The 116,759-nt window shown below is 43.4% G+C and overlaps 3 protein-coding genes across 5 annotated transcripts in view; 2 read left to right on the top strand and 1 right to left on the bottom strand.

Moving 5' to 3' along the window:
* Positions 1-476: 476 nt before the first annotated feature.
* flad1 (flavin adenine dinucleotide synthetase 1) lies at positions 477-9,376 on the top strand (the record flags this gene model as incomplete). Of its 2 annotated transcripts, XM_084557520.1 has the most annotated exons (11): positions 477-1,018; positions 2,551-2,639; positions 3,065-3,233; positions 3,756-4,133; positions 5,316-5,429; positions 5,514-5,781; positions 6,118-6,265; positions 6,603-6,701; positions 6,795-6,984; positions 8,340-8,413; positions 8,518-9,376. In XM_084557520.1, the coding sequence occupies 10 exons, from the start codon at positions 2,632-2,634 to the stop codon at positions 8,651-8,653; spliced, it is 1,584 nt and encodes a 527-aa protein (XP_084413646.1). In that variant the 3' UTR covers positions 8,654-9,376. The 2 variants fall into 2 exon arrangements, with proteins under 2 accessions (XP_084413646.1, XP_084413645.1); XM_084557519.1 differs by lacking the exons at positions 477-1,018; positions 2,551-2,639 and having other exon boundaries at positions 3,054-3,233.
* Positions 9,377-18,592: 9,216 nt separating this feature from the next.
* On the bottom strand, positions 18,593-51,117 carry efna4 (ephrin A4). Of its 2 annotated transcripts, XM_084556175.1 has the most exons (5): positions 50,815-51,117; positions 31,835-32,133; positions 26,512-26,580; positions 21,168-21,194; positions 18,593-20,570 (listed from the first exon to the last, which is right to left on the bottom strand). In XM_084556175.1, exons 1-5 carry the CDS (start codon positions 50,937-50,939, stop codon positions 20,482-20,484), a joined length of 609 nt encoding a protein of 202 aa, XP_084412301.1. In that variant the 5' UTR covers positions 50,940-51,117; the 3' UTR covers positions 18,593-20,481. The 2 variants fall into 2 exon arrangements, with proteins under 2 accessions (XP_084412301.1, XP_084412302.1); XM_084556176.1 differs by lacking the exon at positions 21,168-21,194.
* A 27,217-nt stretch (positions 51,118-78,334) lies between these two features.
* efna3b (ephrin-A3b) overlaps positions 78,335-116,759 on the top strand; it is a 55,855-nt gene continuing 17,430 nt past the window's right edge. Inside the window, exons 1-2 of the mRNA XM_084557491.1 lie at positions 78,335-78,787; positions 79,064-79,276. Coding sequence (XP_084413617.1) covers positions 79,167-79,276 — 110 coding nt within the window. The 5' untranslated portion in view covers positions 78,335-78,787; positions 79,064-79,166. The remainder of the gene's footprint in view (positions 78,788-79,063; positions 79,277-116,759) is intronic.

The raw sequence follows: 116,759 nt of genomic DNA, 5'->3' as shown, positions 1-116,759 counted from the left end.
GAAGCCTTTTAGTATCCTCCCTAAATAAAAATGCAATGGGCACATATATTTACTAAGATGTCATTTGCATTTTAAACTTTAATTTGAATTCTCCCTTATATAATAATATAATATCTCAAAATTCGTTTTTACCACGGTATATGATATAATATCACTACAAACTTTCTTTCTCCCTGAATGGGTTTTCTATAGCCTACCTTCATCTACAAACCCATACTTCGGAATAAAAATAAAATATGCAAAACAGCTCTTCTCAAAGTGGAAATACTATCTTAACACTTGATTGGTCAATCGTTAAACGCTGTGGAGTGTTAAATCGATGCGTCTCATTTCTAACAGATACCTTCAATCAATAATGCATTATAAATCAATCAAAACCGACAGATATTAGGTAAATATTTAATACATTTGCAGAGCAATGCCAGACTACTGTTGTTGTCATGTCAACATACTCCACCCGCAGGCCAAGAAAGTAATATTACAGTTTAGAGGAGACAGTGTTGCACCATGGACTGTGCTGTGTACTGTATGTACTTGGGTGTATTTAGCTCTTCCAGCCAGCAGGGGCTCACGAGTTACAGCAGCTATTCTTAATCCGGGAAGAAGAAGAAGAAGAAGAAGAAGAAGCCGCAGCAGCAGCAGCAGCAGAAAAAGCAGAAGAAGAAGAGGAAGAAGCGCTTTGGCAGCTGCTAGCTCCCGAGCATGTTTCTGACTAGCAATGTAGCAAAGAGAGACCACGCAGATGCATGAACTGTGGATACGTTTAGACAATATTTATCGTATTTACTAAGCAACACGAATTGATTACCACTAGCTGCACTGATTCGGACAAAACATGGCAGTTTTCCGGTTACTTCCGCATCCATAAAGTCTCCGACCGTGAAGCCTCACATCGGTAAACGCGATTGGCTGCCGCACATCTTGAGGAAACACTGCCTCGTCTGTGATTGGACGGTTAACCACGTGTCGTAAGTGAACGAACGCCAGGATACGTAACGAGGACACAAGCGGCTCGGTAGTAAGTTTCTCTTGGTTTTTGATGAGTTTTGTTATCAGATTGTGACTAGAGTACATAGTGCGTTTCTCCTCATTATGTGACAGTCTAGACAGATCGAAAGTATTGACAATAACGGGCTACGTAAGTGTTCTTCATGAATGTTGCCAGTGCCCCTCACTGTTGTTTCAGTAACCCAGAAAGGAGAGTTAAATGAGAAAGCTAACATTTGTTACACATTAATATATTGCCTCTGTGTGTTATGAAGGTATCGATTTTTGCCCCGTTATCAAACTTACACTGTAGCACAAATTACAATGGGCAGACAGGTGCAACTGTCTACAATTATCTACGCAATCCAAAAAAAAATTAACATAATTAGCATACAGCATCGTGGAAGTATCGTTATGGGGTGTAGATTAAAGTCCCACACTGTGATGGACTTTACCTCTTCAATATTTAACTCTGCTGGCACCTGCCCTTGTGACCTTTGCTCCTTTAATTTACCCACTTTCCACCAGCTCCTCTGACATTTTTTCACTGTTGCTCCTAAACCAGACATTTTGTCTTCATGTTTGGCAGCCTGTTTTAGCATTAGTGATTCTTCCTGGAGCACAGTGTGCTTTAACCTTGAATTAAAGTATCCACTTATCTCCTTCAAAAGCTTGTAAATCACATGCAGTTACATGGCAGCTGGTACAAATGCACTCAGTCTGTCCCAGATTATTTGTTTCCTCTGTTGTCCTGCTGGCTGTTTTGTCGGTAATTTGCCTGGAGGTTGTCTGTGAAGGGTCTCAGGCAGCAGCCATCCCCAGCAGGATGCAGCCTGACACAGACGCACACACAAAAACAGTTTAGGAACAACTCAAAAAACATGGAGAACAACACAAGGTGTTGACCTGGCCTCCAAATTCACTAGATCCCAAACTGATCAAGTATCTGTGGGATGATCCACAGAGGCCACTCCCCTCAAACCCATAGGACCCAAATGCCTCCACTAAAAACATTCAGTTACCAGACACCACAGGACACCTTCAGAAGAGCCATGTCCATTCTCTGATGAGTCACAACTGTTTTGGTAGCCTGACTGGTGTATATCACTGTATATTCCCCAACTGAATGATTTACAGACTCATGAAATGATATGTAACATTAACGACACAGAAAAGATTCCACAAAGACATCCTAAAGCGACAAATATAATCAAGAACATTGCTGAATGCATTGTTTGCGATCATGAAGCCCTGTTGGCTGTGGAAAATCTGATTTTGTGGCTACGTGTATCATTTTGGGAATTTCTTAAATTGCTGTCCCCTGACGATATGAGAAAGTGATGGAACACATTTCATATTCACTAAATGATGCACAGGTGATCAGCTGTCAAGGCTTAGAAATATTAATACAGCCACACAGATTAGGATAATAAATACATATAATTTTAAATGTGTATTGAATCAGTACTCTGTATTAGTCGAAATGCAGAATTCTTTATTGGGAAGGAAAAGACTTGTTTCTTAACATCTCAACCTGAAACTTTTGTCTCTTCTGCTCACCAGATACTCCCTGGTTGGTGAATTATGATGGAGAAGAGGGTCTGAGCTGTACTCAAACATTTGGGATACCCTGTGTATGGATTCATGTTGAAGTAAGACTAATTTCTTGTCCCTGTAGGAACATACACTGATCAGGCATAATATTATGACCACCTTCCTGATATTGTGTAGGTCTCCCTTGTGCCTCCAAAACAGTTCTGGCTCATGTTGTTAGTGGAGGCCTTTGGGTCCTATGGGTTGAGGGGAGCCTGCATTCTGCTGGGGATGGCTACTGGCATCAAGGATTGTTGTTGCTATAGAGTGGGGGTGTCTGGTCTGGTCTAGGTGCGTGGTACATGTCTAAGTAACATCCACACAAATGCTAAATCTAAATGTCTCCCAGCAGAACATTATTGTCACAAGGTGGTCTTTACTTCTCCTGTCCCCTTTCACACATGTATGCAGCTACAAGATATGCACAAAGAGCAAATGTTCAATAAGTAATGTTGAATTATTTTTTTTCTTCTATGGCTCCCAGGTTTTCTTTTCCCAAGCTGAGTAGAGCAGTGGAGCGTGTGAGGAGACTGACGGCTCAACTCTGCAAAGCAACCATGTCCACAAACCACCAGCTCTCCAGTCCATCCTCTGCAGCCAACGGGGTTGCTCCCACTGCAGCCATCCTCATCATTGGAGATGAGATACTCAAGGTGATTTGGAGTTGACAGATGTCTGTGCCTTGTATTTAAGCTCTGTGTGACTGACAGCACCCCACTGAGAATCCTTGGGAGTTTGTGGAACGGGGAAAGTCAAAATAAGCCAGGGTTTCTTGTTTCTCATAAATGTATGGGCTTGAACGCATTTGATTTGATTAACATATACATCCTCATCAGTATGCCTGGACACTCTTCAGACCTCCATCCAGTCTCGCATCCACAGTTCATAACCCCAGGAAAACCCTGTGATGGTTATTTGATGTGGCAGCAGTGCATGGTTTTAAAATGACAAGTTCACCATTATTTCTTGACTTGACATGATCATGATTTAAACATGAAGTCTTTGATTTTGTGTCCAATGTCACGTCTCGCCCTCAAAAGACGCTCATTTTGTGTCCTTGAGTTTCATCAAGCAGGAGCTTAAATTTTTATATTTATATTTTTTGAAGTCCTTGAATGTGTTATCCAAGCGAGGGTGGTGACACTGGACTGAAACTAACTGGGCTTCTCTTTCAGGGTCACACAGTGGACACCAACAGCAGCTTTCTGACACGAGCACTTAGGAGGCTCGGAGTGTCTGTGCAGCGCATAACAGTCATACCAGATATACAGGAGGTCATTGCTAAGGAGGTGGCCCTCCTTTCTCCTCAGTACACACACCTCATCACCTCGGGGGGCATAGGCCCCACTCACGATGACATCACCTTTGAGAGCGTTGCCATGGCGTTCCAAGAAGAGGTTTATCCCCACCCAGAGCTCACACAGGTGATTAAAAAATTCTTTGGGGTGGTGGACAAAGACAGCGCTGCTATGAAGATGGCAATGGTGCCTCGCTCAGCCAAACTCAACTATGGAACTGATCCTCAGACCGGGAAACGGTTCCTCTATCCACTGGTGAGTCAACTTTACACAGAGGTGACTAGCTTACTTCTTTGACATAGTTATAGAATACTAAATGGCATCAAATGATACCCAAGCTAAAAAGAATCTGTGAATTCCATCCACTGAATGACTCAAAAGGAACTTCCCAACTATCTGATGCAGTCTTCTGTGTATTGCCTTAAGTGCTCTTTTTAGGGTAAACAGTAATTTCAGGGTGATGGTCACTCAAATGACATAATAAGCTGTCGGTTCGATCTTGTCGTGGGGTTATTATTGGAGACACTTGGCAATTTTGACAGCTAACCAGACACTGTGGCAGTGAAAAACAACTGCTCACAATGGGCAAAATAATTATATTGAACACTCAGAGACACTAGGAGTGAAAAGAATTCACACAGTCAAATTGCAGTTTGCTGAAATCACCGCACATCGACGTTTTCTCTTTACTTCTTCTTGTAGTACACAGTACGGTTGATGCGTCTGGTGCTTACGTGCTGTGTTAGTCTCAGCCAGAGATGCATATACGCATTTATACGCATATCCTATTCAGAACTAACATCCGTCATTAAATGAATGGCACTTGCACATACTCGGTCCTTATGAGTCTGGACACACACCATTGGGATTTTGTTATAGGGCGCTTTTTAACTGATGCAGAGAAAAAAAAAAAACTGCATGCAACTGAATAGTCGATCGATCAGTCAAAGCCATTTTGTTGTACACAGTTTCTACTCAACAGCACTCAGATGATGTGCATGACTACATCACCGTTACTCTTCTGTCCATCAACCACCCCAATAATTTCACAAAATGTTTTTTAAAGTTAGTCAACAAATAACTGTTACTATCAACGTACATGTAGCAGGGAGCTGTGGGGTCGTGGTTAGAGAAGCAGTTTGAGACTGAAGGTTCGCATCCCCACCGTTTAGTGCCTTGAGGAAGCACCTAACCTCCAAATTGCTCCCCTGACGCTACCCAAGTGGCGGCCACTGCTCTGAGCGTACACACTACTGTGTGAACGAATGCATGGGTCAAATGCAGAGAAAGAATTAGCCCCATGAGGGATCGATAATTCAATACTTCTTCTTCTTCTTCTTCTTCTTCTTCTAGACTAGTTTACAGACATATTGAGCATCACATGCATGTGACCCATATTTGTTCTTACCGTATGATGCGTCCACCTTCTTCTCCCAGGTCAGTGTGCGCAATGTATATATCTTTCCTGGGAGCCCAACTTTCATGGAGAGGGCCTTTACCGGGCTGGAGAACCTCTTTGCTGGATCAGGGACCACTTTTCACACTCGTGAGGTAACGAAATTAACCCCACATATCCGTGACAATCCCACCCGAATACTCCGTTTCAAATAAACTAACCAAAGATTGCTTCGTTAGGTGTTTGTGGACGCCGACGAAACGGACATTGCGCACGTGTTGACTAAACTTCAGGCTGAATGGGGCCGAAGGGTGTCTCTCGGCTCCTACCCTGAAAGTTTGACCAACTATCACAAAGTCAGGCTGGTTCTGGACTCGGACAGCCAGGAGGAGGTGGAGAAAGCCGAAGCGCAGCTGGTTGATGGGCTGCCCAAGGGTACTGTGGTGCCCTTACTCAAAGACCCAGTGTCCATCGCCTCTACTGAAGTGTACACATTGGCCAACAGTGGTGAGTAGAGAGAGAGAGAGAGAGAGAGAGAGAGAGAGGGTGCAGGGAGTAGTGAATGATTGCTAATCCTAATATAAAGTCCCCTTGCACTTTACACAGGGACTGGGACCGACAAAGGAATCAAAAATATTAAAGTAATTATAGCTGTGAAAGCATAGTGGATTGTAAAAAAAAATATATATAACTTATATGAGACTCGGTAGAGAAAAGAGTGAATCATCAATCACTAATATGAAAAGCTGATATCTTTACTCTGAATTCAGTCACCATAATGAGGCATCATTTATATGATTCCTAACAAGTAAATTCACAGTCATTTGTCTTTTCCTCCCGCAGGCACAGCGCTGGGCGAGAAAGTTATGTCTTCTCTTAAAACAATAGAAGCTGCTCTCGATCAGTATTCGACAGAAGAAGTCTGTGTCGGCTTCAACGGAGGCAAGGACTGCACGGCGCTGCTCCATCTCTACTATGCTGCACTGAAACGGTAACAGGAGGGGAAAAGACAGTGAGAACATTTTGAATCGTTTAAACGGGACCAAAAAAAAAATAAATGACCTGAGGGAAAAGGGAACGTTAAATCAAAAACGGGAGGCTACCATTTCAGCACACTGGGTTTTGGCACACTGTATCTCAGCAGTAAGTAAGTCGAAAAAGAAAATCAGTTGTAAATACTGACTACTATTTGGGCTTTTTTCTGACCTGTACTGGATAGATTGTAGGAGATTATGACAAGAAGGATGAACATTTATTTGATCTTTTTCAATGCCGTGTTTTTTTTTTTTTTTAATTCCTTTTTAATGTCTCATTTCTCTCATCCTCAGGCGGTATCCAGATGCAAAAGAAAAGGTGAAATCTCTGTATATTCGTATTGGCTCTCCATTCCCAGAAATGGAACAATTCCTCCATGACACAATAAAAAGGTGATCTCCACCAGTCCACCCGACACTCTCTGGGAAATAAATGTTTCCTTTTAGTAAACACAGTTCAGTTGATCTCCTTCGTGTCTCCCAAAGATATGACTTGGAGCTGATCACTGTGGAGGGCAGCATTCGACAGGCCCTGAACGAGGTGAAGGAGAAGAGGCCGGAGCTGAAAGCCGTCCTGATGGGGACCAGGAGGAGTGACCCCTACTCGCACACACTGACGCCCATGTGTCCCACTGATCCTGGCTGGCCGGACTACATGAGAGTCAACCCATTACTAGTGAGAGTCACACAAAGATTATACAAAGTTGTATCGCGATAGATAGGACTAGTGTCGTCGGCTTTTCAGTTGGTGCCGTGTTGAATCGACGGACAGATGCGGTCAGCTAGGTCATTCTGATTGGCTGATCAGCTTAGCCAGCCACAAGAGAAGTGGAAGGGATGAACGGAAATAAAGCCCCATTTTCCATCTTCATCTAATCTAAACTGTAAGCCGATGATCAGTTAATATCTGAGCCTCTGGTTTCATCATTTGAATACTGAGCAAGACTGCTGCCACTATCTGGTGTGAAGAGCTATTTTCTTTCATACAGATGCACAACATATGTGCCAGCTGTTGGTTGTAGTCTTTGCGGTGTGTTCAAGTGCAGATTTTTGGTGCAGACACAGGCGATGTGAGGAGATGTCACAGTTGGTCCTCTTTGTTGGTAGTTGTGTGTCATTGGTTTGGTGTCTCCAGGCTTTAAAGTGGATAAAAAAACAAAAACACTAAACATCAGAATAACTGATTCTTCTTCTAAGGAGTGTTTTCTTTTTATCTCTTTCCCTCTTTGTCTTTATTTCCAGTCTTTAGATTTCACCTGTCAAAATAAAAGGGAAATACCAAAAAAAAAAAAGAAAGTTAAACTCTAGTAACAGACGTTTGAAAATTGTCGTCCAGTCCAGTGTATATTCATTGCTGCAGGAGAAACAGCTTTTTGTTTACTGGTAATAAAAACAGTTTTTCACTGTCCTAGCTAGGCAAGCTTCCCAAGCTGCACTTAAATTTGTCATCTCGACCAAAGCAGATGTATATAGCGTAATCACAACCCCTGCACGGTAAAATGCAGCTCTGCAGTAGTGCTTCATTTGTCAAGATTTTAATTACACTATTTCATATCTAATGTTTTGTCTCATACGCACACATATAGTGCATTTAATGCAGCTTCAACATAATGGGAATAAGAGTCTCGAAACAAATGCTTAACTTGGAAGTCATCGCGTAAAGTTGTTGCAGGGCTTTTGTGCTGAATTGCATTTTACTGTATTAAGGCCTGCATAATTTATATGTTGTTGCTCTTACTCTAAAGATATACAATGTCACCTACTTTTGTTGTTATTATTTTGTAAATGTATTTAAAAATGTCAGTGGTAGTAGTACTATGACAGCTGTACTGCTAATGAAACACACACACACACACACAAGGAAGCACAGGTACATTTAGCAGTTGACCCCAATTCACGATAATTTATTTAGCCCTTCATCACATGAGTGCCTATAAGCGGACTCCAGAGGATGAGTTATCCTAGATTAAAATAAGTGACTCAGTTGCAAACCTATTACAACCTATTACTGTGTTTTCCAATTCTCCACAGGACTGGACGTATCATGACATCTGGGCGTTCCTGAGGACGTTATACCTGCCCTACTGTATACTCTATGACAAAGGGTGAGCACGCTTTTTTATATCTATCCTTTCTGTTATGTGTCCCTTGTTTATTCAGAGATAAGCAACAAAAGCAGCAGGTGTTAAATTTCTCGGTCAACCTGCAGGTACACTTCACTCAGCAGTATGGACAACACCTGTCGGAACAAGGCCCTGCAGGTGGTGGACGAGAGGGGCGTGACGCGATACAAGCCGGCCTACCTCCTGGAGAATGAAGAAGAGGAGCGTAACTCCCGGGCCTGACGTTCCCCCGTTTTACTGCGTCACCTGTTGCTCATGGAACCGTTTGTTTAGTTTAAACTCCTAACTTAAAGATTGTTTAGTCTTCTTTTGAGCATTTGCTAAAGATGTCATGACATCAGAGTGAGACGGCAGGGAAAGTGTGCGCGCGTGAAAGTGTGTTACGGCCCTTGTTCACTGATGTGACTCTGAAGTAAAGGCTTTCTGTGCTGCTGAATAAAACATGACTGTGTCTTCTTTTTCCTCTATTGTTATGTTATTTTAAGAGCTCTCACGTATGTAGCCTGAGAGGCGTTCACTATAGCTCTCGGCTTATTTTATTTATGGATCCATTTGTCTTAAATCCAAGAACAACAGAACACAGAAAGACCACCACTCCCATCAAAAATGTCTCAGTAAACAATGGAGAAAGGTTTTAGAAACTCTGCGTGCACCAGCATGGACCCTCTTCTGAAGGTCACCCAACAGGCTCACACTTATTAATGTGTCTCTCGCTGAGCGCACAGCCTCTCCCCCCCTGCTCCCTGTAGTTCTGCCTGTGCACCTCACGGGCGCGTTGTTCTCACGTTTTCCATTTAGCGCCCGTGATTACAATAAATTACCTTCTCTGTTTCCAGACATGATTGAATCCAGGCTCATCGATCCGCTCTCTCCCTCTCCCCGCCTGGAGATTAGTCAACGCCGCGCAGCGACGATCGATACCGGCCGATCTAATAAAGCGGGTCGCTTACGAGGCCACCGCGGGGCTGCACACACTGTTACACCAGCAATTACCACTTCTAGGCAGCCCTGCCGCCCCCCCTACCCCCCCCCCCCACATACCTCCTAACTTATCTGTCCGGGCTTCACGGCTTGCTTGATTTATTAATAATAACAGTAATAAAAGAGGCAATGAGCAGAGGCTTCATAATCACTGCAGAAATGTAATGGTGTGTGTTTTGGTCTTGGGGTAAACACACCGGGACATTGTCTGGATTGATATTTGTGTGGAAGAAAATTATGTTATGGCCTTATAACGTGACTGAGAGTAGGGCAAACTATTCTTTTTTTTTTTTTTTTTTTTTTTTTTTTTTTGCAGGTTATATATATGTAGAAAATATGAACATTTCTGGATTTTCTCTGGCTCTAATTTGTGTTTATTGATACGTTCTAGTTTATTTATGTCGTGATCACTGGTGAAAATTGAGTAGAGGAGAGATGGGGCAACTTTTGTATTTATATTTAATTTTTTCTTTTTTTCTTTTTTTCTTTTTTTTTTTTGCATTTTCCCTCATAACTACTTGTAATACACAGGCTGTTTTTTTCTATTATATAAGAAGCATACCCTGATAAATAATCAAGTTGCAAGTTGTCAGCCTTTGGAGGTAATTGTAACACTGAAAATTCAAGTTATATTAACCAGCTGCATCTCAAACAAAAGCACACCTCAAAGTAATCACATTATGGCGGGCATTATGCATTCAAAGCAAAAGCGTATTTTATATTTTTTATTTTTTTGCAGAAGCTGCAGTTGTTCTAATGGTGACAGGAACTGAATGACTTGGATGATAAACACTGATCAGCTGATGAGCCACAAACAGTCTTTAACCAAATACATGCTGGAAGACAGACATATTAACAGGTTATAATAACGATATCATAGGCATTAGATCTGGCAGGCTCAGTGGAATCTTGTAACGGCTATGTTAGCATAGCATGCTCATGTTCATTTGAGTAAAAAGGACTCAAACTTGATGTACGTTACGTTTCAATTCACTGTACCAACTGAAAATTTGTTGAAAATTTGTTCCAAGAATAAATGAAGCTGCCAGAGAGAGAATCCTACTGAGCATGGCAAAACGCCATCGTCCTAGCTTGTTTCCGCTTTGAGGAATTAAGTTTATCGTTTCTAAAAGTTGTGTTTTTTAGTCTATTATGTTTAGGATTCTCTGGCAGCTGTACGTGTGTTAAGATTTTAGATTTTTATTCAACCAACGACACATGAAAATCATAAAATGATCAGTTATTCACACAAAAACATTAAACATGAAAAAAGTAAATAAATAATACACATTTGTGCAAGATATGTTTCACAGTCTCTCAGATTAACTGTCTGACCTCTCTGTTATTTATTCTACAGTATTTAAGTCCTGACACTTTTACTAAGCTATGGGTTCTGTCTCTGCAGTGGCTGCAAGACGCATTTTGACATTTGTATGATATATTTCCAAAACTGATCACCGCCGTCCCTTTTTCTTCCATTGTTTCCAGTTTCCTCTTCATCCGCTTTCAGCTGTCACTCCATCATTCTCACTTAGCTGTGTCATCCTTCACGTTTGTTTTGGCTTCACTTGCCAAAGAGGGAGCAACGCTCGCTGTATCCACTCACTACCTTCAGTCGTCAAGCCGCTTTCTTCCCCTCTGCCTTTCCTGCGTATTATGACTCTGAGTATCCCCTCCCATCGCGCCTATGAATGTTAAAATGATGTTTTGATTTTATGGCGGAAGACTTGAGTCAGAAAAGCATCTGGGGCGAGATAGTGGGAGGATATGATTATTAACTATGAGGGGTCCTTTTTGTGGTCCTCAACGGTATATTTATGAATATATTATTTTTTACACTCCTCTGATCGAAATGGATTTTGTTTGAAATCTATAAAACTATAAATAAAACCTCAAATAAAATTCAGATACAGCAACTCCTGTGCCATATGAGACAGAGTGGATCAAAAAGTGGCTTTTTCTTTCCCCTCCTGTGTGTACTTAAACTTAATTGCTTCTCCAAAAGCAGATTTTTTTGTGACCAGAACTAAAGTGTCGCGAGGATAAGAAGCTAATCCTGCTGCTCTCTGGGTTCACTTCATTGTTTCTCTCCACATCTCCCAGGTGGGACTGAGGTATAACTGAATCCACACAGCTAACAGTGTGTGTGATATGGACTCAGCATGCCTTAAAATCACACTTGGGGTGACTTTGTTCAAAAATATGTGACGAGCTTTGATATCAGAGTGAACCATCCATCTGATGCCTTGGTGACTGTGATGCTTTTCTCTAAAGGAATATATTCTTAATCCAATTCCTCAGCAGTTCCTGCAGTGTAAAACGAGACTTGAAGCACCATGAGACAGCAATTCAGGCAGTGTCCTAGGAGGGATGCTTAACACAGAGGATGAATAGACACTCCGTTGTCAGTAAGCATCAGGAGAGAAGGAGGACCTTTGAGTCTATGCAAATTACCAGCCCATCTGCATGTAAAGCCAACCGACCAGAACACGGGAAATAGGATGTTCAGTATCAAAGTGTCACACATTAAAAGTGGATGAAAGTAAGTGAGAAAGAAAGGAAGGGAGGGACTGGGAGGGAAGAAGAGGCGGGAAGCTGCTTTGCTTGGTGCCACGTGAAGTGTGACTGACTTAGCTCATTTGTAGCTGGTTTTGGTGTGTTCAAATAAAAGCCAGTCTCATAATCCTAAGTTTGTCACAGCTCCCAGTCCGGTACACAGAACCAAGACCCCCTGCTCATATCCACACACATGTGATGCATTCAGAAATGCCTTTCATACGGCAGACTCGCTTTAATCCAAAGGGCCAGGGCCTGTGAAGCTTCAGGCGGCACGCTGAAAACTGATGAGAAAAATCCTGCTCAGCTCAACTCGGCTGGAGCTCATTTGCACTCAACAGCCATAACTTAAATGTGGTGGGGGCTGTCCTGGCCAGTTTCAGTTGAGTCCTGTTTTTATAGATTAGAATTGGATTTTAAACTTTCTAAAAAAAATCCCTCCATCAGTATTATGCTTTTCTGTGTTTACCTGTGTCATAGTGTCAGTGTGTTGCTTTTGTATATGTTTTCAAATGAATGGATGTGACTGGTATCATGTAAGCTGGTCTACAGTCATATGTAAAAAGAACACATCTCACGGAAATGTTTGTAGCAGTGACTATAGATAGTGATGATATACTTTAACACCTGACCTGTCTTGTTTGAACCTGTGACATCTTGGGTCAGGTATTCCCTGTGCTGTTGGAGTAAGTGGTGACCTCAATCTGAGATCTAAGGAGCTCCTTAAGGCCTTTAGAGAAAAAGGTTGTGGTCGCCCGATTCTAGCCAGAGTATGAAATAAGTCATACCATTGAAAGAGTTTGCCAAGGACAGGCCTCTCCAGAAAACCATCTCCAAGAGCAGACCTTCTGATGCCAAAAGAAGTCTTCAAGGACCCAAAAACCAAGCTGTGTACAATCAGATAGAGATTGCACACTTTTGACCTGCAAGAGAGGCCTTCCAGAGAAAGCATTTGCAGCATTAAAGCAAAAGTTTGTCAGTAAACATCCAGACGGAGACGAAGCCTTTTGGAATAACCTGCTCAGGACAGATGAATTAAGCATAGAGCTATGTGGCGATAGTAACAGTAGACATGTTTGCTGCAGTCAGTTTTTCAGAAAGAGAAGGCAATACAATCTCTGAAGCTCGCTGGTGGAAATGTTATGGTCAGGAGTTGCCTCAGGCTGCACAGCTTGCAGTCGCCGATTCTAATATGAATTCTGCATCGTATCAAAGAGTGGCCGAAGATAATTTGAAAGTTCAAGTTGAACGGGAGACGGACACGTGAGCAGGATAATCATGCTAAGCACACTGGCAAATCTACCAAGGACTAACTCAGAAAGAAGAGATGGGCGGTTATGGATCTGAGCAAAGCCCCAATTTTAGTTTCGGGGTTATTTAAAACAAGCTGCACTTGAGAGAAAAACTCTCAAACATCTTGCAAGTGAATGGATTTTTTCAATGAACGCTAAAACTTCAGAAAGTCAATGTCAGAGACTGAAGCACAATCATGCAAAACGCCTACAAGAAGCTATTTTTAACCGGCTTCTGAGGCCAAGGGTGTACTTCATTTTAAGAATCTGACATGTATTCATTAGCTTGTTAAATAAATGACTGGATAGCTGATTTCCCTGTAGCGCCTTTCACATAAAATACATCACCTATATCTGTAAGCACTGGTAAGTGTTTGCTTGTCCAGTTGTATCACACAGCTAACGATTTCCACGGGACAAACCACACTTGACTGGTTGTGTTTGACAAGCGATCTGGTTTTGTCATAATCTGGTCCATTCACGTTTGTCACCATTTCTCTGGCACACTCCTTTATGAGGATACAGCAGAAGCAATTACACTGTTGCTGGCTACCTGACAGGTGTAAGGGATGTGAAAAGGTGCGTGTCATAAGCAGACTTTATTAGAAACAAGCAAACTGCTTTCAAAGAGGAAATAACAGGTCTGACTATTATTCATAACTTGAAAATTAAATAGTGCACAGGTTCATCAAGGCTACGTAAGTATTCAGGGGTAATCCTCGGAGGTGTTTATTGCACAACACAACGTTTCTGTGCCTCCAAAGCAACTATTATTGCAAATAGTGCAGTAAATCAAGTTATACTGTATATACAGTGAATAAAAAAACACAACAGTGCTCAGAAAAGCAGATGGCTCTGGGTGTACTGCTGGGTGGCATCTTCAGTAATGAGCCTGTAAATGCAAATGTGTTATTTCATATCGGACTTATTTATTTCAAATGATGTACTTGCCTGTGATCTGAGGTGACATTTTCAATCTGTAATTTGTAAATGATTAGAGGGACCTTTCGGCTGTTTAGTATCATTCCCACTTTTAAACTAGCGACTGTCAGTGTGCAGTGTGGAGTCTTTATATCATATTAGTTGTGAGCCAAAGTTGTGCCTCATCCAGGTTCTTGTTTCCGTTCTTGATTTGGGAATTTTCAGATCACATTTCAGACGTTTTGATATAGATGACCGCATAATATTAGCATCCATCATTTCAATTTACTGCCCAGGCCTTTGGTGTAAAAGTCCACGGCACTTGCTCCCCAATGCGGCCCTGGCTTATCCAGATGTTATTTAGCAGACTACAGGCATTAACTTTTGTGATGAGGCTGCAGGTAAGGTCGCAATCTCTCACTGCCATTCCTGTGTCAGCTAGAATGCTCCGCAGGACCTTTACAGTCATGTGGGGCTTCTTTGCATTTCTGCCTGGCAGATATACCGTTTTATCAGAAAGATTTTTTGGTCTTTAGACTAAGACTTAGAGAGACTTCATTGATCCACAAGGGAAATTGGTCACAGTAGCTCAGTTGCACATAAAAAAACACTCTTAAAACCAGCAGTAAAAAGGCAAACAGGTGTAAGTAAATAGAAAAAAATTAAATAAAATACATATGAGACAAGATAAAGGATAAATAAGGTGCAATAATATGGATGGAGGAGCATTGGCATGAATAAAACAGAGTTATCTGTCAGAGAAAGGTGTGTTGTTGTACAGCTGGATTGAGAATGAAGTCCTATAGCGTTCACTGTGGCAGCAGGGCTGGATGAGTCTGCTGGAGAAAGAGCTCCGCTGTCAGATCTTGCCCTGACCTCTACAGTTCCCCTTTACTGCCATTTCTAAATGACATTTCAGACAGTGGAAATTGCAAGCTGGAAGCACTTTGAAATCTTTTTATAGCCTCCCCCTGCTTTGCAGGCATCAATTAGTTTAATTTTCCGATGCTCAGTCAGTTCCTCAGCCCATGGTTGTTGAGTGTTGCCACAAGGTTTGAAGAGCAGGCTCACAATTCCTAATGACAGTTCTTGAACTGCCTTACAAGTCCTAATGAGTCAATTAAGGGGTAAATTAGGATCTGGGGCTTTACAAGAAGAGTATTGCTCAAAACAATACTGCAGTTGGTTGTTTTTTTATGTTAATAAAATAAAAATAAAAGTAACATTTGGAATATTTGACTCTCATATCTGTTTGCTTCAGGGGGTTAACTTCTTTTCTCTTCAAAATTAAAAAAATAAATCTACTTTAGGATTAAACAGGGAGCCCAAATGTTTACAGAAAATTGTATTTGAGAAAAAAGTCTGGTGTAGAGTAACTATTGGTCAGCTCTGAGGGCCACTGAGGAAGAAAGTTTCTCTGGAAAAACAAGTTAAGGGAAACTTCACAGAAGGAAAACCTTCTTAACAAAAGAGAAGAGGATATCCTAGAATCAGTTTCTGAAAAATGTAAGTAGAGGGCCTTCTTGTTATAACCCACTTCACAGATTTAAGTTCTTAAGTCTTTTACCCTCCACTGCATGAAGGGTCTGATATTTACTCCGAGAAACACACTGTTGACTGTATCTGATTACGTAGTATTGAAAGCGTCAACGCAATATGTGCAAGAGATGTCAATGGCGTTAAAACAGTCCTCGACTCTGATATCATTATGAACTGTTTTGCATGTCTGTAGTGGAGCACACACAGCTGAGGCATTTCATCCAGGAATAAATAACTTCTTTCTTTCCAGACATGTGCACCCAACAGCAAAAGACTTTCCCCCCTTTCGCGGAGCGTCGTGATTCCTCATCCTAGAAAATCTTCACACGCTGGAAGCTGCAATATTTTACGTCCAAAGATTGAGAGGTCAGGAGATCTCAAACTGTGATTCAGTCCCATTTCCTGAAGGTGATTCTGTTTGGAAGCTGGCAGATGTGGGCAGAGATGACAGCCAAAGATTACCACAGATTGGTGAACTGGAAAAATAGCAGTGGAGCTCTGGCACCCATGAAACCTATAACTGACTCTAGCCATCGACAATATTTATGAACACGTCTCGGGGAAAGCTTCCAAAGCAGGACTTTAATTGCAGAAGTGGTGAAACATCGCTTTTATGGCTCCATCAAAATTAGTTCGGCATCGCATGAAGATCCCTTCCACACATGTTTGAAAATGCCTAAAATAGTCTGCTTTGAATAATAATTTGTGTCTGAAATGTATTTTTTTAGGTAAAAAATTGTTAAATGACCTGATTGAAAACTCTTACACTGACATCTCTGCCTCCTCCCTGATTGAAATATCTTAAATCAAAGCATATTCATTATGCATGCTTCACATTTTTTTTTCTGGATAATGAGAAATGCAGATTTCAAGTTTCCACATCACACCAGTGAATGCTGCCTACTGGACCAGGATTGTTTTGTGATGTCTCAAATCTTCGTTCAGCGAGCGCAGGAGAAACTTTCCACTTTCACCTTCAAGTGAATTTGACAACAGTCTATTAGTGTCAAACTCTGAACATACAGTACGTCATGCTGCAGCGTGAAGGTCAAACATCTGAGGAGAAGCAACACTGACCAAAACCGATTTTTGAGTGGAGATGTACAGAATATAACTGTGTGAAATAACTGACTGAAGGTACATGTTTACTGTCAGCCGCTTTATGCCAAAACCTATAGAGTGAAGGTTGAGTCACTTGGTCCAGATTGGCCTTGTATCACTTCACTTCCCAGAAGAGATAATGGAGTTTTTTTCTTTTCTTTTTAATGAACGCCTTGGTTTGAATAAAATAAAATAAAGTCAAATGAAGCAGAAAATTCTAAATATCTTTTTTTTTTTTCTCAAGGACTATGAGAAATGAGACTCCTGATACCTTCTCCTCTCACCTCGGCTCACCTTGGATCTGAAGTACAGCATGTGAAAAATGCACTGGTCACAGTGTCAAAACTGATAAAGGTGTTGATTACATGCTGAGAGGCTCTTCACTTCGAAAACACATTCATCCAAAATTCAGGAAATGTTTACAAGGCCATTACTGAAAATCTAAGACAGTGGAATCTTCAGAATAATTTTAATCTGCTGTTATATTTTTGTTTTAATATTTAATCTCATTTTACTTTTTAATAATTAATAGCAGTGTCCTCATTGGAGTATTTCAGTGTATTTTAATTGTTGCACATTTGCGAGGAAAATTATCACCGTTTGTTCCTATTAACAGCCATCTGAACGGCGACGGCCTTCAGCATTCAGCCAAGCTGCAATCACACGTAGGCCAACATAATCTGCCGTAATTACAGTGTCATTTGTGGAGATCTGCGCTATGGATATGCAATAAGGAACATGTTCTTCCAGACACATAGTTAAAAAACTGAATTTGTCACCGCAGAAATTGTTTATGATCGCAGTCCTCCGAGGAAACCTCAGAGGAAACTTCAATGTGGGCTTTTCATGATCTTCTAAATGTATATAATATGGAAACATCTGTGTATAATTATGAAGTTTGTTTTGGAGGTTGAATTCAAATCCAGCTTTGGTACATCAACACACAACAGACTCAACAAGTACAAAGAAATATTGAAAATCTATCCGAAGAGTAAATTTGGACTGGTTCCTGTGTGAAATCAAAGATTAACTCAAACTGTGCACGATTTCCTGGAATAAACAGCCGTCCAGTTTACAGCCTCTTTTAAAGTCCCTTTCCTTGTAAATCAGTCTAAAAAGTGTTTGCTGATTTCCGTGGCCTCACTTTTTCACAATGGAAAAGGAATACAAGAAAACATGAGCTTTGGAAACTTATATGTGAAGGTCAAAATCAAAGCCACGTCATAGCAACACGCCTCAACAGTGACAAACGTGTCATCAGAAGAGATCATAAACCATGAAATAGGAGCATTAGCCCTATTATCCAGGAAATTGCCTTCCTGGCTTCACAAGGCGTTCTACATTACAGCCTATATAAATGATAATGCATTTACAGCTTATTTGGATGTTCACTTTTATAGCTAAAACACAAAACAAACAAAAAAATCTTCCTTTGGGCTGTGTCCAGTCTCTGAAAATAACTACTTGAGGGTCGATGAATTGGCTATGATGCTCCTGAGTCTATTAATACCCAGAGTCTATTGGGTATCTGAGTCTTATCAGGCTTTGGCGGCCCATAGATAAAAACTCAGCTCGATATTCCACTAGGTTGCTCACATTACAACGGCCTCTTACACCACAAGGTCATTTCAAGTCCCCAAAGTCTCCTTATCTCCACACTCCTGTGTATTTCACTGAATGTGTGTGTTCCACAAATAAAGCCGTATGCGTTGTCACCGAGACCACGAAATATCAATACGTCCAAACGATAAATAATCACAGACTCAAACCGTTTAAATGCAATCATATTTATTTTATTGTCTCGCCACGTAAAAAAAAAAAGGCTCAGATTGCAGTTGGCTCTTCACAGAAGAAGCTACATTCTTCACTAAAATGTGAAAGCAGAACACGTTAACACACACACACAAACAAAATCCTAGTAGTACATGACCGTAGAAATTCTACCCAACAGATTTATTTAACACATCTTCAAACATTGGTTTCATCACCCATTTTGGAAATAAAAAAAATAAAATAAAAAAACAAGGATAAGACCGGTGTGATTTACAGTATTCTGACACCCAAATATTTCACGAAAAGATATATATTAAGCGCTAACAATGTAGTTTTTAAAGCTAGAATAAACTTTACCATTAATTTATAGATTTTCTGAACACAAGTCACTCATATATTGTGGAGAAATAATTAGCAAACATTATAAATATATAAACTTCATTTAATTTCAAGGAAGAATACACCTAATTACCTCTAATTTCAGTTTAAAAAAATCAATAAAATAATTGTTAATTGATTATGATTTACTTTCTTTCTTTTTTAAATCAGTGTCTGCCATTTTTAACGGCTTCTTGAAAATGGAAAATGACAAAAAATCTAATTCATTCAAATATTTTTAACTTGAGAAACTACACTGTAGCAAAGCATATGGAAAATATACCAGTAAATACAAATATATCCAGAAAATAAATCAGTGTTTCTTTGTTCGTATGAATGGGTAACTTTTGTCCGATTCTGCGGTTACATAAAAGCGATCAGTTCTTGCTAAAACATTGGCTTTATGTAGTTAATATACCTTATTTTTCAGAATATATTAACTATACAGGAAAACCTACAATAAAAAAAAAATAATAATAAAAAAACAAACTCTAGAGCTTGTGTGCATATCTGCACATCTGGTATGCCAACAGGAGAATCCACCAATCAGCTGCTGCCGTGTGTCCAACGGAGCCAGACGAGCTGATGCTCTCCGTTTACCCATAAACCCCTCTGTTCTGCACTTTGTTCTGAAGCACGGAGAATTCGTAGAGGCAGAGCAGCAGGGTGACCAACGAGGGAGGACAAACTCTGTCCCAGGTCCCATTATTTCCATACAGCACCAGAGTCTGGTGTCCAGTATCTGGGTTTATGGACAACCCAGTTCAACTCCAGTACAACCAGTTCAATCCCAGCAGGGGGCGCAGCAGCCCAGGCTCGCTCTTCCAGAATGTTCCCCCCATTTCGTCCTAAAATGATTTCACTTTCAAAATCTAATTAGTTACAAAACACACTTATCTTGCGCAGACGAAAATGAGGCAGTTATTTGTTCCTCCGCACGTACAGCAAAAATAAAAAGTCACCAGCAAACTGACTGAACTCCAACCTGAGCCACTCGGGACAATAATGCGTGTTTATTTGGTCACTTTTCACCTGGAGTCAGCTTCTCAAAAAGACGCGAGGACAACACAATCAGTAGGAAATGAGAAACGAGAAACGAGAAGCGGGAAAAAAAAAAAACTTTGTTGGAAGAGGTCCTGACAGACTCATTGTTCTTCTGGCATCAGAGTGGGATATGACGCTTATGACTAGCCCTAGCTGCATACATAACATTCTGTGCTACTACTTACACAACAAGTGGGAAGAGGAAAAATAACAAGAAATGAATCACTGTGATCCAGCGAGTCAGTCCCTGAGTCACCGTGGCCCCGTTTTGGAGAAGACATCCGATTCTTTCTGGAATTTCACAGGTAAACAGCCATAAGGTAATACGAGTCATTGACAATAGCTTGGCATGTACTGAGTGGTGTCATTTGCTGTCTGAGCGCAGGCTGCATTCTGCACTTGAGCGTCTGACGAGTGATTCCCAGTCCCCTGGAGAACGGGTCGGTGATGATGAGGACGGACGGGTCAGGTGGTCAGCAGGAGGAGGACGAGGAGGAGGAGGAGTGGGGGTGAAGCCGTCCTCAGTGAGGAAACAGAACTTAGAGGTATAGTTTCTGAAACGGAGATGGAAATGCGTGTGAAACATGTAAGTCTGATAAACATCAGGTGGCCTAAAGTATCTGGACAGGAGATCTGGAGTTGTTTTTCAAGATTTGGGATTAGCCGTGCAGATAAAGGAATATCTCAGAGCTTGTTGTTGTTATGTTACTTTAGACGACAAAGGGCCTCCAAATGAACAGCAGCAGTTTTGGTGGGAGGCTCTGTGTTTTCTGAGCTTTAGCAAAGACCAGAACCTAGCTTCCTCTTACACTTTGAGGACAAATTTGAACATCGATCGAGTCCTGCAATTTATCCCTTTACATCTACGCCCCAAATCACTAATGCTCGTGCCTAAATTGGATCAATGAGTCCTCTAAAAACTTTTCAGATGAGTGGAATATGATAAAACGGCACATTGACGTCCACGGACTTGGAACGAGACAACACAACAATCACAATTATGTTTCTGTTAGAGCATGTTTCAAGTTGGAACTTAACTGAAAAAGATGAGAGACAAAGACAGATGACATGTATGAAATAATCAAACATATGTTAGGCCGGCAGGTCAGAAAGTTTCCTAAAAACTAGCAGATTAAGATATTGCATCTCACCTTGTATTTGTTTTGAACCCTCTGACGCTGTAACAGGCAAGCAGGAGGAGAGAGAGAGAGAGAGAGAGAGAGGGAGAGAGAGATGATTTAGATAAAGCTGAGGCAAAGAAACAAGATGCTGATTAGTCATTTTTGCATCCTTAACTTTCTCAATAAAGCTACTGCGTTGTGGAACAAAAGGAGCAAGAAACAGACAAATGACCAGGGGAAGGTATTTACCATTACTCAAAGACTAACGCCATGAAAAATGAGTACTGACTGCCTGTGCAACCCTAAATATGTCCCCTATGCAAATTCTCTTAAAGGTCGGATAAAAAAAGAGCTTGAGAAGCACGGCAACAGGAAAAGATAGTGTTATGTAAATTAGAAAGGAGTAAGAATGATCGAGATTATACAGAGGGGGTACAGGAAATGAAAAAGAAGGGGCGGAAAAAAAAAAACACGAGAAAATTCAAAACGACAGAGCGAAACCAAGAAGTGGACAGAAGATGAAAGAGGGGAGCGAGTGAGAGAGTACGGTGGGAAAAAAAAAAAGAGAGTTGGAAAGATTGAAACAAGGTCAGACAGAGAGAGAGAGAGAGAAGGGAGGGAGAGAAAGAGACGGGATAAGGGGGTGTTTGTGTCTGAGCGTCACTTTCTCAGCAGGAGGGAGACTAAAAGGAAATAATGGAGGGAAGAATGGAGGGATGGTAGGATGGAGGGATAGGGAGGGGTTAAAACGAAAGAGGCAAAAAATACAGGTGGTGGGACTGAAAACTGAAAAAATAAATAAATAAATAAAAAATCCCTCCAAAGAGAGAACAGCCATATAATACCAGGGAGAGAGGACGGGAGGGTCAGGAAACGAGGATGAGACTGCACAACTGCAGGTGTTATTAAATCGATCTACGGCCTTGAGCCCACCTCTGACACTGCAACCCTGAAAACTCATAAGACACACATAAAACACACGGCCGTTCACAGCGCACACACGGGCACGAGGGGTGTATTGATGACGGCAGGAATACGATCACAGATCCCCACGCGCTCGCCCCCTCGGTGTGACTGTACAACATGTCGCTCCGGCAGACATGAGCCAGTAAATTACTCCAAGGTCCTGCACAACCCACGGAGCGTCCAGGGGTTAACGAAGCATTAAATAGCATGCTACGTGTGGGCCTCGCACTGGGCTCGTGTGTGTCTACGCGTTTGCAGAAAAACAATTAGAGAGGACAAGAAATGGTCAGTTTGTAGTTTAAAAAAAAAAATGCTACGGTAGTTGTGTGAAATTAAATTAAGAAAAAAAAAATCATGAAAATTACTTTGGGTTCATTTTCAATTAAAAAGTCAGGCATATCTGATTTCAGTTTAATGAACAATTATTTATTAATTTAGCAAATGCATCATTTAATATTTAAATTGTTGGGGAAAAAAAATAAAAGCTTTATTTTTACACATGCACGTTTCACGGCCGTGTCCAAATTATCACTTATTTATTGTTGTAAAAGTATAAAAAATTAAAGAATATTTTCCGTATTTTTTTTCTTCTCCTTACTCGCCTAATTTTTATTTCCCCGCTCGCTTGACGAGAAACAGTTTCGAACAAAAACAATCGACGTGCACGCAACTCGCCGACAATTTCTGGAAGTTGATTTTCGCTCGCGGTGAATGCCTTGCGTTTACCCGGCTGTGTGTGACACGTGTGTTTTGACCTGGCTTTAATCACATCATTTGTGCAACTGCTTCACACTGAGGACACCCTTTTGTATAAAACGTCGTAATTTTGGTCATGGCGAGCTCTGCCACAAAATGGTGTCCAACGGTGGCGTGAGTGCAGGAACACTGTGTTCTCTGCAGTGCAGTCAGAAACCTGCCGCATGTGTAACCGTACATGCACTACCACCGTTAAGAGTGTGTGTGTGTGCTGGCGCGTGCGTGTGTGTCTTCAGTCGGCAGAACGCCCCACTGCAGAGACAGACATGTTCCACCATCCCACCTCTCCTCTCGTGCCGCCATTTTACACACACGGGAGCTGATGCTAACCAACTCTCCTTGCTAGCAGTTTACGCAGGGCGGAAAAAAAAATGAGGCAGAAATTGCGAAAGGAGGAAAACCGAAGAACTAAAAGAAAAACGTGAATCGATGAAAAAGGTGAAAGTAACATTTTGAGTCTGGAGTTCGGGATCCGAGAGAGCTCGGCCGGGAGAGCGGTCCGTGCATGTCTGTGTTGGAGTTTCGTCCTCGTGTGTGTCAAGTTCAGAGGGTACAAAGGTATTTGGGCAAGAGTGGAGGGGGTTAAGGAGGGCAGTGATGTAAGACATTAAAAAAAACAGCTGGAAAAGGGAAGAATGAAAGTGGGGGAAATGCTGAAGCTCTGCAAACTGAAATGAATGTAATGGACTGCTCACAGCGGGAGAACGACAGGAAAAAAGGGAAGAGAGACGGAGAGAGAAAGGGAATCAATTAGAGAGAAGGGGAAGTTGGTCTGTAATGGTTTCTCACAGTGGGTCGGCTGAAAAGGAGAAAGACAGAGAGGCAGAGCATCAAGGAGAACAAGAGAGATAAACACAACGGGAGGAGTTTTATGGAGAAGTTGCAGTGTTTAAAAAAAAAAAAAAGAAAAAAAAAAGGTAAGTATGGAGTAAGAAGCGAAGCGAGCCAGTGAAAGATGCAATAGAGGGCTGCGGGGCGCCAGAGATTTCACATGACACCAGTCTGCCGATACCGATTCAGAGCTTTGTTTTCTGACGCAACGCAGGCTTAAGCACCTTTCAGAAAAAGAAAAAGAAAAAAAAAAAGCCCTTTCTCTGGCGTGATTCGTGACGGCGTTGTGTTCAAATAAACATCACATCGCCACGCCGAAAGGCATACGGGAAAACTAAATCGCCAAGACACGCTTTAAAAAGGCTCCAAGCCGAAACCAGGATGAGGAGACGAGTCGCACAGCGGCGAGACACGTGTGAGCGGGATGTCATTAGAAGCCTCCCGAGTCAGTGCATCTGTCCCGGCCGGTTTGTCGCGTTCTTTCGGTTAAATTAAGGCGATAAACACACACATTCACACACACCGGGGAGGAGGCGGAGGGACCGGTGAGCGGTGGCTGACCTTGGAGCAATGACAGCGTACCTGATGGACTCTCTCACTGTCACCACTCTCTGTCCTTCAGACCAGTGTGAGGCTATGTGTGTGCCGATAATTAATTCTTGAAACACCACCACAACAGGGCATCCCCACATGGAACTGCCTTTTAATCAGGCTGCTTTCTGGAGACAAAAAAAAAAAAAAGTTTGAGGAGAGAGGAAGAGAGGAGGGAGGCGCACAGTTTGAAGTTTAGATAAGAGATGTAGCTGAAGGACAGGAGCTGCCATCACCCGCGGCCACACACACTCAGAAAGTACACAGACACGGTGCGCCCTGCTACCGTGCTACCTGTCAGATAAAAGGGAACCTGAGCAGGAAGGAACCAGAGACTACGTGAGGTGTTACCACAGGGAAAAACACAACAACAGCTGCGGTAAACCTCCACTAATGGACAGCCAAAGAGAGACCCTCCAACTCTCCTTCATCTCCTCCCTCATAAATCTCGCTCGGCCTTCTCTCTCCGGCCTCATGTATAGTCATCCCCACGCACTCGCTGCACAGCGTGCGCACGACAGAGATGGAGCGAAGCAGGGACGCGCGGGGGGGCGAGGAGGAGGAGGAGGGGGAGGAGAGGGGAGTCGGCAAGTAACTGTATAGCAGATATAGAGATACAACAAAGAGATAGTAAAAACACAGGGAAGGTGGAGGAAGCGGGGTGAGGGTGAGGGGGGGAGGCGGGGCGACGTTTAGGCGGAGGGGAGGAGGATGTGTAAGAGACTGCCATGGATGGTGCCTAGATTAGTTTTGCTCCAGTAGCGAAAGATCATAAAAAATGAGGAAGGGAGGAGAGAGCTGAAGAGACAGAGAGAAGGGGGGGATTAGTGCCACTTCAGGAATGACAGAAGACTGAAGAAAGAAAGAGCGGGAGGTTAGAGTCGAGACGGGGAGGGAGGAGGGGGGAGGACGGAGATCCTGAAATTTAGTCGGGATTAGTTTTGGTTAAGGGATAGGATGAGAGGGAGAGAGAAAACACGACAAAAGGAAACAGTACGGATGTATGTGTCTCTTTGTGGGTAGAGTGAGGGGTTTCTAACGGTAGAGTCAAGTGTGTGTGCGTCTCCCAGCAGGCACAGTTCAGATGGTTTCAAATATTTTGATTATTTTTTGGCTGATCAGGGAATACTGTCAAGAAGGTCAAGACCACATTAGCATTTTCTCACTGTACAGCTATCTGCGGTATTTCTAATTAATGGCAGCAGGATAATTAGCATATAAAAAAAGTCGTCAGCCTTCACTCTGGTAATAACACAGCAAATTACTCTGTGTCTCGCACCGGAACAGCGGTGGCATTTAAGAATTCATTTGAGACAAATGAGGCTCTTTTTGTTCCTTTTTTTTTTTTTTTTTTTTTTTGTATTATTTATCCCTTTACGAAAAACTGAAGAATTTAATTGAGGCTGCAAGTTTGGGAGGCATTTGTTCGAAAACCTTGCAACCAGTGGAAAAAAAGCGTGTTAGATCAGTCTGGGACAGCACAACAAGCCCCCCTGCAGATAACACCGGGATGGGAACTGGGACAGACGTCTCAGACACGCATGTCGGGGCGCACACACACACACACACACACACTCAGACTCAGACTCACTGGTACAAATTAAACCGCCAAAGAACGCACGCAAAGGCCCGCGGACTCATGCAGGAGCGCACAAAAACACAAAGCGCACAGACACAGAAAAATTGTCACACACACAGAAAAATGCTCTCAAACACGCACAGGCCCCGACAACTGTACAGGAATTCCCACAGTGACTGGGCAACATTCCCAACCGGAATGGGCAGCTCACTGGACTGGAAGACTAACATCACTCCAGGCGGGCTCTGGATTAGATCAACTCTGGGAATTTCACACTGGGACAGAGAGATGGAGAGTGGGAGAATGAGAAAGACAAGGGGGTAAAAAAAAAAAAGAGAGAGGAGGGGCGATGTTTAAAAAAAAAAAAAAAAAACTAAATCCAATTAGGTTTAAAAGCCAATGTGGAGCGGAGAGTGGAGTTTATGCAGTTTTTAAAAGGAGTAAAGATGCATTTAGCTTCGCTGATAACAGTAGAGGATCACTGAAAAAGAGAGGAGGAAGCAGAAGGCGCAGTTGTGGGGATAAGTAACAGTCTAAACATCATGCCACCCGGCCTTGATAGTAGAAATGTGAGAGGCAGAGAGAAGAGTCTCTTGGTGTACAAAGGGGAAGCATGAAAGGAAGAACAGATGAAAAGAGGAGTGTACTCACTAGGCTCACAGCACACTGTGACACGCAACTTCATACATGGCAGAGGAGGGCCTTCATCCGTGGGTAGAGCTGGAAAGAAGAAAAGAAACGTGTAAATAAGCGGCTTACTTAATAAACCCAACAAACAGCTGGCATTCAAGATGCTAACGTGTCAAATAAGAAGAAGAAATTTGCATTTGCTGAACAAAATCCTTCTGAAGAACCTGCTCTTTGAGAACTTTCGCGCTCCTTTTGAAGAATTCACATGACATGAAAAGCTAAAAAAAACAAAAGTTGTTTTCCCGTTTCAGCCATATCAATACCTCATGATATCAGCATGAGGAATCGCAGCATTTCCCCCGTGTCCCTACCGCACATCGCTCTCATCTGCACGACCAAATAAAAAGCAGATCCACAATCGTGAGCGCAGCCGTTAAAGAACGCGGCTGCGCCAGTGTCGATACCGATCACGGCCCACGCGGGAGAGCGGGCGGTCATCAGCTGTATTACCTGTCAGTTTAACATTGCTTTCACCAAACAAATGTGTCTGGAAAATGCAGTTAAAGGGCTTTATATCTGAATAATTCACAAACAGCTGCTAACCCAACAGGGACCCGCCGCACAAGCACGAGTGTGGGATCGCTAACAGTTTGTCTCACTTTGTGTCCATAATTTCAACTGATGGGGTACAGCACGGAGAAGCGATGGGGCTGAAGAATTAGGCGATATCTGTGATGGGGGAAATATAACACAATTTAAGTGAGTTCAATGACGGCAGAAATTAAAGAATGATGATTGAACCCGGCCTCTTGTCAACGATGCCTGAAAACGAGATGACGATGTTTACACAAGTCTTAAATCAAGGTCCACTTATTAACACGACATTTCCAAAGTCAAGAACGGGCTTTCACATTTTTTCTGTGTTGCTTTTTCAGGCCAGCCATTTCAACTTGTTATAAACGAAAAAGCTAACACCCTCAATGATGGCTCAGATGCCTTGATTCCCTTAGATTGTCGTGCGAATCCATCTTACGAGAAGTTGAAGGCGTGTTTACCAAAAACACTGCAACGGGAGAAGTTCTACAAAATGAAAGATGCCAAAGCTAGAAATGGCCTATAGACATTTCAAGAGCCTGCAGGAGAAATCATAAACTATGGATTCTATTTAGGTTTTTATAGGTTCTTTTTAAGGCCATGCCTTTAGGGCAGTGACACACCAGGCCGGCAGTCTATCCGTTTCTGGTGTCAGGCTGCTGGTGTGTGTGTCTGCGACCCTAGTTTTTCCGTTGTGTCCAGCACCGTTGGCACTAGTCGTTACCCCGTTAGGTTCCCATCCAGTCGGTGAGATCAGATGGGGAAATACAAAGGACACACAGAGGACTTTTCCAGTTTTACATCTTTATCTAATGCCAACATTTAAATACATTAATATTTTTACAACAACATGATCATCCAGAATAAATGAACCAACTGTAGACCAACTGAGACCAGCATGATTCTGGAAAGGCTAGCTGTCTTCCTAGCTTCCTAGCCTCCCAGCTAACAGTAGCTTTTCTGTTCTCTTCTCAGTAGTGCTATTTCCTTTCACACAGATGTGCCAACTGGCTGTCGGTTGCGATCTGTTCGATGTGTTCAAGGGCAACTTTTAGTTCAGATGTGAGCTACGAGAGTTGGCCTTCGTTGGCAGTAGTTCTTTGAGGTCAATAACTACTGTTTGTGACAGTGGATTTAAAATGATTGTTCATACAAATGAACTAAACAATTGATTTGTGAAATTGTCTAACTCCTCTCTTCTATCTCATCTACACACACAACCCCCTCACAAAACTATCATACTCACATCTAGAAATTCTCGAGGCTCAGCACTTTCCAAACATTTTCTGTAACCTTAATCATGCCTACTGAAGCTGTACTTCCAGGTGTTTGTACGTAGAATTACTTATTACCTACTTCTACACTTCAGACATGTAAGCGACCATACATCGATTTCAAGTTAATGGAGTGAAATATAGTTAGGTCATGAAATATATATATAGGTGGAGCTTAAGATGAGTCTGGCAAAGGTTGTTAAGGCGTTTTGATTTAAGAGCAAGTAAAACTCATCCATTTCTTCTGGAGAGTCAATTTTTCACTCCTTTCCTTTCTTCTGTCTCTGTTCTGTCTCACGCACCAAAACACCGTGGCCTGCTCAGAGAAGCATCTTCCTCAAGCTGTAGCCGCACAAGTCTGAGTTCACGTTCTTCAACTGACTTCTCAGCAACATTAATCATTGATGACGGCAAGTGGAAAGCTGCAGACTTATGAGTGTACATTAGGCATCATTTTAGTGAACGTTTTTAAGTATAGAAACATTTCACGGTGGCGTTTACAACACAGCGCTTTGTGATTTATGTATTAACATAGAGCGCGCGCCCGTCATTCCTTTACAATGTACCCATCCATCTTTTTGTTCAGCACCATGGATGGAAGAGCTAAATGGCGTGCGAGTGCTCTTAAGTGCTGTTATGGGAAATGGGCAGTAGAAGTTTAAGTGTGTTGGTAGAAAACCCTCGTAACATCTGAGATCCATCACGACGAGGAAACCAGTGTTCCAGTGTCCCCGAAAGACGTGACAGTTTCATAGAACGCCAGCGTGTTCAACCGTGACTGTGAACTTGTGCAGCTAATCAGGATTCAGGATGGAATCACTGCTAATGAAAACTAATAGACACAGTAATTTACACTATAGTAAGTAATATTGAGACTTGAGACTTATTAGCATTTTGTGTCACACAGTGCATGTCATACAATAAAGCCCTCGGGAACAGTACTGGACTGTGCAGTGATACTGGTGCAAAGTAAAACGTCTGCATTCATTCGTTGATGCACACTGACTCAAAAAGCATTTTTCCATCACTCTATCACCAGGAAAGAAACGGCAAAAAACTTTTTATAACAAATCCTGAAAAATGACTCTTTTTAATATTTGACCATGGTACATCTGGTCCAATAACATTTGGAAAATCTAGTAGAGCCATATAAATACTTCATTTTATCCCATAACGTGCGAGGAGAGGCAACAGAAAGCTGGAAAACTCAGCCGACTTTAGAAAGGACGGCAATGTTTGTTCTCCTTGGGCCCAAAATGTAGAAATGTGAATAAACCACATGGAAACATGAAAGATGTTTCTGGGCGAATGGTCACACTGAACAGCTTATATATGCAGAGATATGCATGTGCAGTACATGCATATACATACCAAGAGTGTAAAGTGGGTGCCAGCTTCAATTGCTATGTATGCTACATGTCAACCCTTTTTTCATTCCTCCGTGGTTTTTGAAGGCACTGAATAGTGGACAGTAGAAATCTATAGTGGAGTTCAGTCTCCTATATGAAACGTCCTACACCATAAAATAAAAAGGGAATGATTTCTGACAGATTATTTACCGTTTTCCTATTTGAAGTCCTTTACTGTATGTGCTGTCATACTGTGGTATTATTTGGCAGCAACTGCATAGCAGAGAAAGACGTTCTCAAAGTTCCAAAGCCCTGAGCTGTCTTTGCTGATGTTACTGTCCCCTGAAATGTTTCCATATTAAGAGCAGCTGACTATCAGAGGATGTCAAGGTGTTTCCTGTTTGTGGGGATCCAGGCATGGAGGACTAGTGGGAGTGGGTCAGCAGGCTGGACAGTAGGGCAGGGGCTGAGAGACAGTGTCATAGTCTGTGGGAGAGAAGAGCTGAGCCCTGCTCAGACTGAGCCAACTAATACCATTAGTGTTTCTAATACTATTGTACTGTTCTCCCAGGCTAATGCCATTATGCAGTCTCCAGTGCTGCGGGCCCATTCAGTGCACAGACCCCAGAGCCAGACATTTGGACCAACTTTACGCCTTATCTTTGATGTGGACAAAACACACACAATCGCTCTGAGCCCGACGTGGCCCGACCAGAGGGGGGACGACCTATTGTTGCTTCTCTGTGAACTGGCATGAACAACCACAATAGCCCAGAGTGCTTGTGTACATATATGCATGCGTGTTAGTGTGTGTGTGTGTGTGTGTGTGTGTGTGTGTGTGTGTGTGTGAGAGTGTGTGTGAGAGAGAGAGACTACCCTCTCATGGCCTCACAATGCTCCATTGTCCCTCAGACCGCAACAGTAATTTATGTAAAGATTCTTTTTTTCTTCATCTCATCCCTTTTCTCTGTTGCTTTTGTTGTTCTCTCTCTCCAGTGTGGTTCCATCCTCTCTCATCCCTTTCTCCCCCCCACCCCCCTCCCTTTACCATACTGTCAGACTGTGTCCATCTTTTGCTCTTTCTCTCCCTCTGTCACTCTTCCACGCTTCTCTACCTCTGTCTGCTTCTCTGCCTGCCTTTATTCTCCCTCACTGTCGTGCCATATTGATCTCCATTTCTTCCTCCTACACTTTGCCGTCCCTCCATCTCTTTGTTGTCCATCTTCCATACCATGCATTCATTTGACTCTTTCATTCTCTGCCTTGTTTCATGTGTCTTCCCCCTCTTGGACTGACATCAGAAGTTGCAAAAAGTAAGAGAAAAAAATTTGTCAACTGATTTTACTGCCTCTCTTCCTCCCCTTTCTCCCTCCAGTGGTTTGAAATAAATGAGCGAGGGGAGAGAACGCAGGAGGATGCAATGGAGAAACCTTCACTAAAATTTTGTAACAGCCTACAGGTTTATGAAAACATCACATTAATGTCGTTCAGCATGAATTTATGGTAAACATTAATGGCCTCAGCTGCACTTGGCCAACATCTACTGCCTCATAAAAACACAAAGTTGGAACTTTTTATCGGCTAAAACTGCACAGACTGTCTGCCCACCACACTTTCTCTGCAACAGTTGCCGAATTAGATTTCTTAAAAATCCAAAACGTACTAAATCAACATGTTTGAATCAGCCTGAGACAATGACTGATAATTACTATAATTAGTTCCGAATAAATATTTTTGTGCTTAGTTAATTAATCCCATATATATATATATATTGCACTGCTTTCAAAACAAATGTAATTTTATTATTTATTACAGCATTATATTATATTATATTATTAAGTTAGTTACGTTTTAAAGTAAATTTTTCTGCCAAAAATCGGCATCTAGCTGAAACTATTGTATTTTGGAAAATAGAATAAAATTTTAAACCATATTTTGTTTTAATATTTCAGATGATTAATATATTCCTTTAGAAAACAGCGTACGTAATTGGTAATCAATATAATGTGTGGTCCAGCATTTGTCAGGTACCTCCTTATCTCAATCCCAAAATCAAGGAACTAATGCAAACCTTATTTTGTGAAATGAATCCTCACCAAAACTCAGAAACAAACGTCCTATACTCACAGCTGTAGTAGTAGTGTTTCCCTGGCAGAAACTCGAACCCCAGCGAGAAGGGCGTAAACCTTTGGATCTTTTCGGAGAAGCGCACTGGTCCGAACGGAGCGTAGGGGGTGTTACACTCCCACCTTTTGATGGCCCCTCTGGTCTCCACACAACCTTGGAAAGACTCCTCTGCCACCAGGTAGAGGGCCAGCGACTCTGGCTGGCTGGAACCCAGGGTCCCTGTGTTGGAGTAATGGGGACAGTAGATGTCCAGGTAATCATTCAGGTTCATCTGGATGGCCAGATCTCCTGCTGTTAACCTGGAAGGAAGAACGACACTGACGTTAATATTTCACATAATAGTGATTACGGCTGATGTGTGTGGAATGTAGATGTTTCCAAAAGATGGATCATCAACATTATACGTGGCAGTCACATTGGGTGATAAAACCACGCTGTGCAGGTCTTCAGATATGAAATTAAGCTAATTAAGACCACTGAGAGTAAAAGAGACTTGACTCCTTTGCTCTCCCACTACACAACACACACAGACACAGGCGTGTGCAAACTTAAGAGGACGTGCATGTGCATTCATGTCAGTCAAGGTTGACTGGCTTTTGGCATAACAACAACTCTCGACAAGACAGCATCATTAGAACAGAAGAGCTGCATAATGTATGCTCTTTCACACAGATTCTGACTTCCTGTCAGCTAAAGTATAGAGAGTTACCCATGTACAAACTAATAGGAGAAAGGGAGGATGAGAGAGAGACAGAGAGAAGTAGATGTAGGACAAAGTAAGAGATGTAAGTTCAACATGGGAAAAATCACAAGGCTATGAATAACAGCATCAGGAGGAAGGCAAAAATAAGGAGAGAGGTGTGAGACAAATGGAGGGAAGGGACGTGAGTGATGGAGACATAAGACAGGGCACGCAGGACGACAGAGGGAGACTGATGAAAATAAAGTTAGGGGGAGAAAGGTGGAAGCAGAGATGGAACAAAAAAATGAATAAAGAAGACAAAGGAAGAGAAAAGTTGGACGAACAGGTGAAAAAAAAAAAGTGGAGTAAAGAGAAAAGAAAGTAAAGTGTTTTAATTAGCGACCCCAGAGAGTCTGAGTGCAGACACACAGAGACGAGAACAACGGACTGGAGGAAGAGAGGAGACGGACTTTAATTGGTCTCCTCTTCGCATGGAGCGCGGGAGAAAAGAATGAGGGGCAGAATGTGGCTTGGGCACAGGGTTCAGGTCCGTCACTGGGAGTCTTTATAGAGGGGTGACAGAGCGGAGGAGAGAGGAAAGGAGTGCTGGGAGTCAGTGAAGGGGAACATGGGAGGGAAAAGGAGCGTGGAATGGGGAGGGGGTGGTGGTGCACGGCAGAGTGGTCTGGAGTTAAATAGGCAGACAGAGAAGAGACCAAAAGAATAAATAGGTGGAAGAATGAACGCTGAGGAGGAGGAGGAGGAGGAGGAGGAGGAGGAAGGAGGAGTACGAGGAGACAGAGCTGGTGAAAACCCAAATGAAACCGACAGAAGCAGCAGAAGGAGGTTGAGATGGTCCAGAAAATCTGCAGATGGAGCAGCAAGAGGCTGTTGGAGGAAAGGGAGCTTTGAACCTGAATATAAGCATAGGGGGGCGTGTGTGTCTCGGTATTTCTGTATGAGATACTAGAGCAGAAAAGCGGAAAAGTGTGTGTGTGTGTGCGTGTCTTGGGGATGCAGGTGAGACCCTAGAGGTAGGTATCACCAAAGCTGCTTCCTGCTCAGTAGTAACTGTGCAGAATTGGCAATCTATCAACAGGACAGGACACCATCGATCAGGATCCTTTGCTCAGGACACACACACACACACACACACACACACACACACACACACACACACACATCTTCTGATCAATATACCCTCATCGGAATTTGTGTGTCTGTGTGTGTGTGTGCGGCCATGTCCGATAGCTCTATTACCTGTGTGTGCTAATCACAGCCGTACACAGGCACTTGACTGTCTGGTTAAGGGAACACTAAAGGATGTAATCCAGTGTAAGTGCAAACACACAGACACACAAAACAGCTTGTTTGCTCTTCATACTACATGTGGTGCTTCCTAAGGCTCTCTGAGGTTGAAATGCTTACTTAGGTGCATCAGCTGCTGAGGTGTGCGCGCGTATATATATATATATATATATATGTGTGTGTGTGTGTATGCATGTGCATGTAACAACAGACATGTGCTGTGTCAACATGCTGCACCCCCTGCTATACATGCCATTCACCTCAAGCTTCTTCTTCACTGCTCAGGTCTTGTTTCCCCACCCATCCCCGCTCTGCATTCCTTCTCGCCCCTTTCTCCTGCTCCATCTCCTCCCTCGTCTTTCCCCACTTCGGATGACATGCGCTCTTCCTTCGCCTTTTGCTTCCGAGACTGCACTCCCCTGTACTCTGCCCTCCTATTTCTGACTCCTCTCTATCCTATATTATCCCACCCCCTAACCCCCTCCACAAGCCTCCAACCACGGCTGGCACCATATTCATGCCAGCAATTACAGAGTCGGTGCGCTGTACTGATGTCAAACTGTCAGCTCTTTCTCTCCTCTTCCCTTCCTTCCTTCCTCACTTTCCTCCTCTCCGGCCCTGGTAGGCTCGGGTACGCCCTAATTACACTCGGCATCCTCCCCTCCTGCCAGCCACCATGCGGCAGAGTGGTGACAGCACGGGGCATCATGGGAGCACGGAGGAGCGGTGGGTGTCAGAGAACAGAGCGCTGGAGCAGCCTATCAGCGGGGGAATCCTCTGGAAGCAACAGAGAGGATTGGCTGGGTCCGGTGTAGTAGCAGTTGGACAGGGCAAACAGTGCACACACACACACACAAACAGGCACACGCAAACACATGTTCGCACACACCAGCACATGAAAGTACTTCAGGAGAATAAAACATGCTCTATCCCTCATGCCATAGGGTGATCAGTGACACCCTTCTGAGGACGGCTGCAAGCTTGTGGCTGATAAAGAAAAATCTCACCAAGGAGCCAAATCAAAAATAACACGCTGGGCTCTTCAGTGGGAAACTTGAAAAGGCCAACATTTATCCCTTTATAATCACAGGAAATCGCATTCAAAATTCAAAACCTGAACATAGCTGATACCCTACAGATGTGTCCATGTAAGTGTGCGTGTGCACACAGAGGCATACTCGGGGGGTGTGTGTGCAGCTATAATGAAATGCAGGGGGTTGACTGTGGCAAAGACCTTTGATCCTTTAATATGAGAGAATAATTAAAGGAGCAACAATCTTGCTACACGGCTTCAGGAATACAGAACAGATACTTGATCGCGCACAGCAGCTGCATAATACGCATCCTGAATACACTGGGGCGCTTAACGAATGTACTGCACGTAAACAGCGGCGGTAAAAATATTCTACTACAATGAAAATGCTAATAACATGCTCACGCTGTACGCTGCGTCCCAAATGAGTACAGGGAATGTATACGTTCCGTAGTTTTACAGTTTCATGGTGGTGATGGTACGTCAACCAGCGCAGATTAAATGACTACTGGTTTCTTTTAGGAGCGATGGGAGGCCAAAAGGCTTGGTCGAGCCTCAGTTCTTCTGTGGTCAATCGCAGCAGGGTGACCGCTAACTCTGGACACAGTGCTGCCTGGACACAGCATGTTGTGCTCACCCTGCCTTGGCCTCGGCGTAGCATGACAGTTTCAGCCTCTGTGCTGGAACAATGTTGACGTACAAACACACCGACTGCGGGTCAGCACCAGCATTGATGACAAGAAGATTTCAAATTATTTAAAAGACATAAATCTATGCCAACCTTTTGTCTAGACATAAAGTCTGCACCTTTTTCCTGCTGCAAACCGTCTTACTTCTCTTAATCTTTGAAGGATGCAAAAATGAACGGGTCATCTTGAGGCTTTTTTGCATTCAAATGGAAGTCATGTTCTTGTAGCTACTACATGGGAAGTCATGTGCACAAAATGCTTGACATTCAAGTGGTAACGTCATCCTTAAGTGACGAGAACACCACTGCTAGACGGCTGCTGGCAACTAGAAGCCACCAAGGCCATTGAACGGCCATTCAACCAAATGCTGCAAACACATAATGAAAGGATAGAATCTGGTTTTTGGGAATATCAACATATCAGCTTAAACTTAACTACCATTTCTGCAAACGTCAGTAAACCTTATGACCTTAACGAAGGTTTCCACTCACAAGGTCATAAATACCACAAGTTGGGGCTCATGTGACTTTCCTGGAGGACGCGACTCAATTTGAGGGCAGCATTTGCCAAACCATAAAGTTTAATACAACTCTATTCTGCCAGAGTATGAACTGTTCCATTAGCTGCAGTGTTTGAAGTCAGTTGGGACGCTGGAGTCTGTGGTGCGAGTACAAGTACAGTCTTGAACAAACCGCTTTAACTGTAGAGGCTTGCAAGTGCTACCATAATCCTCGTTATTTCACCAGTCACCAGGTTGCCAACTACCCCTGCCCACTACGTGATCAACTCCAGCTGTCTCTGTGCTACTTTCTGCGAACTATTACTTGACACAGGTGGGTTTAGAGGAGGACTGAAGAAAAAAATTTATTGTTAGCACACCAAAACAGGACGTGTAAAGTTGTGCATGTGAATAAATCCAGTCATGGGAAGCCATTTTTTGGGAAGAGCGGGTTTATAAAAACTGATGGAAAGTATGAGAGAAGTCATGACAAAAGGAGCTCAGAGATAGTCCAGGAGGAAAAGAGGGAATGAGGCAGATAAGAGCGAGTCTTTTCTTGTTTTCTACAAAGCTTTACTGACCTCCAACTCCACAGGCTATCCCACTTTCAAAGGAGAAAAGAAAAGAGGAATCATACAACCATGAGATGGAGAGGCAGCGAGAAAGAAGTTCCTCTACTCAATACTTCTTCTAAGAGTTTAAGGCCATTTCCTCTCTCCTTTTCAATCTTTCTCTACATGGATGTAAAACAGAACAGAATGAGGGCAACCCCCTCTTGTTCACCTAGCTGTGGCCCCCTCCACACCCGCACAAAGCCGTGCTGTGCCCAGAACCCAAACACCACTGTTGTGTCTAACCTGGCGCTTACTCCCCTCAACGCGCACAAACAAGGATGTCACCCCCTACCTCTGACCATCTGGGGCCCCCCACTACCCCGCCTGTCCAGCTGGCTGAAAAATCCTTTTACAACACCCCTCCCTCCCACCTTACACCCTCAAGACCCTGCAGACCCCGCCTCTTTAGATTCTCTGTGTCATCAAACTGTGGTCAAAGACGGTGATCAACTGCTCCTCACAGAGAGGGACTTACGGGGAACAAGCTGTCGGCTTATCTACTCTTTCCTGTTTGGTATGTCTATGAGTGGGTGTGTGTGTGTGGGTGTGCGTGTGTGTGTTTGCTTCCTTCAAGGTCAGCAGGAAGTGTATCTCTCCTCAACACCAGAGCTTTTGCTTTCTTTTCTATAACTTCTAATCTCCAAATGTGGATGTATGTGGACTTTCCTGACACATTTTCTCCATCTGTGGATTTTCCTTAGTTAAAAGTTCTGGGCACTCACATTTGTATTAATATGCATTAGGATCTGGATGGCTTACTGCCTCTGCTAAACAATTTTCTTGGGGAACCCCTGGGCCATGAGACAAACCAAATGTTTTGTCCTCCCAAGGATAGAAGGACACACATAGACACACACCATGCAATGCATGGATAACAACTGAGTGCATAAGTGCTGGCCACTACACCGGTGTATGTGTGTGTGTGTGTGTGTGTAACCTAGATGAACTGATTGGTTGCACCTTTCTTGCCCTGCAGGCTCCATTAAATGACCAGAAGGCACAGGGCATCCACTCCACTCCCCATTCAAACTGTGTGGATCAGCAGGCGCCCCCATGGACTCACATTTCCTATCAATTTACAGACACAGATAAAACACACAGATACACACACACACACACACACAAACAAACATGCACACACACCTGCTGCTTCAAGCCTAAAAGATTCTCAGACTCGGATAAAGACAGACCCTATTTTCTGCCTGTTATGGCATAGCTCCTCCTCAGTGGGTGTCTGTTCTGTGGGACTCAGCAGCACAACAAGATGTATAGCCACAGCCAGCAAAGCTGAAGAAAATTGCACAATTCAGGCCCAGAAGATCCATCAGTATGGTAACCAATTCATCGGAACCATTTTGATATGGCTGCAGGTCTGCAGAAACCATCGTCCTCTTCTGTGGCAGCTCTCTCCCTCTCATGCATAGGGACTACTCTCCGTGTGTGGTCTAGAGTGATCCAAAAATAAGCCTTCCAGTGACTTTTTTGGGAGGTTTGAAATTACTGTCCACAACGTAAATGGACAAGAGCGCAGTCTTACACTCCATGGCTCGCTTCACTGTTTGACCAAAATCACTGCATGACAAAATGATGGCTACCTAAGCCCACCAGCACGGCTAAAAATCTGACATGACTCTCTCACCTGCCCCGAGTGGAAATGGCCACTCTTTCAAGATTAGTTTGAAGAGTGGAGGGGGGGGGGGGGGGGGGGGGGGACACATGATGAAGAGTTTCAGCTTTCAGGCAGAGAACGGGCGATGGTGAAAGTGTGTGCGGCAAAAGAAATGTGCATGGGCGAGAGTAGAGAGCGTACGGCGAGGGGTGTGCAAGGGGGTAAATAAGGTCAGACGTGCCGTTGCCAGGACAACGACCAATCCGGAGCTGGGACTTATGCCAGGCCAACGCCCCACCCATCGGTCGTTCACTCCATCCGTCTTTTTCCTGCATCCCCCCGTCGGACAGCCTAAACCTCAGAGTAATGAGTGCTCTCCATGTTTCTGCAGTCTAAATGGAGCTGCAGTGTAAATACAGGGCTGATTTGTACAGGTGCCAGGCTCGGATACATAAACTTGAACATAGCTACAGTACCTCAGCGCTCAGACACTGACAGGCACGAGGCACTGGGGGAGGGAGGGGACGGCGACAACTATGATGGGTGGACGCAAAAAGCCATGATTCAAACTATTTATAAAATCTACCTAAGCATCGCTACAGAGTGGCAGCTGGGCTGGTCCACTGAGTCGACTGCATTCGTCTCTAGTTTATGTACCAATGTTCAGGTTTACTCAGATACAGAAAGAGTGTAGACAAATTAATGCTTTATATAAAAACGTTGCACATATACAGCTCAGGCCAATGGACTGGTGTAATGAAAGGGTACACTGTCTAATTAATCTAGAGAAAGGTACAGAGGAAACAATTAGATGTTCAACAGAAAACATAACTGAATTGACAGATAAAATGTCAAAAATTCTCCATTTTTCGCAGTAAAAATGTGAAGATTTTCTCTGAAAATAAAATAATGAAAAAAATATTAGGCCTTTTAGATACTGAAAGAAACAAGAAACCATTTCCTGGCATTTCACAGCATCTCCACGTTGGTTAGTTTCAACTTGGGATCGCTTATTCTCTCCGTTTGTATCACAGCTTGTTCTACATTTTGAGATTCGCCTCCAGACTACAACTACATTTTCTAGCATGTGGGCAAAGATGGTTTGACCAGTTTCCAGTGATGTTCGCTGCGAAAAATAATTTTTACAGACAAAGCTGCAATTCGAATCAAATACGACCCGCCGTTGCAGCGGCGCCTGCAATTCTGAAACCTGAGAGTCGAGGCGCAATTTCCGTGAGACGTGTACCGTTGGTGTCATCAGCGTTTTTAATTCCTCATCTTCCTTCCAGAGTTTTTTCTTAGTGGTATACACTCTACACAGTCATCTATTATTTAACTATACTTAACCACACTTATCTGTGTCCCAGGTCTTTCAGCCCACCTGTGTAAGTGGGTTAAGGAGGACACGCAGGCAACACCCCTTAAAACGCACGCACACGCAGACACGCGTTTCCTCAGACACACTCACTCCAGCGAAAAGGGCGCACGCAAAGCAAACACACTAAGCCAATAAATCAGACCCGGCTTTGAGAATCCATCATTTACTAAGTGGGTCACACATCTGATGCTGTGGACACTCTTTTCGTTCCCATTCGCGCACTACGTTTGTGTGTGTCTCTCTCTCGCTCCATGATGTGAAGGTCAGTGCTCGATAGGCGGCGAAGACTATTTATCCCAGGTGTCCCTCTCACATTCCCTGCGTCTGATTATTCGGTGGTTGTTAGCTGAGGAATGGCCAGTCAGTCAGTCAGTCAGTCAGTCAGTCAGGTACACTCACACTCACACAGAGTTAAGACATGTCAAGGAAACCTGCCCTAATACAACCAACAGGCCTGAATTATTTAAACAGGAGGGGAGGAGAGGAAAGGAGAAGATACAGAGAGAAAGATTGGAAAGGTATGAGAGTTAAGAAGTAAATAGAGTGAGCAGGCCCCTTTCAGTCCCTCTGACTCCTGGTGAACTTGTTTAAAAACTTCTATACTTGGTTTCACCTCCATCTGCTGTCTTTCACCCCGTCTTCAGCAGGTCTCATTTCCTTCTCCAGTCAGCGTGCCCACACCTTCCTGTCCTCTCTTCCCTCCAATGCTTCTTCCACCACCATTTTACCCACGTTGCCCTCCTTCCCCTCCCTCCCCTCCCTCCCCTCCCTCTGTCTTTCTCTCTGTTTATCTAAGCACTTTCACGGTCACTGCTTTGGAATCCCAGGAGCCTAAACTGCCCCCTTCCCTCTCGCTCCCTCACAGCCGATCCATGCTTCTCTCTCTCTCACCCATCTTTCTCCGTCACAACGGTTAAGATTCATATCGCTCCGTGCATCGGGGGTATGGAAGGTCCCCTTTATTCCCCCTCAAGGCAGCCAGCTTTGTCCTGTTCTAGTCACGCACAGTCGCCCACCCGCCCCTCCCCGCCCTCACACACACACACATTCACACCAGACGTAGGACACTTACACTGATGTCTAATACCGATCAAAAGAGAAGAGAAATCTGTGTTGTCCATTTACTAAGGGTTAAAGAAAGTTATTCAGTGTGTGTCATTTTCTAACTTTACACAATGTATTCATCTGCGATACATTAACTTAAGAGTGTGAAATCAAATTGATGCTTTTGACACCTAATATAACTGGAGGGCTCGGTCGGCCTTGAAGCTGGATGCCAATGAATTTCTTAGAAAGGCAAGTTGAGTTCCACAACACTGATGAAAGGTTCAGACACAATAAGGAGGAAGGAGTGGGGGGGTGGCTTTAGGAGCAGAAAGGAAGGAAGTGGTGAGGGTCAAGAGGAGAGGGGCAGACACCAGTCTAACATGGCGCTAACAACAGCCTGACGTTGGACAGGGATTAACTGATTAATTTGGGATTAGAGATGACTGGTCGCTACTTTAAGTAATGAACCACAATGACCCAAAATTACAAGATTAACACACAGGAGGCGCGGCATGTGCGACCGCGGGTGGCTGTTTTTCTGAGCGGTAACACAAAGTCCACTGTACATGGGATGCAAACCATGCACAAGAGCTAACTGTATTAAGACGGATGAAGAGCAACACAGCTCCGGACAATTTTCTGTTGTGAAAGCAAATGGATGAGGGAAAATGTTGAGAAAAATAAATAAATAAATGTAGTGAGTAAGGGATTTTGGGACCTTCATGACTAGGCATTTGTAACGGAGTGTATTTTAGGAGAACGCACAGATTAATTCCACAATCATAAACACGGAGCGTCTGCTCCAGTGTTTTGAGAAGTGCACTACGTACAAGAACTCCATTTCCAGCTGAATAGGGGAGCAATGAGATTCATGAGTTCTCTTGCTGGAAGGCCATAGCTATGGAGATTTGGGACAAGGCTATTTCCCCTGCTCCATTCAGCACAAAATACAAGCCCTACGCCGAAATGCTCTCAGACTGTAAATTACAACAATCTGATCATTTGTGATGAACTTAACAAAGAGTTCTTGTGTACAGCGACCAATTAGTTCAAAAATGACACTTTACACCAAGTAGTAAATAAACAAACAAATCTAATCAGCTTAGCTTGATATTGTTGAAAAGTACGCTCAGTATTTCACAGCGTGCATGCTGACATGTCAGAAGTCTGCGAGTGGCACGAGCTACTTTAGCATTTTGGAAAACTAACACACGCCTCACAATACAATAAAGAGCCCTTTAGTCTGGTACCACGTTTAAAGCTACACAGTAATTCTGGGGGAAAAAAAGGCTAAATTTCTTGAACTCATTAATAAAAGATGTTGAAAAAACAGTTGAGGAAAGAACAGAAAGCGCACGAAAGAGAACAAGGAAGCGGCGAGAAAAAAAACTAAGTACCAGGAGACAGGAATCGGGCGGCACATTACTGCACACACAAAAAAAATCACGCGGTACTGGTTATTGCGACTAAAATAACACATCTAAATACGCTGGCACGCAGACGTACGCCCATACCAAAACTATAACTCATCATCACCTTATTGTCTGAAAGAATCTGGGCGCTGGCATGCTTCAAAAAAGCACATGATGCCATTTTGGTTCTAACTCAGGTAAAGACAGAATCAGACAGCAGCGTCAGTTCTAAACGGGGTGCGATTCCTATACTCGGGCTCTCCCCAGGGTCCGAGCAGCCATGAGTGTGCGTCTCTCCACAACACCTGTATACAAGCCTGCGTCACAGAGTGTGTGTGTGAGTGAGCCCCTGTGTGCGAGCGCGTTGAGGGAGGGGTGGAGGAAGGGTTCGCTCCTCACGCCTGCCTGTGACAGTGATAGTAATACCTGCTGACATCCTTTCTTCCCTCTCTCCCTCTCTCCTCATCCCTCCATCCCTTGGGGCCTTCCTGAGCTGTTTTGGGAGTTGAAATCTGTTGACTCTTTCTCTACCATCCTCTTAACGCATTCTCCATCCCTCACTCCCCTCCACTGCAGGGTCTAATGTTTTTACCATCTCTGGGGGGCAGATGACGAAAAAAAAACAGGGAAAAAAAGCAGAGAGGCAGCGTGTATATTCATTTCTGGTGTGTGTGGTATGCCGGCGCAAAAAAACGAAACAGAAGCAAACTATGCATTTCACATCTTTTGGGGGGCTGAAAAGCAGACTGTGCCGTCATTCTTCTGGGAGGCAATGCCAAAACAATGTTAGTTTTTGTTCCACCGTGGAAAAGTTTCCCCAAAATCATACGGCAGTCATGCGATCTATCTCTTGAGGAAATCCCAGAGCACATGATAAAAAGGTATTTTTAGGAACCGCAAATAATAATCATGATAACAGGAAAACTGACAGAAAGTGTTAGTTTATGCACTTTTGTTGCAGCTATGAGGAGGCAACGCTGAATATACACCCCATGAATACACACATGTTCACACCCCTTCAGGTATTTGTCGCTTTGTTGCGTCTAGACAAAGAGTAAAGGATATTTACGTGTATATTCCTACAGTGCGTACAGTTCCTTCTGGTGTGAAGACAGCAGCTCCTTGGCGCTTTAGTATGGGCGTCTGATACAGACAAACCCTCTCAAGACACACGATACTGCCATGTGCACAAAAAAATAATATGTGGTAAAAGACAAATAATAATACTAATAAAAAAAAAAAAGTGACGAGTTGGTGGATGAAACAAAAACGGCTTCCATAAGCAAAACAATTTATGCTTTTCTTTGCTTTTTTTACCTTTTAAGCATTTTTCCATTTTCCTTCGGGAAGCGCAGGCTCGTATTAGAATTCATTTTTAATTAAAAAGCAGATTATTTGTATCCTTCATTGTGCCGCTCCGTGGCAGCATGCCAGGTCCCATTATTATTATGATTATTATTATATTTACAGGGCACATCAAGCACCTTTAAAGCTGATTCTGATTCTTTATAACATTTCTTCAAATATTTAATGAACGACAATTAAATCCACCACTTTGTAGATTTTTAAGACATGCATGTGCTTTAAGCAGTTAAGCCCGCCAACGGACTTCTGGTGCCTTCACTTTAATCCAGTGACATACTGCACCGCTTAAAGCGAACACATCTGAATGCTGCACAAACAGAAAAACATCACCATCACCTCCGTGGACATTTACTCTAGGATTTTTTTCTCCCAAACTCGCTGCTTTTCAGCTGTTGACTGGCTACAAGACTACGTCACGTGAGATCAGCTCGAAAACAGATTTTTAAAGATTCACAATAACAATTTAGAGCGTCCGAATGCAGCACCCAATCAGATAAACAAAGCAGGATTAGTTCAGGCACAGCAATCTTGAGTGTCCTCTCCTGCAGGGACCTGACAGTCAGACACTTGCTTTAGTGACCAAAACAAGTAGATCACTACACATTATTCTTTTTAAATCTTCTTCTTTTAAAACAGTATACACATATGGAAACTATTTGTAGTGAACGTTATCCGTGTTACAAGCAATAAAAAAACAAAAACAAAACACATTTCTTGGAGTAACTGTCACTGAGCACATTTGAAGAGTGGAAGCATGATGGGAAACATCTCTCAGCGTCCTCCTGGCAGTGAGGACCTTGTCTAGTACAATAATCCAGGTTCCTGCTACAGCCTTTTGCTCTGCCTGGGTCAATACTAATTCAATTTCAGTCTCAGGGAATTCCCTGGTTGCCTCTTGGCAGGATTTCAGAGCTGAGTGGAAGAGCATTGTGCGAGGTTCAACGTTCACGTGATTGTGTGTGTCTGCCTTCACATGTGTGCGTTTGTGTGAAAACGCACACGCTGGCTAAACATCGAGCGAACGGCTTGGTTTTCGTCGAGATTAGCTTGAACGCGTTTCCCACAGCCTGCATATTCGTAGTTGATTGCTGTTTTGTATGTCAAAGGAATACACGATTCATCTGACACTTACAACAATGACGACCTCATTGTGCACCGCGAATGAATGAATTTCGCTCCCGCTCGGTGCTCACCGCCAGCCCTTAACCACCGTAACCACCCTCTTCATGCGCATACAGCAAGGCAGCCATTTTGTGCCAAAGCCAGCCCGCGCTGTGCCAACTGAGCTGCAGACATCACTGAACCTCATTTCATTCCACAGCTGTTCCATCCCACTTGGAGACATTCATACAATACAACTTATTACGGCTTAATGCAACCTAATATTGATGTATGTGTGTACACAGAGAAACAGGGCAGCGTGGGGAAAGAAATTGGGAAAGGGACAGGTCCATATGCAGTCTAGTGATAATGCGAGGAGCCAGCGATAATATCTGGGTGTTAAATTGGTATCGATTGACTAAATATCCTGACCAGGAGGAGAGAGCGGCCGTCCTTTCATGCTTGTACACCATGTCTGCTCCGGCGGCTCCAAGCTGCACTGTGACTATCTGATCCATTTTAATACAGACGTCCTCACCGCTAGGCCTCTGCCCAAACCTCATTTCCAACACAGTGTGCTCGAGTCTTCCTGTGCATGTGTATCTCAGCCTTCACTTCAATTGCAAAGATTATTTTTGTTGTGCAACGATTACGCCGGTTTCATTCTAAGGTATAATATATCACTAAACGGCGGAATGGAGGATTAGCGATTTCACACAGATGCATGCATGAAAAGTGAAGGCCGCTGTGCCAGTTTGCGGTCACCTACAAATGTCTTTTCTTAAGATTGAAATAGTTCACGGAATGAGGCCATGCGACATTTTATAGCAAGAGACACGGTTGCACAATACTTTATCTGCATGCCCCACCTTCAAAAACCAAGCATCCAAAGGCAATAACACGCCTTTCCCCTCAAACACTTTTGTCACACCTAAAATCAACTAACGAGTGGAAACAAAACAATGACCTATTTAGACGAGAGGCCGGCGCAGTGGTTGGTAAATGTTCCCACAGCCGCACACCGCTGGCCGGAATTAAAGGCTTTTCCAGGCATAGCCCCGCTCAGTACTCGCTGCGAGTGTAAGAGTTTCAAAACTAGTAAAAACATGTGAATCATGAGCGAGATCACAAATGAATCAAAACCTTGAGTGTTTGAATGGGGCCGGGTATCCTGGTACATTTCTGGGTTTTGTTTCTCCAGAACTGAAATTTATCGCACTCCATCTCTTCTCGAGGAAACAAAGACTTCCCTTTCACGCAAACCGGCGGGCCAGTTCCAAAAAAAGCGCGCGCACACACGCACGCACACACACACACACGCCCGCCTGACAGAGCTATTGTTCCTGGTATGAACTTCGGCTGACCAACAATGGCACCGAATGTCAATCCTCAGCCGTACAAATCACTAAAATCACTGCCCCGCATTGTTTTCTGACAGAGATGAAGGAGCTCAAGTGTACACAACGTTAAATCATCCCCCAGTTTACCTCCAGATAATACACTCAATACCACAAACAAACAGACAAAGCACATTTACAAAGACAGATAAGGTACACAATTGCGCTCACAAACACTCAACTCTGATTCTGCACAGGTCACAGCACAGCAGCTGTAAGTGAGACAATAGACAATGACACAGAAAGACACAAAAAAGGAGAGAGACACTGACACAGCTACATGACAGATGAAGACAGAGAGAGGGAGAGATATGGAGAGAGGGAGAGATATGGAGAGAGAGAGAGAGAGAGAGAGAAATTGCTTTGTTAGCAGGACAGGGAATAAAGTGGTAATTACCTCACTGTGGGTTTGTTGATTATAGTTCAGCCAGGTTCTCCATGTTAATCATTTACCAAGGGAAGACGGAGATTAGTACAGAGACAGACACAGAGAGAAGAGATAGCAGACAGTGGGAGAAATAGATTCATTTGCATGCACACGCACTGCATGCACTGCTGAATAGATGCAGACAGACTGCAGGATGGAGACATAATAAAAAAAAGAAAGAAAAGAAATCGGACTGAAAGTGCACTCATCTTCCCGGACAACACACAATTACAAACACGGCCTGCTTTCAATCTACCCAACGTGTGTCGGGCTTACACAATGCCTCAGATCAGATCTGTGTGCATGCGTGTGAAGGTACGGTATGCAGAATGTGATTTACTTTGGTATTTAAACCAGATCATTCACGAGCGCACACAGAGGGAAATGATGCATAAACAGAGCAGAGATTACATGGAGGACTTATGAGGGCTGCTTTCAATAAAGATACAGAGAGCCGATACAAATATTCATCTCCTCATGCACCGTTTAAACATGCTCCACTGGCTCGGAGCTCAACCTCAGTCTTTGTCTGGGGGGGGGGGGGGGGAGGGGGTGAGAGATAGATGCAGAAAGAAAGAAAGAAAAAGAGAGAGAGAGTTCAGAGCGGTCTGGTGTGGGGTTTTAGATGCTTTTAAGCCTGTGTTCAAACTTGCAGAGTGGGTTCAAATGTGAGCGAGCAAGGAAACAGGTAAAGGAAATTGGTTCAAATATGCTTATTGAGATTACGAATGGTAAAATACAGTAATTTCCATTTAAAACCATGCTAATCTGAGTTTCTGCAGGGAAGAAACAAAAAATGTGGGAAGAGGAAAGGAAGCAGCTGAAAACCAGAGACTAAAGCTTAAGCTGTGATCCTGAGGAACTGTTGCAACAAGTTTGCCTCCTCCCATGGCGAATAAGAGAGGAAGCAAAAGTGCAGGTGAGAGCCAAGAACAAGGATAAGTCAGAGGACAAAGGAATGGAGTAGCTGATTTAAGGCGCAGGCATGGGTAACATTTATCATTATTACAGATGTATGAGTAGCACATATACAGATGGGAAAAGCATCTTTCAAGCCATCTCTTGCAAAAAAAAATGTAATCCAATACTTAAAGTATTGCTGCTGTGAGTAAACTTCCTGACAGATCCTGAGCGGATTTATGAGGATGAATGTAGCACAAGAAGCAGACACAGTTGTATCAGCAACTAAGCCAGTCAATGTGTTTGGTCCAACAGGTTTAAAAGCACACCGCGGCACACAGAAAGGGGCTGAATAAGCCAATACACCGCTGCTCAGGGGAGAGCCAAGGGAAATCGTCAGCACACACAAATAGACACACTCAAGCTTTGAGCACTGTGGTGATATTGTTTTTTTTACTAACCTTTAACTGCTCCAGGAAGTAAAGAATAATTTCTCTTCTAATAAGGAAGTATTGCTCTGAGAGAGACACGGTTATAAAATCGGGAACGATCGTAAACTCTGTTCATAAAATCATAAAAGAGGGCAATCGAACCACTTGAGCCCCACAAAGAAAGGGGCTAGGGTGCCTGATTCCGCAATGTTCACCGCTGACCCTGCAGTCAGTCGATCACTTCTATTTCAGAGCTCCATTTTTCAATCTTGAGGGTGCTAAATGTGTGCCAGTTAAAGTGTTTCACTGAGCCTTTGTTACAAGCATATTAGCCGGCGAAGAGCAGAGCAAAGAGGCCCTTCAGTCTCCACTTCACTGCCCCTGCTTCATTAAAACCATAAATCCAGATGTCGTAGGAAAGGTGACGGCCAGAGACTGTCGTCTGTCATCCATATTAAAAAGACCCCGCTTTTCTCGCCAGCTACAATTATATTATGTACAACTTGAGCCTTTGTTGTAACGTCTGTGGCTGCAGCCATCGCTAGCCTTTAGCTGTTACTCCAGTGTCAAAAGCATCAGAAATAATGACGACATGAATAAATGGATCCATGCAATCCTTAGGAACTTTGCTTTTAAAGAATTCTAGTTCACATGTCCATATAAAACCTTTAGTTCCTGTTGCAGTAATATATACTAAAAAAAAGACTAAACCAAAGAAAGCCAGTGCAAGCCCAAATCAACAGCCCTCTCCCAATGCGTTCCGATACATTTAAGATATTTAAAGCCACATTAATTGATTTTTATGAAGACAACGGCAGCATATTAGCTTGCACAGCCGTGGTTTAGGTAAAATATTAGCAAACACGCTTCTACACCCAGCAGATAAGGAAGAACACGAATTTTAAATGTTGTTTCTGGCGATGTGGTGGATCCAAATCTCACTCACCCGCAGTCTCTATAACTTTGTGCCTCTGATTTTCCGTGTTGGCCAGGTCGCACGCAAGGGATTTATCTGAGCTATGAATCAGAACAAGAAAACTTCAAGCTGTTCAACCAAAACCGGGGGCAGAAAGATGCTAAAAGGCGCTGCAGGTTGGTGAGAGAAGGAGAACTGCAAAATCAGATGATGATTCCTTGTGGGTTTCATCGCACTTTTTGTGTTTGTCAGGTTGTGTGGTCCATTAATCATGTTGAAAAGACAGCTTGGAGAAATGAGCTACCTCAGCAGACATCACTACATTCTATATTTAAGAATCATCACTAAATTGTAAACCATTCCAACATTATCGACCAAAAAACAAACGGTAATATGAGGTTATTCTGTGATCTAGGCTTCTATCTGTACCCAGAGCATCAGATGCAGCCCTGGGCCTGGCACTGAAGCACTGAGCCAACAAAAGCACGGCTCTCCGGTCCCTGTGCTCCTCTTCCCTCGTCTGGCTACGTTTACAGGCCTCAGGACAACCTGGTTGTCTGGCTGGCAGCTAATGGAAAATATGGTATGGGAAAATGACTGAAGCTCAACTAATCACACTGCCAATATCCATCACCGGGCAGGAGGGAGTCGTGAGAGATAAAGGGGCGAAGGAAGAGAGGGGGAGTGCAGACAAAAAAAATGAAATGGAGAGCAGGATGTAACAAGGGGGATAATGAAGAGTGAGGAGGAGAGGAGAGGAGAGGAGAGGAGAGGAGAGGAGAGGACTAGCAGTAAACCCGGGGGATTGGGCCTGGGTGCAGCCTCGCGGCTCCACTGATAGCTTTGTGATTGGGTTGTGTTACTGATGAGAGTGATTCTCTACCACAGTGGGCTACCTTCTACCGTGATGCTGATGGCATTGTGATTGTGTGGTGTTGCACCAAACTGTGTGGCCCTGCCACAAGCTGTGACCATTCATCCCTGAACCTCTGGGGAACAAGAAGGTGCTTCCTAATCCCGTCTCTCTTCCTCCCCACCACATTTCTGTTGGATCCCAATTACATGACTGGGTTTTACCCGCCTGGACACACTGGGTATAACCTTGGCTGACTCCAGCTCAGGAGGAGTTCTACAGACCTGACAAAGCTGCCCTCGGGGAAATTAACAGCCCCAGGAGTCATATTTCTGTCGCATATTGTGCTGCTACAAATGTAAAATACAAGACAAAACAGTGACTGACAAAGAGGTCTCGGTGGCAAACAATTATTAAGTAAAAAGGTCATTCATCTAAAAGAGTGTTTGGGGAAACGGGCCCTACAGAGAGAGTCTTTAAATAACTGGCTAAGAGAAGGGTGGATGTTTTTTTTGGGCAGTAACCCTACCGGCCCTGCAGGTCTCCCACCTCAACCCCTCAATTAGTCAGGCTGGAACACCTGGATCAGCAGGTGAGCCTCACTCTGCCCGGCTAATGGCCCCAATCAGCCCATTACACACACTCACAAACACAAACACACACACACACCTTCCCATTACCCAACTACATATTCGCTTATGCACAGCAACACTTAAGGCTTTAATATACACCTGTGTCCTGAGAATGCTATCTAGGGCACAATTCAAAACAAACACTTAAGAAGAAACCCTTACTTCTGGCTTTCTATAAGGAGCATAATCACTAACTCCAAATGGGAGCAGACAGGTGAAAGCCAGGGTTGGCGTGTGGTCATTGTGATAAAGATAACTAGCAGCAGGAAGGAGGTGTGATCATGTAACTGTGTCTCAGATGAAACCAGGGTTCCACTGTGTCCCCAGAGCTCAGGCTTCTTTATTTAAGGCAAATACCACTGTGATAGCTTTAGAGTCCGTGCATGTTCTGCCTGCCCTGAACCTCTCCTTCAATTAAGAACACAAAGACTTGATCTGCAGCATAGCTGAGATTCTTTAAACTCAACTAAAGCCTGAGTCATTTAGCTGGAATCGCTGTGGTTGTTGTGCAAGAGCGTGGCAGCGCAAGTTCAGACCAGCTACGTTTGCTCCATTCACAGTGATTGAACCTAATTTGACTGTTAACATTAAGCACTTATGTGGCCTGCAGATAGAAGAACTAACACGTCTTCTCATTTTTTTTTTATTCTCTGGAGACGAGCCACACTAAGCGCACAGTCTTCTCACCTTGCGTTGGTGGAATTCCAATACACGACGTGTCTTTTGGCTACAACCGCTGAGATTATGTTGAAGAGAAAAACTGTGGCTTTCCAAGCAGGCACAGCCCCCGCTGTCCACATCGGGGAGCCCATCCTGGCCGCCGCGGAAAGTTTCTGCACCGGCAGGGGAGTGGTGCGCAAATCAGGTGACGAGACCCCGACGGAGGTACTCAAGAGAACAACTTTTGCAGATTCACCAGCTCCTGAACAAGCTCAGACTTCTACGGCATCTGCTGCTGCAGTTTCGCATGATGCATGAGGGTAAACTGATTGAAGTCGCTCCATATTAAAAAAAAAAAAAAAAAAGAAAATGGAAAAAAAAAAAAGGAAAAAAATCACAGGCTTCTTAGTGGAAGGTGTGCGCTCCCACAGGGAAAAGTTAGTGAGAGTTTGTCCACATTCCGCATGGTGGTTTAGGCCTGAGATATGTTCACTGTTAAGTATAAGTACAAAAAAAAAATAGTTAAAACCTGAGTTTAAATGTCCAGTACAGTGATAGGTTATGAGTTGAAAGTGCCAGCTGGTTTGGCAGCAACAGTCTGCGGAGCGCTGGAAGGGCGGATGCGTTCAGACGAGGGCGGTGCCGGACAAACTTTGGGCCAATGGGTAGGCAAGGGTGTGGTTATGTGTGTTACTGTAGCAGCGCAAAGTTAAATCCTTGTGAGGTGCGCCCACTGGTGTGAGGAGACAGCCTGTCACTCTTGCTGTTTTCCCGGAAAGCCTGGCACCTTTTTTCTCTCTGCTCTGATCTGGAGCTGAATGGCGAGACTTATAGTACGGTGTGGTAGAACACCCAGCTTGTGTTGTTGGAGCTCACTGGTACTTCAACAGCTAGGTGCTTTTCAGCAGCAGGGTGCATACAGTTCAAACAAACATTCCTTCATTCTCTGGTAAACTTTCTTTCAGCCTGCAAGCACTATTGATAAAATGGTGCGTTCAGGTACCCAACACACAAAATAACAGCAGGGGGCCGCACCAGCATTTTGGCTATTGTCTGAAAGAACCACATTTAGTTCAGCAACACTTGGCTGCATGATGCATCTGTGTGTGTGTGTGTGTGTGTCCTGATGAGTATTAATTCTCTGGTTGTTGTCACCCGGCCCAGGGGAGGGTGTAGCGACAGTAATCACTACGCCTCCACGGACGAAAGCCAGTGGTGGTCCTCTCTAATTATCTGATTCCCTAAATGTGCCTGTGTGTGAGAGTGTGTGAGACGGCTAACCCTGTGCTCCGGCGCTATCACTCATCCAGACAAAGTTACATTGATAGCTTTGTGTTATTAGCCGCAGCAGCTCCACGTCGGGTTATTTCCTTCCTGCCAGGCCCCTCTCCAGTGCTGCCTTCTCTATCTTTTATCCTGTGCATGTGTGTGGCTCATGTGTGCGTGTGTGGCACTGGAACTCATTAGCTCACTTCCTGGAGGTCCTGATCATTAATTTCCCATGATGCCTCCGTGCTCCTGTGTGGCTAATTTGTCCCTGGTGAGCCTGTGCTCCTTCAGCAAACGTGAGGCCGACCACAGAGGAGTAACTCACTCTGCGGGGGTCTCTCCCTCTCATTTTGACTGATCTATGGGACCAGACAGTTCCTAACAAATTTTGTAAGAGTTCCAGGGGTTAATAATGCTTTGTGAAAATTCATTCTGTTCTCCCTTTCCCTGAAAAAAAAAACCAAATCCTGCTAACTTTCAGTTCGGGTTTGTCTTCAGAACGCAACAGTTTAACAGTTTATTCAGTTGCCCTGCAGCGTATGTTACTCACTAAAAATTGACCAGATTTCCCCTTGACTCAGATCAGACTGGGAGCACCAACTGAGCTGCGCACTACATTAAGAGCCATGTTGATTACACAGCTCATGAATTCGGCACACACCAGTGGTAGTTTTAAAAGAACAACTCCGAGGCACTCCCTCGAAAATGTCTCTTCCCTTCTCCCTCCTTTCCTCTTCAATATTTGTTTCATCTCCTGTCTGTCTGCTATTCATCATTATCAGCGCTCTTTCCAAAATCCTCCTCTTCTTTTTCTCTCACTCTCTATCCATCATCCGTCCTCATCTTCACTCTCATTGATCTTCTCATTACTGGTCAAATATGTTATTTTTTCCCCCTCTGTCTCTTGGCACAGCTTATTTCAGCAAACATTTCTGAGTTGTTTTTTTCCCCATATACCTGCGCCCAGAATTACACCCTTGTTTATGTAACTTTCCTAAACCTAATTTACACCTAAAGGAAATACATCTTTAGCTAATTACAGTTTGAACGCTAAAATATTCAGCTCATCTGATTCATCACGACTAATCTGATCCGCCAATAGTTGAGTCAGATATTCCCCAACCTTGATCTGTGCTTAGAAGTAAATGTCATGAAACATTCCCAGAGTTGCCCTGTTAAGACCAGGGAGAAAAACAGGAAAAGATCCTGAAAAACAGGAAAAGACTTTGGCAGAATAGCGTTGTTTTTGTAGACTGCATATCTTATCAGCCACGCCATTAAAACAACCTGCCTAATAATGTGTAGGTCCCCTTCATGCTGCCAAAGCAGCCCTCACCCGTGGAGGTATGAACACCACCAGACCTCTAGCTGCAGATCCGTTAAGTCCTCCAAGATGTGATGCTGGGCCACAGACTCCGTGGATCAGACTTGTCTGTCAGATGCTCGATCAGATTGAGATCTGGGGAATTTGGAGGCCAGGTTAACACTCTGATCTCATTATTGTGTTCCTTCATCCATTCCTGTCGCCATTTTTTGCCAAGTGGCTGGGCACAGTATCCTACTGAAAGAGGCCAGTGCAGTCACACTGGCTGGCTGCTACACACCACCGTATGCAAAAATACTCAAATGCTCTGATGCCCGTCTATTGAACTATAGTAGCTTGTCTGATGGATGAATTTGTCACTGAAATCCTTCCATTTGCTTCTAACATCAACTTTGAGGACAAAATGTTCACTTGGTGCCTAATATATCCCACCCACTGACACCTGCCACGATAAGAAGCTAATCACTTCACCTGTTAGCGGTCATAATGTTATGGCTGGTCATTACAGATCAAGGTCACTTCAGGTCGTTAAAACCAAATCCATCCAAGCTGAAGGAGATTCACAATCACAGCACGCCAAATTCCAGTCCAGACCTTCATTGATTTTCTCCGTTGCCTCAGCTGGGAGTTGGTTTTTGGGGCCATGTCCAATCATTTGTTTGTGTCTTTTTAAGGCTGTTTTTGTCCGGGAATCAAGTGTGGCGCTTTTCCCCCTGGCTGCATGCGCAGATAGGTGAAAAGTTAAAGGAGAAGACCAAGACTGAGAGCAGTTCAGGTTTCAGCTTCCCTTTGTTATAATTCACAGAGTCAATGTGAAACACGAACACCGTCCTACAAGGTATTCATTTCATTTATAAATTAGACTGAGATCTTGTGGCTGTAACCTTTGCCATGAAACATTTCACTGACCTCTTATGCCCTGTGTGAAACGTTTTCTTCTGCACTTTTGTGCATGTTACAGAAATCAGTTTCTTATTATTTTGCTGCCACGTGGCAAAAAGAAATGTTCCTTAAGTGTCTTTTTCCTCCATTTAGATTGTTTTTCCTCGCCATCACTTCCTCTCCTCTCCCCTCTCTCTCTCTCCGTACAGTAGTGTCAGTAGCCTCTTAATCCTGTTATCTCCACATACACAGGCTGACACCACGCCACTCGCCAGAGCTTTAATCAGCTACCCTATACTGTACACACACACACACAGCATGAACACGCTCCTCTTTCTCAATCACTCATTCTGTCTCACACACACACACACACACACACACACACACACACACACACACAGAGCGGGAATGGCCCCGTTCTCTATCTACTCTGCAATCCCGCTATTTCTGGTCTCTTACTATTCTGATCAGCCATATGCCTGCATGTTTTATGCACATCTTAGCCTGTCTATCACTCATAATTTCGAACATCTTTCCGTAATATATTTGCTTGTCATTCTTTCCTCACTTCTGCTCTACATCTACTTCCTCTCCATCCCATTAAATACGCCTTCTCTCTCTCTCCCTCTCCCTCTCTGTCTCTCTCTCTCTTTCTGTGGTTGCTGCAAGAAGACTCGTATCTCTATTTAATCTTCTTTCTCTTTTTGGCTTAATGACCGGGCATAATTGTTACCATCCCTCTTCCACAATGAACAAATGAATATGAACTCCCACACACACACACACGCACAAAAGAAACCCTTTTCAAAACTTTCTTTTTTTCCCTTATGTTTGCCACTTTGTACTTCCCGGTGCTGCTTTTTTTCCACCCCTCGCCTTTCTTCCACACACCCACGACACTTGTTTGCAGCAGTGCCCATTTTATGGGGTCATCACTTTACTTGTGTGTATTTTTTCCATCCTCACCTTTTGCCTTTGTAAAAGTACATTGTGTGCAGCTCCTTTTTTTGTGTGTACCTCCGCTCTTTTCCTCCCCCTCTGTCGCTGCGTCTCAGTTCCGTAATTACAGCCCTGGACTCAAGCAGTGATGGTAAATGCTTTTCTATTCCCCTCTCTCCATCACTCTCCCTCAATCGCCATCGTTCTCTTTCTCTCACCAGGCAAATTACATCTTGGTTACTATAGAGACATGTTTATTGAATGCTTTTTACCGCACTTTCTTACTTCCCCTCAAGACCCTGTCGCTTTCCATCCCCTCTTTTTCCTCAGCTCCACCTGTCTCTCTTTGTGTTTGGTCATTTCTGTCACTCTCGTGTACTGATGGTCATCTGTGTCCTTTATTTCATTTCTCTCTTTTGTTGTCTGGGGAGCCACTTCAACTTCTTCGGTGACTAATAGTTGCCATTTGTGAAGAAAAGAACTGAGCATGTTGGATAGATTTTCAATGCAGCGGTTGCTGCTATTGTTGTTGCCATGTACTACACGTAAGCAGATAAAGAGGCAAGGTGTCTTATTGTACTGATACGACGTGTGCTATCCATTACTATTGACTCAGTAAGTGGCCCCCACTGAATACAACACTCAGATTTGAGCAATCCGATTGTGTCTCCTCTTTCTCCTCATCATCACAGATACGGTGTCCAATCTACTCCTCTTTGTTTCTCGATCGGCTTTTCTCTTCTTTTTTTTTTTTCTGTTTATCCCTGTTTCAAAGCAGCTTCAAAGAGTCTGGTCTCATTATGCTCCGGGGCACAAATCTACACATGCAAAGCTGAACAACAAAAAAATTAACGCATCTGTTATGTCCACGGGTCACGCAGTTACAAGGGACAAACCGTAAACCATATCTGAGATGAGACGAGGTCCTTGAGATGTGGTTTAAAGTTCAGGGAAAAGTCTGAACTTTATCGGGGGGGGGAAAGCATCATTGATTTCCAATCTGGAGATTCATTCTTTTCATTGTGATACAAAGTTTCAGTATAAACATGGTTGCAGCTGAGAACTTCTGTTGATAGTACACACCAAAATACTACTGCATACTCACTTGCCAGTTCATTAGGTACACTAGTGAAAACTAATGTGTTAAACGAGTGTTCTAATACACTGATCAGCCATAACATTATGATCCTAACATCCTAATATTGTTTAGTTCTCTCTTGTGCCTCCAAAACAGTTGTGACTCATCAGAGAATGGAGGTCTGACAACTGAATGTTGTTAGTGGGGGCCTTTGGTCCTATGGGTTGAGGGGAGGGGCCTCTGTGGATCATCATCAGTTTGGGATCTAGTGGATTTGGAGGCCAGGTCAACACCTTGTGCTGTTCTTCATGTTTTTTTGAGTTGTTCCTAAACTGTTTTTTTGTGTGTGCCTGTGTCAGGCTGCATCCTGCTAGGGATTGCTGCTGCCACCAAGGAGTGTCATTGCTCTGGGGTGGGGGTGCCTGGTCGGGTGGTACATGTCTAAGTAACATCCACACCAATGAACGTCAGGTCCAAAAGTTTGCCAGCAGAACATTATTGTCACAAGATGGTCAATATTATTTACTTCTCCTGTCAGTGGTTGTAATGTTGTGGCTAATTGGTGTGCAACAGTCCTGAACTAAATCTTGGCTTCAGGAATAGTTTAAAATAACTGAAATTTATTTGATTCACTTGTGTCTTCATTAAGTATTTCTGTATTCATTCTTATGTATTGCATTGTGTTGTACCACCGTGATTTCCATGGACGTTTTGACTTGTCATAGTAGGGAAAACAGTGTTGCGTTTAAGTGCTCCCGTAAGTCCCGTTAGTGTGATGGTGAGTCAGCAGGCACAATATCAGGACCCGCAGACTGAAACAGCTAGATGAAAGTCATCCGGCATTCCTTTTATTATTTACACCTGAGCTTTTGTTGCTGTGAACTTGTCAAAATGTATTCGGGTAAAACGCCCTAGTGAGATAATACCTGCTATTGCACAGCGACTCATGCAGCAACATAAAATATGATACGGTAAAATGATTAGGTATTGCAGGGTTCTTGTGTGGCTTCGTTTAACATTTTAGCGACTTTAGGTTGGGTAGAAGAACGTCATTATACTTTGTGAAATTATGCATCGTTCTTCTCTTGTACAAAACCTGCTGTCATTCACACCCTGTCTCAATTTTGCTTCCTTCGTTCTCATTTCCTTCTCATGCAGCATTTGTGGATGATTAGCAGAGTCAGATGGAAGCAAGGAGAGGACACATGTCCCCCCTCTGCATATTCATCTGTCCTTCTGTTCCCTCTATTCACCAGTCCCTTCTCCTCTCCTCTCTCCCCTTCTCTTCATCCTCTCTTTGTGCCAGCAATCATCCTCTCCCTCAGCATCTCTGCATTTTCTCCTCTCCCTTCCTTTCTCCTCTCCCTTTCTGTCCCCTACTGTACTTGCCACTCCCCCGTCTATCCCGTATGGATCAAGTGAACCCTCTGTAGTCAAATTAACTTTGAGATGAACGAGACTGTTTGTTTGTGCAATTTGACATCCTGCCAGAGCTGCAGTGAAGGTTATGTCTTGATATATTTCACTGCCAATACACTGTGCTCCTGTGACATCCATGGTTTCTGCTCTGATATCCGAAAACAAACAATTCTCCTCAGTGTCAGAAAGGTATTTCCATTTAAACACAACCGTGGAGGAGACGGCAGAGTAGACAAGTCAGTGTCTCATTAATGTCTTTGAAGCTCTAAAGTGCCTTTGAGGAGGATACAAATCCCTTACCTGCTCAGTCATGTGGCTCTGAACGAAATGAGAGAATAAAATGTAAATGAACATGCGTCTTTTTTTAGCAGCTTCTAAAATTTAGAAGATCTAAAATGGTGACATAGCACCTTGATGTCAGGTCGTAATAGTAGACATTTAAGAGGATCCACGTGTGTAGAGAGGAGCCATACAAACAAACCTGGTTTTAATCTCTGCATATTCACTCATTTACTTGCTGTATAACTGCTGTTCGCAGGGCTTTCTTCATTAAGGCTACACACCAAAATGTTTTCCAGTTGGTGTCCGTAATCTCTGACTGTCAGTGTGTGTTTTTGTGGGCAGTGATCTGATGGGGATTTGGCAGACATGCTTATGTGGTAGGAACTAAAAGCAAGTTAATTGTTCCCCCGAGGAAATGTTCAAACGGGCCGGACCACTTACAATTAGGGGCTGACGATAAAAAAAAAAAATGTAAAAAAAAATGCAGATTTTTATTTTTTTTTGTTCCCTGTCAATGACTTTTTCCTCATCAACGATTTTCCCTGTGAGTTATTACTGCGGAATCAGACACTAGCTCTCTGTGTGTGTGTGTGTGTGTGTGTGAGAGAGAGAGCGAGAATGAGTGTAGATGTGCGGATCATTAAAATGCCTTTTTTTTTTTGTGCTACTCCTCTTACATTATAACATACTGTAGCGTTTGACAGGTTCACAATAAACACCAGCAAACCTTTTAATTAAACGGGAAACGCACACACGTTTTCCGATAATCCCACCTCATGCTTTGTAATTAACTCTACACACACTATAAGTTAATTACTCCTGGAGGAGTGGTGCTGTAAAAGAACAAACAATATGCTCAGCCTATAGCTAAGTCTATAATAACCCCGATCTGTTAGATTTACCTCCGACGCAGACGCGGAAAACTAAATCAAGAACATAAATGCTCTGTTAACAGGTTCTCGTAACTCCTGATCCACTGACTGGAGGTTTGTGATTTGAATTATTAATTGCTGGTTACCGTCTTATTGCTCGAGGATGTGGAGCCTCTGACTGTATATGCCCACCGAGCCGCTCTTCCCCTCATCAGAACATGGGTGAAAGCGATATCTTCTAATGATTGGCCTCTCTCCCCAGCCCACCCCCTTGCAGCCTTTCAGTAAATGAGGGAAAGTGATATGGTTCTCTAATGACCAGTGTGAATAATCACCATCTAAATAAAGGTTCTGTTTGGTGTTAGAAATCTCCCACTTTGTCTCTTGCTATCTATATCTCACTCCCGTTAACCGTCCACTGACCCTGTTCCACCTTTGTCTACCTTTGTTGATTTCTCCAATTCTACATTTTCTTCCCGTGATCATCAGAGTGATGTCCATTCATCGTCATATAGATGTTGTTTTTTGGTGCAAGCTCTCCTAAACCTCACACCAGATGGTCCCTTTTTATCCGGTTGTCAGTTTTCACATCCTCAGTCCATTACAGCGGTTGGGTGTGTGCACGTCTGTGTATTTTTCTCTGCACAGATCAGAGAGGAGCTCAAATTGACATCCATTTCAGCCGCACGTTTAGCTTTTATATCCTCAGCCTCAGAGTGAACGGTGAGAGGAACCGGAAGACATGAAAGAGTAGGAGAGTGCTGTGGAGATAAAAGGAAAGCACTAGAAAAACCTTGCTGTCCGTCTGCACGTTTATTTTGTGCTTACTAAAGTTCTTCTTCTCGCACATTCTCTCTCTCTCTCCCTTCGTTGGGGTGAGGAGGAGCTGAGTTATTAAAACGCCAACCTTTCCAACAAGAGGCAATAAATCAAACTAAATATCCAGGGGAGAGAGAAAGTAGAGAGACAGAGGGGGAGAGAGGGAGACAGAGAGCAAGAGAGAGAGAGAGAGCATGGAAATGAAAAATAGGGAATGTATAAGTTGAGGAGGGGGATTTGATGAGCAGAAGGCTTGGGAAAGAGGGAGAAGAGACGCGATGAGAGAGTGGTATTATAAATTGATGCAGAGGATTGAGAGGAGAAGAAAGTAGCGAGGAAAATAATGAGAGTCTCATCCGGCCGGTGTGATGCCTGCCCTCTCCTCATCCACTTTGATTACAGACAGACAGGCCGGCCAATCAGGGTTAATTCACCATCATGGCAAATCAGTCAGCCAGTGAGCGGCTGATTTTCCAGGCAGCTATAAATGTTTTCCCCCAGTTTGCGGCGAATGTGTTGATAAATGGAAGGATGGATGTTTAGGAGCCAGTCGGAGGTGTCAGGCCTTATTGCTGGATGTTGACGACGAAGCGGGCGATCACCGAAGACCCGGATGTGACACAGCATTGGCACGTCGCTCACGCAATCTGAACCAGACAAATTACAGACGAGGAAAAATAAAGCAGCGTGAACACCTTAAAGACACTTGTGGAAACATGTATACCACAACCTAGAGGAAACAGATGCTCGGTCCCATAGCAACGCACTGGTAGTATATAGTGTAGACTGATTAATCTTTAAGTTATTTTTGTTTTTTGCAGTTACACGGCGAAAATGAGCACTATTTTACACCAACAGAAAGCTGTACAATACTGTATGGATTATTCTGCTGCCTCGCCGCTATCTGCAGCTTGCGTCGTGCCATGGAGCCGTGATCAGCCGCTCCTGTTAATTTGTGTGATACCTTGTAGTAAATCAGCATCATGCCCGTCAACATCTTCCTCAAAGATCCGTCATTTTTGTCACTGTGCATACTCCATAACTAGCTTCTAATCATACAGGATGTATTGAGGACATGAGAATGAGAGGTAGAGGCAAAACAACAACTTTAGCGAAAAAACAAAACAAAAAAAAAGGGTTTGATATGTTTTGAGACCAAAGCTAAATTCACTATTTACTTTAGGAAAGAACCGACCTTGTAATCCGTTAAACATGTCAGAGCCTGACAGAAACAAACATCACTCTCTGCCTCCATTTTTTAAGTATTTCTTTTGTATTTTCTTATATTTTTCGCCGTTTATCATTCTGTCCGACCATTAAAATACGTTTCCAGAGGAAAGACAGACTATCTGAGACCTTTGGAGTTGTCAGCCATTAAACTTTCATAGTGCCGGTAGAAAAAGTCAGCAAACTCTTGGACTCACTGCCTGGTCGTACCTCCATTGGCAGCAGCAGTAGCAGCAGCCTCAAGAAAACACATCCGCTAGTTGTGGATCAGACGTGCACAACATCCAGAAGGAGTTTTGGACTATTCTTCCTCACAGAGTTGTTTAAGCTCATTCACTTGATGTCTGGTCTGAACAGTTCTTTTGTTTGAACTCTTTTTGTTTGAGGCTTGTTGTAACAAAACTGCTACTGATTAAACTGCTACTTATTTTTCCCCTCGATGTCTGGGAGCTGTCCGGGCCTAGAGGCGACAAACAGCCCCAAATCATGATGCTGCTTCCACTATGCTTCAGTGTTGAGAAGATGTTTTATGCTGTAGAGGTTTTTTACTTTAGAGAGAAGCAGTTTCTTCTGTGGCGTCTCGCCACGGACTTGAGTGTGGTCGAATCAACGGCGATGTAAACCATCTCCACAGATTCCTTTTAGCATTTAGCTGTTACTTTGGGGTCTTTTCCACGTCAGTGAGCCTTCTGGTTTTATTTAGCCGGGCATCCATTCAAGGGAGAAAAGCCACACTATTAAAATGTCTCCACTCATAGACAATGTGTCTAACTGGGGCCTTATCAATATTTAAACTCTTTGAGATTACTTTGCCGCCCCTTTACGTTTGTGTAAACAATTCTTGACGGTAACGGTAATGGACGGATAACGGTAGCTTTTTTTTTTTCTTTTTTTTTTGAGGCATTGTTCATTGCTAGAGGAAGTGCCTTTAACACACTACTCCAGTCTTGTTTCCTCGATTGGACTCTTGCTAATGCTTCCAGCAAATGATTTATTAAATACAATAATTATTAATTAGTGTTATTATATTAAATAGCTGTTTTTGTAACATAAACCCTCCCTTCTAACATTCTCGCCGCAAACCAGATGAAACAACATCCTGCTGTTTTGATTTGCGGTTTCTGTCCAAGGTAAAGCTAAAAAGCTACCACACACATAACGGAAATGTGTTTGGGGTCACTGAAAACCCAACCAACATCAGCGCACATGTGGCTGAATAAACCGAAATCACTTTGCTCGGAAATAACTTGCTCATAACTATTAAATACACTTTTGCAACTTTGGCGACTAACAGCTTCTGTTAATTATATGGATTCATGCTCATTTCCACCACAATATGGACAAAATATTAAATTGGATCAACACATAGTACAAATGCAGCCATGACATGTAGTAATTTAAATCTAATTGTCTTTTTCTTTTTTTCTTTTTTAAATTAAATTCTGTATCATTAAACTTGTGTTGGAAATACTGCACTCAATTATACCCCACGCCAATAAAGTAAATGTGAACTGTAATTTAGACGAGGCATTATGGGGGGGAGACAGAGGACGGAGGAGGCGGTTTGAGCTTGACATTGAGAGGGCTTTGAGGTGAAATGGTTAAATGGTTTAGGCCCTCTTAAGTGGCAGGGTTTTTTTTTTGCCTCCTTCATGTCGTGCTCCTTCCCCTACCCCATTCGTCTTTAAATGCCTAATATGAGGAGAAAGACATCAATCATAACTCCACAAACACACTGGAAAGCACGCGCGCGCACACACCCTCACTCATTACTCTCATCTACGCGTACATTACGGCGCGTTCACAGATGGACACTGTGCTTGTGTGTGCATTTCGGAGATTCAGGAGACTTCCATGGTAATAGAGAGATTCAGAAAGCGTGAAAGAGAGATGGAGCAATAAAGAGTAACACTCGTGTTCTCTCTCCTACATCTCTTCCCTCACCGGACCATAAAATGGGCTGTATTCCACTACACACTTTTTTAAAAAAACAGAAAAGCCATTATTATTTGCCAGAGCTGAGAATAATTATGTCATTTTTTTTAACAAGCTTCCTCCAAAGGCCTCACTTTGTAGTTTAAAAGTGTTGAAGTCTTTAGGAATCACCCTGCTGCGATCTAATTTAAGACACAATGATAAAAAATAAAAAATAGACACAAGCTGATCACGACTGCATATAGCAAATAGAAAATAAAGACTGGTAATCTCAGTCATGGGTCTTATCTGAGGACTGCCAGGAGTCATAAATGTGACTTACGTAGCTTTTCTTTCTGTGCGTTTCCTGTAAAAACAAAGCTACGCAAGGAGGCCGGCCCCTTCCCAGTCTGCTCTGATAGGTCAGCTTCAAAGGTGTGAGCGGGCGCCAACCATACACGTTCGAGCCGACAGCCAGAGCTGGGCAGTGTGAAGGACAGAGGCATGGAAATTCAAGAGAGAGAGACTCATTGGTCACAAAAAGCGTACATGCCCTTGAGTTCAGGATGAGTCATCGACATTCTTTAAACCACTCTTCAGTAAATACCATTATGATTACCTACAGGTTTATTTGTCAGCATTCTGCAGACATCGGTTTATGGCTGACATTTAGTGTGAGACACACAAACACTAAGATTTGATGGAACTTTAAAAATTCTGAGAAACTGACTTCACTTGTTATAAAATATTAATGCTTTTGTTTTATTAAGTGAATGTCTGTAGTCAACACTTTTTTCCCCCCCTTTTCTTCAAATACTGAGCAATTAAAAGCGGGATAAACTTTTACTGTTTACACCCTTAGGTTTGATTTCAGTGAACTTATCTTTTTTATTTATTTGCATATGTATACAGTGCAGGTTCTGAGGCAGGAGTTGACCCTAAGAAACACACTTGAAAGACAGTGACACAATCCTACAGCTGTGAGCGTGGAAAACCGCGAGGGCATAAAAACAAGATTATGAATAATGGAAAAGCAAAGAGGGATCATTTGGAGAGAACATTAGCCTGAGACCATTGCTAGACTACTTCTTGTGCTTCTATCAGTTTTTGAGGTAATATTTTCTGTATTCTAAAATCACTTAGTTGGTTTTAGTATTCATGCCATTAGAATTTACATTCCCTAGATGGCCTTTTAGTTTTCATTTTACTGCATGTGTGTCTGCGCTTTCATGTAAATTGTTCTTCATGCTTGAGGATCTGCAATAGATGTGGGAAAGCACCTTATATTAATAAATGGTTTTACATTAATGGATGGACTTAGTTCAGCTCCGTACCGAGAGTACACACACACACACACACACACACACACACAAGGACACACACTACCAAGTCGTACACAGAACGTAGCTGGCACTCTGTGGTGCTGCTAATTGAATCACGTATTACATTTCCTGGAGGATTAGTTTAGCCTGAGATACCGGTGACTGCATGGGCTGGAAGACAGTGGGTGTTTGTGCATCTGTGTGTATTCTGTATATTCATTGGGATGGCGAACCGACATATCAATTATTCATCTTGTGTGCCGCTCAATCAGATACTCAGGAATCCATCTCTCCCTCTTTCTCACCTGCAGGGATTACAGGAGGTGCAGTGATGGGACACACTACGCTGGTTTCACAGTAAATTAGCATGCTGCTGTTGTGCTGGCCAGGAGGAATTATGAATGTGCCACAATGGATATCGATGGAAAAAGGGGCCAGGTGATGCTCACAGTGCTGGTTTTACAGGGCGATTTGATGGCGTAGACCCAGACAGAGACCCAGCTGATTGTTGGGAGCTGAAGGAACTACCATTGAGGGCACATAAATTAAAACGTATATGCAAAGGACACCCAAACGATTTCTGGAAACTCCTCATGCAAGTGTTACTCAGAATTTGACAGTGATCTTAGTAATTAAATACACCTTTAAAGAAATACTTTTGGGTAATATATTTCTTGCTGAGTAAGATGAAAAGATGGATTCTGTGCACGGCACAGGTAACAAAAATCCACCCACCAGGGGAAACAGGGCTACACTGTTTTTTCCCTGTTCGGAGCTGTGCAAAGTTAAACTGACAGCTGCTGGGTCCAGCTGTACAGATGTGCAAATGTTGTCACATAGCTCCAAGAAAGCAAATAAGGTTATTTCCCAAAATGTCAAACTCCTCCTTTAATATCTTGTACCTCATTGTTGTTTATGTATGTTTATTTGTGGAGAAGACCAGCTTCGCACATCTTTCATTTCTTTGTTGTTTTCTGAGCTTGTGTTCTGTTTAATCTAGGAATTTCAATTTGCTCGCCCACAGAACCCCTGGAGTTGCACTTATCCTCTTGCTTGGATGCCGACATTAATATCCCTATTTTGTATAAAAAGTGTAGCTGTCTGTATTACTATGCTGCAGGTGTTCCGGGGTCACCTAGACTTGATGGGCAGGTGGACAGTAGCTTGTTAGTAGGGCCCAGCTGTGAGCACACTGTGACCTGAGTTTGGAGCTTCAAACTGTTGGGAGTCCTCAGCTCTGCCTGATTTTTTTTTTTCTGCCCGTGACCCTGCAGCAAGAAGCCCATACAAAGTTTGGGCTGGGGTCAGAGGTCAGGGAGTAAGAAGTAAATAATAAATATTCACACAGGGAGCCTTGGAATGAGGCTGCCGAAGATTTTCTTTTCACATATTTCAGTTTGATCATGCTATGTTGACATCTATGAACTCACCACCGCCTTTGGTTAAACAGATAATGCTCATTCGCTTAAACCACTGCAATGTTAACTCTCTCATATAAAATCTGCAGATTCTTTGTTTAGACAGTGCCCAGGGCATTTGTGAGTAAAATGCCTCCAACTCAGTCTGTTCACTGGATCATGTTTTCCAACTGCTTTCTGTCCATGTTTAAACAACCATATTAACTGTTTACATGGACACCAAATAAAACCAGCCAGGAAGATACTGTATACATGTTGTATGTACACGCCATAAACAGCAATCTGAGTGTAACCTTATGACAGGGATATAACAGAAATATAACAAAGGAAGATGTTTGTTTCATCAACTTTATTATCAAGATTACATTTAAACCAGAGATAAACAATCAGATCAAGTGTTTTATTAATTAATACTGGCATTTTTTAAAAGTGGTCTTTCTATAAATATCCCAATGCCAATGAAGTTGCAACATTATGTAAAACATGAATGAAAACATAATACAATGATATACATTTTTTTTTTTACTTATATTCAATTAAATACACCACAAAGACAAGATATTTAATGTTCAAACTGCTTCACTTTATTGTTTTTTGCAAACATTCACTCGTGAAAACATAACATAAACCTTAAAAATGTAAAAGTACCGTGAAAATCTTAAAACAAAAAACTGTTTTGTTCAGAGATGATTGTTGTCACTAGAACAGTTCTTGTCTTTGAGTTGTGTTATCTGTTTTAGTGAAGCACGGTTCCCTGCTGGATGCCTCTTGATTGTGAATAGAAACTCTAAGTGTTTTCTTTAGAAGTCAAAGTGGCTTTAACAGACTTCTCCAGTCTTGTTTTCTTGACTGGACTCTTTTGCCAACTTCTGGTTCAAACTAAGTTTTTCTGAGAGAATAGGGATTTACATCGGTTTACAGTCTCCACTGTTTATTAAATACAATAATGTGTGTGGTATTAGTTAGTGTTATTAGAGCAAATAGCTGTTTTTGTAATTCAGACCTTCCTTCCAACATTATTGCTGAGTTGTTTGTCTATCATCTATCATCTGTCATCACTATGGCATTTGACACTTGACGTACAATACAATAACGTACTGACGGGCTCCCAATCTGAGATCTCCCCACACATGTGTGGTCAGTGTGTGACAGCTGCTGCAAAACTCTAGCAAACTAAGTAGTTAGAGGTCCATTTTATATCGACTGAAGAAAGGGCATAAAAATGAGTGGCAGTGCTGGAACAAGTGAGAAGCCAGTGTAGTGCAAGTCATCAGAATAAGGTAAGTGACCATAAAAGTATTGAATTGTATTGTGCCATAAGGGTTCATGCAGTCATGCAAGGTGTGCCAATACGCACATGCACATATATATATTTATATTAGAGGTTGACCAGACGAGTCAGTGTATTGACTTCATGGTGTTTTTATATCGTAAGCATCATGTCGACTAGATCACCTGACAGTAACAACATGAACGCCTCTAAGACAGCTGAGGAGCCCAGTGGGTTGTTGCAGTTGCAGTTCATCGAGATGAAGCTAAAGATGAAGCCCATTCAACAGTGACATGCAGAATATGTAAGTCAGTCCTGAAATACAACAAAAGTACTACTGCAATACGCACTCATCTGAAAAGGCATCCACAAACGCTAGCAGAGGAACGGTCCAAATCCTCTCGACGGCAGTCAATTAACAACTTCACCAAACCCCCTGCGGTAACAGAGAGAAGGAGGCTACAGATCCACAATTTACTGGTGAATTTCACTGTCAAAGTTATTAGACAACTGACCAACTGCAGCAACCCCAGATCATAGCACTGCCCCCACAGGCTTGTACAGTAGGCACTAGGCATGATGGGTGCATCACTTCATCTGCCTCTCTTCTTACCCTGATGCCCCCATTACTCTGGAACAGGGCAAATCTGGACTCATCAGACCACATGACCTTCTTCCATTGCTCCAGAGTCCAATCTTTATGCTCCCTAGCAAACTGAAGCCTTTTTTTCCGGTTAGCCTCACTGATTAGTGGTTTTCTTAAGGCTCTCGTTGTACGTGTGGAGATGTTCTTACTTTCACTATTAAACATCTGAGTTCTACTGTTGTTTTTCTTTGATTTGATTTCACCAACTGTTTAAGTAATCGCTGATCACAATCAATCAGGATTTTTTCCGACCACATTTCTTCCTCGAAGACAATGGTTCCCCACTATTCTTCCAGTTTTTAATAATGCATTGAACAGTTCTTAACCCAATTTTAGTAGTTTCTTCAATCTCCTTAGATGTTTTCTCTGCTTGATGCATGCCAATGATTTGACCCTTCTCAAACAGACTAACATCTTTTCCACAACCACAGGATGTGTCTTTGGACATGGTTGTTTAAGAAATGAGAAGCTACTCATTGCATCAGTTGGGGTTACATAACTTGTTGCCAGATGAAAGATAATCGCCCATGCTGTAGTTTATACTGTAGGTAGATCATTTTGACTTGGTCTTTGTAAAAGAAGTTCTCAAGCCAAAAAAGTGTGAGCTAAATGCTCAGTGTAATAGATGGCTTGTGGCTGGGAAGTTTCATCAGTATGAGCTGACACTTTTTTCAGCCATACTGAAATCATTAAGTGAATACTAGAGCCCACTGCTCTGTGGATGGCAGAAAATCAATGTGAACATATACAGAATCCGAGGAACTGTACAGATAATGGGGTGAAGTCGCAGAATCCTTGATTCAGGTGAGTACATTATTACAAACAGTTGCCTTTAGACTGAGTGCAGATTGCATACAGTGTGATATTATTTCAAGGCCTGCATGCATCGCCACCCTCAGCTCCATCTAGACTTATCCCTCATTACTCCATCCATCCCTGTGATCTCAGGAGGAGAGGGCAACGCAGACAACAACAGTAAGAAGCTGATCTACACCTCAGTTAGAACAAAGATTGACAGATGAGTCCAAGGAGGACAGTGAAATGATGAAGGGGACATTAATAGGGCTGACAATGCGTACAAAAGAAAGTGAAAGGGAAAGAAAACCAGACAGGAATATGTAAGTAGTTTACAGCCGTGTGTACACTGCACGTAGGAGGAGTGCAGCTAGACGAGAGGGGGCATTGACTGGCTTGGCAAGACAATAAAAATAGTGCTGACATGGTACAGTTAATGTGTGTGTGTTTGTCAGCATGGAGCAGGGAAGTGGGAGAGTGGAAATGAAATCCTTCTCGGAGCACTGATGAAAAAAGAAAGAACGATGCGAAAACCAAACGAAAAATAAAAGAAGAAATCAAACTGACAGAAGGTGGAAAGTGCAGGTTTCTTTTATCACAATTCCAGATGCTAAATTGCTCCTATTTAGTTAACTGTCGCCGGGATCGATAGGGAAAGCTGAGAAGGGGAGGGAAGATGCTGGGATGAAAAGTGCGGTTTGAAAAAAGTGGCAGAGGAGGATTGGAGATAGTTGGGAAGGGGGGTGAGAGGTAATACGGTTACCATGCAAAAGCAGTGAAGAACAGAGGTAAAGAAGAAGGAGGGAGGAAAGAGGGATGGAGGGTTGAGATGATGGATGCGCTGCTCTCGTTTCGTGCCCCCTAACGAAGACTCTAATTAGTGTTTGTGTAATTCCACACTGTCTCCGCCGCCTGCTCATCTTAATTAACTACATTCATCTTCCCCTCCCTCCATCCATCCCTTTCTCTCATCCTCCCTCCCTCTGCCCTCCTAAAATAACATACTGACTGCCTGAACCCCACCTGGACCAGACCTGCTTTTACTTACTCACTATGTGTCTTTTCCCTCCCTTCCATTCTGCCACACATTTTTTTGTCCCCCCCGCCATCCTTTTCTTTTGCTGCATGCGTTCTGCAGTCTGTTGTCTTTTTCTCCCACTATTCTCTCCCCAACTCACCTTGAAAAAACTCTGGAGTCCCTTTTTTTTTTTTTTCCCCATGCGATCTCTCTTGAGGCTGTGTTAGTGCTTGGCCCGCCGTAAAAGCCTGCCCACCCCTGCGAGTCTCCAGAGTCGTGTATTGTGACGGCCCATTTAGTCACCCTGGTCATTAATTTCATCAATAGGCTCAAAAAGTAACAGCGGCACCGCCAGAAATGCACGGCCACGCCAAGTGAGTCGTACATAAAAGTCAAGTGACACCCCCCCCGACCTAAACAAGAAGCCAAATTCAGCAGTAACTAACACAAACTGAGGACGACACGAGGGAAACAAAACGAGGAAACAAAAGGGAAAGGAGCCACAGAAATGATTCTGCTGGATCTGGATTGGGTTTAGGGGACAGTTACACAAGTCTGAATGGCAGTCACCGGAGATGGAGGGACGGAAGGGGCAGTGTGAAGTGCATTTACAGATGGAGATGACAGGGCTGTCGATGACTAGTCTGTATTGTGTTATTATGGCTGTCGGTGGATGGATCGGAGTACCTGCCATTATTTAGCCCCACGGTCTGAAATGGTTTTCCTGCTTTCAGCCTCTCAGCAGTCAGTCAGTGTGACAAAGGACTGCTGGGAGTCGGAGCCTCACTTTAACTGTTTTCACTGCACACACGCAAGCACACACGCGTGCCCCCAAAGACACACATACACAGTCGTAAATGTTCTGCACACGCGAGCGCTCGTGCACCCAAACCCAATCAGACAATCAGCAGCAGTGGACCCTCAGCACTCAATGTTGCGCAAATCATGTGCCACACGAGGAAAAAAAAACTTTCACTTGTATTTATGCCTTGTATTCCATATATGTATGTGTGTGTGTGTTTGTGTGTGTTAACATGTTTGTGTATACGGATGGTCCAGACGCAGCAGTAAGCTCCAGCGTGCTGAGACCAGCAGAAATGCTTCTTCATCCTCTTTGGTTTGGACACCAAATTCCCACATACACCCGTAATGCACCGTCACAACCCAGAATGCATTTTCCCCCCTTTTAAATTTACCGGCACCCTGCGCTGGACCAGATAGTCATCATACTTCCCATATGGAGAGAAGACGCACAGAAATGCTCACCACACACACACCCGCACACACACACCAACTGCATTGATAGCAATTACAAGCCAATCAGTCCCACCTCCTGCAAAGGGTCAGAGGTTAATCTACCAGGGTTTCACCTGACAGCACTTTCTCACACGAGCTGAGCAGACGAAAGGGAGGGAGGCCGAGAGCATTGTGAAAACAGTGACAGACTGAAAAAAAGGAGGAAGCCAGGAGCAATAAGGTGACACAGATAGCAATGCAGACAGATATAAGGGGATTGAGATAGAATGACAAAGAGGAAGCTACAGGCAAGGGAGAAAGAAATAGAGTGATAGAGGAAAGAAGAAAAGAGACAGTGAGCGGCGGAGATACAGGCACAGAGGACACCGACTGTCTGCCAATCACGATTGTCCAAATGGGCAAAAATCTCCACACAGTTCTTTCAACTTCATGCACATATACGCATGATGTCACCTTCAGGACTCCCGCCAGCCGACCTTGAGGGTGGAAGGTGCCTTCCAGCATTGATCTCAGATCGGCTTAGCCACTGGAACGCTTAACCTTTAACAATAAAAGGAAAATGCAAATCTGACCTTAGATGACAGTGTATGTTAAACCTCTCCCACTCTGCTAATCTCGGTGCCCACTGGGCTCGGCATCACCTGTGCTGCTGCTGCTGCTGCTGCTGCTGTGGCTGATGAAATGTAGATGTTACAAAGAACGGGTGGCAGCTGGCTTTTTAAATCTGCACCTGTTCCTTTTCCCTATGTGTGCCTGTGTGTCTGTGTCGGGGAGGGGGCTTTCTCATGTATATGGTTGTCTATCTGTGTGTGCGTGCGTGTACCTGCTGTCATCAGGCTTTGTGTGTTGTCTGCGGAAGTACACTCATGGGGAGGATGTACAGTATTGAGCGTTGTGATGTATGAGGCGTCAGGTAACATTTATCTAAATAGCCCCAAACCCAACCATCTCCTATACGTAAGGTCACAGTCGTGTACATACACTAAGTAGCTTGTAAGACACACACGCGCAGACATTACTCTATCTACTCAAGTGGCCTAAGCTTTTTACTTTCTCACCAGGTCTGTAAAATGCAGAAAGAAACTGAGATAAATGAACGGAGAGTGTTGCAAAGGTCCTTCCATACAGGTGTACTGGATGATAAGTAATCTACGTCCTACTATATGACATGGAGAGAACTGCTGAGCAGGCTCAGATGTCCTTGGTTATGGATGAATATAGGAGAAAGCAGAGGATCTAATTGACTTGATTTCAGTGCCCATTCATTTATTTTTGACACTTCAGATATAACTTTTTTTTTGTTTTGGGGCCCAAAATAAAGCTCATTTCACAAGCCTACTCCAAAGCTGTCCAGTTTTTATTGTTAACCGTTATAATTTCTGTTTTTAGTCTAGTCCATCTGTGGAAAACAAATACACACTTGTCCTTGTGTGTCATTTAGTTGATGCAGTCAGCCCGGTTTCGCCGAATTTTCCATCTGGTGCTGTTTTGTTGAGTTCTTTTAAGTCCTGATTTTGATCATATTCTCTTTACAAATCTAAAACCTGCGTCCTCGTGTTTACTTTCTCACTGGTCCATAGTGCACCATATCATCAAAATAAGAAAATATCATTTGGAAGAATGGTGCTCAGAGACCAGGATCAGTGCATACTTTTTTTTACCATAGTGTGTACTACCACACTTTCGCTGTTGCACACATATATACGCTCAGTCGCCGGTTCATTAGGTACACTAATGAAAACAATTGCACTCTGATATAACATGGTTGCAGTCTTGCTGGTGCTATAAGTAGTGCAGAATGTGCATGGCAGTGTGAATAATCTTTGAATAAATATTGTATATAACAATTTACAATTTACCACAGAGGGGGTTTGTACTTCTGCTGATAGTCCGCCTCGACATACTAGTACATACACTCACTTACCAGTTCATTAGGTACACTAGTGAAAATGAATACACTGTAATATAACAGTCCTGCACTGAATCGTAGCTTCATCAAGGTTACGGTATTCAGCTTCTGTTTAAAATAACTGAGAGAGACCTTGATTTAACTGTGTTTTCATTTTGGAGGCTGTGGTTTGTAGCACTGTTGTATAGTAGTATTGTGTTGTATTGACATGTTTCTAATAAATAACACATTTTAGTCAGCAGGCTAAGCTAAATAACAGAAACTACATCCTCCAAAGTGATCATACATTTGAACACCTTTCTGAAGCTGTTTCAACATAAACTAAACATTATAACAGTCGCGGAGGGGGAATTATGGCAGGACTGTACACATTAAAGTCTAAAAATGTCCACACTTTAAACATTAGAATGCATTTGATTTCATGAGTGTATATAATAGACTGGCTACAGTTCACTTTACACTAACATTCAGAAGGTAAGTCATGGGTGTTCATGTTACATGTACAGATATTACTGCACCTTTCTTCCTCTTTTTCTGTCTTCTTCGTCTCCTGTAAGCCCAGCTCTCCCCTCTTTGGTGTACCCTATCTGATTTATGTCAAGATCTTTAGTAAAAATGCAGAGTAAGGGTGTGCGCTTGGGGTAGCGAGAGAGAAGGGGAAAGAGAGATGTGCCATCGTGCATCATTCCATACGAGATGATGCACAGATATCTCTGTGGACGCTGTTGTTAAAATCGCACACCTCTCGGGCTCAGCTCAAGATTAAGATTCCCCCCGCAGGGCCGCACAGCCTGCATTAATTAAAAAAAATACAGTTATTTATCCAAAATGAGGCATAATCTCAGCGCTCAGAGGCAAATTACCGAGGTAGAGAGAGTGTTGACTCATCAGTTGGTGTGTGGAGTTTGAACGTGCGGGTGTGTGAATTCCTACTCATCTAAATGAACTCTTGTGCTTATTTTTCTCAGTAATCTGTCAACGGGAATTTCCTGAATTAAAAATGATGATGTGTAACAGGAAACTCAGCATTTCACTCTTCGTTTTTCGAATCAATGCCGGTCTCTACTCGTTGAAATTTGGGATCCTTCACTCCGAGCTACTGACATTGACTTCTGATGATGGGGAAGTTAAATAAATAAAATAATTTCTCCATGGTAATTTTCGTCAAACCTGCCAAACGCAGTCTAAATATTTGACATGGAAGGAGAGAAGATCAGTGAGAAGTGAGATCAAAGGAAGTGGGGTAGGGAGATGGGGTTGGGTGGGGAGATGCATGCGTGCGAACGTGTGTGAGCGCTGGGTTGGTGCAAGTGGTGATGAAACGCATTCTGCAGTGTGATATTTTCAACACCACCGAATTCCGCTCCGGCTCCTCCACACATGGGAGTAATCTGAACGCAAAGCCACGTGTGTGTGTTGGTCTTCAGCCAGTAGCGACTATTCTTCATATTCCTGTCACCTACTCTTCTTCCCTCTCATCTTCCTCTGTCTCCAAACAACACACACACGCACACACACCCACGCACACACACAAAACGATTGTATTTGTCTTTATCAGTCCCTCCATTTTCTTCGCCTCTTCTTGTGTTCGCTCTCCTTCGTTCAATATTTCATGCTGTTGAGAGCGTATCTATTCTGAGCTCTCTCTCTCTTTCTCTCTCTATATATACGCCCTCTCCTCCTTCTTTCCCTCCATCTATCCCGTCTTCTTAAAAAAAGCCTCTCTCTACACATCACTCTTGCTGTCCTCTCCCTCTTTCTGCACCTCTATAAATCTCTCTCTCCCCCTCACTCTCTATATCTCATTGCACTCCTAATGTTCTGTGCCCCATCTAACTTTTTCTCCCAACCCTGACTTACATTCTTTTCCACCCTTTCATTTCCCTTTTTCTCCCCTCTCTTCTCTCTTCTTCTCTCCTCCCCTCCGTCACCTCTGCTGGATCGGTTTGCGTGACTGTTCAAAAGTATCAGCTCCCCTTCTCCTTCCCTTAACCCCTCACTCCTTCTCTTTCCTCTTTCCCCCTTGGATTCCTCTCCAACCAAAACACAGAGAAAGCCCTGTTCTCTCTTTTTGCACCTCTTTCGCTTCTGCAACCCCCCCACCCCCCATCCAATCTTAGTGGCACCTCTCCTCCTCCTCTCTCTTCTTTCCTCCTCCGATACTCTTCCCTGCTCATCTCCATCTCCACCCTTTGCCCACACCCCGCCACCCCTCCTCCCTCCAGTCTCCCCCTTGCTCTTAGTCTGTACCAGTGTTGTTTTAGGCACAGCAGTGAAAGGTAAACAGAGAAATTGAAAATTCGTGTCAGTCAGTCGGGTGAGAGAGGGACAGGGAGGGAGGGAGAGCAGCAGAGGTGGTGAGGCAGCGAGAGGAGGCGGGGGGAGTGTCAGTACAATTTACTAACACAACAGTGAACAGCGAAGCAGGCCAAGAAACAGAGCGAGCAGGAGGCGGAGTGAGAAAGAGACTCCCAGTTCAAGAATGCTATTACAATGAGACATATTAAACAGTGTACAAAGAAGTGTTTTCGCGTGATGTTCATGCACATGCAAGAGACCTGCTGAAGTCATCTATGTATTGTTTACTTCCTAGGGCCTTGGCAGAGGGATGCGAGCCCTATAGAGGCCTAATATCCAATTATCAGTCCTATGAGAAAGCCCCGATTAGATTTTGAGGTTTCAGAAAGAAGCCCTTGACAGATGTGCTGTTGGCCGTCTCTGGGTTGGAAATGTCATAAGAGCCCCGGTGTCACCGCATGCAGTCAGCCCTGGGGTCGTTTCTCATAATAACCCCAATACAAAAGTAATCCAATAGCAGTGCAGCCCACGCCTGAAAAATCCAACCTTGATGATTAGAATTGACAGGAGTGTTTGCTGAAACCAAACATGTCAGCGTCTGTTTAAAGGAAACCAAATGGAAAAGCGAGAAACTGAATTTTTGTTTTTCAGAAAAGTAACAAAAGCTTCTATGGTTGCTGTATTTTTTTTGTCTGATTTACAGTTCCCTTTAAAATGTGGCCATATGGTATATTCACATCCATCAGCACCATACAGTCAATCATTCATAGTCTGTGTTCATTTAAAAAATATTTTTCACTCACATGCAGCTGCATGTTGCGGCGACACATACTGCAACAACTTTGACTGGTCTAAGATGCATTTCCTCATCCATGTCTCTAAGTTTTCGCAGCCCTCGCTTGGGAGTTTTTGCAGCTTGTTCTCGACACATCAACCGGGCAGAACTTTTTTTTCGTGTGGTGTAAGGCAACTATTCTGTGACTGGTCAAAAACTGGAAGCGTGCACGGTCAAACCGGAAAAGCGGAAATTCTAGCTGCCACTCTAGCTGTGAGCTCTCAGATGCTAATATTCGCAGTGTGACCGGCATACTGTGTGTGTGCACATGCTGAATGAACGGCATGTTCGTCAAAATAAACGGTCAACATCCAAAAATAATAAGAAAAGTCACTCTCGTTGTCCATCTCCCGCAACTCCCACTATGCTTATTGCGTGTGACGTATGGTGCAGTGGGAAGGCCCTATGAGTTTCTCATGAAGTACAAATTACCTGGCCAGAACAAACTTTTTTCTTGTTCTCGCAGGCCTAGGAGCGAGAACAAATTTGATTTAAATGTAACTCCGCTTAGATCAGTTGCAGAAGCATAAACCAACCTTTACTTCTATGAGTAACCGTGCAGATGGTATTTTTCTGGTGGTCCTCACAACATTAAAATATAACATTTAAAACATGCCACCACAAAATATCTTATCAGAAAGTCTGGATGAGCCACAGTGCCAACACAAATATTCTTTTTACTTATTATGGAAATTTCAACCACATCGCTTAGCCACGTACTATTATCAGATGTCATTTATGTATATGAGTTTGGTTGTGTGATAACAAGTGTGGCCAGTAACCTATGCCAAAGACTTGTTATTTGATGACGTCTGAGCAAGTTTCATTTGCTAAATAAGGCAGTGGGAAAAACCCTCAGAAAAGAATAGTAGTCATTGAACCTTGAGCTGGTAATATTTGATCAGATCTGTCTCTGATTAAATATTACCAGCTCAAGGTCACAAAATGAACAAGGAGCTTTATTCAGAAATAAAGCTCCTTGTTCATTGTACGTGTAACACATCAAAGTTTGTTTCTCTCAAGGAATAACACTGGAAACATGCCAATGTTATCTTTTTTACTACGGTATGCGGTCAAAGCAGTTAGCTTAGCATAAAGAGTGGAATGATCTACCTCGGCCCGTTGGTCGTGTTTTGCTTTGGTTTTTGAACAGATAGCCCAGAATCAAGACACGATATATTAATTTGTGAGATTTTAGAGACGCTGGTAGGCTACAATTAAACAGGGCTAAGCTAACAGTTTCCCTTGTTTGTGGCCTTTATGCTAAGACTTAGCTTTAAGAATGGAAATACCTAGCTCACATCTAGGGTGGCGTTTTGCTTTTTTTGTACATATTGTACAAACAAGATGGTGCGTGCACTTTTAGAGGTGCTAGTGCAGTTAGAAACGCCTAAGCTAACAGTGTCCTTATTTCTGGTCTTTATGCTAAGATTAGCTAACCAGTTGCTGACAGTAGCGTGAGAGTGATGTCAATCCTTTTATCTAACTCTCTGCAACAATGAATGTGCCAGGCATTCGCTATGATACTGCACAATTCAGTCTAGTGATGAACAGAGATATAAAGTGGACAGACAGGGGATGAATGATTGACAGGAGGAGAAGAGGAAAAAGGACGAGAGCTCATTAAAAAAATGCATGCCTGTTGTAGCGGAGATGTGGAGAGAAGGAGAGGCAGAGGAGACAGGTGGACAACCAGAAAGACAGCTAATGAAATACAGAGGCAAAATACCAGAGCCAGGTAGCACATGGTGGAGAAAGTTTTCATTTAAAATCAGAGAATAAGGTGAGTAGAGGATGAAGCAGAGAGAGAGAGAGGGAGAGAGATGGAAGAAGGGATTAAATGGACAGCTCATGAGAGGGGTGGAAGGACCGGAGAAGACAGAGGGATTCCCCAATGGCGTCTCATCTCTCTCTCTTTCTTGCTCTCCTTCTCGCTATTTCCCTCCTTTTTTCTCCCAATAAATCATTCTGACTTCTCCTTAACCAACTCATTCCCAGCAGGCAGCGAGAAAACTGTAACAATCTTTCTCCTATCTGCTGTTTCTCTCCTTTCCCCCCTCCTCCTCCTGTCTCTTTCCCTGTCTGGACTCTCTCTCCCTCTCTCTTTTTCTCTCCCCCACATACACATGCACACCTTAGATGCACAGTTTGTACAGTGGAGGTGACAGAGGGGACAAATTACTGAACATTTCGCCATGAATCCGCAGGACAGGTCTGCTGCATTCATCTCGAACTCATCAGGCATGAAGAGAACTCAATACATACTCCAACTTACTGCCTTCAATATAGCTAGTTATGGAAAAATGTGCAAATAAAACTGTAGTTTACTTTCACAAATAACATGCTTTGTTTATAATGTTATACACTGTTTCTACAGATTTTGTAGAGTGGTTTAAAGACTAGAATAGGACGTGAAAGAAATGCAAGGAAGTGAATGTATGAAGGTGAGATTACTGGTGTTTTTTAGGCCTTTGTAATAAAAACGGCAAAAAGTGTGAGTCTACGTGTTTTTCATTAACAGGGGCTGCATTGAAAAATAGTCTGCAGATGGTCGCTGCAGACTCTCTGGAAAAAAAGGGGGGGGGGGGGGGGGGGGGGTTCTACTTTCACACCATCAGTGGAGGTCGAATAGTTGACAGGAATCTTGAAGTCGCAGTGATGCCTGATGTGCTGCAACTCGGCCACGATATTGGAGGAATGCGCTTTTGTCGCTCGCAGGGGGTGGAGTTAGAAAGTGAACGAGTGCTGCCTACCAAACACAGACAGGAGAAGGAGGAGAGAAAGAGAAAGGGGAGAGACGGGTGGGCAGGCTGCTCACCGTAAGCGATGGTTGTCGGAGAGAGTCTTGAAGACCTAATGAAACTGGCTGGTTGAATTGTTTGCAGCGATTAGAGAGATCAGTGAGCGGGCGTGCTTTGCATCTCTCGGATCCTTGGAACGGGGGGAGAAAAAGAAACTGCAGCAGCGCACTGATAACAAGAACAGTTTAAAAAAAAAAAGAAGAAGAAAAAGAAGAAGAGGACTTGCTTAAGATTGGTCGTTTTTCCATGCTCATTTTTTCCTCTGCAAGCCTTTTCACATCGGCAGCTCACAACTCTTCTCCAACGCACCGGACTGTTTTACGCACCGGGGGAACACCGACCTCCCGCTTGGACCCAGTACCGTCCTCCAACACTCATCTGGCGGGCTTGGAAGCAGTAGATCCCGGTGAGCAGAGAGGACCAGGCGAGGCTCAGTTATAGAGGGGACCCGTTCTTACGGACCATAAACCCCCTTGTTTGAAACCCCAGGATTTCTTGGGGAGGGAGGAGGAGGAGGTTCGCAGTGTCTAGTTTACTGGGGAGTTGGGAGGGGGGGTTCAGTCACTTTACACCACAATAGACTTTGAGTTTTACAACACTTATTAACTACATCCAGCATAGTCTTTGAATCGTTTGTATGCATGCATGAAGCTTTTGTTTCCCCCCCTCTTCCGTCTGTTAGGCGTTTGCTGGGATGTTTGAGTCGTGTTGTTTGGTGGGGTGAAGGGACCGAGAGAGTGGCCGGAGAGACCGAAGGGACGGAGGCCGAGAGAGGAGCCGGGAGCATGGCTCTGATAGCGCTGTCTCTCTGGGTGCTAACGAGTCTCACCTGGGTGAACCTGCTCGAGGTGTCAGCCAACAGGCACTCCGTTTACTGGAACAGCTCTAACATACAGTAAGACCCCCTCCTCACTCTTTCTACTTAACACTGTGCGTGTGCTATTTCTCTTGATCCCTCTATTCTCCACCTGTTAAAGGCAGGAAAATGTCCTGGTGTGCACTCTCTGTCAGGTTCATACCTTCACACTTCCCTCTGTGGCTCATTGCTGCTCCAGCCTTGGCTTCCGTTCCTCTCTTTAATGTTTTATCAGCAGACACCTTTCACTATATTTTTCACTTAATGGAAGAAATGATCTAGATCGCCTATAAGCAGGCCTCTCACGTTCCTCTGCACGGTAAAGCTATTTTTGCGCCCCAAACGGCTCTGTCAGACCCCTACTGTGTAGTCAAGGTGCCTCCAAACCATCTTTTAAACACCTTCTGTTGGTCAGACATATTTAGTTTCTCCTCTTTAGTCCTCCACCAATCTCTCCCTGCTTCGACCTGTTTATTCTATTCCCTCATTTCCCTCATCTCTCCTCTGCCCTTAACCACACATGGTGGAGAAACGGAGAAAAAAGAAAGACAGTCACATGTGATTCTCTCTTTCTCTGTGTGTTACGTCTCTCCTCTCTCAGTCTTTCAGGGCCCTTTCTCTCTGTCTTCTCCTCTATCTGGTTCAATTAGGAGCACTTCTTCATCCTGACCCCATTGTGTTGCAGCGGTGTCACTATTCAATCTCTCCTTCTCGCTCCCTCTCCGACTTGCTCTCTTCTTCTATCCACCCCAACCCCCTTTCTTGTTTACACTCAGTCCGTTGGCCTTTTCGTTATCCTCCTAATCCTTTGCTTCTCGCTCCCATCTCCAAGTGAAAAAGCTCTTTTCTCGTCACTCTCTCTTCTTTTCTTGAAAGCTGCCTTTTGATTACTGTCCTCGAGAGTCCAAGGGTCTCTGCTACTGGATTCTTGAGAATGTAGCATCAGCGAGCAGCAGCAGCAGCAGCACACACTAGGATTTTCTCGTTACTATCTTGTACAATTCACAAGTAAATCTTGTATGCCTTACCAACCGTGACCCAATCCGTACATAAAAATCTGTACATTTGTTCAGTTTACGTGCACTTCTTTTGTTCCTAAAACACACACGAAATGTTGTAAGTTTGTCACAGAAACCAGAATTTGAAACGGAACACTAGTCAATTTCAAATATTTAGTAAGCTCTGGATGTACTCCATCCAAATGTTATGTCTCAGAGGTCCACAAAGGCATATGTGACGCATTAACACACACCTCTTCTTCTCTTCATTCTGCATCGTGCGGTGAATCCTGTCTTTGTGTAAAATATGTTTCGGGTGCCAGGCGTCTTTCAGAACATGTGGTATTTACCTCCTCAACTGGATTTACTGGGCTCCTAGGATGAGCAGTCAGATGAATAGCGACTCATTCTCATGACTGAGCTTATTAAAGGCATAAACAATGTGAAAGCTCAGAAAATACACAGTTGTTTTCGCCGGAGGAGGATGAATGAGTCTTCCCTCACACAATAACTCGAGGCCAATGATTGTAGTTTACGGCGTGAAATAAAACTATGAATTCATACCATGACAACAGAATTACTATACTTGAAGTACTGCATAAAGTAATAGAAGCGGGAAAAACGTCAGGTTATTGGTTTGCGGTGCGATGCTGGAAACAATATTAGTTTTCCTGAAAGTGAGAAAATTATTCCCGCACATTTTAGGGGGAAGCAATAATGCGTGCACAGTTTCTGCTAATGCGTTTTAGCCGGTATTTCTCAGCAGATCTCCACGTGGAGGGTGCGCATTTTCAATTTCTATGCTCGGGAATAATTTTAAAATAAATGCAAATTAAATTCCACCTTCGGTTTTCATTTCAGAGAGAGAAGTTGATTTTGGTAAAAATGCGGGTTAAAAACGCTTAAGGCGTGAAGGAAAGGGAAGACGTGAACCCCGGACCTCCGCTGCACAGTCAGCTCAACGTAGTGTGAGCGGTGTTAACCTTGGTAAATCACACGCTTAATTAAGTAATTTTTCAGTTGATTTCTGCTGTACATTCAGGGTGTGCAGTTGTTTTTTTTTTTCAGACAAAGCAGAGGGAGAACCAGAGCAGTCTGGAGCAGCCTAACCTTTAACCTGACTGTCCAGGAGCTGAGTACTGCAGAGCCAAGCAGCCTCTCTTCTCTCTCCCCACACATTCACTGCCAGTACGTTTTTTTTTTTTTTTTTATTCCAGTGGCAGAATAGTCTTAGCCCCTGCAGTGTGAGCCTTAGTGTGTGCGTCTTTTATAAAAGACTGTGGTTAATTAAAGAACTCATTGGATCTCGGTGGACCTGCCTCATCCCTGATCTTCCCATCTCTTACTCTCTGTCTCTTTTTCACTGCACACATACACAATGACGACGCATGAACTGTGAGTGGGGATAACTTTTTCAATTCAGCCTACTTAATGAATTAGAAGACAAAGTGGCCATGGACAGTGGCAACATAAAAGACAAATAAGCTGCAGGATAACCTGTCTAATCTACTCTTTCACACACCTCTGAGCCATATTTTTTTTCCACCAGCACAGATCCTATTTCTTGAATTTATTTTAATCGCCGCGCTCAACAGCACAACATCCAACATTTTGTAGGGTTGGCTGGCGTGTCTCTAGCCGTTGGCGATCGGCCTCCTCGGATTTTCTCGAACTTGCAGTGTAGCGTGGAGGTTTAGAAGGCCAATAATAAGCTGTAGTATAGCTGTCAGTGTGAGTGGTAAACACATTGTAAAGCCTCAGGACCCCGCAGTTTCTCAACCAGCTTCTGACCCCGAGCCACTCATCAACTACAAGAGACAGGCTGGGGCTGTTACCAAGGATTAACTACTTCACACACATACACAGGGACATGCGTGCGTGTATTTGTATACGTTCACATGCTAGCATGCCAACATATATCCATAAACATACGCATATCCCCGCTGTGCGCTGTTTTTAACTTCTAGAGGATGAATCATTTCCCACGTCTGCGTCTTGCACAAAGGCTGTTACCTCTGCCTATCAGTCACTTGTCACCAGTATCTCTGGGCATGAATGTGTGTTTAACTGTGTAAGTTTTTGTTCTGTGTGTGTAGGGGACCTGGTATATGTGTGTGTTTGCCCTGTTACAGATGTCTCTGTTCATTGATGGGTGACCGGAACAAAAACAAATCCATCAGTCCGTTAAATCACACATTATCTTCCACCACCTGGCAATTAACCACCGCTGGGAGATTGAGTGTGTGCGCATGAGTGTTTGCGCGGGTATACATATGTATGTGTGTAATTTAATAACGCAGCAGTTAACAGATTTGCATAATAGATATCTGCTGATATCTCTTAATTTATCCGATGTATATTTTGCGAGTGATTACGCTGCGAACGAACAAACAAACGCATGCAGTGTGTCTGGGCTTGTGTTAATCCACGACTCCTTCACCTTAACGCACGTCACAAGGATGAAGCCGGCTGCCACGAGCGGAATTCGCCCCTCATATAAATGCACATGCATATGTGGTGTAATCGATGCCGAGGTGGAACTTGTTTTATATTCACCCAGCTCGTCAGAGAGCGCAGACACACGTCACGCAAGGAGGGAGAGAAATAATGCAAGGGTATGAGAGGAGAGAGAGAAATGCAGTGAGACTGCTTAGCGGGGAGGGAGAGGAAGTTGCATACAATATATAGATGGATTCTGTTTTGAATTATTATAGAGCAATCGGAGGTGGGTCATCATAATAACGGTAATAACGCCCGGCCAGCGTCCTGATCCACGCGCACACACACACGGCACTGAATGCAACGCAAGCCTGGTTTAAGCTTGTGTGTGTACGTGAGAGGGAGAGATGGAGGGAGGTGGGAACTCAGACGAGAGGATTAAACAGGCCAATCAACAATTCCCCTTGACAGCAACACAAACCTATCTGTCTCCCAGCCCCACTTAGGACAGCAATATTTACATTTATGAATATCTGCACAAAGAGGAGTATTACTCACTCATAATCGCGAGACGCAAGGCCCGCCTGTGTGTGTGCATGTTTATGCAACGCATCCATCATCAGCTATATGTGTCAGCCGGTACTGTTGGGGCACACGTGCAGCAGAAAGCTCACACACAGGCTCAGTGATGATCATAACCGTTATACAGACACAGTGATCAGACTATTCATTAGTGACGAATAATAAGGCCACATAGCGCACGGGTGAATGGATTCTGGTTGGCGGGTGTGAACGCGCATGTGTGTGTGTGTGTGTGTGTGTGTGTGTGTGTGTGTGGTGTGTGCAGACGGTCGCACAGAGACGTCATTAATTAAAAGCAATAGGGAACACCTGTGTGATGGATGACTACTCTTTGCATAATAAGATCCAGGGTCTTCTCTCGTGCTGTTGCTCTCTCTCTCTCAGTCTGTAGGAGTAAATATTTTTCTCTGATTGGACAGGTATTGTCTGCTAGGTGAGAGGAGTAATAAGGGACATGCACAGGAAGGAAGGAAAAGAAGTGAATTATTTTACCCTTCTCTGTCTTTTGTCTTTTTCTCTTCGGGGATGAGCTAGATTTCAGGTGTGCGCTCCCACCTCTCCGTTCCTCCCTCCCTCCTCCAATTGCCTGATGGGAAAGCACTCTCGGGGTGGTGGTATTTTGGGAGCTGTGTGGTTTAATGCGAATCTTGTGAGACTCTTTCTCTGGGAAATTAACTTGGACCAAATCTCGAAAACACGTTGCGTTGCTTTGAGGTCTCCTTTTTTTTTTTTTTTTCTCCCCTCCCCTCACCCACACTTTCTTTTCTTTCATTCTCCGCTCTCTTCTCCCCTCGTGCGCTTTCAGGTTTTGACCAAAGCCACTTCTCATGTATCATTCTCAAAACACGCTTTCGTGCCGATAGCGTGAATTTGCGCTCGCGCATAAAACGCGCATTGATCGTGAGGAAAAGACAAGATGAAAACATCGAGCCCGCCCCGTTTTTCTGCATCTCGATTGGCTCTTTCATTTCCTCAAACGCTGTCCCGCTTACATGATGGACTAATCGGAAGCATTGCTGTGAAAATGGAGTGTTGATGTTAAGCGTTGGTGCTTGTTTGGTCTCGAGTCAAACGCTAACTTGTCAATGTGATGGTCTGGATTCAAAGGAAGCTGGTTCTTAGGGGATCTACAGATGTAATTCTGCTAAGACCAAACTTATATGAGAGTCACCGTGAGTTGTTCTGTTTAGATCAAGCCTGACATAAAGTAAGGGTCTTCTAGGTATAAATGACTAGGCTCGGTATTGGTGACTGGGCCCATGTTGTGACTCAGTGGTTGACGCAGAGTCTTGTAATACTCAGTGTCCTCATGAGAAATCACATCAACATGTTGACTAGAACTGAAAACAACCGGACTCAGAGCAGATTTTATTTATTTCTTAATGTAATCTTACACCAGAGACTGATTCTTGTTTTAGAAAAAAAATATTTCTTGACAATCTGAATTGTGAAAATTACAATACAGTCTACAGGGTTTGCATTCAGATTTCAAATCAATCAAGACCTTGGCCAGATGATACACAGCAGGAAAAAAAATACAATCGAACACAGAAAGTAGTATCAGTGCTTCCAACTCGTTGAGAATTTATTTTTGGTATAGTTGGCCTCGAGGGAGGTGGAGGTGTAGCGTGGTGGGCTGCAGTGAATTCACAAGCTAAGTGAACTACGCATGAATGCTGTGATACTGCAGATTGAGTCAATGCTAAATCCCATCTGCGTTTCCACACAAATGAGAAGAAGTGATAAGTACAGAAAGCAGTTTGTATTGCCACATGATTAAATTTAGTGTAAGGGAGGGATTGTTGACCTTGGTTAAAATAGAAAGCGCTGTTGTCATCGTCACATGCCCAATGCATCAAGGATATGGACATGGATTAACTTGCAATATGTCTTTGTCAGTGCTTGGACCAAAGATTTATGTGATTCACGTTACTGATAAAACCCAGAGAACACACATATATGCAGATATTCTATCAAATCTAGTGTCAAGAACAGTATTGAAGCATGGAAGTTCAGTCAGTGTAATCACTTACACCCATGTAATTTCTGTATTTCTTTTTCTGCAGTTTTTTCACGTGTGAATGGCGTGTCTGGATGGAACATTACATCCCAAACAAAATCAGTAACAGTAAACTGGAATGCTTGAAATCAGCTGATATCTTTCGTTAACTTTAAAGTTGGTATTTGTTGTTTCAAATGAACTGATTTACATTTATGTGTCCATATCGGCTGAAATGTCCATGCAAGACTATCATCGCATTTGCCACCCGCCGAGAAACAACTTAGAGTAGCTCTACAGCTCTGCTAAAATCCTGGAGCTGATTTTCCTCACTCGCAAACACTGATAAAATGTTTTTATCTCTGTTCTTAAAAGGATTACCATTTATGTATCTCTCTGTGACTGTTGGGCCAGTTAGGAGTTTTTTCCTGATTAGATACACCTGATAATATGATTCCAGGTTAGCTTCTTATTGCTTTTTGTATATATATGTGGGTTTTTCTTATTGGTGCTTTAGTTTCCACCTGCTTCCAGCCACATGCCAACAGTGAGACTGGGCAGTCTAAATTACCCAAAGGTGTGACTGAGAGTGTGAGTGATTGCTTTCCTTGCTTTTCTCTGTGTTAAGACCACTGTATACTTTCTCAGAAGTGCTGTCTGGACAGTCTGAAAGTGATTTAAAGCTTCTCTCAGGTGTTCGGACAAGGTGGGCCAATTAATGTAACTTTCCAAGACCCACAATGCGGCAGCCACACCTGGGTTCTGGCCAGGTGTACACAGGTGTAAAAATGAGGCAAGCTTAAAGTGTGCTGCAAATTCTTTCCTTCACATTCCTACTTCCATCACTGTCCACACTTGGTGCTTAGCAGCGCTGACTGCCTGCAAGTGTTCTGGTAACAGTGGAACTGCTGTCACAGAAAGGACAGGTGACAGCTGCTAAAACTGGCACCTGAAAAACATCCAGGGATAGATGGTGTCTTCCTGCACCTGATGTCACAGTATCTCCGCTTTAGTCTTACACACAGGACGCCTCTTAATACGAGATAAAGACAATAACTGTGTTTTCTGTAGGTTATCACTAAATATATTGTTCCAAAGACTACTTCCACATTCCCACCTCCTATGTGGTCGGGCCTCTCTCCCACCTTCATATACTATAAATGTCGAATGTGACATGGTTTATTGGACAGGATCAGATCTTTGTGACTCTCTGGCATTTTAGAAATTGCCAGAGAGGGGAGGGCTGGAGCCTATCCTAGCTTTCATTGGGCGAGAGGCGGGGTACACCCTGGACGGGGCGCCAGTCCATCGCAGGGCTGACACACCTACAGCCAATTTAGAATCACTAATTAACCTAATGACCGTGTCTTTGGACGGTGGGAGAAAGCTGGAGTACCTGGAGAGAACCCACGCAGACACAGGGAGAAGATACATGCCGATGGATTCGAACCCAGCATGTATGTTCTAACTATCACACCACTGTGCCGCCCATGATTTGGTGATACGGACTAAAAATCAAACACTTTGACCCTTCAGGGCATAGGGTGAAACATAATATTTCACAGCACCTTTGTTTCGACCTTTTGGAGTGTGAAGGCTTTAAACACAGCATGGGTCGACACAGTGTCGATGTATGCTTGCAGAGGAAATTATGAGTATGGTGGGCAGGGCTTATACATAGACTAAAAGACAACCTGGGTTGAAAAATGAAGCGTACTGGGAAGCGCTGAAAACAGTTGTAGCTCCTCAAATGTTTATATTAGGTGTGGAGACACCACACTTAGCTTCAAAACCGCTCCACAGAAACCCTATGGGTGATGCTGCAGAAGGTCCGTCCATCTTTATACACGGTAAATGCCGCATACCCAGAGAGAGTGGAGGCGGGGTTGCGCAGAAAGTACGAGAGCGGAGAGACGCAAAACACGGACACGTCTTTAAAGAAAAAACAGAATAAATCGACATAAATGTTACTGTCTTTTCCTCCTTGTTTGAAAATCATTATACCTTAAAAAGTTGATTGCACAATAGCAGAGATATGTTTCATCAGCGCAAGAACAAAGAGCCATTTGAAAATGAACTGATGTGATCTGCGCACATAAAGTACACGCGCTGTCAACACACAGCCTTTGTGTTCGCTGCTGATTTCAGTGTGTTTGTCTGTGGTCTGTGCGCGCTGTTCGGCACAACCTGGAGGTTATCCAAGGACAGCGTCTGCATGAGTAATGTACAGGCATAGGAAGGAAACTAAGTAGTAAACAGTGGCAGTAAACGGACTTTTTGAGTGTGGAATGTAGTCTTCAGTGGATCTTAATGATGTATCCTCAGATTTTATGTCGCAATAACCAAAGGAGCGCTGTCAGAGCCACGCAGTGTTTGCGGCGCTTAAGTTAAATGGTGCCGTCTGAGGCGAATGAGTTTTTTTTCCTGACAGGCAAATTATTGAATGACCGTCTTCTCCCATTATCAGTAGATTTTAGGCAAAGTGTGCGGCGAAACAAGAATTTATCTTTCTCACCCATGTGTTAAATTTGAGCAAATTGTCCAATGAGAACAGATCCTATGGCAATGGACCAGAGGCACAATAACACACACATACACACACTTGCTGTTGCTGATATTAACATTATTCTCTGAGTCGATGCCTAAGCTCCAGCGGTGTAATCAGGTGCTAATAACAAGGCTGTGATGTTTACAAGCTGTTTCAAAGCGCTTTATGTATTGGTGTGTGTACGTGCCTATGTGAGCGATCTCCATGTGAAGTCTACTCTATCCCCCACCAGTGCTCTTGGGGCTTTGGTTGGGGGGTACTAATAATGACTGTCAGTTCTTGCACAGACACACCACATACACGCACACACACACACAAAACAGATGCTCATATTGTGTGTTTGTGGCTAATGATAGCAGCATAGCGGCAGTCTGAAGCCATATGCTGGGCCTGATCACTGCAGAGCAGTGTGGTCTAGCGTTAATAAACTCAACCGACATGACAATTAGCAATCCCATACAGTCGTACGTGAAAATGCAGCTGTTTTCATGAAACCTTCACACGCCAGGAATCAAATGTCGCCAGACAGGACAGGACAGAGGAGCTGCAGGGAGCAGAGCCGCAGCATTGACGGGAAACCTATTTATTGTCTCTGCTCACCGGACAGAATTTATGCTTATTTGGTTGAGCTTCGATTATTAAAATTGTTATTGATTCATCAGGATTTAGACAACATCTGATGTGAATTTTGAGCACGTACGGGATGATGAGCGGTTTTATTCTGGAGGTGGCTTCTTCGTAACAGGTTTTCATAAGAAACAATTACGGAGAGATATGAGAAAGTCTTGATTGTGAAGGTTTGATTTGGCAGCCAGAACGAATAAAGGCTAGGCCGACTCCTCATTTCAACAAACTGCAGAGGACAGAGAATTATGCTTATTCCATCCACAGAGAGAGCGCGGCAGAGAGGGAGAGAGTCTTTAATTGAGGTTTTATCCATTTAAGCTGTCACTAAGAGACCAACTCTGAAACCTTTTAACCACTCTCCTCTCAGTAATGACACAAATCAGAGAGGAAATGTGTTTGTGTCTGAGCTTTGGTGCGAATGTGTGCGGTTGCGTGTGTGTCCGTGCATGTTAGCGTTTGTGCAGCAGGAGGGTAATTATGCGGAAATTGGGAAACGGCTAAGTGAATTATGACCTTGTTTCAGCAGAAGGCTTTAATCAGTCCCAGCCAGGCCAGAAAGAGAGAAGCAGAAATGTTCGCTGTGCAAGAACCCTGCTGATGGCAACAGGAACCAGTCAGTCTCAGTGGAAACCAGTCTGCTGTCATATCCAAAAACCACCGGCAGGAAATTCACGTATAATGATTAAATTGAATCGATTTTGAAGTTGTACTCTTTTGGTTTAGTGTCATTATGGTTAGTTTGTTGTTGTGTGCTGTATCTGCGTGTAGAGTGGTCAACCATGTGTTTTGCTTTGGGCAAAGAAAATCCTTTAGAGTTTTGATTGAAAATAACCAAAACGATGATCAGATTATCGCAACCGCGGCCAATTATATATATTGATCAATTAACTATCTAATGCTTTTAGTCTTGACTACAATTCTTTGTAGAAATCGTAGCATTGTCTTGTTGTCTACTGGGACTGCAACTGAAGATGTTTTTATATGATTTTAAATGACATTAATCTGTTAATAATGTCCTCAGTTAATTGATTGGTATTGATGATAGAATAAAAATTGTTCAAATCAGCCCTCAAAGTTTCATACAGTCTAAAGTTACTTCCTCAGATTGCTGCTTTTTTCTGACCAACAGCTTGACAGCCCATATATAAGGTATGGTGGCCGAGAGGTGCAAACCAAGATTACAAAATGTGAAACACTTTTACAAAACTTGAGACAAATTTACATTTCAGAAAACAAATTAACAAGACGCGAAACACTTTTACAAACGCAGAAACAAATTTATAAATATCAACCATCAACCGGAAAGGGAATGTACCAACTCCGGGGATGAACAGGAAGTGATAAAGGGAGTGGCCAGTACGAGTTGTTGTTGTCGTTGATGGAGTTCGTGTTGACCCAAGATGGACAGTGATCGAGTGATGTTTTGCCCGTTTTGTGGCAATTTTTAGTGCTTGGACTCTAAAAATGTTGTTTGTTCTTTGTTGCTTTTGTCATTGGCGCATCTAAATGAGCAGCTGCTCTTGTTAAAGAGGTTTTTATAATGTTAAAGTATGTGAACATGTGTTTTCTCAGTTGTAATAGGCCCACGATTCTCAGACTGTGGTCTGTCTATGAATCATGAAAAAACAAGTATTTCAAGAGGTTTTGTTCTCTATAATACAAAAATGTAATAAATTCTCGTTACTTTGCTTTATTTTTTATTCATATATTTCCCACTTTGAAATAATGAAGCCGTGGGTGACAAATTCAGCGTAGGGTGCACTGTATTTCGGCCACGGTCCTGTTCTGCGTGCCGCAGTCAGTCCTCAGTCTCATGGGAATGAGCACACATGACAGAAAATAGTGAGATTTTAACAAAATTCTTCTTCCAAAAAATGATTCTGGGCAGATTACAGTGAAAAAGTAGCAACTTAATATTTGTCTGATATAGTGTAATCCATGATATGATACAGATCTGAAAATAATGAATGCTTTGTCTAATAATAATGGTTACAATGTGTGTGCTACATTGTTAGACATAGACAGGGCTTGCATATTATAGGGTTTAGTATGAGATGATGCTGCTTGCTGTTTTATGTTTGTGTGTAAGGGTACAACATTGTCTAGCAGAACTGATTTATCTTGGAACAAGCAAAGGACAGAGGAGCATGAATGAAACTCATGTAAGGTGTGACATGTCCTATAAAGCTGTCGGCTGATTGCAGGTGGTGTTGCACGGAACAAAGCCGATGAAAACAAACATTTTGAGCAGTTCTGTCAGGCTTGTGCTTGCTGTTTCCATCGATTTGTGTGTTTAGTTCTCAAACTGGTCATTTTACATTTCCACCTCCAGCGTTCATGTATCTGTGCGTGCACACGGCTTGTGTGTGGAAAAGGAGTGTGTGCTTGTTCATGTATGAAGAGCCCCTGCTGTTGAGATGTGTGTCGGGTCAGCAGCACTGCTGTGTGTCTCAGAGAGCCTCTGCTGCTTCTGGTGTGGCTGTCTATTTCTGCCAGTGTTGGATCGATGGCGTCCCACAGACACTGCACTCTTCTCTGGATGTTCCAGCCTGTTCTCTCTCGCCGTGCATCCGCTGCTCTACCCTCCCCTTCCTCCCTCTGCCTCCACATCTCTCCTGTTGGCTCGTCCTCTTGGCATCACTTCCTCTTCTCCTCCTCATTGTCCTCCTCTGCATCATCGTACTACTCTCAAGTCTCTCTTCAGACTAGACAATGAGCTCTCAGTGTGTGTTTGTATTTTCTGCTCAGTTCTCGCTGCTTCTTCCTGAGGTACTCCTGTTCTTGTGTTCACATCTTGGCCAGTTTGTGCTGAATGTCAATATGATGCTGTAGCTCTTGGCTGGTTTTTAGGGATTGCGAGCGTGTTTACTACTAGTAAATGTGATTGACTGTAGTTCAGTTAGTCAATATAAAGAAATACATTATCAGCAATTTTTATGATCCGCGAAGTGTTTCAACTTAAGTTGCAAATATTTATTGTTTCAAGCTTCCTTAATGTAAAGGACTTTCTGTTCCTCTCTCTTTTATCATGTTGTCAAAAATTCTGAGTTTAGGACAAATCACAACTGGCTTTATCTGGAGCTGTGACGATTGTTTCACTAAACAGCTAACTGAATGATTAAAAAATAAACAGTAACATGAATAGATAATGATAACCCTGAGTTACTGCTGTCAGTTGAGTAGAAATAAACAGCAGCAATAGAATTGTTTTTACGGTGTCTAGTTAAAATATAATGAGTCGATTCATGAGTTGGTCTAGTCAGGAAAGATTTGCAGAATTTTCTGTTTTCTATAATTTAAAACGAAATATTATTGGATTTTACGCCGCTGGATGGACAAAAACCTATTTCACGACATCCCCTTAGGCTCTAGGAAATTGTGATGGGAACACATAAATTATGGAGAGATTTACTGATAATAGAGAATTGTAATTTGCAGCCTTAAATTGTATTTTTAATTAGTGATCATGGTCTCGCCAGGTAAAACTAAAGGCTGAGCAGTGCTTGAGGTTTCACAGGTCAATGAGGATGTATCCGCTGATAGGAATTTTTAGTTGGCGAGAACTTCGTAGCCATTTGGGTTTTCAGTCGAATTGAGAGGGGTAGTGTGACCCATTGATAAGCCGCTGAGTGTGTGCATTCGTGGCCAAATAAAGCTGATTCTGATTCTAATAACCATGTAAACGCGCGATCTGATCGTTTCTCTGTCTTTGGAATAAACACATACTTTCAGTGACTTAAAGACGTTGGTGGAATGGTAGAAAAATGGCGATAGCAAAACAAGGAACTGTTGAAACAAATGTATGAAAAGATGACCAAAGCAGGAGTCGATGTGGGCAGCACCGCTGAAAATAAAACCAGACTACTCGAACTCCACAGCCGGCAGAACCACTTCGCACCTTGGGTCAAGAAATTCTGTTCTGATTGATGTTTTCCATAAACACATCCATTATTTATTTTCGTGTAAAGAGTGGGAATATCTAATCAGAATTACTTCCATTGAGTATTGATGTAAGAACCAAACTGAAGAACCTGTATATCCAGTAATTCACAAAATTAAATACATAAAATTCTGCTCCTCTGTCACAGCTACTGTACACAAATCCAGTAGTTCATGAAGCAGTTTCAGTCATTTATTTGCAGCACTGCCTGCAAAGGAAACTGACAAATTTCTATTGACTCGCAGTGTATATATTGGCAACATCATCTGTGAGGTGGGTGCGTGTATGATTTAATAAATCTGTTTGACTTTTAGTGTGCAATTCATTTCATTTCTTTTTTTAATGTTCACATCCATTTACATGAGAGACAGCGGCATCTTTGTGAATACATGTGTGCACGCCGAACAGAGTCAATGGTTGTCGGAGGAGGGAGAGATAGAGTGAGGATGGCTGAGAGCGAGCAGTGCTGGCTGGCCTCGCTGCCAACACCCACGCTGTCTGTAGGCTCTACTCTGTGCTCCGGTGCTTTGTGGTACGAGAATGTGCTAGCGCCACGGTAGTAAGAATGCATATGAATGAGTGTTTACTATCTCAGCCGAGCTCTCCGTCCTGTTCGACTGTCTTGTTGTTAATGAAAGCGTAAAAGCCCGGGACGACTGCTGGAGGTGTACACATGCACTGTCTTAATTTCACTTGTGCGATAGGGAGGGGATGTGGTGGGTGGAGGAGGTGGGTGGAGGATGTGGGGGTTGCAGGGTTGTTGTAATGAATGTACTGCAGTTAAAAAGAATTCTGTGTCACTTCCCGGGAGAGAGGGAAATAAAGGTGGTGGAGGGGGAGAGGGAGATGTGGGAGGAGATGTTGGGAAATAGGATGTGTTGTGTTGATGGAGCCGAGTTCTTCGCAGCCAGGCAAACTCTCCTCCCATTCTACTATGTGCATATATATATGTGTGTGTGTGTGTGTGGTGGGGTCTAGAAAAAAAAATAAGAAAGAAGGCATGTGAATGCCCCACAGCCTACAAGCATGCCACCCACACATGTATTAGACCCATACATATGCATACTTTTCTCCTCCTCTACGTCTCTTTCCGTCTTCCCCCTCTGTTTTCTCACCTCACCATCTTCACACACACAGCCCTTCGCTAACGCATACATATGTGCAGGCAAAACTTGTTTCATGGGGACAATGTCTGTCATTACCTCCCACGGGTTCCTCAAGGGATCACATTGTTATTTTCTACCAGCCTTGATCAAATAAAATGGAGCAACACACACTCCCCCCCACACACACACAAACATATAGGAAGAACACACACCGTACAGTGCTGTTTGTTAAAATGTGATTGAAAACGGAATGATGCCACCCATCCGCCCACTCTGTGTGTGTTGTACATTGTTGCTCACACTACGCAGAGTGAGTTCTGTTTTTTTTTTCCCCCCTTGAGGCCAACAGCAAATCCCAGCATTTGTGTTGCATCATGACCTGCAATTTTCTACTGTATCAGTTCAGATAATCAAAGTCTCTTCTTAGGTTTGATATGGGGACTAGTTTAACTCTGCACCAGCGATATCATTTGGCCTCTGTTGTCGCGCACAACAAGAAAGACCAGACAGAGGGGAAAAAAAAAAATCATTGACGGAGGGCGAAGGGGAAGAAGGGGAGGGCACAAAAGAATAGAGAAAAGAGGGCCCTGCAGAACAGTACTGCCAAAACCGAGGTCAATTGTGATGAAAATGGCCGTTCACATGACCACAATAGCGGCTGACTGACAGCACTAAAACAGCATGGAAGGGCTTATCCTGATCACTCAGGGCCTTGACTGGGGAAATCACAATGCCCTGGAGATCTGTCCTTTTTGGGCTTGGAGGATCACAGAGCGCCCACGGTCCCAAGCTTTGGCCCTGAAACGTCCCTGACATTACCATATCAATACTGCCCTGGCTATTCCGCCAAGGAGCAGGGCAGCTAGCGATAGTGCCTCCCGGTTAGCATCGCCCTGCGCCTTCACAAGGCTATTCAGCGGGGTGTCAATGCTAACTCAATACTGAAGTGTGAATGGGAAGAAGTGTAAGCTCACTCTTGTAGCGTGAACCCATGTCTGCACTGCATTCAGGCCAGTGTTGGTGTGTATATATGAGTCTCAGTGTCTTTCCTTCCTGCTTTATAGTATCTCTGCCCTGCTATATCCTTCATATGTTCATGTTCGAGGGCTGAATATTGAATTTCACTGCTTGTTTGGTGCCAGCTGAAATGCGTCCATTGACTCAGTATTACTGAAGACTTGAAAATTCCAAAACCTGGCGAGTACTCCAAGCTCGGTTCAGACGTTTCTAATTTGAATGTTTTTTGCCAGTTTTGGACAAGATGTTATTATCAGTTAAAGAGTCGTTAGCCAGCATTTTAAGTTTGTTTAAAAAGTCTGGCAATCTTGATATATGAAAATTAAAGGGTTTTGTCAAAAAAAACATCCCCTTCCTTGAAGCAAGCAAATTAATACATTTGAATGTTTGCAATTCAGTCGCACGTCCGCATGCGATTTGTGGTGTGACTGAAAGCCCCAGCTACTAACTAGTTCGGAGATTACCTTCCCAGCTGCTGTCTCAGAGTCAGAAATAAACCTGCTCATTTTAATTATTTTTTGGCAGCATGGACAAAGAAAAATACACGATTCCTCCTGGACTGGGTTGCTCTTCGTAAATTCATTAAGTATTTTAAGTAGTTTTTCGTAGCTATTTATCAGTTTCAAATTAGTGTTTAAATTTGGCTTCTGCCACCGTGCAGTCAGAAGCAATGGGCACTTAAACAAGAAGGTACTACAGCATCAAATCTGTAACAAACTGCATCCTCCAGAACGATCATCCAGTTGAATTACCTCCATTCTGACACAGTTTCAACGTGGAATGATTTATTCAAATGCATCTGTTTTCACAAGTACCTAATGTTTTGGCAAGTGAGTCTTTGTACAGCTAATCTGTATATACTCCAGCGATGCAAACTAGCTGCTTGTGCTGCTACTCGAATGCAACAGGATATGTATGAACCTTGTGGCTGTGTGCTTCCACATTAGCATGGATAACACCATTATCACCGCATCCATTACCACGATTATAGACTTCATGATTAGTATTATGAGCATTAATATCACAAACCACAAAATAATAAAAATAATCGTTATTTCTTCATCCCCCTAACTCATTCATTGACGTATACTTTCGTCTAGTCCCAGTACACACTCACATGATGCAGCACACACTTATACACCTCACCCACAACCACCTGTCGTTAGCATGTAGAAGTTCTTGATGCCTTGAATCATTTGTCTCGTTCCTGTTCTTTTATTTTTTCCAAAAAGAACTAAAAAAAAAAGTTTTCTCCTCCAAAGACATGCATCTTGATTCAGTGTCGGTACTCGTGTGTCGTATCTGCTCTGTTACCTGTCCTCCACCACCTTCGCTTCAGATAGAAGACTGCACAGTAATGCAGGGTGTGAAAAAGTAGAGAGTATAATGTGAGGCCAGGTTACACCCTCCCTGTGTTGTCAGGATCTTATGTCACATGACGCTCGCATCGTATAACCTTTTATATCATTACAGTGACATTAGAGATGATAGTCAATAAGAGTACAAGCCACAATGTAGTGTTAACCTGATTATTACGCAACGGGGAGGAAATGGATGATCTCGAGGAGAAGGGCTGAACTTTAAATGATGGAGAAGGCACGGGGAATGAGAAAGAGAGAAGTGAAGCGAGGTGGGAAGGAAGAAAGAAAGGAGAAAATCAATGGAAATAAAGTAAGGGATGGGAAACTAAAAGGGTAATGAAGGGATGACGATGAGGAGGACAGGTGATGTATCGGCCGTAGACTTCTTGCTTTGTCATTGGAAATCAGAGCCACGGGGCAGGACGCTCTTTGATTTGCCGCTCTTGTTTTAATCTGTCAGTCAACAAAGACGCACACAAACACACGCGCCGAGATAGCCCCCCCCCAGCCTGTCACTGAGTATCGGCAGAGAGCTGAGAGGTTATCATGCGTCGTCAGGTGCCAGACCCACTCTTGGTAGCAGGTTTGTCATTTGTAATTAGAGAGAAAAGGAGCGCTGGCTTGTTTCTTCTCACCTCTCTCTCCTGTTCTCTGGCTGAAGGCTGTCTCTGGGTATCGACAGACAAGTGATGAGGCATCCACACACACACACAGAAACACACACTCACAAATACATGCACTGACACACGTTTGATGGGCCAAGTTTGATTCCATTAAGTGGAGTTTGTCAGTTAGTCAGTGAAGTGCTGGGGTGAATGCTGATGGCCAGACAGCGAGTCCTACACAGCTAAACAGGATCTGAAGCAGCCTGTTCAGACACTCACAACACTGAGGGTGACTGAGCAGTGGCAGGCCTAACTATGACTATTTTATGTCAGTCACACACACACACACACACACACACACACACACGCACACACACACACACTGCCTATCTGGTGTTGTATGGCTGTGTGGTCACGGTCCATGCAGCTCTGAGTTTTGGTCACGGTTAAAAGGGCTTCCTTCTTGAGAGGAGGGGGAGCGGAGTCTTAAGACGGGGAGGGAGATGGGGGAGGGGGGGGTAAGAGGAGTGGGAGATAATAGGAGAGGACTAACAGTGGGGGTGGAGGAGGGTTGGGATGGACCAAAGAGGGAGTGAAAAGGGGAAGATAGAGGCTGAAGGTGGGTTTTCTGGGTATGAAAGCCTGCGTGCCTCCATTCCTGTGCCATTGATGTATTCTAATGCTAAGTGTGTAATGCTGGGCCTCGACTGGTCTCTGGGAGAGACGAGCCTTTGATAGGCACAACCAAGCTCTGGGACCGATCCCTCACATGCCATTCATATGCATATCTCTCAGCGAGTGTATATGTGTGTGCATGTACAAACTGTTTTTTTTTGTTTTTTTTTTTTTAAGTAACATTTTTTTAGCCATTTGTGCCAGTAGTAGATTGGTCAAATTTCCATATCAATGTGTGCATGTTTTAGGCTGTTCGGCACATCACACACACCCTAATCCCAAATTAGCCCCCGGGACCATGCCGGTGGATGTTTTATTATGATCTGGCATCCTGTGATTGTGACTGTGTGTGTTTGAATTTTTTACGGAGGCAGCATTTGAACGTGCAGTTTAGCGTGCGAGGCATCAGTGTAACGTACCACATCTGATCACGTAATTGGCCATCTGCAGGAGAGGGCAAAGAGCAGAAACTCAGAGCTGAGTACATCTCACCAGTCTGTCTTGGAGGTATGTGTGTGTGGAAAGTGTGTGTGTGAAGAGGAGACGGCGCGTTTTTTTGTGCTTTGCGTTGCTTTGTTTGCCGTGTGTTCCGGTCCCCGTCCGATTATAGCATGAAATTCCGCACACATTGGGCGGCAATGGGGAGTCTCACATGTGGATGGACACGCACAAACAAGTGCACACACTCTATAACGCACCAAAGCGAGAAGTCAGAGAGGCCTGTTAATGACTGTCGGGGACAGAAAGGGAGTGGGACTGTGGCGGTGTCAAGGCTTTGTGACAGATGCTGGTTGTAAAATGCCTTGCTCACAGGTTTATTGTCATGAAAAAAAGTAACGATCAGTTTCAGCAAGATTGATGCCATTCCTTCTTTCTTTCTCTCTTTTTCACACAGTCACACACACACACGCACACACACACACACACACACACACACATACACAAGGTCCTAATCCCCCTCTGAGCCCTGAAGAGTCTCTCCATCAGTGACCCTCCTTCCATTTGAGCTCTTTGGTTTGTTTCCCTCCCTCCCCTTCCTACTCGGATTTGCTCCTCCACTCCAGCCTCCTCTCCGCCTTGTTCATCTTAGTTCACCTCCTCTCACCTGCGTACTCCACCGACCGCTGTGTATTTATCCGCGTGCGCGTTCCCCGCGCGCTCGTGAGCATATATATGTGCTTTCGCTGGAGATAGGTGGGAGGAGTGTGTCAAAGAGTGCTCGCCTTTATACTTTCATTGTCTCCCTTTTTGCTCAAGAACATGATGGATGTTTCAAAACAGAGCGAAACCTGAATATCAGTGCCAACCACTGACGCTGCTCTCACCTCCAAGTGTGTGTGTGTGTGAGTGCGCTTGTGTGCTCAGAGGCACTGGAGGTTATTTGATCTCATCGTGTTGTTGGAGAGGAGGCTGCTCTCGTGCTTTATGGCCGGCGCTATAGGGAGATATGCAGCTTCACCTGCCTCCCCTCAACCATCCATCATCCCTCTCTCAGCCGACAAACGCGCTGCACTCATCTTATTACATCCTCTCTTACCCTCAGAAACATTTAAGACTTTGTCTCGCCGACTTGCGCTTACATGCGCCATAATGTATGCACATATTCTCGGGCTTCCTCCCCAGTTTGTCTCTTAAGTCGAGAGAAATGAGAGCAACAGTGTCAGTGCGCTTTCACGGTGTGTAAATGACTGACACAGTGTGTGTGTGGGTGTGTGTGTGTGTGTGTGTGTGGGTGTGTGTGTGCGTGTGTGTTTTATTATGGTTCTCCAAGTGATTATAAGCTGTTGCTGTGTGTAAGCAATGCAGCTCCTTCGTTAAGATGTTAAGTGTGTGGTAAACTGAACAGGGACGAAGACTCAGCTAATGACTGTTTCTGCACACTTCATCAGATTGCTCGCCTGCAATATTGCCTCATATCACTCTCTGGCACCATTGGCACTTAATAGCGTGTGTACGTTTGCTCGTGTGTGTGTGTGTACGTTTGTTCACGAGGTATATTGCTTTGTAGGGCCATTACAGTTTAATAGGCACAGTAGAATGTGCGGCGCGTTAATGCTCCGGCAACATGAAGTAATGACACAATAAAACAATTAAATATGGTGGAGGAGAATTACTTTTTGAACAAGCCGCACCTAGAAGCAATTTGGACTGAGATGGAAGAAACAAAAAGTACAGATCAGGCTTATTAAGACTAGAGGCTGAGCTCGCTCACTCTCTCTCTTTCTCTCTCTCTCTCTCTTTCTGTGTGACTGTAAATCTGCTGATTCATAGACTGATAAATCAAAGAGAAATTCTCCTTGAAATTAGGCAGAGGTGATTTCTGGGTAATTATGTGCACATTTATGAGGAGTGCGCCCTAACAAGAGGTAGTGCGTTGGTCTAGAACACATCACAGCGCTCAGCCTCAGAGTTATTTCCATTATCAATCAGGCTGTCGATAAGTTTTTAGATTAATGGTTTAGACGATGAGGTGTCAGAGCGCTTTGAAAAATGGCCTTTAACAATCATGCTGAACTCAACATAAAAGCGTCCAATTGATTATTATTATTACTTATTTTTTTTAATGAAACATATTCAGTTTATGATGGAACGGGGAATGGGTGAGGGCAAACTTTTGTTTTTAATAAGCGGCAGATTTTCCAATAAATGGCTCGATGTGTAAATTCGCGGACAGTTTTTGTCCGTGGGTACAAGTCATGACGTGTTTTTGTGGCAACATTGTATTGTAAAATTTCAAGGGTGTTGCATAAGGTTGCAAGTCCCACACACACACAAAAAAAAATCCCATTTTCTGCATAGGTTTTCTCTGGGTGCTCTGGTTTGCTCCAGTAATGTAAAGTCGTGTGTGGTGCATAAAGCCTTCTAGTTGAGAAGAAGAGCGTTCTGTCCTGAGTACGTGTCCCTATTTCCTATTCGACGGACCACCGTCCTCCGTTGGATTGGTGTGACAAAATGGATGGATAAGTTGATGTTGCCATTTTGTTTTTTATGCTCTCTACAACTGATAAGAAGCCTTTGAAATAATCTTATATCTAATTACTAATATTAATAATTAATTCATATTTTTAATATAATTCATGAAGTAGTTTTTATTTTATCAATGAACTTTAAAAAGCACCAGTGAAATGCTTTCTCCAAGCAGGTTGTTTCAGGCTGCTTGGAGAACTTGCCGCGGTTCTTCTGTCGATTCATCCTGTCTCTTTATAAAATCACACACTGACTAAATGATGCTGAAATCAGGGACTCCTTTTTCTTTTTGTAGGGTTATTATCATACTGCAAGACCAATTTAGGATCAGTCAGACACCTTGGATGTACGTCGTGCATTGAGACAGACAAGAATCTGTCACAGTGCTTCTGAAATGGCCAAGACGTTTGAGCAGCCGCGTATAGGCGTCAGTTTACAGGTGGTGGACCAAAGTAATTTTGGAAACAAGCAAGGATTTTGCTGTGTGTGGTGATATTGTTCCCTTTAAAGTTAGCATTAGTGTCTTCAGCGTGGTCGAAATACTCTTAATTGTGCCATCTTCGGTGTGTTTCTCTAATACACTGACAGCCAGCGAAACCTTTCCCTAACATTTACCCTCTGAAGACAGTTGTTCCAAGTCCACAGGTTTAATAACACTGGAAAGTGTAAAACCGCAACAAAAATACATTCAGACAAGAATATTAGACCGTGAATACATACAAAAGATGCTATCCTAGGCGTGAAAAGAGACTGATGAGCTGCGATACCATAAATGATCTTAACTATGGGTCACATGTAAGGACGGTTACAACCTGCGATTCTTATACTGACAATATGAATAATCATACAATATAATTAAGATATACACATGTACATTATTATTACTAGTTATTTGGGTAATTTACTAAGTAGAATAATAATTTAGATTGAAAGTGAGTGAGTTGCTGTTTGAGTGAGGGTGGAGTAGTGCTGCACTAAGCAAGTTGCCAACAAGGCAGCAATAAGCAGTAGACGCTTCTTTCACAGCCAGTCAGTAACAGTTCTGTTTTTTTCTGATTGCATTTCGTTCAAAAATGCCAAAAATAAGCTTTGAGGTCTTTCCCTTAAACTTTGTTCAAGTACATGAACATAAGGTGTCCAATTAGGGTCAGGCCTCCAACCATATTCACCGTAGGCGACAGTCTCATGTGTACATCTATGTTTAAACGTTGGTTTGTGTATGTGTTGCTAAGTGTGGGAGGCAGCGTCACTGTGAATTCTCTGACTCACTGACCAGACTAAGGAATCACCGGGAAACTCTGAGGTGATTTTGCAAATTTTTATGTAGGTGTTAGTTTAAGAGTATTTCTCTGTTCTTCTTCTTTTGTTTTTCTCTCTTTTTGCCCTCTTTCTCTCACATGTGTCTTTATGTAATCGTTTACAGGAATCTGTTGAGAATTAGGGATCGAAAACCCATTTACAGAGGTTACCTACGTATAGTCAGACTATTTGTCTGCTGTGAAATCGAAACTTTACCCTCTGCCGCTCTCTTCCTTTCTTCCCTCTTTTCGCACCGTCTCAAACTGTCTCTCGCTCGGCCCTGCTCTCTTGAGGGGGGTCACAGCTCCACAATGGAGGGCCGATAAGAGACGAGATACGATGATTGGGAAGAAATGAGGGAATTTGTTAAAGATAGAGGGATGGACAGAGAGGTCGTTACTGAGAGTAAGAAGGAGAGGGGGGAGCCACATGCGACAAAGAATGGAGGGCAAGGCCATGTCCACATAGATCCTTTACTTATTTCTAAGTACGTGATTCCACACAGAGCAGGTGAAATGTTGAATGATTTTAGAGCTCTGTCTGATATTTAACATATAGTAATGGAAAATGGATCTCAGTTTACTGCTCGTTACAGAAAAACCTAATGAGTAATGTTTAAAGTAGTAGTAGTGAATGGATGGATCGGGACATGGTTTGGGATAAATCCAAAGACGTACTTCAAGTAAGTCTTCTTATTTTATTTACTCGAACTGTATAGTGATTGATATGATTGTAAATACTATTAAATATCACCTTAAATTGATGTGGAGTTAATGGTGCCACAGTCATCCATCAGGCAGGCGGCAAATGATTGTTTTCTTCCGAAGCACAATCACAGAGCAGTATCAGCTATGCAAAGCACGCGTAGCTGAAAATGCAAAACAGGTGCTCTCATTGACACGTCTTTGTTCATGTAGCCAGATTATGCACAAATATTGTGGGCTGTTGGATGGTCCCAATGCAGCTACATGAGACTCTTTCAACCCTAACCTTTATCCTTGCCTTTAAAGATGCGGTTTGTAAGATTAACATTCAAAAATGAACTCGGACTATCATCAAAGCAGAGTGGCATATTACCAGAAAAGTTGTGGCATTGGTATGGTTTCTTTCTCCCATAAATGGCTACACTGAAGATTGATATTGAACTGTTCAAGTAAGGTCTGTACACCAAACAGCTAACTTAGCAAACATGCTACTGTCTGTAACATCAAGCAATTAGCTACCTTTAAAAGCTAACATTAGCATCAACAGATGTTTGTTTGCTTTAGAGAGCAAGTTCAGCTTCAAAAATTTAACTCCTTTACTAGACGAGGGCCGTCTCCAGCTGTGAAAAGCAATGACAGCGGACCTGTTCAGACCCTGCATTAAGATCTGATCTGGGCAATCCGATTGCAAGTGGCCAGCGTAGAAGACAGGCGTGAACATTCCCAGGACTCACTGAGATCGCATTTGAGAGATCCAATCTCTGACCACATTTAGGGCTGGGGTGGGTCGCAGGTGCCCACATTCCTTTGGTAGTGTGAATGCAATGAGTCCTGACCTCCTACTAAACAGGGGTGCTCCTACGTCAGTAGAGTTTTGCCTCATTCATTCACAAAAAATACCTGCAAATGATCACCTGTAAAGGAAAAAGAACCAAAAGTGATGTTTGTTCGTTAGTAATGAGAGCCCTTTAAAATATTCTGTCCTTGTAGCTGTTAACTAAACTAAATAATGAATTAATCTATGCAAGAATTAACAAATGAAAGTATTTAATTTGAGTACACGAGCGTGATTCTGTCATTAAATAATGTGTCGGCATGTGATTAATTAATGTGATCACACTGATGTGTGAGGAGCTGTGTGTGGTTAAGTATTTCCCCAATCACCGTTCGTCTTTATTTACCTTTATCACCAGAGATTACGGAGCGTATGGAAACTTCCAGGGTTGGAGTTATATGTGCAGGTCTAACTAACGTTAGGGCGGACATCAATAAATAATAACTTGACGTGTGTGCCAGAGTCATGACGCACACACAAAAAACAGCACTGTTCTTGGTTCTGGAGCAGCGGTAGAGACAGCAGCTAGATGATGTTGAAGTTTATTTGCATATAGACTGAGAAACTGAGATCGGATTTTGGGACACATTTTGAGATGCATGTTAATGTTAGTTCTGAACACACCTACCTGATTACCTGCTCTTCAGCATCACTCACTACTACAAAGCACTACTATAAAAAGGAGCAATCAGGGCTAGCCTGTTAGCATGCTAACTTCAGCAGATCGCTCCGCACACTAAGATTCACATCACAGCTATTATTTCATCACATTCTGTTGACAATTGTAGTTAGTATTTTTGAGTGTTTTAAACTGAGATGCATATTGCATCTTTGAAAAGTTGCCTTTATGACAAAATCCAATCCAAAAGAAACGCAGATATATGGAGCTCAGGCGTCTTTTCCCATGCACCCTTCAGTTGTGCACGTCCCCAACATATTTTCCGTAGTAGGGGGCCCATAAATGATTATTCAGTCTGTGTACAGCAGGATTGAGCTCTCTAGCCTTGCTGCTACGCTGCTGCCTTCTTTCAGAAATGTACCTTCCTCTACTTCCCCTGCCTCCTCCTGTATTAGCATTTAGTTGTTCCTGAATTTTGAATCTTTCTTTTAAATGTTGTGTATCTCAGAGTGCAGGGCATTGTGAGCTCATAGACATTGTTTCTCAGGCTTACTCTGATTTGTTCCACTATGCATTATACAGCTTAAAACCTTGACATGAGTACCAACGTATTAGGATGTATTAAAATGCACAATATGTGAGTTGAAATGTCCATTTCGCCTCAGTAATTAAGTGACTGCCAACAGAGAGAGAAGGAAGAAGAAGCAAGATTTTGCCCTTTCTAAGTTTTAGCATGGTACGATTTTAGAGAATACCCCTAAATGTGGATGTGGAGGGGCGCAAAAGCTTTCAAATATATCTGCATTATAGTGTGGTCATGGCTAAAGTGAATCAGAAAGAGAGAGAGGTATGAAAAGATGGGTTGGAGTGAAATGAGAGTGTGTTATTAAATGATGCGTGGTGATCGGGGCGGTGGTGGTGGTGGTGGTGGGGGGGGTTCGAGGATTTATGGTGAGAAATGGCATGATGTGAGGGTGAGAAAAAGAGAGGAGAGCGCAGAATGATGGAAAACAGGATTAGATAGACAACGCCGCAGGGAAGCGGTTTGGGCCTGTAGCGGGGGAGAGCTGCGTCTGGGTAAAGTGACAGAGGGACCCGCTGTATGCAAGTGAGCGAGAGTGTGTGTCTGTCGAAAGCGCGGAGAGGGAAGAGAGAGGAGGCAAATATGAGTCAAGGTGGGGAATCGGAGTGGATGAGCTGAGGCTGGACGGAGGAGGGCGAGGGAGATGTGTTGGGGAAGAGGGGAGAAGGCAACGACGGGAGAGGAAGGCAGAGGAGGGACGCGGAAAGGCAGCGTAACTGTGACAGAGTGTGACACAAAGCTCTGACCTAAGCTAATAGCCTGTCTATTAATATCGCCTGCTAATGACTGCCACCCCCTGTCACAGAGTGAAAGAAAGTGTAATCCTTGTTCATCAGTTTTTAACTTTTACTTCCTGAATAATGATCCTTATAAAGTCTTTAAATATGAAGGAGAACAGAGTGACCTACTGTGTAATATATTAAGGTGACACCGCTGCAGTAGCATAGAACTAGTGAATTTGTGGGTTTGAGGCTCGAAGGCTGCTCGGTTGAAACCCTACATCTGTAGAATACAGACATAGAATAGCTGATACTGAGTACAGTGTTCTTGCAGAGTGAAGCTGATGATAAAGCCAGGGTATCTGTTTGCATAAGTTAAGTACTTAGTCTAAGATAAATTACCTGGTTTCTGGCTGTAGCTTCAAATTTCTTCCCCGAAATGTCAAATAATTGCTTTATTAATAAGCATATGCACCTATGTTGCTTCGCCGACAATTTAGACAGTGGAATTTAATCAGCTGGCTGCTTAATTTGTGCGTCCATGAACTTGAAGGTTTATTAAACAGCAAAACACAGTGGTCATTTACATTAATTTGCCTTTCACCTCATTGATTTCCATTTAAAGAGCAGATATACTGTTTCCACTTCACATGGCAAACCATTGACATCGTACTGCGTTTAGCAAAAAGGTGAGCCGTGTTCATGTATTTTTTTTTTTTTTTCGCCAGGCAACCCCGAGCCGTTTGATCCCTCCGTGTTAACGTCCCTGCATCAGGAAATGATTGAAGAGCAGCGCTAATGTTTTTCTAAACACGGACTAATGATCCTCTCACTTAGCAAACGCTGCTTTGATGCTCATCAACAAGGCACTTAAAGATGTATTCTAGTGGGACCAGAATTTTTTTTTTCTACTCATATCTCACATTTTTTTAATCTCTTCATTGTTAATAATGTTTTAATATGCACCATTAAAGACGTTTTAAGTACTTTTTGCCGGGCCTCTCAGGCTCATTAATTCCGTTCAACGGCACGGAAAAGCTCAGAGACAACTAATTCAGTCAGTGAAGGTAATCAGTCAGTGTGAATGAGAACTTAATAATTGCTTTTAAAAGGCAGCAAGTTACAGAGCTCTGCAAGCAACAAGTCCAGGTTTACTCTTTATGCAAATTTACTCCTACAGTAAAAAAAGACTAGCTAGTAGGGACGTCATTTTCTCGATCAATGGTTTCCTGTATTCCACACACTGTTGTATGTTATTCCTATTTGTGTTGGTGGACATGGTCCTTTGTGGGTTTTGGATAGCGTTTTTGGAGTAGCGCTCTCGCACAGATTTGTGTGGTCAGTGAGAGAAGTTGACTACCTTCCTACAGCATCGTTTCACTTCCTTTTTGTTTACTCCTGCTATTTGACTCAGCTGGAGGAAGACGGACAGAGAAGGCGAGCTTGCATAAACAGTGAATTAAATAAAAAAAAAACGATTTCTTCTTTTTGATCGGTATGTAGAGGCTGTACAAATCTACAAAGCTTGCAGTTAATTAGCGCTACATTTGCTCTGCTGCTAAAACGAGGCATGCATTTCTGTATAGTTTTTGTATCTGAATAGTTTAACTATTTCCAAAGGCAAACAAAGGACATGTGACAATACATTCATTCATTTGGTAGATGCTTTAATTTGTGTCCTCATTTACACAGATGGGAAGCAAGTGGGCGTTCAAAGGCTGCAGTCGCCTGAGCTACAACCACGTAACAACTGAATAGGAGGCAATTAAAACCTTTACACAAAAAAGTAAGCAAGTACATAGAGTGGAGACGCTTCATACAAGGTGGAATTCTTCCTGTGCTGAGTGCGTAGAGCTTCTCAGTGACCAGCAGTGGATTGTGGGTGTAGATTTAGGCACTCATTTGGCATTTATGAAGTGCCACTAGAATTAAGGACTTAGAAAAAAAAATAAAAGATTGATCTCCTCTGTAGATTCACCAGGACAGATGGATATTTTTCCCATTATTATTATAGATGCAAAGATTTTGAAACATAGACATGTGACGTTGTGATAACTACAAGTTTCCATGCCAACTGAGCGTAGGACCCGTAGGAAAAAATAAATAAATAAATACAGTGTATAATCCAACATTTCTTTCTAACTGGGGGATGTAGAGCAGAGAGCAGTGTTAATTAAACGGAAATGCGTGTCTTCACTCTTGGACCGAACTGCACAGTCTCTGGGTCCGAAGTCGCTGCCCGTATCCCCAGAAGAATAGCATCAGTTTGGCCAATGCAAGGAAGTGGGGACGCGTTGTCCATATTTTTATACAGTCTATGTTTTGAAGTGACACACCTCTCATAATCAATTAAAGGGTCAATTCTATAATAAACAGTAACAACTATATAACTACATTCCTTCAACTATCTCACTATTTATCATCCTTCCCGTCATTAAACACCCCCTGCTTGTCTTTAATTTGCTTATTTCTAACGCCCGTCTTGCCCCCTAATGTTCACTTGCATCCTTGAACCCTCTACCCACTCACAAGACCAGGAAGAGATGTAATGTGCCAAAATGAGGACAGAACTGTGCAACACATATTTGTCAAGTGGGAAGTCTTTGCTCAGTCAAGCATCTTTGTTTATGTCACACTTTCCAATTAAGGACTTTTGCATCATGCCCTTTTTAGAACGAGTTGAAATATTACGGGAAATGGTGGATTTTCATGTTTCCTGCACACGATCATTGGAGTAGGTTGTATACAAAGAGCCAAACCTCTCCTTCCTCTCAGTCCAGACCGCCTGCCTGCCTGTCTCCCTCCATTGCTTCAGCATTTCTCCCACTGAAACGTCTCTCCATCTCTCTGACCCTTGACACGCACACACAGAATCACGCACAAAAGAGTATGCATAAACCAAAACACACAGTCTAATGCTTTGCCATCTCTCTGGTTGCCCCACTTTGCTCCTCGCACAGCGGTTATGTAAAGACCTCACTAGTGTGTTCTCACTGCTAGCACACACACAGAATACAATACATGAGTAACATTATGCCACTGTTAAGTGGTGCATTTAAGCCTCTGTAATGGATGGCGATGGGGAGCGGTGAGACACGATTAACAACCTCATATATAGGCAGTTGCATCGGCATGAGGCGTGATGACGTGCCATCCCTCTCTGTTATAATGACTGCACAGAGACGGAGGCATGGAGCAAGAGGGAGGAGATGGTGAGGTAGAAAAGAAGAGGAGAGGAAAGTAAACAAGTTGAGGAAAAGAGAAGCGAGAGACAAGGGGGTAATAAAGAGAAAGCAGACGCATGAAGGCTGACACTGCACATTCGTACTCAGTGGGAGGTCCAGAGATGGCGGGTGTGTTTCATACACCTCTGAAGTGTCGTTGTCTCATTTAGTCTGTCTGAAGACAGTGCTGATGTGTGTGTGTGTGTGTGTGTGTGTGTGTGTGTGTGTGTGTGTGGGTGTGTGTGTGTGTGTGTGTGTGTGTGTGTGTGTGTGTGTGTGTGTGTGTGTGTGTGTGTGTGTGTGTGTGTTTATCCTTGTGTGCATGAGACGGGTGTCTGGATTGCCTGCTGCTGCATCTGAAAGACCTTAAGAAGATGGTGTGACATACACACACCTGCTACATATACCAATCGGCCACAACATTAAAACCACTGACAGGAGAAGTCATCTTGTCATCTTGTGACAATTCAGTGTTCTGCTGGGAAACTTTTGGACCTGGCATTCATGTGGAAGTTACTTATACGTGTACCACCCACCTAGACCAGACCAGGCACCCCCACCCCATAGCAATGACACTCCTTGAAAAAAAACAAAAAAACATTTGCTACCTGGCCTCCAAATTCACTAGATCAAAAACTGATCAAGTATCTGTGGGATGCACTGGAACAAGCCTGATCCACAGAGGCCCCTCCCCTCAACTCATAGGACCCAAAGGCCCCCATTAACAACATTCAGTTAGACACCACAGGACACTCTCAGAAGGCCCATGTCCATTCTCTGATGAGTCGCAACTGTTTTGGAGGCACAGGGGAGACCTACACAATATTAGGCAGGTGGTCATAATGATATGCCTGATCGGTGTAAAAATAAACCACAATCTGTTACAACGAGTATGACCCACTGTAGCCATGCATCGTTTCACACAAAGGCTCACACACACGTATGCATACACATACTGCTCATTACCCATGCTGCTGGAAACATCAGTACAGTCTCCCCCTCCCCTTCGCTGTCTCGCTGACCTCTTTGGCCTCTCGCTGTGTCTCTTTCTTTCCCTGACCACCCTCACTCCCTCCCTCCATCTCTCTCTCCTTTGTTTCACATGTCACTCTTCTTCCTTTTTGCCAATTTTACCACCCGTCTCCCGTGTTTCATTCCCTGCAACACTGAGAAAATTAGCTTATATTTTTGTTTTTTGCAGTCAACACACAAACAGATAAATCAGTGCAGCAGCATGTGCACACATAGACCCACAATATATAAACAAGGATTTAATTTGTGTGTTTATGCAAAGCCAGCATTTGCTATTCAAACCAGCAGACCACAACCAATTACAACCAATCCAATTACCTTCCACATGCAACACTTGATATCAAGAAAAGTCTGCTCAGCCCTCACCGAACAATGCCGCGATTCAAACGAGCACATGCTTCACGATTGTGTTCGCCTGTGAGTGCGTGTGCATGTGTGTTAGCTGACCTGCAGGTTATTCCCTGGTTGGCATGTCGTCATGTCTGATTGGCCGCCTGCCGGTTTCATCACATTGCACCAGAGACAGAAACAGACCTTGTGGCCTCTCACCCACAGGTCTCTCTCTTTCTTTCCCTCCTTCTGCCTCTGCCTCTCCCTCTCTCTCCCTCTCAGTCCGATTGAGCTGAGCTTTGAGCCCACTGTTGGCTGACTTTGGTTTTGTCTGGCAGGCCGAGCTGTGGGGAAGCACTTTGATTGAAGAGACAGAACAAAAGCTCACATTGCCATCTTTGAAGCAGCTGTCCCGCGCAAGACAGTATCACAGATAATATACCCACATGGCAAAGAAAACCCTGTGAATACACACACATACACACAGGAAGGCATACGCACGCATATAAGGACGAGTCAACCTGCAGGAGCAGCTGTGATACCTGAGAATATGTATGCAACCTGTCTTCTGTTCACACACATTAGCAAACAAACATCCATTTCAAGTGCATACCCACAGATACACCATCTGTTGATCAGCTCTGAGTTAACTGTTAATATTGTGGGCACTAAAGCTTTACCTTTATGTTCTCCAGAAGACATGAAGAACTGCTCTCATTCTGATCCGCCCAATTATGCAAAGGCTGTATCCAGCAGTGGGGGGATTATTTTCCCAGCAAATCCAATGCTTGATTTAGTTTCATCTAATACTTTAGAAAATAGCACAAAATATCTATACCAAATAATTAAATTACTGCCACTTCTCAAATTATAGCGCTAAATATTGTCAGTTTGTCATTTTTGTTTCTAGAATTTGATTTATCGATTATCAAAACTGTTGTGGATCAACTGATTCACCAACTAATTTTTTTATAGGAAGATATTTTATACATTTTCTGCTTCATTGTGACCTGTGATTAGAATAAAGAAAGAGAAATTGATGGGATGTGGATGTCCAAGTAGGAAAAGTTAAATAGACTGGAGCTGGTAGAAAGAGGAGCAAACTCTGAGTCCACCATGTAGGGAGTTTAATGCACATGAGCTGGAGCACACTGAGTGAATTAAGTCTGCATCTGAGAGACAAACTAGGTTCAGAGTTCAGAACGAACTGGCCCGCCGCTGCTGGTGTTGGCTCAGTGGTAATGATAAACATTACAGCAAACTAATGGACGGATGAGTCGCTGGACGCGGCCTCTGATGTCGCTTTATCTTCTCTCTTAACACCCAACACCAGATTGCTCACAACCTCCACGGCCCCGGACGGGAATGTGTGCTAAGCAAATCACTGACCGCACGAGCCACCAGTAGAGCTCGGGTTTGAATTTCAATCGGCCCGTGACTGTGAGGTGGGATGGAAAGATGGAGGCATGCAAGCAGAAGGAGGGCGCTGATGAGAGGAGGGGAGATAGAAGGATGGAGGGTAGGAGGGGAAAGATGAAGGGGTCAGTCCAGTGAGATAAGGAAGGGAAGGGAATCAGAAATATAGTATGAAGGTGAAAGCAGATGGAGATATTTTACATAGAGGCAGATAGATGACAGAGGGTGCAACGAGGGGACAGGGCGGAGAGATAATTACTAAGATAGAGAAGGAAGTAAACGACAGGAGAGAAAGAAGGAAAGGGATTACACTTTTACACTACAGTGGATAGATTGGTAGTAGCAGAGAGAGAGAGAGAGAGAGAGAGAACAGAGGTGCAAGGGACGAGAGGAACAGGTGATGTCAAAGCGAGGCAGAAAAGATGGAAAAAGAAAGTGTTTGAAGGGGAGGAAGGAAGGACAGTAAGTGAGGGAGAAAGTCCTTGCCAGAGGGAGCAAAAACGTCAAATAGCAAACAGGGTTGATTCATTTCTCCCTGTTTTTCTTTTTTGTGTGTGATGTCACCTGTGCCTTTGTGTTCTTGCACGCATCTTCAGACCAACTTCAGGCACCAACCCTTAGCCAGCTGCACACACACCAACATCCAAAAAGGCACAACAACAGCCTCCCGTGACATAACAGCAAGTTTTCGTATTCCAGAAATTGGCTGGTTCAAAGTGCTGTTAACGAGACAGGGTCTGTCGGTTTGTCAAAAGAACTCCACAGCAGCAGAGGTGAGCAGGTGGCACATCTGGTTTCAAAAGAGATATTTTTAAATCTCAAGCCAGAAGGCAGTAGTATACCAATGATGGTCCCTGACTGTTGCTGCAGTTGCATTTTGGTAAAATTTACTACACTGGAGGTATACTGTAGTAAACTGGAGATATTTAGGACGCCCAGGGTTCTTCAAGGTCCCATTCACTTTGTAAATATATATTGTTACAGGACAGGGACCAGCATTAAAATTTTGCTCAGCTCTTTGTTAATGATGTCCAGAAGCTTTATTATTACTGTTTGTTCAGACTGAATGCGGGGCTAGTTTGGCAGATTTAAGACATTTACAAACGGTGCAGTTAAATTCAGACCGATGTGAAAATGCATTTTGAAGAAGGACAGAGACTGGAAGGACATGTGAGCGCAGTCACATTAAAAGTCAAAGACACTCTCCTATATACACGGTCTGTTGCTACAAATAAACACAAGCAATCCAGGTGTCAATTTTGCGCAGGGGACTCGAGGTGAAAACTCGCTTTTCTTTCTATTGTGCTCACATTCAGCAGTTTTCTTCTGCGTTCTGGATTAGTTTTCCAATGACAAAGCGTTCTGTCTACGCATCTCTGGTCGCCTTTTTCTGACTGGCGACAGAAGCAGAGGCTCGTTTGCCGTATGGAAGTGATAAAAATAGAAACACGTTTTCCCAGGTATGTGCATTTGAAACCTATGATCACTAGAAACTGTCATCTGTCATCCTGTGTTTCGGTGTGAACTGCAATCGGGAGTTCTTGAGACCTCTAAACCGTTACAGCTGAAGCTTGACAACAAAGACTCCTGTCGAGGCAAGGACCGCTTCCTGTCCTTGCCTCTTACTAACAAATAAAATTAGAGCTTCTTCACTGACTCATACGGCCTGTTTAAGGCGGCCATGTGAAGAAACAAGAGAGCGGCGCCCATTAGCAGATTGATGTTAGTTGCACCTGGGCTGACAGCTTTTAGGGGAAGTGGGATGGAGGGAAGGAGGAAGGAATGCCTGAAAGAGTAGAAGAGATTAGTTCATAGCGAAGCCCGTCTTGCAGCTGTCCTGCCCGCGCTTGCTCCCGTCTCTGTCTGCATGGATGATGGAATATGACGCTGACTTAGTGTCAGACTCCTTGCTGACACGCACTGTAGTTGGAGATTAGTGAGATGTGAGAGAAAAAAGGATGGGATGAAGGAGGACAGATGGATAGATTTCGATATGGTGGTGCTTGCCCAGTGGTAGTGTGTGTTTTCAGCCCTGTTTGTCAAATCTGAGTGAACGAGAATTTACTCTTCCTGAGCCATTCAGATTCTCCTCATCTCCACCATATTCTTCCTTGTCTGTCTTTACATATTCTTTTCTTTCTCCATGCGTCCCGCTTTCTTTTATTCCTCCAGCATTTTGCCATCTCCTTTGACTGTCCTCTTTACGTGTGCATTTGTTCCATCTATATATCTGTCCATCAATCTGTCTGTATCTGTCCCTCCCTCAGAGTCTCATATTAAATTTTAATTCCCTGCAGTGGAGGGCCAGAGAGCCTGATAGTGACAGCCCGACAAAGGTGTGGCGAAGAAAGTGCGGACAGTGACAGCTCGGAGAGGAGGCACATGCGAGTCTATTGTCCGCTGCTGTAATGTGACAGCTGCTTGTAATGTCTTTAGATTAAGACTAGACATCTGAAGTGAGCAAACGTGCACAAATCAACGTTAAAGCTCCTCCCTCTCTCTGTTTGTCTCTGCGTACGCGCATGCCTTCGCCTTTTTTTTTTCTTTTTTTTTTTTTTGCGTATGCACCGTCAGCAAAAAGTTGGCACTGAAACTGATAAGCCATTATGCGCAACGTGGGAGTGCATGTTTATGTGCCATTTTTGGGTGTGTACGTGAGCGTGCGAGCGAGCCGGTGTGTGTTAGGTTTAATGATCTTTTTGATGGTTTGGTGTAGCGGATATTGAGATAGATGGTCCATATGCTCTTTATGGTCAATGCATATTTCATATTCCAGCAGCAAAGCAGAGCAGAGCAGGCATTGCTTATATGGCCAGGATGTTGCACTGGGACGTGGGCTGACTTTATGAGAGCCCATATACACATCCCACAGCTTTGTCCCCTTTGAATAAATGCCCCACTACAAAACAAAAAAAATAAAAAACTACAGCACATTTCAGAGAGACACCTACGTATCTATAAACCTTAATGCCGGGCAAAGGCATCAGATCTTAAATGGACCCATGTGGCCTCCTTCTGCGTGATTCACTGCTGTTGTCATGCATGTCACTTACTGCAAAGGATGGTGCTTCAGTGAAAGTAATAACCTGCAGTGTCTTCATATGAATAAATGCTAACTTTGCTACTTTGCTTTCCCCGTTCCTAAAACACAATAGTGATTCAGCTTTCATTTCCTGTTCTCTCCCGAGAAATCCCTCTGCATTGGCACGCAGAACGCGATGTCCTTTATTCTTCCGGCAACAGCCGCAGTTTGTTTTGAAATAAACAGATGAGGAGCGCAGTAGCTGGAAAGACTGGTGAAACATACAGAAACTCAAAGCTCATCAAAGTTTTTTTTTTTTTCCCCAAAGTGTTTCGACCATGAGCAATCATCAGTTAAGTGACGGTGAAGGACACAGTACATCCACACACACAAACATAGACAGAAAAAAGGCATTGCAAAGTCCACGACACCATGTTAGAAGCAGTTTGCCACTTTCCCTTCAATCATTTCAGATCTATTATGTATTTGCAAGCCACTTGCAACTCAAGCATGTGTAAAACAAACAAAACTTGACAGAAATCACTTCTGATATCGGAACATCTTGACGGTCAGGAACAGCACTCGTGTGGCCAATCTGTGTTTTCTGATGTTTTATTTACCACGTATGCGCTCAGAAAAGCCCTCTCAAGCAGGCAAACATACACCAGGTCCACGTGAATGCACATTGCTGACTGTCATGTGATGATTGACAGCGCGCCGCCACACCGAGAGGCTTATTGACTCCATGAGAGAGTGAGAAAGAGAGAGCGAGAGAGGGCGGGGACGGCTGATTGACAGAGGAAGACAGAAGGGGAGGAAGAGGTGTCGTCGGAGGAGGAGTACGAGGACGTCAAAAAGATTGAACCTGAAATGAAAAATTGAGCGAGAGACGGATGGAAGGACACTGATAAGGATGGAGGGACAGAGGAGGAGAGTGGGGCAGAACGGAGGGGGAAACAGGAGAGGGATGTTCTACTGATAGACTGTCGGGTCTGACAGAGTCTGCTCATGTGGAGAGAGTCGGCCGCATCGTCACACACTGACATGACACCCACAAACAGATGCATAAGCCTGTAAAATCACCTTAATCAGAGGATTAATGTTGGTAATCCTAACAGGTTCTCACTGACTATACCTCACTTTATTCACATTATTATTGTTGTAGGTGGAATCAGCATGTTAATAATGTAAATAGGATTCCCACTTTCACTAGTGTCCTGCTCCACTGTCGTGTTGGTTTAGTGTTTGTATCTATTCTTACACACTTTTCAGAGTTGTACGCTCCTGACAAGCAGTGTGCTGGAGTGGTGGGAGGTTTCTTGTAGCAGCAGCAGGCCGGAGACAGCGCCAAGTGTTGGCTCACTGTAGTAGCATTCCTCAGGGCTGGTTAGGAGGAATGATTGAGGATAGTGAAGCAAAGCTTATACAGTTGCTTGTGTAACGACGCCCCCCCCCCCCTTGCATACACACAGCTGTTGAGCTATTCAGTTTAATGCACAAACTTTTGTTTTGGCATTAGTCACTTAAAGACCTTGCGGTGAGTTAAAACTTGGCATTGATAGATTTTTGGCTCATTCATCACCTAACAAAATCTTGTTGTTTCTCTAATCACTTTTGCCTGAAGGAGAAGGTCTTAGCATAGAAACTCCAGCTCCCTGCTTCACTTTTTACACTCGGCTTTGATGAAAAGTAAAAATAGAAGACTCTCAAGATCAACTGAGCCTGAACATTGTTTTTTAGCGAGCCACATTTTCTACTCCACTGGTTCATTGTTTTTTTTTTTTCCCCCTTAACGGGTAATTGAGCACTTAATGTTTAGATTGTGCCTCAGTCTGCGTGCTTTCATTTCAAGCCTTTGTGATTGAGTATATATGATTACATTTAATTAATTCTCCACGTCAGAGTGCATTAATAGAAATGTCGGAGCTCAGTGTCATCTTCTATCTGACAAGAATACCCCGAAGCATTTAAACACTTAAAGACGTTACGGCGGTGCCTGGCTGTCCAACCGAGTCGATTGTGTCTCACCACTTCTGGATGCGTGCGTGCAGGTGAGTGAGTGCTTATCCGTCTGTCACACGTTGGGAGTAACTGAGCTTGTTTGCTCTGTTAAAGGCCTCGTCGTTGTGAGCAGTAGTGATGACTTGGCCCTTAGTTCATGGTTGATATTTAGAAAGTCCCTCTTTTTGGGGCAATATAACCGGAGGAATGATATCTTCTGACCTTGTCACTCCTTGTGTATAAGTGAACTCCTTCACTTCCACCTCCCTGTGCAGTGCCTGACCAATCTGAAGTTGGCCTATAGCCCCCGGTAAAACAGTCTTGTTTCTAATCTCCACCTGAAAATGGTTTGAAGCAGAGTTTGCCTCACTAAACTAATAGTAATAGCTGATGATTTGCGATAATATGGAATAGCAATAAGTGGTACTTTATTAGCCATTAAAGACACAGAGGAGAGCTGGTGGATAAAGAGGGGATGGCTTTTGCACAAAGCTATGAACCCCTGTAGTCCACCCCCCAATCTTTTTTTTTTTTTTTTTTTTTTCTGCAATAGCTCCATAGCGAGGGGTTCTTCAGTCGTCATGGAGACTAATGTTGAAAGCCAGCTGTGGTTTTGTCTTGGAAGCCCATTAGGCTGGAGCTCAGTTGGCACTCTTCTCCATCTCTCCTTTCTTTCTGGCGTTGCCTTCTTTGACTTGCAATGACGAAAATATTCTCTCTGTGTTTAACTCTACTCCGTGATATTGGCCGCAGGTCAAATGAGGGTTGTAGATTGTTCCGAGCCTTTGTTTTACCCGTTTGAAGCGCTTGATCAGAGATATTTTTGTCTTATATTACAGTAAGTTGGCCACATACAGCCGCGCAGCGGGTCACG

The sequence above is a fragment of the Chelon labrosus genome (genome assembly GCF_963514085.1).
Source record: "Chelon labrosus genome assembly, chromosome: 12".
Lineage (NCBI taxonomy): Eukaryota > Metazoa > Chordata > Actinopteri > Mugiliformes > Mugilidae > Chelon > Chelon labrosus.
Note: the sequence above shows the minus strand (reverse complement) of the source record. Positions and strands in the feature narration are given on the sequence as shown.

Bases quoted from the DNA above. Each gene is read 5' to 3' on its own strand.
- efna4 (XM_084556175.1), bottom strand. From the start codon at position 50,939: ATGGGCTCCCCGATGTGGACAGCGGGGGCTGTGCCTGCTTGGAAAGCC. The intron at 26,581-31,834 runs GTGAGTATAGGA...TCTTCTTTCCAG, and splicing joins GAAACACTACTACTACAGCT to CTCTACCCACGGATGAAGGC. The intron at 21,195-26,511 runs GTGAGTACACTC...TGCCTGTTACAG, and splicing joins CACAGTGTGCTGTGAGCCTA to CGTCAGAGGGTTCAAAACAA.